At 33.9% G+C, this 127,585-nt stretch overlaps 1 long non-coding RNA gene across 1 annotated transcript; it reads left to right on the forward strand.

Moving 5' to 3' along the window:
* The first annotated feature begins 9,481 nt into the window (after window positions 1-9,481).
* Window positions 9,482-116,464, forward strand: LOC139363171 (uncharacterized). Its single transcript, XR_011623113.1, has 3 exons — window positions 9,482-9,615; window positions 115,441-115,707; window positions 116,302-116,464. It is a non-coding gene; the product is annotated as an uncharacterized lncRNA (long non-coding RNA).
* The last annotated feature ends 11,121 nt before the right edge of the window (window positions 116,465-127,585 follow it).

Below are 127,585 nucleotides of genomic sequence, written 5' to 3' on the forward strand. Positions count from 1 at the left end.
TCACATCTATTAAGTTCTTATTGATCATTCCAGTTCCCTATAATAAAACTATTTCTTCAAACAGCATGTTTTTAACTTTAGCAATTATATTGTAACATTGAATAAAACATAGATTTGGGAAAACTACTGTTTGCTAGCTCATTTTCTTCTTTCACATGAAAAGAAGTATACATTTAGTTTATTAACTATTGAATTAAACATAGCAATGTTACCATCTTAGAAGGATTTTATAAAAATTAGATAATATTTATGAAAAGGTTTTATAAAACTCCAAAAGGAATAGAAATTTTAACTGACATTATAATTATTGGTAGTGTGATAAAATGTTTAAACATGTTTTGGACACAGACAAATAGGAACCAAATGTATTGTATATTTACTTCACAAATAAATATAGCAGTTATGAATATCAATCACAATATTCAGATTCAGTTATGTAAGAACTTTATTTTCAATAGCTCATATTCTCATATTTTCTTCCATGGAATTGGCAGATAATCTTGTTTCCACACATGCAACTCATTCCTAGAGATTATGCCACAATTCTGTTTGTTACAGAATGTAAACATTTGAAGAGAGCAGGGCAGATACCCAGCTCACATATGTTACTGCAAACCCATCTCTCATGACTGCCTTGAAGGTATCCATCAAGTTCAATGAGTCTGCATAGTTTCCTGAGATATTTAAAATATTTAACTATTTTTAAAAAGTTGCTTATCATCTCATCTGCCTAAATATTTTATGCGGCCCAAACTCTCTCAACTTACTGCCTCCTTCTCATACTGCCAGAAGCTTAACCCTGTTCACCATCACGTGATGAACACTTTGTTCCAGTTTTCCAGGGAAATACTTTTCTTGTTTTAGAGGAAAAGTGGCACACATATAGATTCTTCCCCAAGATAGTATTTGTATGACTTCAAATATCTTCCTCCACTTCTATCCTTTTCATTGTCTGGCTTCCCAATATATTAAGCATTTAGGATACAAAAAGTAGAATGGCTTAATTCTATTTCTCATTTCTTCCCTGCATTGTACTTTCTATACAGCAGGAAAAGATATAATTTTCCCACTGCTTGAGTGCAGGTAAGGGAAAGTTAAATATATTGAGAGAAACAGGATATGTTATTCATTAAAAATATCATCCAGTCATATAGTTTAACTACATAAGTGTTTTAAGCAATCTTGCTTTGTGTTTGTGTTTGTATCAATCAAAATAAGTCAGGTTACACTGACATAACAAATACTCTCCAAACTTTGTGGTTTCAAACAATGAACACTTTTGTTTTGTTTTTTTCTTATTCATTTCATCGAAGATCATTTAGGGAGCCTTTTAAACATTACTGCTGGCCTTGCTCCAGGACCTGGGATACTATTTGGAATGTAGTGGTTGTAACAAAGGAAAAATAAAGGTCTTGAATTGCCAATTAACTATATTGGTCTAGAAATAAAACACTACTTAAAAATTATTTGACCAGTACAGTTACACTCAATCCAAGATGTTGCTGAGGAGAATACATATTTGCAAATACCCCTAAAGGCTGCAACAGTTTTGTTCTTTAGTATTAAATACATTTTTAATTTGTTCTTGTTAAAAAGCATAATCATTCAATAAGAGTATTTAAAAAAAGTGCAAAGTGAATGATTTTGACATCCTCTATTTCTCCAAAAAATACAGACCAAGTTAAAATAGGCAACTTAAGTAAATCAAACTGTTTCAAAATGTAGAGCTGATCTTCCTTCTTGACATCACTCAATAAATTTTTCCAAAATCTTTATTAAGTGTTCATTTGGAAAGCACTATGCAATTTGCTGTGTACAACACCATGATAAAAAACATTGACCTTGCCATCAAGATATTTAAAATTTAATGAGGTAGAAAATGTACACAAATAAATTTTACCCTACAATTCCAATAAAACCACTCTTGTAAAAGTCACAGAGCCTACCTGGTGCCATCTCCAGGGGTTAATTCCCAACATATCCGTGACAGAGTTCTCTCCACTTTGTAACACAATATTGCTCTTTTCCTCTTTTAAAAGCACTAACCACTCCCTCACTTTTCTCTTGCCTTTTAATATTATTTTTCTTGTGGGAGATATAAATTAGCTTTTTTCAGCTACACTCATTTTCTTATCTCCAGACTTCTATATTTGACCATCTTTACATCACCACTTGTATATCTAATAAAAAGTTCAAAAATAACATGACCCAATTTAAATTCTAGGTTTTCCCTTAACCAAATACATCTTATACATTTGCTGCCCATTTCATTAAGAAACAGTACTATTCAGGTAGTACTAACAAAAATTTTTTTAAAGTCATCTTTGCTCTAGAGTTTTCACACGCCCCAAATTTCTCATCTGAGGGCTCAACAAACTTTTCAGCCAAACATTTAACTGAATTCAACTACTTCTCAATAATTTCACCATTAAAACACACTACCAACTTTTAGGACAATTTATACAATAGCTATTGAGCTTATACTTTGCAATTTTGTCCCAGCTTCACAATGAATGTCATCATCTACATGAAAATAATTACTGAGTAGTCATTGTATATATCCAGGCTAGAGTCAATCATTTAGCTTTTTATTAGTTATTTGTTGAATGCCTAATATATGCAAGAAATTGTAGTAGGAACACAGGTGACACATTTTATGCCCTTAAAGACTAAATAGGTGAGCACAATTATGTTTAACGTAAGAATCTTTCTTTTATGTTGTTTTTAAACATGTTTCTGTTCTGTTTAAGAGATTCTCATGGTTATTTTGATTATTGCATAATAACTAAGATTAAATTTCCAAGAATCTTTTAATAAAATTTGTTTCAAGCTTATTTTTTGACACTCTTACTAGTTTCATAAAAGAAAAACTATTACTACATTATATGAAAAGCTCTGCTGTCAGTAAATCTTTCCAAATGAAGGTTCAAACATTTGTCATTGAGTCAGTATGTTTTAAAAATCTTCTTATAGAATTAACTCCACCATATAATTGATGGACCTTTTAAAAAATAGATTAAAAACTATATATATATATATATATATATATATATATATATATATATATATATATATATATATTTTGTTACCAATCCACTGAAATCTGCTAGTTGTTATGGTATTTGCAATTATCATATGAATTAAAATAACAATATTTGAAGTGAATTAAAGAAAAAATATCATCTAATATCATTAGTGAATAATTTTCTTATACACTGGTAAAATTAAACCAGGAAAGAAATCCCCATGCTTTTTCTGAAACAATTATTTAAAAATAAAGCTGTGTCGATACAAGAGTTACCTTTCTTTATATCTTTTTTGCTTCTTTGTTTGTTTTGTAGTCCTAGATTTCAAGGTACTCCTGGGATTTGGGGAGATAGTTCACCTCAAGGGATTCCTAGTTCAACACTAAGTTGTTTAAAATCTTCAAAGTTTGGTCTGTGCTTCAGTGCTAGGAATATAAGTATTGATGCTATATTGAAGTAGTTCATTTGAGGCACTTGTGCATTTCCTAACTGATTCTTTTGGAGATAACTGTAAATTGCATGTTTGGGCCTCATGATGACTTCCATGGAGTTTAATAGCTGATGGGTCTCCCTTGATGTATAGCTTGTCTGTTCTACTCTGAAGAGCTAAGGTGTTTTCATGGTAGTGCTATAAATTTGTGATTTTTAATAATCTTAAGGAAAAACTTGAGGCTAGTTTCCAGTGTTAATAACTCAAGAACACTTTCTATTTCTGTCTAAAAGAGATGTAGCAATCTCAAAAAGAATAGCACATGCAAATTATATTGTAATTTTCTGATCATTTGTGATGATTTAAAGAAGTTTCCATGTATAAAAAGTGAAGAGGACAATGGAAGAAGTTAGTAAAAGAAATATATATAGAATATATTAATTATAAATACGTTAACTAAATATAATTTAATATCTATGTAGTAATTTTTCTACTTGCCAGGTGCCTGAACAAAGCAAAAAATAGTAAAACTTTTGTGCCTAAATTTTCACCTGATTCAATGAGAATGTTTTTTCTGATACCTCTTGAAATGTATTGTCTTGCTTGATTTAAAAAAAGTATATCTTCATGTTTTTAAGAAATATCATTGAATATTTCAAAAGTGAGAATATAATTAATACTTGGTTGTTATGGTTCAAAATAAAATACTTTTTTATTGAGTTTTTAACAAATCTTTGAACCTGGCTTCATATTTACTGTTGCATATTCAAATTTATTAGATAAGTCTAGGTGTACATTTAGTTTGTTTTTAAATTCTAATGAAGCATATTGGCAAACTTCTTGAAGAAATATGACATATCTTGGCCAAACAAAACCATTCCAGGTATACATTTAGTTGTTTTTAAATTCTAATGAAACATATTGACAAACTTGATGGAGTAATATGACATATCTTGGCCAAATAAAACCATTCTGAAAAGTAAATGGCTTATTCTTTTAATGTAGTTTAAAATTTTGTGTGTTGATTTCTATTAATACAAAAAATAATAATAAATAGATTAAACTCATGAGCTTTCCCATCACAAAAAATTTTCTACGAAGAGGAAAATTCTGCTCAAGGCTGAGAAATGTGTCTTGTGGGAGGATGTACAGTGTAGTTTGCCTCCATTTCTAAAGCGTGCATTTCTAATATGCTGCTAAAGGATAAAACATATCTCCCCGTAGAGTACGGCATGATTCTCTTCACTGTATTTCATGCTTTCAATCTATTTCACAGATTTTTCAGAATGAAACCACCTTAAAATTTATTATTTCACTAACCTAGTTATTTAAATAAACTAGAAATGTGCTAAGACTCATCAGAGCATGAATAAAAATAAATATGAGGGAATTCTTCACAAGCCAGTAAGAAATAAACATAAAAATGATAACATAGTAATATTATGGGAAGCTACCAAGAATTGTTTCGTTTTTTTCATAAAAGAATTTAAGTGTCAAAATAGTGTTATCAGAAGATGGCAGCTGACTTTCTTTAAATGCAAGCTATACTGCTAACAGGCACAAGTCACTAATGAAAATGTATAGACTATAAGGAGAGATATTAAAAAGTATTATTTTACTTCTGGTTTCTATTCAGCATGAAAAGAGTTTGCAATTAGTCATTTTTTTATGATGAAAAAAATCCTAAACAAACTGAAAATCAATTATTTTTCTTTCACTAATCAGAAAACTAAGTTTGGAAGGCAAACTACCATACCAAAATGTGGAAAGAAAGATGAATCTGGAGAGTCAAAGACAAGATCTGCTGACCTGGAGCAGAAGCCATAAACTGAGAAACTGGACTTCAATAGAAAGGGAGAAATAAAAACTATCCCTGACTCTGAAAGACATATAAAAGTAACTTCTTCAGGGAGAAGGAAAATGATATAGGTAAGTCATTCAGATCTATATAGAAAAGGGAAGAGAAGGAATACATGAAGGTAAAATACAACTATTTTTTATTAGTTTAGAAAACTATTTTTATGCCTAATTGATCTGAGACAACTGTTTGTTTAAAATAATAATAGTACATCTTGAGCATCCTTAATTTGAAAATCTGAAATCCAAAATTCTCTAAAATCCAAAATTTTTTGAGTTCCAACATGATGTTACAAGTGGAAAACTCCACATGCGATCCCATGTGATAGGTTGCAGTGAAAATGCAGTCAAAGCATTTTTTCAGGCACAAAATTATCTGAACTATTGTATAAAATTATCTCCAAGTTGCATATAAGGTGTAAATGAAACATACTTTAAGGTTCACACTTGGGTTCCACCCCATAGACATCTCATTATGTATATACACCTATTCCAAAATCAGAAACATTTCTGGTCTCAAGAATTTCAGATAAGGGATAGTCAACCTGTAGCAAATGTACTGGATAGTTATAGCACATATTCTAAGTAAAATGAATCACAGCAGTATCATAAGTAACTGGAGGGAGAAACTGAAATACTCTGTTAAGAGGTCACGGCACTATATGTGAAATGGCACAGTGTTATTTGAAGGTAAATTAACATTAGTTGTATATGCATAATTAAAAATCTAGGGCAAAAACTAAAAAATATAAAAAGAAATATAATCAATATGCTAAGAAGAGAGATAAAATGGAAAAGCCAGAGGCAGAAAATGAAGTAACAAAAAGAGAAAAAGAAACGCAACAAATAGAAAATTACTAAAACTTGAAAGTTATAAATCTGTGTCAATCACTTTTTCAATGAATGTTCTAAATATACCAGTTAACAGATATTGTAAGGGAGGATTTAAAAACAGACACAAATATGTGTTGCCTATAAGAAACCAAGTTGAAACAAAATTGTATTTTATAAATTTTATAAATATGGTATTTATAAATATCATACTTTTATCACCTCAGATACACCTTGCTGAGTAATCAAAAAAGTTGGACTAGTTGTATTAATTTCTGCTTTCTACAGGGAAATTTGCCACTGATAAAGTTGAGCATTGTGTAAATTTAAGGGGTCAATTCTCCAAACAGCAACATTAAATTTGTATGTACTAACATCAGAGTATCAAAAAATAATGAGTTTAAAACTGATAGAATTAAAAGGAAAATTACACATATTTATGATGATATTTGGAGACTTTAACACCCTTCTGTTAGTAACTAATGTCAAGCATGCAGAAAATCAGTAAGATTAAGATAATTTCAATAGAACTATTAATCAACTTGATCTACAATACCATAAATATATGGAATACTCTATCCAACAACAGATAATATATATCCTTCTCAAGCTCATATATAACATTAACCAAAATAGGCCACATCATGTGCTATAATACATAAGTATTTTATGAAATAGAAATAATATCAAGTTTTTTCTTAGTCTAAAACAGAATTAAACTAGATCTCAATAACATAAAGTTAGCTGAAATTTTTCCAAATATCTGGAAATTAAACAATATAGTTCTAAATAAATCACAAGTCAAAGAAGTTATCTCAAGAAAAAAATTTAAAATATTAAAAAATTTTCATTTTAAGGTAAATGGAAATTAAAATCAACTTACTCAACATGAAAAAGATAAATAAAAGCAGTTAATAGAGGGAAATTTATAGCATTAAATGCCCATATTAGAAAATAATAAAGATCTAAAATCAGGTTTATATTCTACCTTATAGCAACTTAAGCATAAACCAAGCAAAATACAAGATGATAAAATTAAAATACTAATCAATTAATTTAGAAAAAGAAAAACATTTAAAAGAAACAGCAAATTCAAAATCTGGTTCCACAAAATTTAAATAAAGTTGATAAACCTCTGGTTGGACTTACTATGAAAAAAATTGAAGACATAAATTACTACATACATACTTCAGCTTTGACCACTGGACTTTGGAGGTCATATTTCCAGAACCCTCTACAGAATAATATGGAGGCATAAGTCTGATTGGAGTGGATTTAAGAGAGAATGACATTGAGCAATAGGAGACAAAAGTATAATCTCTTTAATATTTTGAAAAGTGCTGCTGAAAGGTGGAGAGGAGAAAAACTGACCACTATCCAAATTGAAGTCAGTGAGTGTAATAAGATGAGAATAATACAGCATGTTTATAAGCTCATAAAAATGGTCCACAGAGAAGAAAAAATTGATGATGTATAAATAAGATGATAAAATTGCTGGCATAATGGCTTTTAAAAGAGTTAACATGGATGAGATTTAGCGCAGTTTAGTTAAAGAAACAGGACAGAAGAAGTGATTAAGGAGACTGGTGGGTGTTAGATATGGTGATGGTATTTTGAGTAATTCTTCTTCTGATTGCTTCAGGTTCATAGGAGAGTAGTAAGAATGCACTTGGGGTGATTGTTGAAATGAAATTCTTGAGCATTTGAGGAGAGAGGAGAAGACACGTGGTCACGTTTTAGAGGGGTTAGAGGATAATGGACAAGGAAAATATAGTATGATTGGCAGAGAGCATTAACTTTTGTGGTCACCACTTAATTTATTTCATTTGACTTTTAAAAAGTTTTTATGCTATTATTAGAAGTATTCTCTTACTATTTTAGTAAGCGGATAAAACCTAAACCGGTATATTGGCCAAAAAAAAAATATATATATATATATATATATATATATATATATACACACACACACACACACACACACACACACACAGAGAGAGAGAGTGTTTAGTTTTTAATAAAGTATTTAAGAGGTTTTTAATAAAATAGTGTTTTATTTAAGAAAGCAGACTTGTCTTAATTGAATTCTAAATCATTGATGTAAAATCCAGATACTATATTAGGTGTAAATAAAATCATGTTGTAAGTGTGGAGCCAATCTAGAAAATTCAGGCAGTAGAACTCTTTTATATAGTAAGACTGGTTTATAAACAGTTCATATAAAAATTTCTGCATAAATTTCATAGATAATTTCAGACTGTTTTACTCCAGAATTTTGTCTTTGACAAACTTAATAGGGAATGCATACAAATGGTTTCTTATAAAAAGAAAGCCATAAAGTTTATATATGACCTACCTGTCGCACAGATTAATTACATCACAGTAGAAACATTGTGAAGCATTTACATTCCCTTTAATATATTATTGAGGGCTCTTTACAACTTGCATAATGACAGTGCTCACCATAAAGAAGCAGGTATATTCTTTTCACCATCACTTTATGTTCTAGATAGTATATTTTGTTAGGCTCCTGGAGAGAAAATTTATTTGAATATTTTTCTTATAATGTGTATGTATATTGAAACGTTTGAATGGCTTATTTTGCCCTCCTTAATGTTACCTATTTATCTATTGGCCATTTTGTGGTGTTCAATTGCTGCTTGATAATAAGTATTCACAGCAGTATGTTTTTTGATAATAGAGTTGAGATTATAGACAACCATGAATCAGAACTGAAAGTTAGTATCCCTCCTATTGAGATGAGTATTAAAGTTAATTTTTGTATTTCAAAATATAATCATGCAATCTACTCTAAATTAATTCTTCTCTGAATAATGGAATCATAAAATATTTTACCAGAGAGTGATAAACGATTTACCTATTTATCCTTATTTAGCAATGAAATATCTATTTTCAGAAATATTTTTAGAAGAATAAATTCACCTGTTTTAAAAATCACATCTTTTAGGTGTTGACTTCCGCCTTCCCTATAAATCAAAGCAGAGGGATGCAGCCAGGCTAAGTAGAATAAACAGTACAGCCATACAGAGAGAAAACTGTTTGTAAACCTGAGTAGAACAGCTTCGCTTGATAGAATTCCTTGGCTCTCAGTATTCTCATTCAACACACATCTACAGAAACAGCCATACAAGGTGAATCTGAAAAACAAACAAACAAACAAAAAACCTCTACTAAGCATCTTCTGCGAACAAATCGTTGAACAAAGCAGATACCCACTGTCCCTGACATGATGCTTCTGTTGGATTATCTATTTTAACTTAGTAGCACTCATATGTCATTATAAGTGATTTTTTTTTTTTACTTTTTTCAGAATTTTATTTACCATGTGGTTCTGGATTAGAATCTAATGATAGGAGTGCTTTGTAGATATTTGAAAAATGAAAAAGAAAGGCATGTTATTTTCTGGAGACAGGCAGACAAGTGAACAGATGTGGAGTTTACTGAAGCTTCAAGGTGAGTCTTTCTAAAGTACCGTACGGCTTTGTTCTTGCATACTGAGATAGAACCTTACAAAATCACTGGAAGGAATAGGGTGGAGACTGGTAGAGAAGCTGTCACCAATGCTTTTATTTGCAGAGACAAAATGGGCTTGATGTGAATCTCCAGATCCTTTGTAGATTTTCTGCAACACCTTGGCTTACATGCAGTCTTCCTGAACCTGAATTGAACACATGGATAGAAAAATGGTATAGTGACAGTTTGACCCACCTTCATTGATCACTTCCACCTCTGGGGTGTGGAGCTGCCAATGCCAGAGGGTTTCTGGCATCTTTTTAAATTTGGCATGTGAAGCAGCCAGCATCATTGTGTTTTCTTGATCAAGAAAAATTTTCTTTTTGAAAATATTGAGAGACAGAGACTTCCTGGACAACTCAGCCATAAATGGAAAGGGACTGTCAGCAAACCTTTGCCGTTTTGCATTTGATTTTCATTAAAAGAATGCCCCTTAGAGTCTTGGGACATTCTTTAATGTCAATGAAGGAAAAATAGAGCTTCTATTTAATTGTATCTTAACTTTTTAAAATTTGGATTGTTGTCTATGGTTTAAAATTAACATAATAGTTCTAATATCATTTAACTTATAGAATACAATATTAATATGTATCTATTGTGTACATAAACCAATAAAATGTTGTTGCTATTAGTTACAATTGACATTGTTTGAGAATAATTGAACTGCATAATATATTATCCATTGGTAAAAGAAAGCTATTGGTATTATTTTTTTAATCTCAATATTTTATATTCTGTGATTTATAAATATAACACAATTTATATTCTTTCATTAAAAAAATGTGACACTGTCATTTACTACTTAACACCTATATTTTCAACCTTTTGTACAAGTGGTATGACATTGTTTCTCTCAGGTTGAAGCACTGCAGAGCTAGTGCCCAATGTTACAGCTTTCTTGTCTTCTCTGAGTGAATGAGAAAGACCTTGCATAGCTTTGAAAACCAAAATAAAAGTTTGAGAAAAAATGAAAAATAAGATTTCCAAATTGTTTTTAATTTTTAACTGTTTAATTAATAGATAATAGTGAATAAATTTGTCATATACAACATCATGTTTTGAAATATGTTTATACATTGTGAAATGGCTAAGTCAAGATAATTTATATATGTATTGCCTCACATAGTTGTCGTTTTTGTAATAAGAATACTTAAATTCTACTCTGTTAGCATTTGTCATTTGTCAACAACATATTTTTTTATTAACTATAGTCACTATGTTGTACAAGAAATCTCTTAAGCTTATTCTTCCTATTTAACTAAATTCTGTAACATTTGACCAGCATCTCCCCAATAGCCTACCTCATCACTCCAGGTTCTGGTGACCACCATTCTACTCTCTACTTCTACGAGATCAACTTTTTTCGATTATATCAATGAAATCTTGTAGTATTTGTGCTTTTGTGCCTGGCTTATTTCATTTAATGTAAGGTCCTCTAGGTTCATCCATGTTGTCACAACTGACAAAATTTTCTTTTTTATGGCTAAATGGTATTTCATTTTGTATATTTACCACATTTTCCTTCTAATTCATAGGCTAATGTATTTATTTATTAAAACACTAATGCTTAAGAATTGTTAGCCTAGGCAGCAATGGCAAAACGCCATTCCTACAAAAAAATACAAAAATTAGCCAGACATGGTGGTGCATACCTGTGATCCCAGCTACTCAGGAGGCTAGGGAGGAAGATTGTTTGGGTCCAGGCGGTTGAGTCTGCAGTGAGCTGTAATCATGCCACTGCACTCCAGTCCGGGTGATAGCGCAAGACCCTGCCTCAAAAAAATAAAAAGAAAAGAAAGAAAAATAAATGTTGCCACAACATAGAATTAATAGAAATGTAATTTACATTTAAAGTCATGGATGGATCTTCAAAAATTAAGAATGAATATCTTACTGATCTTCAAATAGGGAAATACTTCAAGTATGAGTGCCATAGAAGTAATTATGTCTCATCCAAATTCATATGTTGAAGTTTAAACACCAAGGTGACTACATTCATTGATAGGGCCTTTAAGGAGATAATTTAAGAGTAAATGAGGTAAAAAAAAAAAAAAAAAGGGAGCCCTAATCCTATAAGACTGGTGTCCTTATAAGAAGAGGAGGAGACATCAGAACATGTGCACTCTTGGGTTCTCCTCTCTCTCTCTCTCTCTCTCTCTCTCTCTCTCTCTCTCTCTCTCTCTGTGTGTGTGTGTGTGTGTGTGTGTGTGTGTGTGTGTGTATGCTAACAGAGAAAAGGCCATGCGAGGACACAGCAAGAAGGTTCCATCTGCAAGTCACAGGAGAAAAGCCTGACCAAAAGCCAACCATAATGAGACCTTTCTCTGAGACACTGAGCCTCCAGAACTGTGAGAAGATAAATTTCTGTTGTTTAAATCACCCAGCCTATGGTATTTTGTTGGCAGCCAGAGCACAGGTATATTGATTAATGAAAAAGAAAATAGAGGCTGGGCACGGTGGCTCACGCCTGTAATCTCAGCACTTTGGGAGGCCGAGACAGGTGGATCACGAGGTCAGGAGATTGAGACTATCCTGGCTAACACGGTGAAACCCCCATCTCTAATAAAAAGTACAAAAAAAAAATTAGCCGGGCGTGGTGGCGGGCGCCTGTAGTCCCAGCTACTTGGGAGGCTGAGGCAGGAGAATGGTGTGAACCCGGGAGGCGGAGCTTGCAGTGAGCTGAGATCTCGCCACTGCACTCCAGCCTGGGCAACAGAGCAAGACTCTGTCTCAAAAAAAAAAAAAAAAAAGAAATGAAAAGTTTTGACTGTATAAATATTAAAAAATTTTGTGCAGTAAATGCCTACAATAAACAAAATTAAAAGTTGAATGAAGATATGGACAAAATTTAACATAAATGGAAAGCAACTGATTTATAATGCAGATAATTGTATAAAAAATATAAAATATGAAAAGGGCAAAATCATAAATGGAAATTTATTATTTAAAGGTGTATATTATTATATTTCTATTTCTTCTATAGTCCTATACTTATTATTATAATAAATATAAATTAAAATATTATAATCTTTCACTTATCCAATATTTAAGGGATGTCACTTTAATGATATTTTCATTATAAATTGGCAAAGATCAAATTTTAGTTCTGAGTTATCTGTATCACCACTTCCATATCTCTCTGAGTATCTAGGATTGACAGTGGTGCAGTAAAGGGGTACTATAGTAATAATGGGGGAATAAATTATGCTGAAATCATGGTCTAAAAGTTTACTTCTAATGCAAGACAGTGATAGACCTCTTTTCCTCACAGTTGTTCTACACAATCTCTAACACTGCCACACGAAAACAATATTTAATAATTTGCCTTGTCAGGAAAAGAGTAGAGAAACTAAGGAACAATCAATTTGCCTGGAAGTAAGGCAAAGTCCTTCTATCAGAATATACTAGCTGAATCTAATCACACAGGCCTGCTCAACAGCCAAAAGGTCAATATAGTACAGGTGCCAGGAGAATGGAAAGAGCTGGACATTGCAAGTCTCCACTACAGGAATCAGAGAATGTAACAACAAGAGAATAAGTTTAAAGTATTCTGAAGAAAATTTAAAATAACACAATAATAAACTTAAAATGTTTGTTCCCTCGGAACCAGTAAGTTTTCTTCTTATAATTGATTCAAATAAATTGAGTATAATAAGCAGTAACATATTTTTAAAATTATTATATGCTAGGTATTCTGTAACTTAATTTTTATTCATAATCTCATTTAGTTCTCACAAAACAACCTATGAACTAGTTAGTAATATCATCTTTATTATGATTGACAAAGAAAATAAACATACAGAAGCTTTAGTAATTTCTACAATTTCACTCAACTAATAAATTTTGAGGCTACAGTTTTAATACAGGTAATATGATTCTAAAGCCAATGGTCTTAATTTCTACATGTTACTAATGATACCTAAAAAAATATTCTCAAGGAAGTTTACCAAAATATTTTTATTATTGAGTGATATTCAAAGGAAAAAAATAGCTTCCCAACTATAGAAGAATGGTTAAATAAACTGGATTTATAGCCATACGATTAAACATAAATAGCCATAAATAAAACAAAAACAAGTATTTACAGTTATTTAGAAAGTACTTTAAAGTGATAGAACAAATAAAAATGCAGCATTCAAAGCCATATTCTATTTCACATTTTAGTTATTTACCCATCCATTAATTAATTTATTGAACTTTTTTTTTTTGAGACAGAGTCTTGTTCTGCCTGTCACCCAGGCTGGAGTGCAGTGGTGCAATCTCAGCTCACTGCAACGTTAGCCTCCCCGGTAATTTACTGAACAAATATTAATTGTGCAAATATTATTTGCCACACACTTTACTCTGCTATTAAGGACATAGCAATGAAGGGAAAGTGAAGAGACAGGAGTGTAGGGAGGAGGGGAGAGAGGGGTGAAGTTGATTTGTAGATGGTAGTCAGGCTACTCTGAAAAATTAATATTTTTGTTCACACATAAATGATCTTAGATCCTAATGTATCATAGTACAAAGAACATTCTGGAGAGACTGAAGAACCAGTGCAGTCATGGAGGTAAAAATCATTTAGCAGTTTCAGAGGCAGAAATGAAGCCTGTTTAGTGGAGATTTATTAGAGAAGGGGTGGATAGTATAGATGAAGCTAGATTTAAGTAAGATCCAGATCATCCAGGGACTTGTAAGTCAGACCAAGTCATCTTGAATTACTGATTGACTTTCCCCAACAGGATGGACTGGGAAGAGAGAAACAGATAAATGATATGATTTTGTCAGGAGTTCAGCTCAGCTGAAGACAGCTGAGCTGCTGGGTGTCAGAGCAGTCTTAAGACATCAAACCAAAATGAAAGTACCCATCGATCATTTAATCATCTACTGAGATGATATAAACAAGAGGCTGTAACAAAGAAAGTGCCATGCCTGCCTCTTCTGTCCTCTGCCGTTTTCCATAATGACACTTCTCACAGTAGAGAGCTAGGTATACAGATGTGGGGGGTCCTCTCACCATGAGGGAGACCCTGCAAAAAAGGCTTCTCCTGTTGTATGGATCCAAAGGCTAGAGAGCGAAGGGTGGCAGAAGTTGGAGAGAAAAGTACTGAAGATTAAGTAAGTGGAGAAAAATGCCTTCAAGTTACTCAACAAATTTCCTAATGAAAAAAGGTTTAGACAGTGGTACCTGGAGAAAGACACAACCTCAGGCCATTAATAAAACAGCCTCTGAACGAGGGTCCCAGAGCTAGCAATACAGGTATGCGTAAGAGGGTAGCTGGCCAGGGAAAGTGAGTTCCTGAATCTGCCTTCACAAACTGCAATGCATTGATTCAGCACCAGGTCTGGTGTTGGGAGGTCAACTTCCCTGTGAGACCTGCCAGGTAATGTACTTGTTTGCCTATGGTCAGGACTGAAAAATCACATGGGTTTTGGGCCATGAGCTAGATCTCTCAAATTCATGTTCTTAAAGCTTGTCTATATAAGAAATAGTGTATATACATGTATATTAACATAATATTTTTATAGAAAAGTAACAAAAAGAAGTATATAGATTATTGATCATCTTTGATTAATAAGATTATGATTAATTTTTGTTTTTCTTGTTGAATTTTTCATATTAAAATGATGATGTGAGTTTATGTGTACAAAGCCTGAAGGCATTAAGTAAGTTAGTGGAAAGAAGTAAGATTTGAGTTTGGCTTTGGATCATGAAAAGAAATCCTGGATCCTAAAGAAAGGAAGAATTTATGAAGAAACAGAATAATAAGTCAAAGCTGTGACACTGAAAAGTTTGGTATCTGTTTGAAGGAAATCTAATAGTTGTATTTAATTCAAAGAAGAAAAATTAGTATTGAATGGTACGGTGATAGGCATCTCAGTTTATATGCAATGCTACAACTAACGGAGAGTAAATTGGAAAAGGTTTGTATCAAATTGTGGAAGCAACTTTGAGCTCATCATATAAATTGTGGGTCATAAGTTTTCAAGAAATAAACAATAGTAGAGTCAATTAATGTGAATTTTCTTGTGTCTCACTGAGAACTTGATTATAACATACACTTCCCTGGCCTTTGATTGCTTTACTTTCTCCTAGCTTGTGTTCAATACCTGTGTAGTTCTGAGTATTTATCTGATCTCTTCATGTAGTAAAATAATAAGTGATTCCTGTTCAAAGACATGAGTTCAGATTCAAGTCAAAATAACACTTCTGTGCCATGTAAATTTCCCAGTGTCAAGTTACTTCTAAGTTTACAGGTAACGTCTCCTCCCACCTCCATCGTAAGATGTGAGCTTTAACTGTATTCGGAGAAGCTTACATTGTGAGCGTCATGACTTAGAGCTATGAATGAATGCAGCTTTTTGTTTTCCTCTTTGTTAAAAATTCTTGTCCAGAAAATCAAATTAGGACCTAAGCAGAGACATCTATACCCATTTTCCCAAAGTAGAAACATTAAGAATAACTCCAAAAATTCAGCCAGACAAACCGTCCTTAGTTGTCTAAAAATATATGTTATCCTAACTACATAAGGGCTCTATCAAATAGCAAGAGACAGTGTCATTAATGATGATCTGTAGAATAAGCTGGATTTTTTTTTTAAAGTGGAGACAATACGTTAGTTTGGGAAGGAGTTAATATAGATAAGAATCAGGAAGATAGAACTGGAAATCAAAGAACAGGGACAGATGGGGAAGAGTTTACAAAATGAAAATCTGTGGGATTTGGGAATTAATTGGTTGTGGAGAAGAGGGAGTGGTAAACAATTACTCTGAGATTTCAAATCTAGTTGACTGAACAAATTGTGGTGTTATCTCTCTATATAAAGTGCTTAGGCATGTTTCCCTGAGACTCAGCTGGTCACAGTTTTTATGATGTTTCCTAGGATTCAGCTGAATGGGGTTTTCACTCAATCAATCCAATCGATAAACATGTCACACACTGATATCACAGAAACAATGTAAATCTGAACCTTGGAAAATATATCTAAATATTCTGCATATGTGTAACTCTGTGTGTGTGTGTGTGTGTGTGTGTGAGATATGTGTGTGAAGTACAGCACAATAATAGTCTGTACGCAACCATTTATCTCTGCTAAGCACTGTTTTAATATGGCTTAATATGCATCAACTCATGAACTCACTCAAACTTCAAACAAAAATGCTATTTTTTGACTAGGTGCTATTACTAATTCAATATTTACAGAAAAGAAAAGTGAGATTTAAAGAGGTTAAATGATTTTCCAAGGGGCACAGAACCGGCTGACACAGAGGCTTATGTGAAGTCAATCTCATTCTAAGCCTTACAATAATTCCTCATAATGTGCTTCACTATCCAAACCTGGGGTGGTTGGGGAGAGTTGATATGCAGGTCATAGAATCTGGGATACTTTGGCAAAAACAGAAGGTCTTTGTTAGAAGCATGGATGAGGCTGCTTGTGGGGGAGGCACTGATACTCAGATTTCCTGAAGCATAGGATGAGAATAGCCATGCTAGGAGAGTAGAAGAGCAGGTTTAATTCATGCCCCATGGCGGGGACAACTCACTATTCCCATCAAAACCTCAGTCCAGAGCTGGATTATGTAAGGTTAGAGGAGTTGATCAATAAAAGGAGTTCACAATATTGAAGAGGACTACTAGATAAAGAAGCCTGTATTTTAAAATGATTGTAAGATATTTCTTTCACCTTTACATTCTTCTCAAAATCCACTCATAAGGCTTTATCTATGTTCAAGAATATAGCAGTGAAAAACAGGTCCAGACAGACTAAACAATCTAGACTTTATAATAAACTGAACAGACTGGCCACTGTATTTACATAGACTGACATGCTTGAAGTAATGACTGTGGATGACCCTTTGAGACCCTAAACAAAATGGACTACTATGAACATCATTTTACTGCCCAACAGTCATTATCCTTGTTGTCCTTCAGCCTCCACCTTCTGTTTAAGCAACCTTTGTAATTCAAGGGAAACTGCCTAATTTGAGCTTCAGGGCTTGATCCTGATTAAGAACAGTTATAGCAGCAATTCCACATTTTGCTGGTGAAAGGTTTAGGAGTGGATTCATAGTGCAATGGACTTAATGAGACAACATATTTTCTGAAAAGTTTCTAATTTTTTTGTCTGTTTGTTTCCAGGAGAAATTCATTCCAGATTCTGAAGAAATCTTAGTGCCAATTGCTCTGGCAGCCATATTATGAGCATGAGGCAATCAGCCATAGAAAGAAATACTCTGCATTATAGTTTAGAAAGAAGCAGGACAGAAACTTCTAGAGTTACATTGATTAATGGCTGAATCTGTGAATCCTGATGTCTGTCCTAACTTTTGATATATACTTATATGAGTAAATTATTTTCCTTATCAAAATCTCTTCTTGTTTAAGCCAGCGTGAGTCAAAGTTTCTGTTTTGCATAAACAAATGTCTTTTACTGGTATGCTGACAATCTGATTAAATTGAGCAATCCAGATACATAGATATGACCAGTTATGAATACCAGTTTGGTTTTATGAACAATTTGAGACCTTGGCTACTCCAGAAATAATAATACTCTGGAACTTTTGAGTAATACCAGATCAGGATCTCTGACTAAACCTGGTAGACAGACAGTTCAAGTACCCAAAAGGTTTCTGTTCTCTTGCCCAGCCAACATCTCAGGAAATCAGTCATTCATGTACAAAATGAGAGCTTGATCACCCTACCTAGGCTCTGTCATGCTTCTGCATTTAGCGGGTGGGTGACCTAAAGACCAGGCTTAGCTGGCATAGCTGGGCCTCTTTCTTTAAGTGATCCTTTATTCTAAGCTTTTTCTGTTGGTCAGGCAATAATGCATAGGACAGTCCAGATTCAAGGGAAGTAGAAATAAACCTAGATTTGATTGTTTATTTTCCCATAAAATTAAATTACAAATTATATAGCAGGGGGGCTAATAATGAATACCTGAGTAAAAAAGATTGCTTATTTGAGTTACCACGTAAAATGATTACATTCCTGATAGATAAATTTTTAGAGTTGCTATTTTTTAGTCACAATTTATGTATAGTACTTTGAATAAGTTATTCTAATGATTTTTAGGTTGTTTTTCAGAGGTGCCTTGATTTAAATATGAGAGGAGAGGTTGGGAAGAAGCACATAAAGCTAACCCTCAGCCTCCACCAGTCTTCCACATTCTACTCCCTAGCAATTCAACTTTATCTGTTTTGTGTATTGAGCATCTGGGTAATATTTTATTTGGAAAAATAATTCTATTCTTTTTGTTTAAAGAACTTTGTACATTCTTCTCTGACTTTATATAGTTTATCACATTTTAGCTATTTGGGATTGTAATAGAACCCTTACATAAAAAGTAAACCTGTAGTTCAGATCTCTCATATTCAACTACAGGTCATGTTTTCAGAATGACGTTGTGCACAAAGCTATGAATCTACTTAAATATTCATAGAGACATTTAGTATTATGAAATTGTTTATTACAAAACTAGGATTTTACCTGTTGCATAACTAATATCAACATTAGTATTTGATATTGTCCTTGAGGTTGACTAAGAGTAACAATATTTTCAATAAAATAGAAACTTCTAAATATATTTGCTATTTTAAAATGATAGTTTTTGTACTTATACATTAATCTAAAATTATTTTAATTACTATTTTATGTGACAAGGTACCATTAATTTTAAAATTGTTTGCCACATCATTTAAAAAATTTGATGACTTCTCTATGTCAAAACAAACATCAAGAAGGTCAAAACAAAGCAACTTTGTTTTATTAAGAACATAATTAGTATGTTGTAAGACAGTTATTTTTGTTTTAACCTCAGCTGTGAACAATAAAGCAAAAGGAAAATAGATATACATACACATATTTAGAAGTTTGATATAAGACAAGAGTGAAACACTGTACTCATTCACTAAATTTATCCTCTTCCTTCTTAAGAGTTAGACTTAGGATGATGCACTTCTCTGTTCCATAAAAGAAATTTCTACTGAAAGTAGAAAAAGAATAACCTCTGTCTTTCATTATGACCCATCATATTATATCTTGTACATTGAGTAGACAGATGAGGTGAAATTTCTACTTCTTCTTCTTATCACAGTAAGTCAACTTTAAGAATGCCTATATTTTTAGACAAAGGTTTAGTAATTTTCAGTGCTGAAACCTTTAATCATTCATTGTGCCTGTAACAAAAAGATAGAACTTATTTCAAAAATAGCAGCCTTGTCATTTGAACTAAAGAGAGAAGTCTACAATGTTAATAGATCACTGTGACAGGTTTTGTGGTTAGAAATAGGACAGAGTCAAAAAAAGAAAGTACTATTTTCATTTATCTTTCTTAGTAGTATGGACAGTCAGAGAGAGAGAGAGACAGAGAGAGAGAGAGTATTTGAACATGCAGATATTTTACTCTGGCTAAAAACAATTTAAAACGTTTTCTATGCTATCCAGTGGTTTAAACCTTATGTTGACAGATAATAAAACTATTCTTTTTTTTTTTGTCAGCTTTAAAGAATATTTATTCATCCATCTAATCATTTTATCTTTTTGTTATTCATTTAACAAGTATTTATTGAACACTTCTATTAGTTTAAATACTATGCTAGTTAATGCTTTTCTAACAGTGAAAAAGATACTATTTAACAACATACCAAAACAACATGAAAAATTAAAACATTAAACATAAAATTCAATAATTAGTTTTAGCCCAAACAAGTTTATATAAATATGTGGTAATAATTTCTGACAAAGTCCATATGCAGATTCTGCTAACAGAGTTTTCTATATGTTCCATTAGTTTAAAAATCGGACTACTGAATATTTTATAGAGGAAAAATTATATAATACAAAATCTTAAGAAATAGAAAAGAGAAATACTCAAACATAAATAATGTTTTATTAAAGACTCTTAAGTATTGTTAAAAGAAAAACTTTAGATGAATTAGATTTAGCAGAGTATATCTGAGCAAAAAAAAATTCATGTATTAGGCAGCCCTCAGAACAAGGAGACGTTCGGAGATTTCCATCCAGCAATGTGGGCAGGCAGTATTTACAGACAGAAAAAGGAAGAGACATACAGAAAGAGCTTGATAGGTTATAGCTTAACAATCACCTTATATGAATTTAGTGTGATTAGTTTGCAGCCTGTGATTGCTTGAAGTTTGGCTGCTGTGATTGGCTGAAACTCAGCTACATATTACAAAAATATGATTTTAGTTACGTTGCAGTTTGTTTACATACTAAGTTGCATTACAGTTTGCTACATACAAAGGCAGCTTTAGACAAAATTTAATTTAACAGTATAACGGAGTATTATATGAACACTTGTTTTTGTCTTGCTGTCTTGTAAGAGATAAAATAGCATATTTTTAAAAATTTTATTTAGGCCTTAGTGAATTTTTCTATGTTATTAAATATTGACAGACAGTATTTTAAATTCTAGATAATTCTATGCAATTATAATTTCCTTTAACATTTATAAGGCCCAATATCTTCAAATTCCATATTAAACCAACATTTATTATGAACTTTGCATAAAATACAGCATACCTTATACAAATATGTGTTATTATTTTATCTTACAATCAAGTGATATGAAAGTTGGTGGTGAGATTATCACCAAACTCAATTTTAAAAAGAACCAATTAAAAAAAAACCTTATCCTTGAGATGCAACGATGAGACTTTTTAGGCATAATGTATTTTCAATTAAGCAACGATATAGTTCACATTAATTAATTCCTCCAAATTCTAGAAGAAAGAAAACAGTAGAAAATAAAAATTTGGCATAAAATGTATTGAGCATTTACTAGATGACATACATTATGGTTAGAAGGGAAGTGAGTTTGTTATTTTCACATTTTCAAGTGAAACCTGAATTTTTGAGGTTTAGAATCTCTCTTACTTTGTTCAACATATCTAAGACTGGGTAAATTATAACCAACAGAAATTCATTGCCCACAATTCTCTGAGATCAATGCACCAGCAGACCAGATGTCTCTGGTGAGGAGCCATTCCTCATAGATAGATGGTACCTTCTTACCGTATCTTCACATAGTAGAAGGGTGAGAGCAAGGTATCTCTTTTCAACATCTTTTAGAACGGTATTAATCCCAAACATGAGGGCAGAGTCCTCATGGCTTAATCACTTTGCCAAAGGCCTTACCTTTTAATACTACTACATTGGGTATTATGATCCAACATACGAATCTGGGGGTTGTGCCAACATTCCAACCATAGCATTCTGCCCCTGGCTCCCCCAAATTTATGTTATTATCATATGCAAAATGCATTCATTTTATTACAATAGCTCCCAAAGTCTTGTTACAGTACCACTTTACAGGTCTAAAGTCCAGAGTCACTTTTTTTTTTTTTTGAGACAGAGTGTCACGCTGTTTCCCGGTCTAGAGTGCAATGGTGTGATCTCAGTTCACAGCAACCTCTGCCACCCGGGTTCAAGAAATTCTCCTGCCTCAGACTCTCGAGTGGTTGGGACTACAGGTGCGGGCCACCACGCCCAGCTAATTTTTGTATTTTTAGTAGAGACGAGGTTTCACCATGTTGGCAGGCTGGTCTCTAACTCCTAACCTCAGATGATCCACTTGCCTTGGCCTCCGAAAGTGCTGGGATTACAGGCGTGAGCCACCACTCCTGGCCCAGAGTCACATCTTAATATCTAAATCAGATATGAGTGAGACTTATGGTACAGATTATCCTTAGGCAAATCACTCTTCAAGTATTAATATGCAAACCAAAAATGTTATATACTTTCAAAACACAATGGTAGAACAGGAATAGAATAGATAGTTTCATTACAAAAGAGGAAGATAGGAAAGAAGAAAAAGGTAATAGGTCCCAACCAAATCCAAACCTCGACAGAGGAAACATTAAATTTTAATGCTCTAGAGTAATCTTTTTTGACAGAAAGAGATACCTTCTGGCACACTGGATCAGAAGCTCAGTCTCCAAGGCTTTAGAGGATCTCACTCACATGGCTTTGTTGAGAGTACATGCCTCAGTTCTCACTGTCTGGGTAGAGGCTTATGCTGAGCTGGACTGTATGTCAGTGGCTCTACCAGTCTGAGTTCATAGGATTGGCCCTACTCTCATAGCTCCGTTAAGCATCACCCTGGGTGGGTACTGCTTGTGGTAGTCCTAACTCCATGGTCCTATTGACCATTGCCCTAGTAGAGGATTATTGTGGTATGTCCACCATTTCAGCAGTTCTCTGCCTGAGTCCCGAGACTCTCTGGTACATCCTTTGTCATCAAGGTGGAGGGAGCAGATTCTTACAACTTGTGTATACTGCATCGTGGTAGAGATTGCACCACAAAGATGCAGCCAGGCTTTATAACTTGAACCTTTCAGAGAGGCAACACAAACTACACTTGGACTCACTTGAACCTCAGCTGCAGCAGCCAAGTAGCACTGCACCAGAATGGAGGCAGTGGAGCCTTGAAATTATTCAGTTCCCAAGTCTCCGGCAGTCTGGGACTGTGATGACTAGGACAGTCCCAAAGATCTCTGAAATACCTTTAGGATTTCTTCTATTGTCGTGATGAATAGCACCAGGCTCCTGCTCACCCATACTAATATCACCACCAGTTGGTCCCTTGGCCACACTCTTGGTGTTTTCTCCTGACCATGCTTTTTTTATTTTAGAACATGACTAGGCTAAAACATTTCCAAATTGAAGTTCTCCTTCTATTCTGTTATTAATTCTATCTTTGATTTGTTTCTCTCTTCTTACATTTACTATAAGCAGTCAAGAGAAATCATGCCACACACTCGACACTTAGAGATTTCTTCCACCGAATATCCTATTTCACTGCTCGCAAAGAACTAAGGTGTAAACACTATTTAGGCAAGTTCTTTACCAATTTATAACAATGGTGGCCTTTCTTTTGGGTTTCAATAGCATGTTTCACACTTCCATCTGAGATTTCATCAGAATGGGCTTTACAGATATTTACAATTCTACCAACATTCTAACCATGACCACTTAGGTAATCTATAAGAAGACTGAGGCTTTCTCTACAGCTCTCTTCTTCCAAGCCCTCATCAAAATCAGCCTTCGTGGTTAAGGGCAATATAGACTTTTTCCAGCATTTGCCTCCAAACTCTTCTACCCTCTGCCCATTCCCAGTTTCAAAGCTGCTTTCTAATTTTGGAGTATTTGTTATATCAGCACCCCCTTTATCAGTACAAATTTCTGTCTTAGTCTTTTTTGGGTGACAATAACAAAATACCTTAGACTGGGTAATTTATAGGTAATAAAAATAAACTGCTAACCGTCCTGGAGACTGCGGAGCCCCAAATCAAGGCTATAGGTAAATTTGGTGCCTGGTGAGAAGCTTTTCCTCATAGATAAATGATGCCTTCTTGCTGTGTCCTCACATGGCAGAAGACGGCATGGCAGCTCCCTTCAAATTCTTTTATATGAACACAGATTTCATTCATAAGGGCAGAGCCTTCATGACTCAATCACTATCCCTAATGTCCCACCTCTTATTATTACCATATTGGGTATTAAGTACCAACATATGAATTTTTGGGGACACCAATATTCAGACTATAGCAACATCCCAATCTAGAGTTGTACCTTGACCCCAAACCCAGACTTTAAAAAATATTTAAAACATGTAAAGTGTTTAATGCCCTACTGCTTCATTGCCATTGTGTGAATGCTCATGATAACCTTTAATACAGATTTTCACAAAACACATTTATGTAAATGGCAGAAGAATTAAAGCCAATATCCTCCACCTTCAATTCCAATACACTTTCACTATAACTTGTTGCCTTACTCAATATGGCAAAAATATTACACAACATGATTATAAGAAAATTGTTAATGTCCATAAAATTGCTATCTTAAAAGAAAATAATGGCTGGGCACGGTGGCTTACACTTGTAATCCCAGCACTTTGGGAGGCCAAGGAAGGCACATCACTTGAGGTCAGGAGATCAAGACTAGCCTGGCGAACATGGTGAAGCCCTGTCTCTACTAAAAATACAAAAATTTAGCCAGGTGTGGTGGTAGATGCCTGTAATCTCAGCTACTCAGGAGGCTGAGGTAGGAGAATTGCTTGAACCCAGGAGGCAGAGGTTGCAGTGAGCTGAGATTGCGCCATTGCATACCAGCCTAGGTGACAGCATGAGACTGTCTCAAAAAATTAATTAATATCTTTCTGCATATGTTATAGTTAATCTTAGATTATATGTGTATTATTTTATCAGTTTTCTAAATTTAAGATATTTACATATCAATCTCTTAAACTTGGATAAATTAAATCTGTTTACCAAATTAATCTCTAAATGCCTCCTATCATTAAGAACATTCACGTGCAGCTTAGGACAGTCAAACTATTAGACAGATTCTCTCCCAATCTATTTTAGGATGAGAAACTTATGTATCATTTACACTTCATCATATTTATGAGTCATTAGAATGGTGAGTGAAGAGGAAAGAAAAGAGGGAGAAGAAAACTCTTCCCCATGTATTAGTCCATTCTCACATTGCTAAAAATAACTACTTGAGACTGGGTAATTTATAAACAGAAAAGGTTTAATTGGCTCATGATTCCACAGGCTGTACAGGAGGCACGGCTGGGGAGGACTCAGGACACTTACAATCATGGTAGAAGGTAAAGAAGGAGGCATATCATGACCAGAGCGAGAGGAAGAGAGTGAAAGTGGAGGTGCTGCACACTTTTAAACAAATCGATATGATAAGAACTCACTACCATGAGAATAGCAAGGAGGAAATCCACGTCCATGATCCAATCACCTCCCACCAAGCCCCTCCTCCAACACTGGGAATTACAATTCAACATGAGATATGAGCAGGGACACAAAGCCAAATCATATCACCCACCACTGTAAAAAAATCACAAACGTAAGTCACCATAATTTTCTTGCTGGCATCTTATGACATATAAACATTACTTTATTTTTTTATTTTAAAAATGTGTGAAAAACTCGCAAAGATTTATACACAACTTAGGAACATTTCTATAAGTCTTATAAGTATAAATAGCATCTTATATAATAAATTTTAAAGTATATTTTATCATTTGCAAAAATCTAATAAAAGAAAAGATAAATATATTCACATTCATTTGATTATTAGAAAGACTGAGAAATATTCAATGAAAGAACTAACTTATCACTCTCAATCTTCATTTGTTAAGAAACACAATTTTATTTTAAAGTAATGATCATTGCTGAGAGATTTCTTTTTTTTCTTTTTTCTTTTTTCTTTTTTTTTTTTTTGAGATGGAGTCTTGCTCTATCACCTATGCTAGAGTGCAGTGGCACGATCTCGGCTCACTGGCTCACTGCAACCTCCGCTTCCCAGGTTCAAGCGATTTTCCTGCTTCAACTTCCTGAGTAGCTGGGACTACAGGCGTGTGCCACTACACCCAGCTAATTTTTATATTTTTGGTAGAGATGGGATTTCACCGTGTTGGCTGGCCAGGATGGTCTCAATTTCTTGACTTTGTGGTCTGCCCACCTCGGCCTCCCAAAGTGCTGGGATTATAGGTGTGAGCCACCGTGCCTGAATGAGAGATTTCTTAAACAATGATGTTCCGCTTATAAGAAGATAATTCCTAAAGTAGAGTGATTTATATAGGGATATGACTGCTAAATCAACCTCAGCATTGTTGGTACTTGCAAGGGATGCCTTTTATTGATTAATATGCAGAATAAAATAAGTTATTTATTCTTAATGTCCATACTAATTCCAGAATCTCTCTGATGAAAACATATATTTTATGTTTAATTATTTGTATTATATATTTTGTTGAAGGATACATTTTCCAATAATATGTGAGTTTCTTAATTTTTATTGATGTAACAGAATATCAGATTGAGTAATTTATGAAGAACAGAAGTTTATTTGGCTCACATTCATAGAGGCTGCGAAGTCCTAGGTATAGCACCAGCATCTGGCAAGGTGAGAATGAGCTCTTCATACAGAAAGAAAAAGGTGGACCACACTTCCCTCTTTTATAATAAAATACACCAAAAATAATTGCATTAATCTAGTCGTAAGGATAGTGCTCTCATGACCTAATCACCTCTTGAAGTCCCCATATCTTAATATTTGTTACAATGGCAATGACAGGTCACATGAGTTTTGGAGGGCACATTTTTTTAGTGGTGAGTTTTTATTAATATTTGTACAAACCATAGGTATAGACACAGTGGTTAAAATAACATAAATTCCACACATTAGTAGTGTCAATAAGGCATTATATGTTATTGCCATTAAAAAAACACATAATACCTATCAGTTATCATCATATCACCTTGATATGGTTTGAATGTTCCCTCAAAAATGTGTGTTGAAATTTAATTACCATTGTGACAGTATAAGTGGTGGGACTATTAACAGGTGATTAGGCCAAGATAGTTTTGCCCATATAAATATACTAATGTTATTACTGGGGAGTGGGTTTGTTATCTTGAGAGTGAGTTTTTGTAAAGGCATATTCACCCTTCTCTTGCTGCTTGGCTACCATGCTTTATTTTTATCTTCTGCCTTCAGTTATGAGATGGCACAGAAATAAGATCCTCTCCAGATGCTAGTTCCCTGTTCTTGGACCTCCCAACTCCCAGAATCATGAGCCAAGTAAATGTCTATTGTTTATAAATTACTCAGTCTTTGTTATTCTGTAATAACAACACAAAATGGACCAAGACACACCTATACATCAGTAGATATATTAATATTTTATATGTTGCAAAGTGGCTATCATTTTGAAGAAAGACATACGCACTCCCACCGCCCCTCCTCAGAAAAACTTTACACAATAAATATTTTATTTAATGTCAGATAATCCATAAATAATTTATAAATTAAGTTGCCATAGATTAATATAATGATAAGCCACATATTAAACTCTAATAGCTATAAGACATTGATTATTCAATAAAAAAAATCAGAAATTCGGCTATTTGAAGAAAAAGAGAAATTTTATCTTAATTCTAAACCTTAAATCAAATTAAATTTCAGTAGATTAAAAAGTTTTAGAATGTATGCTGTATTTATAGAACCTCTAGCTTCTTAATAAATTTTCTTCACCTTTTAAAAATCAACCTTGTTGGGGCATAATTTATGTACAACAAAATGCTCACAGTTAGATTTGTTTTGTCAAATCTATAAATCTCTGTAATCACTACTATAATAAATGGACAGAACATTTATTTCACCCCACTGCTTTCTTTTATGACCCTTCACAGTGATTTCTTACGGTTTCTCCTCAGATTCAGGTAGCTACCGATCTGCCCTCTGTCACTGCAGTTTAATTTTGTCTTATGTAGAATCTCATATGAATGGATTCATACATGTACTTTTGTATATCTGACTTCTTTCAGTCATCATATATTTTTTAGGTTCATCCATACTGTTTCCCATATGAGTAATTTATCTTCTTTTAAAATATAAAATCAATTTTTAAAGAAATATATACATATATAAATTTAACCAAATAGTAAATATATTTATGTAAGAAAGAATTAATATTAATTAAAAGGCATATGAAAATATATAAATATTTATATAGACAAAAAATTATAATTTGGGATATATATAAATCCGTTTGGTAAATATTTACTATTACATTAATAAAATGGATAGGCATCCTCATATATGTGGAAAGCTCTTTACTATGAATGTGTAATTGAAAACCTCCCAAAACATAAATTTTTATACTGAGACAACTTCACTGGAGAATTCTACCAATTATTTAAAGAAGAGTTTGACACAGTCTTTTTTAGAAAACAGAAGTGATAACACAATTCTACATAATAGTTTTCTGAAAATAGAAGAGGAGATAACTCTTCCGTTTTATTAAGATAGTATTAGCTGGAAACAAAACCAGTCAAAGAAAGTACAAGACACTATAGCTCAATATTCTACATAAATATAAATGTAAAAGTTCTTGACAAAATATTACCAAATACAATTCTGCAATATGCATAAAAATGAGTGTTGGCATAGATGAAGGAGGAGGTGGGTCCTGAAAAGTAGTGAGTTCAGCAACTAAAGAACAACACGAAAGATTCTTATGGCAATGGAAATTTTTTGTTTGTGATATTATACTATATTTTGACAAGATATTACCATTGCTCAAAGCTGGTTAAAATGTACTTGAGATTTCTCTGTGTAGTTTTTTCATAATTTTATGTAAAATTTATATGAAAGAAAAAGTAAAGAAGAAAAAAACAAAGACACGATCTTGAATTTAGTTTATATTTTATGATAATTTCAAATGCTACTTTAAAATTAACCAGTGAATTTACAGGTTAGTCCAATTGAATAATTTTATTTACAGTTTACATTGTCCAGGAGCTAGTGCCTGAAATGGGGGCCTCGTGACTCTGTCTTATCATATTCTAGTGTGACTGATCTGATATCCAAGAGGCAAAACAAATCCTCTTTATTCTTTGTTCTGTTCTCCTCAAGCAGAAGGAAAGAGTCACTTTTACTGTTGCAAGTTGCATTACTGGCAGCTGGGAGAGAGGTGACAGAAGTACTCCCTTGAGACACCCTGACTGGTGTCTTACTAGGTCATGTGCCGCCCATGTCTACTGCTCCCCAGCCCAGAAAAGCACTAGGACTTGCCTTTCAAACTAGATTTGGTTGCCTTTCAAGTTTATTTGGACTCCAGAGTACTTTAGCCTGCAGTAGTGAGGCTTACTGAAGCTCATATTCTGACCACCGGGATGGGTGAGTCCTCTTTGGCTAGGGCATGTCTATACACTCTCTCAGTGTGTGGGAATCAGCTGAGTTTAGCCTGGGTTTGCTTTCCTGTGACAGGGCAGCACTGAGTTCAATGCAAGATCTTACAATCATGGCACTTCCTTCTCCCAAGCACACAGATTCTCCACACTATATGGCTGCTGCCAGGGGGTGGGAGAGGGGTGGTATTGATAGTTCAAGACGGTCTTTCCCATCTTCTTCAGTGCTTCTTTTAGTAATATGAAGTTAAAATCACGTGCTGTGATTGCTCACCTTGATTTTTTGCTCATCCAATCAAATGTGATTGGCTTATTTGCTCTGAGACCTCATTAACTTAGAGCTTCAAAATTCTTGTCTGTAAAACAGACATAATGATAGTATTCTTTCTTTGGTTTGTTGTATTAAATGAGATGATCCATGTCAGGACTCAGGACAATGACCATTACTAGTGTCCCATAAAGTTGGAATGATAATAACAACAATCATGATAGTGATAAAGATAATTGCTTCAAGGTTTTAACGTCAATATTGAATTTATCTAAAAATAAAATGATGGATTCTCACTAAAAAGCAAAAGAAATGTAAATAATTTGCCTGAAGCAAATGCTGTATTGAGTAAAAAACCTTCATTCCATAAAATAACACATTTAGTTTTGTAATGTTCTGCCTGAATATATGTTGTGAAATAAAACTGGATGCTGCTACTATTATTGCTGAATCATCATATTTTGTGCTTTTAAGGCAGTTAAGTGGATATTTGGTTTGAATATAAAGCAACATATAAAGGAGCATTTTTTTCACTGAAAGCTATTTCTATACTCCAGCCAACAACAAAAATAGTATAAAAGAATATTGTACCCAGAAACTGGAAGGTTGAATATTTCATTTTGAAGAAAGCACTGAATGAATTCTGAGTCTACTCTCTCTTTGTATTTATTTATTTATTATTTGTTTTTGATTGAAAAATAGTAATTGCATGCCTTTACGGGATAAAATGTGATATTTTGATACATGTATGTTTCGTGGAATGATCAAGTCAGGCTAGTTAACATATCCCTTAACACAAATATTTATCATTTCTTTGTGGTGAGAACATTTGAAATCCTCTCCTTTAGTTATTTTGAAATATACAATGAATATTAACTATAGTACTGTGCTTTGCAGCACAAACTAGACTGTATTTCTCCTATCTAACTGAAATTTTGTACTCCTTGACCAATGTCTTCCCTTTGCCTGTACTCATCCCTTCAGCCTCTGGTAAACATCATTCAACTCTCTGCTCCCTCAAGGTTGACTTTTTTAGATTCCACATATAAGTGAGATCATAGAGTATTTGTCACATTTGTCTCCAGTAAGTATTCCATCATGTTTTGATATAGCATTTGGATATGTTTTAAAATATGCATTTTATTTATTTATTTATTTATTTTGGAGACAGTCTCGTTCTGTCACCCAGGCTGGAGTACAGTGGCACGATCTCTGCTCACTCTAACCTCCGCCTGCCAGGTCCAAGCAATTCACCTGCCTCCCAGGTAGTTGGGATTACAGGTGCCTGCCACCACATCCAGCTAATTTTTTGTATTTTTAGTAGAGATGGGTTTTACCATGTTGGCCGGGTTGATCTTGAACTCCTGGCCTATAGTGATCTGCCTGCCTCAGCCTCCCAAAGTGCTGGGATTACAGGCATGAGCCACTGTGCCTGGCCTAAAATATGCATAATAATATACCTGTATTTTGTGAAAATTAAAAAAACTTATTAAATGTTGAGAAATAATCCCTCGCCTATGGAGTCATTTTAAAAAATCTTCATATAGCTTCCTATATATTAAAAGTCAGGAATTTAATGCTCTGGTTCAATGGTTTTGGCTATTAAAGAAACAAATATATTTACAAGATTTCCCAGGGAGATTATTTGAAATCATATAAATCTTTTTTATTGTCTTCGTCATGTCAAAAAATAAAATATATATCTATTTTATAATTTAATTCCTCATTTCAGAAATTCACATTACCATGTTTAGTCACTTCTAGTAGCATTTGGCAATGAGAGAAGGCAGCCTTCTCTGTATTAAATAGTTCTCCTCAGAGTCTGTGGAGAAAATATAAACTGAGGGAACTGAGGGACAACGACTGGATGATAAATGATAGTTTCACCATTTTTTATATTAACTAAGCAAAATCAGGAGGCAGTATTGCCCTCAGCTGTTTTCTGTGAAGTGATACCATGTGGTTTAGCATGAGAAACAATTCATCTTTTTCATATAACAACACAATTTCTTTCATACATATAGGTGATATTCCCTCAATACTTCCCAATGCATCTTTTCACCCTATTTCAAGACTCAAATATAATCATAATGTACAGTATCTCTCCTTGATATTTCAAGAGGTTTTAGTAATTCCCTCTAATGTCACTTATGGCTCTGTTTGCCAGCAGTGCTAGCCGTAGGGGTAACAACTTGTCTTTCTTATAGAATTCATAATTTTATACATAATTTTCTTTATTAGCTAATTCTCCAAAATCATCACAAACATCCATTTTTTGAGGTAGATACAGGTTTTCCATTCTTTATTCATGTGCACATTGCTTTTTTTGCTTGTTTAAATAATATCCTAAATTGAAATAATTATAGTTTTGAATTAGTGAAATACTGTTCTATTTTTTGAAGTGAAAGTGTCATCATAAGCAAATACACACATTACCTAAAAATATGCTGTAAATTATGCAATATTACATAATGTTAACAAAGACTGACTTATGAAGATATCTTTTAATACATAGTTTCTAGATTTAAGAAGAAGCCACAAATGTATCCATAAAAAATGGCAAAGAACGGGGACAGAGACAGAAATTTCTCAAAGGTAAAGCCACAATGCAAGAGAAAAACAAATATGAAAAGACGTGTATTAGCATTAATAAAATTTAGCTAAAAATTAAAATGAAAACCAAATACTTAATGAACCACATTGAAATATTTGTAAAATTATCACTCATATTTAGCATTACTGTTGAAAATATAAAATGATACAAATAGTTGAAAGGCTATTAGACTGTGTTATCAAAAACCAAACATCTGTGCTTGCCCTTTGAGAATTATGTTCTAGGAGTTTAGTTTAAAAAAAAAGATAGGAGCAATTATTTAGATATAGTAATCTTGGCAATAAAGGAACAAAGTAATGGTCAATTCAGAATTTTGAATATAATTTGTAACACAAACATGCAATGGGTATTATCAGACAAATGAAATCATCTTGGAAATAAATAATCTTATCAAAATTATCTGAATAATGCCAATTATAAAAATGTGCAAAAACATTAGTATATAATAAGATAAAATAAAAATGTCCAGAATTTACAGATAACCAAGTATCTGTATTTCTATCTTTGCATCAAAAAAATGTATTGAACAGAAAATATACTTCTAAATAAATATATAGCAAATTATTTGTCTCTGAAAGGAATATTATTGATAGATTGTGTGTGCATATGCAGTGTTTTCTAACATGTCTTTGCACAACTGGTACATTTCTGAGTAATATAAATATTTAAAAATGCAATCTTTATTTTGTCTTTATTAAAATATGTGCTGAGTTTTTTATGTTAATATTATTTGGTAATGGACAGAAGGAATCTCCACATTTCCATTCCGATTATATTGAAAAGAGAAACATTTACTCTACCTTCACCTAGGGAAAAAAGTAGAAAATAAATAAAAAAAAAAATAAAAATAGATATTTAAACAAATTAGGGGATAAATTGCTTATGATGAGTCTTTCATGGTAGAAAGTAGGTGAGATTGGAAAAATCTCTGACATGATTTGTCATTATGCTGGGGTAAGAAATCTGGTGAGCTAGTGGTTAACCCAGTTGAACAAACTGCTGCCCTAATAATAGGCAAGTTTTTAGCCAAGATGAGCAAATTGTCTGCCCAGATTAATTGGTTTCCCAGAAATTTTAGAAACAAGCAACAGTTATTTATTGCTTAAAAATCTTATTTACCTGGAAAGAATTGTACAGAACGAAGTCTTGTTGATGTAGTTGGTCTCATATTCTCAGTCCCAATAGTGAGTGATGTTGATATAGGTCATTTCAATTTCACGATGTTAGTTTCAAGTATAGGTAAAACTTCCTCCTCCGAGTGGTGCCAAAGTTTATTGTAGCATAGCTTTTGAAGTTGGATAGAGAAAATAGGTTTTCTGGTGTCGGAGTTTAGGAGATATGTAGAGGTTGAATGATAGTATTCATAAATTATCTTATTCACTGAGCTTCCACTATTGGGGGAAGGGGTCACCTATTTTCTTGTTACTTTCATGTTTCAATTTGCAAAGAGTTTAACAAAAATAATACTCCTGACTGATGACTACCTCTTCACTCATTCTTACATGTGAAAGGGGAAAAATAATTGCAGTAAATTTTCTTTAATAATCATGTTTTAGTTTCCTGAGTTAAAGATTAAAGATTTTAGAAAATAGCCATGAAATTGTTTGAGTTGGATAAAGCTTAATATATAAAAATAGGTAAGTAGGTTAAAAATAAAATTATTCTGCAAAATTTCATCCCACATTAAATGATGTTTTGTTGATTATGAGTTTGTAATCCTTTATTACTGTCCATTTTCTTTTACTTTTCTCCTTTAAAAACCTTGATAATACTTTTACAGTTGTTAAGATAAATAATTACTAATTCACATATATTTATAAAACTTTGTAATTTAATCCTATTTAATATTTTCAGTTTACTGATCAGAATAAAATATTTTGGGCTGATTTTTGTATATGCACAGTAAAAGGTGATGTAGAGTTAAGCTTTGTGTGCATGTGCATATATTTTTATATCTCATACGAAGATACATAGACAAACATTGGTTTATTATATAATGACTCAAAACTGTAAATATAATCATAAGAATTTCCTCCTCAAGAATAGTTATAAGAATGTTCTGGACATAACAGAAAAATATTTTCAGTCTATACAACTCAAAATGGCTATGTTTGCTTCCTTTTGAAAACATTCTAATTCCAGAATGTGAGAATATGAGTTAGATGCAATTTTATTTTTATTTTTCCAGGTGGAGTCTTGCTCTGTTGCCCAGCCTGGAGAGCAGTGTTGAGATCTTGGTTTGCTACCACCTCCACCTCCTGGGTTCAGGTGATTCCCCTGACTCAGCCTTCTGAATAGCTGGGATAACAGGTGTGTGCCACCACACCCAGCTGATTTTTGTATTTTTAGTAGAGACGGGGTTTCACTGTGTTGGACGGGCTGGTCTCAAACTCCCAACCTCAGGTGATCTGCTCACCTGGGCCTCCCAAAGTGCTGGGATTACAGGCATGAGCGACCGCACCCAGCCTGAGTTAGTGGTAATTATAATGGAAGTGTTAATCATTTGAGAAAATTGTTACTTGTGCCTGTGCATTCAAATCTGGAGGGAGGAATTTTCAGGTTATTTGAAATTAAAATTTAACTGAAAATCGTATGGTTTTCAGTCTAGCATGTAAGGGGTTTAGAAGTTCCCACTCACCGTAACAATAAGTAAAATGCTGAACAAACTGAAAAATCAGCAACTCTTCTTAGCTCTGTCAGAGAAGTAAGAACATGCGGAAAACCCCCAACCTAAAAATTATAGAGAAAGACATGCAATTACAGAGAATCACAACTTACCACAGCAGAAACCTATGAGAAGAAACCTCCGTGGAAACAAGAACCAGGGCAGGAAAAGCTTAACGGTAACTGACACATTGCTAGAGGCTCAGTGAGGATGAGTCTGAGAGTTGGAAACTCAAGCAGACCCAGTTATGTGAGAGATTCCTTAGTGAATTTTATCTCGAGGAGCTCTTGCAGGTCCTCACAGAAAATACCAGAAAAATCCTGTGTGCTTCTGGCAGGAGAAAGGGTAAAATAATGATTTTGAAATACACTACAGCATTCTGTTCTTAAAAGGTTTGCCTTCAGGAGAAGCTATTTTAGTAGAGCCTAACCTCCTTAGGTTTTATCAGTCTAACCAGCTTGGGAAAGGAAAATCACAACTTTCTGACCCCTCCAGCCATTCTGGCCTACCTAAGCGGGGAAACAGTCTGGAAGAATTGGTGAAGTTCACATACCGAGAACACAGTATCACTCAAAGGACTGAGACCGAATCACAGGGCCAAAGAATGCTTCCCTTTCCTCCAAGCCTCACCATGACACAGTCAAAGGTTTATTTACCTAAGATCCTTTCACCGAGTGCATTATGTTCAGATTAAAAAAAAAAAAAAAAGTTATAAGAAATTCTGAAAGGCAAAAACCAAAACAAACAAACAAACAAAACCCACATCTTTAAGAAACTTAACAAGCATCAAAACCAGTATCAGATATGATAGTGATGCTGAAATGATCAGACCAGGAATTTAAAACAACCATGACTAATACACTAAGAGTTTTGTGTTTTGTTTTGTTTTTTGGGTTTTTGTTTGTTTGTTTGTTTGTTTTTTGATGGAGTCTCACTCTGTCACCCAGGCTGGAGTGCAGTGGCATGATCTTGGCTCACTGCTACCTCTGCCTCTCGGATTCAAGCGATTCTTCTGCCTCAGTCTCCCAGGTAGCTGGGACTACAGGGGCCCACCACCCCACCAGGCTAATTTTTGTATTTTTAGTAGAGATGTGATTTCACCATTTTGGCCAGCCTGGTCTCGAACTCCTGACCCAGGTGATCCACCTGCCTCAGCTTCCCAAAGTGTTGAGATTACAGGAGTGAATCACCACACCTGGCTGCTAAGGGTTTTAAAGGAATAAATATATAACATGTAAGAACAAAATTACAATGTAAGCTACGAGATAGAAATCTCAGAAAAACTTAAAATAAAAAAAGCCAGAGATCAAAACCACTGTGAAAGAAATGAAAAATTCCTTTGTAGCTCAGAAGTAAAATGCATGTGATTGAGGAAAAAAATCTCTAAGCTTGTAAATATGACAACAGAAACTTTCTAAACTGAAAAGCAAAAGGAAAAAGCCTGAAAAAATAAAAAAAAAAGCAGGCTAAGAACTGTGGAACAACTACAAAAGGAATAACTTATGCATAATGAACATTCCAAAGAAAGAAGGGAAAAAAAAAAAAAAAAAAAAAAAACTGAAGCAACATTGGAAGCAATAATAACATGATTTTTAAAAATTAATTCAGGCACCAAACCACAGATCCAGAAATGTCAGAGAACACCAAACAATAAATGACGAAAATAATTACACCAACGTACCTAATATTCAAACTTTAGAAAGTCTAAGATAAGGAAAAATATCTTGAAATAAGCCAGAGGGAAAAATACTTTACCTACAAGGGAGCAAAGGTAAGAATTAATCTGACTTTCCAAATACTATGCCAACAAGAAGAGAGTTGAGTTAAATATTTAAAATGTTGAGAGGAAAAAAAACCACCAGCCTAGAATTCTATACTCTGAAATTTCCTAAAAAAGTGAAGGAGAAATAAAGACAAATAAAAATTAAAAAAAAAAAAAAATGTTGCCAATAGACTTGCCTTTTACTAAATGGTAAAAGGACTTCTTCAGAGAGAAGAAATAATAGAGGCCAGAAACTCTGATCAACATAAATAAAACAAAAAGCATTAGAAAATAAATAAGTAAAAGTAAAATAAAAGCTTTTATTTTCTTATTCTTTCTTAATCTAACAGATAACATTCTGTTCAAAACGATAATAAAAATAGTGTACTTGATTATATATGCATGCTTATGAATGATAAAACTGATAACAGGGATAAAAGAAAGGGATTCAGAATAGTTTCTTATTGTAGGATACTTAAACTAGGCACGAAGTGATATACCGCTATTTCAAAGTGTACTTGGATTACTTGTAAACATATACTGAAAACCCTAAGGCGACTACTAAACCAAAAAAGCAAAGAGATAAATATAAAAGATATGCTAATAAAGAAGAAAAAATGAAATGAGAAATGATTTTCTCAAAAGCCCTGTCCAATGTTGAAACAAAACTTCTTAAAGTTGTTGTTGAGAGGAGTAAGGGTTATGTCTTACAGATTTGTCGAAATCATCTAAATAAAAATCACAAAGTATAATCTTTATGTGGCAAAATTGTTTCTTCTTCATTTGTATTACTTATAGAAGTGAATCTTACTTTTCTATATTTATGCATTTTTAAAAACAGTTTAAATCTTTGTTAAAATGTCATTTATTAATCAACCCATCCATGTCACATTTATTGACAAAAACTAAAATATTTTTTCACCAGTAATTTAAATGAGGAGAAACAATTCCAGTTAGTACCAGTTGTAAAATCACTCTGAGAAATTATTTATAATATTGAAAGAATTATATAGTGAACAGGCTTAGGTAGCACTCAGAATTTCTGCTACTGGTATATACATGATCAATAATTGCCTCATTTGATTTGGGCCAAACCTGTATTCTGATGGGATAGACACTTTCTTGATTTGTTCAAGTTGTAAGACACCAATGTTGAAATAGTTATTCCTATAATTATGTTACAGCAGACTAGCAGCCTAGACAGAAATTTTCTTGCCAGTCTTGAAGAATTAAATTGCTCTATTATGAAAGCAGTTATGAAGGGTACTGCATGGCAAGGGCATAAGGTGCTCTGTGAGGTTGCTAGCCAACAGCTAGCAAGAAAAATGGAGACTTCAAACTTATTACTGCAAGGAATTGTGCTCTGCCCACAATGTGAAAGTAGAAGAGGACCCAAGCCTCAGCACCCAAGCCTCAGAAGAGAGAGCAGCCTGAGTGGTTACCTTGATTTCAGTTGGTAAGACCCTGAGAAGAGGCCCTCATTAACTGATGTCTGGTTCCTAATTTGTGGAAACTGTGAGTTAATAAATGTTGTTTTAAGTCTTAAAATGTGTGATAATTTGTTATGTAGCAATAGATAACAAAAACAAATTATGTCAATTATAATGCACAAAGGTTTGCCACTCGAGTGCAAAGATCTTTTAGATTGATCTGGAGAGGCTGAGATAAGTTTGGCATAAACCTTTGAGTGAATTTGTCTGTGGGATAAAGAAATAGACTTTAAGACTTTGACCTAAAAAATAGCATTAATCTTAAAATAGAAGAGGAGGTTCTGAGTATAACATTGTATCGTCTAGGCAAATTTTTTTCAACTTGTCTTTTTTGTGTTTGCTTACTTAGAGTTGATTTTATACATAAAACAGTCATCATTATAGTAAGTGGCCATAGATAGGAACCATTTTTTCTTAACTCTACAGACTCTCCCGAAATCATTTTGAAATTTGGGGAAAAGCTATGATACAATGAGATTTTAATTAATTTTTTAAAAGGAGGGAGTGTGAGGTCTAGATTTTCCCAAACCACTTTTCACCCACTGGCAGGTTTATACTGCAGACTTCGAGGCATATATTATCATGTTTTTGAATTTTACTTAATAAGGCCAGGCCAGGGGCAACTTTTTCCCATACACTATAAAGTATATATAATGTCATCCTAACTGAGTATAATTTAGAGAGCCAAAGGAAATGTCACAGACTTATGCAGCCAGTAAAGATTACTAAAGGTCATATAGCCTGTATTCTCTTTCCTTTAGAAAAACGTATAACTAAATCTTCCCAGATGACTACTGAAAACACTCTTTGGTTCTATGGCCTCACTATAAATACATATTTAGGTTTTTCCCTTTGTGAGAAATGTCTTCTTCATATCTAGTGTTAATCACCCATACCTATTTGAGTATATTAAAACTTTGACATTAATGTGAGCTAAATTATTCATGTAAACATATGTTGAAGAATAATGCTATATTCTAATTCGTATTTAATTACATATAGGTATAGTTCTATCTTTACTAAATCACTTCATATATTTGCTATTGTGAAGGTAGTAGGAAAACTGTAGTAGGTATGATGAAGTCTATCTAGATATTCAACAATTTTCAGCTTCATTTGAACTTGGATTGGGACAAAGTAGATTCTGGCTAATAAAATGTGTGCAGAAGTGATATTCACTTTCAGGCTTGGACCAAAAAAAAAGAATAAATCTGAGCTATCTTTTGTGATGTATTTCTCCCTTTTTCCACCTGACTGGAAACAAGGGATTTCAAAATAGTAAAGCAACATCATTGAAAGAGTCCACTTTCTTAAGTCACTAATTGGAAGAATGTTCCAGAGAAAGATGCCTGATCTTAACTGATAATTTATGTAAGCAAGAAAAAAATTTCATGGTTCGCCACTGAGATTTTGGGGTTAAACAGATTTACCTTTTCCTAAAAGTGTAGATTTTCGTTATGGTAAAAAGTGATGATTTATGAATTTTAGATTTTATAATAAATTACACTTGTTTTTATATTTTCAGATCTTTGAATCTATAAAACTGATTGACAGATTGAATCATTCATTCAATCAACCAAATATTAATCAATTTAAGCGTCATTTATTCAACATATTTTTGTTATCTCTTTGTCATGTATAAGTTGTGTGCTTAGCAAAACTCAACTTTAGATTTCAGCTTTTGAGTGAAGAAGAAAACTACCTAATCACCATCCTCTGAATTTTTTTTTTTAATTTCTTGTCTCAATCATAAAGATTAGGGAATTTTAATTAATAAACAATTGAACACATGAATGGAGTTTGAGTAATGGGAAAAACCCCAAATATGGAAATGAGATTTTTGTTACTCATTATCTTCACTGCATTTCTGTAATAAAATCACCTGCCAAAGAATGCCTTTTTGAAGTTCCTTGTTAAATCTCTTACTATTCGTATAAAATGAGCTTGGCTAGTAAACTCAGTGAATTCCAGAAATCAAAGGTTATAACTACTAAATTTGTTTAATAAGTGGACTACCAGTGTAATAGAATATTCACTTATAGTGGGTTGCTTGGTAACTATTATATTTAATACCAAAAATAATATATACACATGAAACAAATCAAACAATGCAATCCTGCTAGCCCTTCTCCAGAGGACAGTTAAAGATTTTAAATATATTCTTCCCTGTAATTCCCCATGCCAATTAAACAGCTTCAAATTCAATTACACATGTGGGTATTCTAATTTCTCCATTCCTCCCCACAGCAGATGCCCTTGATGCCCCCGGGTCCCCACAGTCACCGTAGTCCATAGGAACCTGCATTCCTTGGCAGGTATTGCAGTACTTTGTACAGCACATTGACAATTTCTCACTTGAATCATCTGATTCTCTTTTTTATCATTATTATACTTTAAGTTCTAGGGTACATGTGCACAACATGCAGGTTTGTTACATATGTATACATGTGCCATGTTGGTTTGCTGCACCCATTAACTTGTCATTTACATTAGGTATATCTCCTAATGCTATCCCTCCCCCCTTCCCCCACCCCACAAAAGGCCCCAGTGTGTGATCTTCCCCTTCCTGTGTCCAAGTGTTCTCATCGTTCAGTTCCCACCTATGAGTGAGAACATGTGATGTTTGGTTTTCTATCCTTGTGATAGTTTGCTGAGAAGGATGGTTTCCAGGTTCATTCATGTCCCTTTTTTATGGTTGCATAGTATTCCAAGGTGTATATGTGCCACATTTTCTTAATCTAGTCTACCATTGATGGACATTTGGGTTGGTTCCAAGTCTTTGCTATTGTGAATAGTGCCTCAATAAACATATGTGTGCATGTGTCTTTATAGCAGCATGATTTATAATCCTCTGTATATACCCAGTAATGGGATGACTGGGTCAAATGGTATTCCTAGTTCTAGATCCTTGAGGAATCGCCACACTGTCTTCCATAATGGTTGAACTAGTTTACAGTCCCACCAACAGTGTAAAAGTGTTCCTATTTCTCCCCATCCTATTTAGCACCTGTTGTTTACTGACTTTTTAATGATCGCCTTTCTAATTGGTGTGAGATGGTATCTCATTGTGGTTTTGATTTGCATTTCTCGAATCACCAGTGGTGATGAGTATTTTTTCATGTGTCTGTTGGTCACACAAACATCTTCTTTTGAGAAGTGTCTGTTCATATCCTTTGCCCACATATTGATGGGGTTGTTTGATTTTTTTATTTTAAATTTATTTAGGTTCTTTGTAGATTCTGAATATTAGCCCTTTGTCAGATAGGTAGATTGCAAAAATGTTCTCCCATTCTGTAGGTTGTCTGTTCACTCTGATGGTAGTTTCTTTTGCTGTGCAGAAGCTCTTTAGTTTAATTAGATCCCATTTGTCAATTTTGTCTTTTGCTGCCATTACTTTTGGTGTTTTAAACATGAAGTCCTTGCCCATGCCTATGGCCTGAATGGTATTGCCTAGGTTTTCTTCTAGGGTTTTTACGGTTTTAGGTCTAACATTTACGTCTTTAACCCACCTTGAATGAATTTTTGTATAAGGTGTAAGGAAGGGATCCAATTTCAACTTTCTACATATGGCTTGTCAGTTTTCCCAGCACCATTTATTAAATAGGGAATCCTTTCCCCATTTCTTGTTTTTGTCAGGTCAGGTTTGTCAAAGATCAGATAGTTGTAGATGTGTGATATTATTTCTGAGGGCTCTGTTCTGTTCCATTGGTCTATATCTCTGTTTTGGTACCAGTACCATTTTGTTTTGGTTACTGTAGCTTTGTAGTATAGTTTGAAGTCAGGTAGCATGATGTCTCCAGCTTTGTTCTTTTGGCTTAGGATAGTCTCGGCAATGCAGGCTCTTTTTTGGTTCCATATGAACTTTAAGGTAGTTTTTTCCAGTTCTGTGAAGAAAGTCATTGGTAACTTGATGGGGATGGCATTGAAACTATAAATTACCTTGGGCAGTATGGCCATTTTCACAATATTGATTCTTCCTATCCATGAGCATGGAATCTTCTCCCATTTGTTTGTGTCCTCTTTTATTTAACTGAGCAGTGGTCTGTAGTTCTCCTTGAAGAGGTTCTTCACATCCTTCGTAAGTTGTATTCCTAGGTATTTTATTCTCTCTGAAGCAGTTGTGAATGGGAGTTCACTCATGATTTGGCTCTCTCTTTGTCTGTTATTGGTGTATAAGAATGCTTGTGATTTTTGCACATTGATTTTGTATCCTAAGACTTTGCTGAGGTTGCTTATCAGCTTAAGGAGATTTTTGGGCTGAGACGATGGGCTTTTCTAAATATATAATCATGTCATCTGCAAACAGGGACAATTTGAGTTCCTCTTTCCCTAATTGAATACCCTTTATTTCTTTCTCCTGCCTGATTGCCCTGGCCAGAACTTCCAACACGATGTTGAATAGGAGTGGTGAGAGAGGGCATCCCTGTCTTGTGCCAGTTTTCAAAGGGAATGCTTCCAGTTTTTTGCCCATTCAATATGATATTGGCTGTGAGTTTGTCATAAATAGCTCTTATTATTTTTAGATACGTCCCATCAATACCTAATTTATTGAGAGTTTTTATCATGAAGGGCTGTTGAATTTTGTTGAAGGCTTTTTCTGCATCGATTGAGATAATCATGTGGTTTTTGTCTTTGGTTCTGTTTATGTGATGGATTGATTTGCAATGTTAAACCAGCCTTGAATCTCAGGGATGAAGCCCACTTGATCATGGTGGATAAGCTTTTTGATGTGCTGCTGGATTCAGTTTGCCAGTATTTTATTGAGGATTTTTTCATCAACGTTCATCAGGGATATTTGTCTAACATTCTCTTTTTTTGTTGTGTCTCTGCCAGGCTTTGGTATCAGGATGATGCTGGCCTCGTAACATGAGTTAGGGAGGAATCCCTCTTTTTCTATTGATTGGAATAGTTTCAGAAGAAACGGTACCAACTCCTCTTTATACCTCTGATGGAATTCAGCTTTGAATCCATCTGGTCCTGGACTTTTTTGGTTGGTAGGCTATTAATTATTGCCTCAATTTTAGAGCCTGTTATTGGTCTATTCAAGGATTCAACTTCTTCCTGATTTAGTCTTGGGAGAATGTATGTGTCTAGGAATTTATCTATTTCTTCTAGATTTTCTAGTTTATTTGCAGAGGTGTTTACAGTATTCTCTGATGGTAGTTTTTATTTCTGTGGGATCAGGGGTCATATCCCCTTTATCTTTTTTTATTGCATCTATTTGATTCTTCTCTCTTTTCTTCTTTATTAGTCTTGCTAGCGACCTGTCAATTTTGTTGATCTTTTCAAAAAACCAGTTCCTGGATTCATTGTTTTTTTGAATAGTTTTTGTGTCTCTATCTCCTTCAGCTCTGCTCTGATCTTAGTTATTTCTTTCCTTCTGCTAGCTTTGAATGTATTTGCTCTTGCTTCTCTAGTTCGTCTGAGTCTTTCTTCTTTGGGGCCTTAGAGGCAGTGTTAGCATCATGAAAGTTTGTGTAGCCAAGACATTAGAAATCACAGGGTAGGGAGGTGAGGATTCTTATAACATAAAGAACAGAAATCTATGGATAAATACCTACAATTTTATCTCTGTCCTCCAGTGGAACCTTATGAGACACACTTCAAACTATTTCAGAGGGACTCTGACAGGTGTTTTCTAGGATAACCTTCTAAATAATCTACCTGCAGTCAACTTTTTGTCTCTGGGTTTGCTTTGAGGAAAATCCTAATCAACACTCCCACTAAATGTTATCATATCACATGTATTAATCTGAGACTAGTTTTTTTCATACCAATAAGACATTACATATATATATACATATTTCTAGCTATATATTTTGTTTTATATATACAATTATATATTTATAGAGTTTATACAATGCGGCTACATATGTATGTTTGTGTGTGTGTCTATATATATATATATATATATTTACTTTCAGTGCATTAATTTTATGGCTGACTAGTACTCCATTGTGTTTATACAATGCAGCTACATACACACACATATATGTAACTGCATGGTACAAACATATATGAAACTATATATGTGTGTGTGTGTGTGTAGCTGCATGGTATAAACTTTAATCTGCAATCTGAGGTATGCATTAAATAGCCTACATGTATATAACTTCTATATAAACATATAATATAATAGGTTTATGTAAAGTAAAATGTACTGAAATATTCACATATATATGTACATGTGTAATAGTATAGTTTTCTGATTATAAGTTTCACATTCATTATACTTGGAATCTCTCCAGTAGTGAGGGTTTATATCTTAGGTTAAATTCATGTCACAGTTTAAGTATCCTAGATATAGGGGATTTCTAGTTATTCTCACTCCCCGGTGTAATTATAGGCTAGCATGAAGACATTCATTATCTTCATTCTCTTGTTCTGCTCAATCCTATGTTGCCTTTAGGCCATGCTTGGCATATATATATATATACACACATATATATATACACACACATACATATATATACGCACACACACATATATATACACACATATATACATATATATATATCCATTATCCCATTTAATATAGACACATCGCATCAACTAGATATTTTTAATTTCCAGAAATTGTGCTACTCCCTAATGAAACTGTCCAGAAGCAGACACAGTTCCTTTAACTTTAGGACCTATCAGAATCTTTCTTTTAATCTTTCTACACTACCTTTTTTTCTGGAAAGGGGAAATTCAATCTCATTCCTCTTTCAGCAAAACAGTGTCATATTTCATTTTTTATTACCATTTATTCAAAAAATCTGTAAACAAATTAACAAACATTTAGGTTGATTCCGGGGCTTATTTTTAGATATTTATGTTGAACATGCAGTGATATTTGTTGATGTTTTCAATGTTCTCACATACTTTGGTAATTTCTCATAAGTTAAATGTCCATGAAATAGATAGAAATTGGTTACTTTTAATCTGAGTCTGATGTATTTATGAAGGTTAGATTGTGATTATGAATTTTTAAGGAATGTATTTTTCTCTGTATCATCCTTCAAGGTACTTATTATCACTTTATTCTTTAGCTTACAGGTGTTGAATTTTTTGTGTTCCTTCCAGAAAGTTGCTGAGCTTTCTCTCACTTTTCAAGGGCTCTAACCTTTACATATTATATTATTTCCAGTAATTATAGTAAAATTTTACACAGATGTTTATAGGCGATTTGTTCATAATTCCAAATACTTGAAATCAATCAATCATGGTATTCTTCACTAGGTAAATGAATAAATAAACTGTGGTACAGCCAGACAATGAAATATTATTCAGCACTAAAAGAAACTAGCTACCAAGTCCTACAAATATATCAACTTAAATGCATATTACTAAGTGAATAAAAGTCAATCTAAAAAGTCAACATAATTTATTATTTCAATAATAGGACATTTTGGAGAAGACAAAACTATGGAGACAGTAAGAAGATCAGTGGTTGTCTGTGGTTAGGACCAACGTAAGGAGAGTTAAATAGATACAGAGGACTTTTACGACAGTGAAAATACTCTGTATTACCATATTGATGGGCAAAAGTCATTATAAATTTATCCAAACCAATGGACTATACAAGACCAGAAGAGAACCCTAATGAAACAATGGACTTTGAGTGATTTTGATGTGTCAACATACTTTCATATATTGTAGCATGTGCCACTCTTGTGTGAGATGTTAATAATGTGGGTGGCTATGCTTGCCTGGGGATAGAAGGGATATAGGAAATCTCTGTACCTTAACAGTTTTGTGATGAACATAAAACTTATCTTAAAAAATTGTCTGAAAAAAGTTCTGTTTTATCTAGGATCCGCATTCCCTTAGGACATGCCCCAATTTCAGGTTGTGCTTGCCTTTGAGTATTCATGATTCAGTTTTGGATTGGTCTTTGAGGATTTTTTTTATCTTATTAGATAAGCCAAAGATTTAAAAAAAATATCATCTAGCCATGTTGTTGCAAATAACAGGATCTCATTCTTTTTATAGTTCTTTTTTATAGTCTGAATAGTACTCCATTGTGTTTCTGTATTACATTTTCTGTATCCATTCATCTGTTGATGGACACTTAGGTTGATTCTAAATCTTGGCTACTTTAAATAGTGTTACAATAACCAAAAAAAAAAAAAGTGCAAATATATCTTCAATATACTTACTTCCTTTCTTTGGGGTACATACCTGGCAGTAAAACTGCTGGACCGTATGTTAGCTCTATTTTTTTGTTTTTTGAGGAAACTTCATGCTCTTCTCTGTAGTGGTCGTACTAATTTACATTTCCACCAACAGTGTGTGAAGGTTTCCCTTTCTCCACTCATTTGTGGAAGCTAAAAATTAAAACCACTGAACTCATGGAGACAGAGAGTAGAATGATGATTACCAGAAACAGAAGAGTAGTGGAAGTTGGAGTGGGAAGTGGGGATGGTTAATGGGTACAAAAATATAGTTAGAAGGAATGAGTAAGATGTAATATTAGCACAATATGGTGACTATAGTTAATAATAGTTAATATAGTTAATAATAATTTATTGTACAGTTAAAAATAACTAAAGAGTATAATTGAAATGTTTGTAATACAAATAAATAATAAATGCTTGAGGTGATAGATATATCTACCAAAATATCTCATATACCTCATACATGTACGCACCTACTATGTACCCCAAAAAACTATAAACTTAAAAAATTATCTAATATGCAAAGGGTTTTGTAAAATATTAGAACCTCCTTGTTACTAAATCATGGAAATATGCTTAGAAAGTTCCTTCAGTACCAATTGTGAATTACATTATTAAATGTATATTCTCATTTGAGACGTTGGCAGGGTGCTTGGCTCTTAGAAGAGGAATGCCAATCAATTTTAAACTTAGAGTTAATAGAAGAAAATATACTAAATTAGATAATAAATGATAATGTGGGAATTTAGGTGAAAGTACAATAATTTGGATCTGATGAAATTTCGCCTATCCCTTCTCAAAGAGTTCAATCCTCACTGACAAGTGGAAGGGGTTAAAATGTCAAAAGCTCTGTCACTCTATCACACTGAATATGTGCTATGAGAGAAATATCAGAGTTGACACAAAGTCATTTAACCTGAAAAAGTAAAAGTTTAAGCTTATTTTCCTTAGATGAGTATGAAGGTGGGGAGGATGAACAGGTGTTTATTTTTTATGCAATGAGTTTGAGATGCCTTTAGATTTCCAGGCAGTTATGCTGAGAAAGCAGTGGGCCATGTTAATTTGGAGATATCTACATTTAAGCATACATTTGAGCATTTATTAGTGTATGGATAGTCTGAAAATCCATGACACTGATTAAAAATGACAAGGGAACAAGTGAGGAATAAAAAAAGAAGCTATACAAAAGCTTAGCTCCAGGCCAATGTAAATTTTAGAAAACCACAGTTCTCATACTCACAATGTGTATCCCATCCTTTGAATATGCCTAGGCAGTCTACAGATATTGAGGTTTTCCAATGAGTTTTATTACATACACTCATATATTTAGAAAAAAGCCTTTTTCTCTCATTTTTGTAAACTTATTTTTAGATTTTGTTTCTGTAATGTTCCTGCATTACCCTGATGTTTATTTCACACTCAGCATGTTAAACTATGGTTAACTTCAAAGGCACTTAATGCCAAAAGGAAACTACATCTGCAGTGCTTTCATTGGTTTTCTATGCAAACAGGTTTAACTATAATTTATTCGACATATAAATAGATCACTTTCAAAGATAAACCATACATATTTTTGCTTTGAGACTTCCTTTACTTTTGAGGCTGTTGAAACCTTAGCTTATTTGAGTATTTAAAAATTAAGGCTTTTGTTCATTTTGAGCAGTTGCCAGGTTCAATGGACCTAATCTGTTTTTGGTGTATAAATTTTTTTATGAAGAATTCATTTGTTACACAGTTTTTATTTTACTCAAAAGATTCCATTCTTTTGTACTTCTCTTTTATTGATGTTCTTTTGTGTTCAGAGTTGTTTTTTGTAATCCTGTCCTTGAAACTTGTTTTTAAGCCTAATCTAAAATGTAACTGATAACACACACAAAAAAACATTGTGGAACGCTGGTAAATATACACCATTATTAGAAAACCTAAGATCCTGTTCCAGCTACATTTTGTCAAGGAATAGAATATTACAAGCACCCCAAAAAACTAATCATGCCGCTTTCTAGTCATGACTCCCAGACAGAAACTACTATCTTGACTTGAAAATCATATACTAATTTTAGCTGTTTTGTGCCGTATAGCATTGGAACCACAGGGCAAGTGCATCTTTTTTATATCTGATTTTTTTATTCAAGTTTTCTTATGAAAGTCTCCCAAGTTGTATATAGTTATAGTTGCTGTATAGTAATCTATCATAAAGATATTTTCAAATCTAATTATTCATTTTTATCTTCATGGACATTTGAGAATTTTCCATTTCAGAGCTATTTCAAAATATTTAAATATGCATTTCAATACTTTCTGTGAATATATGCCGTATTTTCATTGGATATATACCAAAGAGTAAAACTTCTAGGTTAGAAGACAACATATAGTCATCTTCTGAAGATATTAATAAACGGTTCCCAAGTATAGTTGTGCCACGAAACTGCTCCCAGCACTTCATGAGAGTACCAATTGCTTTGTTTTCTTACTATCATTTGGAATTTTCTATTTTTTCCATTTTTGTTATTCTGATACACTTGTAGAATTTTATCAAATGTGGTGTTAATTTGAATTTTTTGGAAAAATAAAGTTTTGAATTTTTTTACATATTTATTGACCTTTATCATTGTATGTTTAAATGTTTTGTTCATTTTCATCAACAATTTTCTGTCTTTTATTTATGAGTTTTCAGGAAGGAGTTTATTTTTAAACACACTTACTTTGCAGCATTGTGTGTCATCACCGTGAAGACATCAGATCAAATTAATAAAAAAATTTAAAGACACAGGGCGAGTGTTCTAAACATAGGGGTGACAGATGAGGCCAAGGAAACAAATATACTATCATAAAGATAGTGTGGAGAATATGACAAAAAACAGAACTTTAAGGAACTGCTGGGACTAGGAAAAGGAAAAATACGAAATAAATCCTAGAAAGTAAACTGAATAAGAAGTAACAGGTTAGGGAGGCTCAGAGAACCCTGAGCCAGCTATTTAACCAGTCTTATCATTGCTATTGGCGTTCTATTGGAATGACCCACAAAAGCCCTTATTACTGCCCTCTACATGGCCTTTAGCTAACTCCCAGAGGAATTTTTTAAACTCTGTGCTTCTGTTAAGACCACTCCGTTATTCATGCTGCCTCACTACTACTCACAAGTTCAAAATCACAATTTGCATTAAGTGCCAACAACAGTAATCCCATCAGCCCCACCATTCTGCTTACAACAGTCACCACAGCAACAGCAATATTTCTAACTTGTCTTTCATCACCTGGACACTTACACCTGAAATGACTCACTCTTTGGACTTAACTCCCTTGGGGACTGATTCACATCTTATCTCTTGACATACTATATTCTAAGTATTATTTTAACTATTCTCAGACATATCTATAGCCATTTTCCCCTGAAAACTTCACTCACGTAGAAGTTAGTAAGATGATCATAAAGATCTCACACAAATGTTATTTTCCAAGCAAAAACATTGTATATTTAGAGAAAATCAGAAAATTTCCCATAATTTATTCCATTTAATCTCTCTTCTTCCACTCACATCTGCCTGAAGTATAAATAAGAGCCATGGTAATTGTACTGATATATAACATGTCATTTTATACCCAAATCTTTATTATAGCTTCCAATATCACTCAAAGCAAAACCTCAAACTCTTACCTTCTCCTTCAATATTTTGGTAACTTGTCACTTCCATGACCTACTCGTCACCCTCCTACTTCAATTTTCTAATACTCTTCGTGTTCATTTGTTTTTAGTCACACAAACATTTGTGATTTCTTTAAATGCCCAGTAGGTCTCTGAGGTTGTTGTAGAATGCCTAAACTCTATACCTAGAATTCATTTTTCCATATGAATATACAGATTTTATTTCTGTTCTTTCAGATCTTTGTTTAAATATTATATCATCCAAGAAGTCTTCATTGATTGTCTCATATGAAGTATCAACCCTATTTCACTCTCTGTTCACATTGCTTCACCTTCTTCACTCCAAAAATTATAAAATTAGGAGCTAAAGGATTTAATGTCAGAAAATCAGAGCAGAAGTTTGTTAAGCTCATTGAGTTAAGATGCAAGGAGGGCCTGAACTGAGGCATGGTAAGTAATATAGGAGATAAAAGTTTAGATGTATATAAGACTTTGAACTAGAATCACAAATAACTAACTACAGATATGAAGCAAATATCGATGTTGGAAAAATGAATCAAGGATAATTGGAATGATTGAATGTGTTTGTATTTCAAAGAATGTATCAACACTGATTCCAAAAACAGCAAATAATATGAGAAAAGCTTGTCTGAGATGATAGGGGAATGTAGAGGTTGGAGAGGGGCTTACAAATTGTAAACAGGGAAGACTGTTTTTTTCCTATGTCATTAAAACTATTTAACATCACCAAATTAAATTATTTCTCCCCAGGAAACTCTTAAATGTCCAGAGAATAGGGAAAATAATCTCATATAAATTGAACAATCTTTGACTTCAAGTACCTCAGTGTATTCTTATATAAAGCAGTTTTAAAAATAAATTAAAAAAAAAAAACTCAATGGGAAAACTACAGGCATATTACCTAAATATATATATATTAAATGTTTATATCAATGGCATAGAAAAATCATATTTATCACTTATTAGGAGCTTCAAACATGAGTAAAATTTACTGTTTAAGTTCATAGGACTTTCAAGCACTATGGAACAAATATAAAATTTAACGTGGCCTAGAGAAGGTTTAGTTCATAAACTCAGACTGTAAAATTTGACTAGAACTTCATAAAAACTAAAAGGAACTTGACATCCTGATGTATCTAACACAATGTGGTATTCTAGAATACATTCCAGGACAGAAAAATAGCATTAATGGAAACACTAGTGAAATTTGCAGTCTCTAATTTAATTAATAATATTAGACTAATGTTAATTTCTAAGATTTGACAAATGAACCATGAAATATTAACATTAAGGGAAACTGGCTGAAGAGTATGCAAGAACCTCTATATTATATCTATACTATTTGAAAAAATGCAAAATTATTACAAAAAAAATTTAATTAAATTACAAACGTGAAATAAAGGTACAGTAATATAACACTTTTATAAAATATGAATATGTATTACAACTGCAGTTGTAATACAATACTAAAAATGTGATTGTGATTTTATTTTAAATAATATGATGCACATAAATAGACAACTAGATCCTGGCTCCAGATGGCTGCCTAGAGAAATTGGACAGTCATCCTCTCCAGAAAGAAAAACCAAAATTACAAATAGATAATTACTCCTCAAACAGAACATCTAGGAGAGAACACTAGAGTGAAACAGTGAAGTTATGGGGATACATTGAGGCATAGAAAGAGAAGGAAATAAATGGTCAACTCACCCACAATAGTCTGAGAGCCTTGAGGGATTCACTATTATGGGGAAAGGGTAAGTGAGAGAATTTCAGTGTTCCACATCCCCGCTGTGGGCTGCTGTAATCAGAACCATGAGAGAGCTCCACTACCCACACAGTCCCTAACACTAGTATGGGTAGTGATTTGAAATTCCCAAGAGAGCATTGTACCAGACAGGAAACACCTGCTAGGGCATTTACACTCTCAAGACCTAAACATCTGCAATAAAGCACCATTGTGAATGTACAGCCATAATGGGGCTGCATCCTGACCTGGAAACCACAGTCTCCATATCTCCACATCCCAAAATTCCTCACTAACAACCCCTAGTGTCTACCAAGAGGGCTACGGTGGCACAGCACTGGCTGGACAAAGGGTGCTATGAGGTCGCCGGTACTCTAGCCCACAGAGAGTACTACTGTCTGGGGAAAGGACAACACAATGCATTAAAAAATCTGTCAACTGAGACAATGAAAACTAACACATTATGCTTCCCAGAGCCTGAGTGCTCCCTGTCGGGGTCTGTGAGAAGTGGCCCCATGCTCAGCAGCAACACAAACTCTGTACTAAGCCACACAAGCAGAGAGTGAGATCCCCTTGCATGGGCATAGCAGCCTCTAGGCTCAGACTCACGTGGAGAGAATGGGATTCCTTCTCCACATTTGCACACCACTGCAGGCATAGTTTCTGCTGCTGCTGACAAAGGCTGAGGTGGGTGAGCTAGAGGACTGTCTGGGGCTATGAGTGGTGACTGTGCCTTCATTGGTGGTGTGACCCTTATGCTTGGCTTGTGTGTGAACAGTGGGGTCCCTCCTCTATCTGTGCAGTTCTGTAGTGCTGCTGCCATCAAGAGCAGACAAGTCTGAAAACTGTGTTTATGGGGATTTGAGTGACAACCCTGCATTGCTACTGCAGACAGTAGCATACATGACTCAGGATACAAAGGATCATCTCACCACTACAATTCCCATTGCCCACACTACACCAGTGCCCAGGAACCCAAGAACCCGCTCTGCCTGTCCCAACACTGCCATTACCAGCATCCTATGAGGCAAACCAGAGTCCCAACAATGTGCCCACTCAATCCTGTGAACACCAGTGCCAGCATAAACCACCCTGGGTCCAAAGAACAGACACACTAAGCCCACTGGTGCCACCACTGGTGCCCCAAAACTGGCCAGACAGGCATTCGTTTTCCGAGCAAAACTTCATCATAGCCTCTGCTAATAACCAAACCCTAAACCACCAAGGAAATTGCATATACTGCTTATGCTGTTTACAGTTGAATAAATCATACATAGGCTGCACTACTGAACATACTCAACGAATGTTATAAATATATGCTCATGAAAAAGTCTTTCTCTATGAAAGTAAATTCAAAAATTAAAAGAAGCCACTATTACACTAGATGTGCAGATTTCAACATGAAGACACGGGAGACATAAATAAAGCAAGGAAATATGACACCTCCAAATGAACAAAATAATTCTCTAGCGACAGATCCTAATCTAAAAGAAATTCATGAAATCCCAGAATATTAAAAAATACAAAAATCAGAAAATCATATAAGGATATAAATGAGAAATTTACCAAACAGATAGGAATCATAAAAAAAGAACCAAACAGAAATTTTGGAGTTGAAGAACTCCTTAAATAAAATACAAAATGGACCTGTAGGCAAAGAATTTTCAAAATCCGTTTAATGATATAGGTTCAAAATCTATTTAATGAAAAGTTTTCAAAATTTATTTAATTAAATAATAGATAAAATTTTTCCAAGTCTAGCAAGAGATTTAGACATTCAGATACAAGGGGCCCAGCAATACCCAAACAGATGCAATGCCAAAAGGCCTTCTTCAGGAAATATTATGGTGAAAATATCTAAAGTCAATGATAAAGTGAAAATTCTAAAAGCAGCAAGAGAAAAATATCTTGTCACCATAAGAGCCTCGAACAGCAGACTTCTTAACAGAAATCCTACAGGCCAGGATAAAATGGGATGATATATTCAAAATGCGGATAGAAAAAAAATCCAGTCAAGAACACCATACTCAGCAAAATTATCCTTCATAAATGAGGGCAAAATTTAGCCTTTCTCAGATAAGCAAATGATAGGGGAATTCTGGTTTTACAAGAAATGCTTAAAGAAGCTCTCAACCTGGAAGCAAAAGGATGACATTTACCAAGAAAATACACACACAAAGTAAAACTTACTTGTATTTCAAACACACAAATGAAGAAAAGATTCAAATGATACCACCACAGAAAATCAGCAAACCACAAGGAGAGTCAATAAGAAAAAGAAAGAAGGAAAGAATATGTACACCAGCCAGAAAACAACATGAAGAGAACAAAACCTTAAATATAAATAATAACCTTGAATGTAAGTGGCTTAAAATATATAAACTCACTGAATGAATTTAAAAATGTGATCCAGCAATATGATACCTACAAAAAAATATACTTTAACTGAAAAGGCATAAATAGATTGAAAGTAAAGGGATGGAAAATGATATTCTATGCAAATGGAAACGAAAAGCGAACAGGAGTAACAATACTTGTATCAGATAAAAACAGACTTTAATGGAAAAAAAGAAGATAAAGATAGTCATTATATGATGATAAAGAAATCAAACCAGCAAGAGGATATAACAATCCTAAATAGATAGGCTTCCAACACTGGAGTGCTCAGATTCATAAAGTAAATTTTATTATATCTAAGGAAAGACTCTAATTATTATTTAGATTACATATCTAAATAGACCACAATATGGTTATAATGGGGGACTCTTACAACAACCACTCTCAGTATTAGACAGATCACTGAGGCAGGAAATCTACAAAGAAACATTGTACTTATACTGGACTTTAGACCAAATGGACGTGACACACATTCACAGAACGTTTTATCCAACAACTGCAGAATACATTTTTTTTTTTTTTTCTCATTGGCACATGAAACATTCTGCAAGATTGAGCGTACGTTAGGGTCATACAACAAGTCTCAACAAATTTTAAAAAGTCAAAACCTTATCACATCTTTCCAGATTACAATGTGATAAAATTAGAAATCAATACCAAGGGGAACTTTAGAGACTATACAAATACACAGAAATCAAACAGCAAGCTCCTGAAAGCCCATTGAGTTAATAAGTAAAATTAAGATGAAAATTAAAAAAAGTTTCTTGAAACAAATGAAAATGAAAATATAGCATACCAAAATCTGTGGGACACAGAAAAAATACTGCTAAGAGGGAAGTTCATAGCAACAAATGCTTACATCAAAAACTAAAAAGAATTAATATAAATAATTTAATGATGTACCTCAAGGAACTAGAAAAGCAAGAACAGACCAAACCCCAAATTAGGAGGAAAAAAGAGAAATAATAAAGATCAGAGCAGAACTAAATGAAATAGAGGCTTAAAAACCCACAAAGGATCTATCAAATATAAAGTTGTTTCTTTGAAAAGATAAGTATAATTCATAATCGGCTAACTGGACTAATGAAGAAAAAAAAGGAGAAAATCCAAGTAATCAAAATGTAAAAGGAGACATTACAACTGATATACAGAAATACAAAAGATTGCCACAAAGTTTTATCAGACAAAATATCAGATAAACATAGCCACAAAACTATTCAACAAAACTGAATCCAATAGCACATAAAAAATAATATACCACTATCAAGAGAGATTTAGCCTAATGATTCAAGAATGGTACAACATATGCAAATTATCAATAAACATGATACACTGCATCAATATAATGAAGGACAAAAAGCACATGCTAATCAAAATGTGAGAAAAATAATTTAACAAATTTAACAATCATTCATGATAAACACTCCCAAGAAAGTAGTCATAGAAGGAACATACCTCAAAGTAATAAATCCATACATGACAAACCTATAGCTAAAATCATTCTGAATGCAGAAAATGTGAAAGTCTTTTTTCTAAGAACAGGAACAAGACAAGGATGTCCATTATCACCATTCCTATTTAACATAGTAGGGGAAGTCCTAACCTGAGCAATCAGGCAAGAGTAAAAATAAAAGGCATCTGATTTGGAAAAGAGGAAGTCAAATTTTCTTTCTTTGCAGACGCTGTGTGTTATATCTTAAAAGAAATTAAAAAAAAAAAAAAAGGACTCCACCAAAACCTCTTAGAACTGAAAAATAAATTTGGTAAAATTTCAAGATACAAATCCAACATACAAAAATCAGTAACATTTCAATACACCAGTAATAAAGTAGCCAAAAAAGAAATCAAGAAGACAATACCATTTACAAACACTACACAAGTAAAATACCTAGGAATAAATGTATCCAAAGAGGTGAAAGCTGTCTATGAGGAAAACTACAAAACACTGGCAAAAGAAATTGAAGAAGGCACAAATAGAAAGACGTTCCATGTTCATGAACTGGAGAACATGATAACCTTGAGATGACACACTGCCCCCTAAAATTAATAAATTTAAAGCAATCCCTATCAAAATAAAAATGCCATTTTTATAGAAATAGAAAAAACCATTCTAAAATTCATATGGGACCAAAAAAGGGTCTGAATAGCCAAAGCAAACTTGAACAGAAAGAACAAAATGAGTCATCACACAACCTGACTTAAAACATATTACAGGGCTACAGTAATGTAAAAAACATGGTACTGGCATAAAAATAGACACATAGACCAGAAGAACAGAATAGAAAACACAGAAATAAATCCGCATATTTACAGCCAACTGAACTTCAACAAAGTCATCAATAACATACATTGGTGGACACCCTATTCAATAAATGGCGCTGGGAAAACTGGATAACCATATGCAGAAAAATAAAACTGGATCCTTATCTCTCACTATGTACAACAAATCAATTCAATATGTATTAAAGACTTAAAGGTAATACCCAAAGTGTAAAACTACAAGAAAAAAAGTAGCAAAAATTCTTCATGACATTTGTCTAGGTGAAGATTTTATGTCTACTACCTCAAAACCACAGGCAACAAAAACGAAAATAGATAAATGGGACCATATTAAACTAAAAACTTCTGCACAGCAAAAGAAACAATCCACAGAGTGAAATGACTACCTCTTGAATGAGAGAAAATATTTGAAAATTGCTTATCTGACAGAGAACTAACATGCTGAATTTACAAGGAACTCAAACAAATAAACAACAAAAAAAGACAAATAAAAAATTCCATTAATAAATGGGCAAATAACATGAGTAGGCATTTCTGAAAAGAACGCATACAAATGGTCAATATGGGTATATGAAGGTTTTCTCAACACCAATAATCACTGGGGAAATGCAAATTTTAAAAAACCAACAAAATATAATTTCTCCCCAATTAGAATAGCTCTTTTTAAAAATAAGAAAAAAAAAAAAAACAGATGCTGGTTAGGATGCAGAGAAAAGAGAAATCGTACACACTGTTGGGGGAAATGTACAACCATTTTGAAAAAAAGTATGAAGATTTTCCAAAAAACTAAAAATAGAACTACCATTTGATCCCCAACGATCCCACTACTGGGTATCTATCCAAAATAAATACATAAAAATAATACCTGTACTGATATGTTTATTGCAGCACTATTCACAATAGCAAAGATAATGCAATCAACCCGTGTCCATCAACAGATAAACTGACAAAGAAAATGTTACATTTGTGTATGTGTGTATAACGGACAAATGGATAAAGAAAATATCTCTGTATATGTGAATATATATGTATATAGTGTGTGTATATATGTATGCATATATATATGTGTAGATATACAAATATATGTATGTATGTGTGTATGTGTGTGTGTATATATGTGTGTGTGTGTATATATATATATTTGTATTACCATTTGACCATAAAAAATAAAATCATAGCAACATGGATGGAATTGAAGGTCATTATGTTAAAATAAGCCAGGCACAGAAAGACTAATACCTAATATTCTCACTCATATGTGTAGGCTAAAAAATTTGATTGCATGGGCATCGAGAATAGGTCAATAGATATCAGAGACTTAGAAAGGTGATTAGCAGGAGGGGGGATCAAGAAAAATTGATTACGGGTATAAACATATAGTTAGATACAAGAAATAAATTTCTATGTCTGATAGACTAGGGTGACTATACATAGCAACAATGTTGTGAATATTTCAAGGCAACTAAAGAGAGGACGTGAAATGATATCAACACATAAAAATGATAAATACTCAAGGTAAGGGATACCCCAAATACCCTGACTTGAACATTGCAGATTCTATGCATGTAACAAACACATGTACCCCATAAATATGTTCATTATTATATATCAATAAAAGAGGGGGAATAGAGCAAAAGTAATTTATAACAAATTTTTCTGTAAAGATTTTTTTCTCTTTGCTTTGTATATGTAGTCACAATAGTTGGTGCCAGTGAGCAACTTTTGTAAGCCAACACACAACAAAGTCTCAAGAAACAAGATATGTGTCTACTAAAAGTCTTCTTAATCATGTATTTTCATAATAGGGAAACTAACAGGCTGTAAGTACAGATAACTACTTATATAGTCACATAAATAAGATCCTTAAATTTCCATACATTACTTTAGTTATTGGTTCCCATCCTTCAGGCAGGAGGTGCCCAGACAGAAATTTTGGCCTGAGCCTCAAAATATCTTTAGAAATCAAATTTTACTGCTTCCCTCCCCATATAGATAACTCTATGGTAATTCTAAAGTTAAATTTGCATCCACTTACTGCTTTTTCTAGTTACTGGGGGTTATTTTGGAGATGTTCTGTGCATAAGATTTTAAACAATTGGAGGTTTAGTTTTTTCTTTTTCTAGAGCATTTAAAAGAAAGTACTGGCAAGTTGCTAATAAATGGGTATAAAGTTTCAGTTATACAAAATAAATAAATTCTAGACATCTGCTGTACAATATTTTGTCTATAATTAACAATTTTGCATTGCACGCTTAAAAATTTAAGAGGTTAGATATCATGATGTGTTCTTACAACAATAACATAATAAATAAGTATGTGTTAGTTTTCATAACTAATAAATTTCATGGCTTGCTCAAGCAACTACATTGAGGAAACAATCATCTGGAAATTTTTTTTTCCTAAAATTATGACTCATGTGTATTAATACTTCGAATAATAATCTTTGCTCCTAAAGGGCATTATTTTAAGGTGATTTTGGATAGTTAAGTTTCTCTTATTTTATCAATTCTTTTGGAAATGAAACATGAAATACATGAAATAGGTATTTTTTTTGTTTGAAAGCCTTCTTTCTTCATTAACATAGCACTGACTTCCAGAATTCATCCATTAGGATCAACTCAAAAAGACACCAAAGAAAATACTTATCCATCACTCTCTATACTAGAAAAAAAACCTTCAAACTTTGAATATACAGCATATTATCAATAAATCTCTTTAATAAAATTACTCTACTGGTTGACCAAATAATCTGTATAGCAAACCACTGTGACAGGCGACTTACTCATATAACAAACCTGCACATGTACACCTGAATCTAAAATAAAAGTTAAAAAATAAAAAAGTGTAGTACTTTTTTAAAAGATCATTCTCCAAAAAACAAAACTACAACAAAAATATATATTTAAAAATGAAAAGTCTTTTTGTTTTCTCTTTTTTTGAGTGCAGTGATCACTCAAAATCACTTCACCCTCGACCTCCTAGGCTCAGGCACTCCTGCCACCTCAGCCTCCCAAGTAATTGGGACTACAAGGATGTGCCACCAAGCATGGCTATTTATTATTATTATTATTATTATTATTATTATTATTATTGTAGAGACAAGATTTCACTATGTTATCCAGACTGGTTTAGAACTACTGGGTGCAAGGGATCCTCCTGCTTGTGTCTCCTAGTGTTGGCATTACAGGCGTAAACCACCATACATGGCATGAGAAGTCTATTGGTTAAATTTCAAATTTCGAGAAAACATTTATTTTTTATCACTATATTAATTTTATTGGGATCATAACCTTGTCTAGAATGTTTTACAAGTGCTGATAATTACCTACTTGACTATCAAAGCAGAAATTAACTTAACTTGAATGACCTGTCATACTACGCTATTATATATAGAGACAGAACTCTAAAGATTAAAACCCAACTAAATGTTGATATAATCTTATCACCTAAACTATAATTAAGTGAGGGTTGAATCATGAACCAATATTTTTAGGAGTATATAAAGATAATTGAAATAGATATTCTTATTCCTGCATTTGATGAAAATCATAGAAAGTTTGAGTTTATAACGAAATAATCATATGTGAATTAACTATTTACAGTCAAAATTGAGCTAGTAGCTATGGGTAGACACAAACTGAATATAGGAGAATACTGCTGATCCTTACATGAATTTTCAGCATTCTTTATCCATTTTTGATTTGTCACTTTAGCCTTTTATAAACTCAGCTTTATTTAGTAATCCTCTTAACCCTCTTCATATTTTCTGCTTTCATACTTGTCATATGACTTCTTTTCTTCACTGATACCTTTGGAAAAATCATTTTCTTACCCATCCATGTCATTTTTATTTCAGTTCTTAAGATTATTTCATAGTTGACTTCATTTTCTGTCTACAAAATATTCTCCTTAACATATACTGAACTATGAAATTCATTAAAAAATTTTGTGCTAACACTAAAAAGAATGAAGACCTTTGCTATAATGACAGAGCTTTGAAGAAAAGATTATGCTCTCTTCCAAATATGTACCATTTCTAATGTCCGATAATTAAATCTGTGCAACAAATAAGTGAGATGACCTTAGGAAGTAGCGATATTCATTAAAAACTTACCCAGAAATTTGCTAGATAATTATTTATCACAGCTGAAAGTATATGTGCAGATGTATAGAGTCCACCCTCAATGCAGGGTTCAGGTAAAATAACATAAAAGTCTCTTACGGCCCTGATATTTTGAAATATTTTAGCTACCTTTATGTAAAAATGAAAATGTTTGACTTCCCATCATACTTTATTAAATACAAACCATATCATTATTCTGTGGTCTGTTGTGTCTACTCTAAAATATTTTTTATCCCACTACCATACAATATTTTCTTTATCAATTTAATATTTGGGCAAATTCGGAGCTTTCTCATTCATGTTATTAAATAGACTTTTTAATCTCATCAAAACTTACTATGGCATAAAACTGTACTATACTTAACATAATTCTTAATTACTGTGAATGATACTAGATGTAATTCCATTCAAAGGCTTAATGTTATGTGTCAAAATCACAGCAATCAGCATAGTTAACATAGATTCACTGTTATCTCAGTTTTACCAGCTGTAAAATCAAAGAGTAACTATCTTTGCTGTGAGTGTTAAATAAATTGCCAAATTTGATAATTATGTCAAAGGATAGGAGGGGAATAAATCTCCAAAGGAAGAAGTCCAAAGAATGAGTCACTTGGGGTGTAAGTCTCCAGGTGATGAAAGATAACACATAAGCTATAATTTTAGCACCTTTAAATTGTACATCATGGAAAGCATTGAGAATGGCGAAAAATAAAAAGACATGAATGAGGCGACGAGGATACAGAGATGTAAAAAATTGAGTAACATTTAAGGCCCTTGCAAAGTTTACTAACTCTTGGCATTTCCTGTGCATTTTAACTCTACAACACCAGGAGTGATTATTTTAGAACTTAGACATAAGTACCACATACATATATACTTAAACATTTTGTATGTCATCATATCTCCTGTTGAAGGATTAACAACTTTAACCTTGTATGAATACTTTCCAGTCTGGTTGACTGAAGCATAAATTATCACTTCACTATTGACTGTAACCAAATGGTTGTATATATACATGTATATATACAATTTTCTGTCTCATCAACATTCGCATGTGCAAAACAATCCTATTAGTAACACCTTTGGTAATAAGAAATAATGACTCTAAATTTGAAAGTCATATCAGCAAGATATGAATTTCTAGAGGTAGAGTAAGAGGTGTAATTGAAATGAATTACTAGCAGCTTTGAATTTACTTATACGAGAAAGAATCTCTCCATTAAACTTGAGAATAACCACTGTGGCTTCACTGAACAATTTGCTCAAGCGTATTGCAGTGCATTGGATATTTGCTTTTTACCCAATTGTTCCATTGCCTGTGGTGGTTTCCATCTTCTCTACTTAGTGATTCCCAAACCAGTGTAAAAATCACTCTTGTCTTGAAAATCTAAAAATCCTCTAGCGATCACTCAACAGCCATTTTATCCTGTTCAAGTGGTAACAATCTATTTTTTCTGTTGCTATGTCACTTGATACTTGTATAATAATTATTTGTTCATATTTCTATCTCCCAACTAAGCCCCTCAAAGTCAGGCTCATCTTTACCTGCTAGAACAGGCATAGTGCCTGATACACAGTGGCACCCAAATGCAGAAATAGAATTTTTCATTCTTTACTGAATTGGTTGAAATTCTAGCCCTCCATTTTATTTGTTAAAATTTATGCATTTTACTTTCCTTTTAAGTGCAGCTAAAAAGTAAAATTTCTGTGTAGCAGAATCTGTTCAAGTGGTAGTTCTTCCTGAAAGAAGTTATGATAGACAGAAAAGAGGAAAGAGATGTGGATGTTAATATGAAACTAAATTAAATCCTAAATTTAAAAGGTTCCAGGAAAAAACTTTTAAGATTAGACAATAAAAATGTCTATAAGAATTCAATCCTGTTTTCTTGTTCAATATGAAGACTTGTGTATATACTTATAACTTGCAACAATCCTTTTATGTTTTCTGTTACCAATATATTTGTGCCTTTTTTACTGCATTCATAATAAAGAAATCTCTCAACACTTCAAAAATTATTATTTCACAGACTATCACCTTTAACCTTTAATAATCTAACCTTTATCTCTGAAGCCCTTATTTACAAATTTTTAATTTAGTTGTCTGGAATAATAAATGATAATACAATTTGCATTCATTTTTCCAAAGATACACGTGCTCTATGTTTCCTTTGTTATCCAGATGTTTCTAAATTTAGGTAAAATGAATTTATGGAATCAATAGATTATTTATCTTAAAACCGCATGTGTACATAATTTTTAATCATTTTACCATAGATATATTCATGAATAAAACATTTTCATTGACAGATGAGTGGATAAAGGAAATGTAGTATAAACATACAATAAAATGCACTATTCAGCTTTAAAAAGAAGGATATTCTGCCATGTATGACAACATGTGTAAACCTGGAGGACATTATGCTAACTGAAATAAGTCAGGCACAAAAAGACAAATACTACTTGATTCCACTTATATGATATAGAATGACTGTTACTTAAAATATAAACTCATAAAAGCAGAGAGAAGAAAAATGATTTATACCCCTGTTTAAGGAGTATAAAATTTCAGTTATGCAAGAAGAATAAATTCTAGTGATTTTCTGTACAACATTGTGCCAATATTTAACAATACTGTGTGCTATCCACTAGAAAATTAGTAAAGAGGCTAGATTTTGTGTTGTGTTCTTACTATAATAATAATAATACAAAGGAGCAAACTATTTTATTTTTAATTTTATAACATAGAAGAAAATTAAAATGAAATATATGAGCCCACATAATTTACTAGGAAGATAAAAAAAGTGCAGGAACAGAATACCCTATTTTCTGCTGTGAACAAATATTGTTGTTTTCCTCGCAACTAACGCTCTTTGCATTACTTTAATCTATTTAGCTATTCTCTATCTTCTATCTACGCATTATCCATCCATCCATCCATCCATCCATCCATCCATCCATCCATCTTTCTATATAATCCATTTTTGTCTGTAGTCTGTGAAGTTTTAATATTAAAATATTAAGAACAGTACTTTCTTCCTAAAATTACCTTATGGATTTAAATAACTTTGTTTTTTAAAATAAGATTATTTATCCCATGATGTATTAATCATTTAAAAAAGGATGTTTGTTAGTCTGAGATTTCTTTTAAACTGTAATTGTGAATAGCTGCACACAAACACATAGGCTATTTAATATTTATATATGTATACAAAAAATTATTTTTTCACAAAAATAAATTATGCAATAAACATATTGATATCTAACACATTATTTTTGAAAGCAGATCATTCATATTTTGTTGCTAGATGTAACACCTTTATATACTATATAATTTTGCAACAGACTATCGAACCCTCTGGTTTACATATCTGAAACTATTCCTTTTATCTGACTGTTTTCTTGATGAAGTTTGAAATCAGAAATTCATACAACTAACATAAAAATCATTATCATCATTTTTGACACCCTATAGAATTCCAGTAGCAGATTCTAAAGTTGCTTGGAGTTTATGAATCTTATGAAGAGTAAAGAAAAATTCAGCTGATTACTAGCAGAATTCACTAGTTGTTTACCCAGTCTGATTTTCATCAGGAAGAAAAAGATCTATTTCTTAGAGACAGGGTGGACTCTAATTTTTGTGCTTATTTCCAGTCTTTATGTGTCATTTAATTAATAAAGACCCATGGGGAAACAACCAATTTAGCTCATATTTAAGCAACTGTTTTAAAATTACCTGAACAGCAAATATAAGCAATTTTAAATGAGAAAATTTGCCTTAATGAAAGATTTCAGGTAGCCATTTGGGGATCGCTAGATCTATAGATATTTTAGAGGCAATATTAAGAGAAAAAGGATATGAATATTATACAATTTAGTGTAAATTATATCAAGGAGATGTGTTAATCAGATTGTTAGAATAAGACAAACATCCACAGAGCTTCTCAACATGCAAATTAAGGAGAAAATGTGTCAGCACTGACTTGTTTCTTGAAAAAGGAGAGTTATATATTTTTAATCTTAATTAGGCAATAGTTACGTATTTCAGATTTATAACTATACATTTCAATTGAACTGTTGGTAGATTAATTGTACTGCCATTTTTATAAGCTTTAATTTTGAACTGACAATGTTTACATTGATGCAATGCAAAGGAAAAGAGAAACCATCCTTGTATTAGAGAAAACCTTTGAACAGTTAAAATTTTATGTTTTCCATTTAATTGAAAAATGTAGCCCAACATTATTCACTGAAACATTCTAAGTAACATTTATTCATTACTGCCAAATACAAGCACTTTACCCTTTATGCACTTAACAATGCAAAATTGCAGGATATTGTTTATTTCCAGAATGTTAAATTCTATTAGAGGTCTCAAGTCAAACATACTGACTATGAATGTAGGTACCTTAGACTGTAAATTGTATGAGCAAACTGAATAAAGTTTTGATGATTATACGTGGGTGAGAAAGAAAATCTTAACTGAATGAGGAACATTTTAAAAGACATAGTGGTGGACAAATACTCACTGAGTGTGAGATACCTGAAAACACCACTTTGGTTTAGGTCAAATACATATGTAAAGATATAGTGAGAAAAAGTTTCAAAATGTGTTTGCATTAGAAAGCCCTGATAAGGAGTTTGATAATTATCTAGCACACCAGAAGAGTTTAGAGCAAGAGAGTGACATTTTATTTTCTTCAAATATTCCGATTGTCTCCCAGATCAATTTTTAAAAATTGTCTCAGTGAAATGTCTGTGGACTTGGTTTCACAAACAAGGGTATAATGAAGAGAAGTGAAATGAAGAGAAATGAAAATAGCGCAATATCTAACAAGACAATTCCTGCCAAGAGTAGTCAAAGGACATGATACTAGGTATTTTCCAGCAGGCATCTTAATTTTATGATAACTGAGACAACAAAGAAATGCTTGTGATATTCTATTAATGAACATAAGCAAAATCAAAAACGGGAGCTCATTAGGTCTGAAACAGTATTGCCCAGAAGCATAATTAGGGTGAAAAGCCAGAATTTAAAGGATACTTTTATAAAGAAATTATAATAAACATCAGCACACATCACAATAAGAAAAATAATATGAATTCAGTTTTGATAGGTGTAAAAGAAAAACAAAAATAAGATGTCATCAGAACTCATCAAAGCTATATGTAGTGAATTAATAAAAATAATATGTTGAATAAACATCACTTCTGCCTAAATGTCATATATAAAAAACACAGGGAAAAAAGAGATAAGATGTATGTATTTATAAAGCTCTGCACTGGAGACATGATATTAGATTCTCATTTGTCTTGCACAACAACGTTCAATGTAGATATCATAACCTCCATAACTGAGATATGAATTTAATTGCCCAGAGTCTCACAGCTTGGATTGGATATCCAAGGAATGGACAGGTATCCTATTTATCTTCCTCTCAAGTCAATTCCACAATATCATGATAATGTGTTATAGTTTTATGGGACATTTATAAAAATAAGTTAGAATTTATAAAATATTTTAACAATCATATCTGCCCCTTACAACAATAAGGGCATGTTGATGAAAGTAAGACATTTAGAGAATAAAAAATTTGAAAAAAGTCACAAATTTGAATATTTATTAAAATAAAGTATATTATGTACATTTTAATGACTAACACTTTTCGAGGATACTAACTTTTTCTTGTCTATTCAGTAAATGTAGATCATATTAAATTAAACTATTTGCTAAAGCCATAAAGAGTTAATACACCTTTCCTGTTCTCTAAAATTTAATGTCCAGCTACTTAATTGCTTAAATCGGATTTAAATTCAACATATTACAGCAACTGACCTGAAATGTCTGCCTTTTTAATGCTTTTGATATCTAAATAGACGATAGAATTTTCCGAAAGGGGGGTAAAAGAGGGGTTATATGGCCATTGCATTCATCTCTTCAGCAGATTTGACATGACTGTGCCTTAGTTTGAAATTCCAGATATGAATTTACTATAAATTTTTAATTTTTGGCCCAGAATACAGTAAACCCTCAATAACATGAGCACTTTAGAATATAAAATCAATTCAAACACCCACTTATTTCTTTCATTCCTGATGTAATCTTTATGTTTGCCAATTTGCTGGAGCCTTGCCTGACTTGCATATTGTATCCTTGGTGCTTGGCAGATTGTCTGATATAAAGAACTCAACAACTCTCTGTTACATAAAAGAATGAATAACCAATTGACTAATTCAAGGAATGAACCTTCTTCTTTTTTGTTTGTATGTCATCCATTCTTTATTAAGTGTATTTATATATAATATGTCCAATATTTATACATACACAGATAATCTTCCTTTGTATACTAACATTGCAATATAGTTATTATTATTCAAATTTTTCATAGAAACACATAGTGCTGAGAGGCATTTGAGAAGTTTCTCAGTGTCAAACAGCCAGTAAATAGCAAGCTATTTAGAGAAGGGTATGCATCCTTTAATGTTCATATTTTCAGAATAATAACGATATCATAGTGCAATAAAGTTAGTGAATACCGCTATGCTGTTTGTGTTGATCTATAATGATATTATCTAGAGGGTTAATAGAAACTTATAATAAAATTAAGTAGGCATCGCAAGTAGGCCTTACCATAATCATCATCAAATCATGGTTTAGATTCTGTCTTGTGTTACGAAGCATAACATAGAACCTATGCATGGGTTCCACATCCATGTGTTCAATCAAACATAGGTCAAAATTATTTGGAAAAAAATAACAATGCAACAATAAAAATAACACATTTTTTAAAGTGCAACTATTTACATATCATTTACATTGTATTCAGTATTACAAATAATCTAGAGGTGATTTAAAGTATACAGCAGGATGTCAATAGGTTATATGCAAATACTGCACCATTTTATGTAAGGAACTTGGGCATCTGTGGATTTTGCTATCTTGGTGGTCTTAGAGCCAATCCCCTCTGAATACTGAGGGACAACTGTATTTTTAATGTGTGCAACATGCTATTCTAATACACACACACACACACACACATATATATACACACACATACATACACATAGTAAAATGATTGCTGCAGTTAAGCATATTACTTATCTATCTCCTTACATAGTTCCCTTCTGTGTGTTTGTTTTGGAGTGTGGTAAGAGCACAAGTCAAAAATCCACCCTCTCCGCAAGTTTTTAGTATACAATATTATCAGCTGTCATCCTCGTGCTATGCATTGGATCTGTAGACTTATTCATCCTACATAACTGCAAGTGTGTACCCTTTGGCTAACATCTCCTCATTTCCTCCCCTTCTCTGCTACAAGCATAATTTTAATAAGTTTTCAATTTTAATGAGATTAGAAATATTTTAGAGCTGATGAGTCATATTATAAAATATTTATTAATACAAAATAATAGGTTAACAAGAATCCTTCCAGAAAATATGGTAAACAAACTTAACACTTACAACAATGCTTTTCTAATCCTGCAAAGGATTCTGAATAATTTGTATTGTATTATATAATGCATGTTTATGAAAAGGTAGAAAACTTACTGTTATTTGCAGGAATGCTAATAGGATCTTGAATAAATGGTAAAGAATAAATTTATTAAAATTTTATTTATTTGATAAAAACAAATTTGTTCTTACGAAGAATAAATTTTCCATATAACTGTGTTGAGAGTCTTTTAAGAAACAAGAAGAAGATGAGAGTCAACAGAATAGTATATACATCATTTATTGACTGTTCAAAAGCATAATGACCACAATGGGAAATTGAGAAAGGGGGACATTTCATCATTTCCTACATAGGAAATAAAAACAAGTTTCAATTTAGCTTTTAAACAGATAGCAATACTCATTTACAGTATCATCATGTCTTAAGGGCATGTAATAATATAATGCACATGCTGAATAACACTGTATACTATTCTTATTTGTGAATATAAATGAAGAAAGAAATATATTCTGTCAGAGAGGTAATAAATATCACGCAGAGGGCACAGCATTTTGTTAAGTAACTCAATTTTTTCTTTACCAATCACTATACTCCAAATATTTGATCGACTAATTAATCCAAGGGATATTTTGAGAAATATTGAAAAAATAAAACACTGTATTTCTACTATGGACCCAGTGCTTTTCTCTACAGAATTCAAAATACATTATGAATTTTTAGGTTCATATAATCTATTTGCAAAGTTTTCTGAACAATAAGATACCTCAGAGCAGTAAATCTTTCCTACAGGATTTTTTCTACTATCAGAGACAATATAGTTTCAGCTATTTAAATCAGATGATAAATTACAATATTAATATAACTTCAGAAGTATTGCATACATTTACCTTAAGTAAATAATGCATTATGTGGAATTTAAAATTCTCTGGCAGAATTTGTTATTTCTAACATACTAGTTTAATTAAGACTTCAAAACTTACCTCTTTGATGAGGACTTTAACCCTGGTGAAATTTTCATTACCAAATTGAGCAATTAGATTGATCTAAACAATAAAAACGGAAACTAGTGACACTAAGGCTAAAGAGATCATAGTGCCTATTGTAGAGATACGGTAACATACTGATTAAATTAAAATATGTGTGATTAAAATCCATTTTCTTATTTATTAACAAAGGTTATACAGGGAATGCTAAGTGTACCTGACAGTGCATTGAAATATTTTATGGAATGGTAGAAGCCTGATATTGTCAGTTAGCATGAATATAAAGCCTTGTCAAAATAGTTAATAACAGTTTCTGATAACAATACGTTGATCTTTGTAACTGTGGTTAACTTTTCGGTAGCAATGTTTTCAGGATACATCTCAAGGTCCTATGAGCAGTTCTCCAAATAACAATGTTTCCTACTTTTTCATAAACATGTGTTATATAAAGAGATCTCATAGATACATCTCTGTTAATTAGCATGTTATGCTCTAATGAAATTATGGGTCCCAAAATAAAGGAATGGTTGTCGCCTCTATTTAAATAATAAGCAAATTTAAAAACAAACAAAAAGAATAGATAATACATAGCTAAATTCAGAAGCACTAAGAGTTTGAGATGAGGAAATACATTTAAAGGAGAAAGTATACATATAATCACTAGTGAGTAGACAAGAGGGGAGTAAGAATAAGTTTATAGTGAAGACTAGGGGAATCAACTTTAGCTGATTTAATTAACTGTAAAGTCCTTATGTGGAACTTTTCTTCTACCATAGATCTATCTTTTGGAAATTTGAGAAATATCTTAATAATTTTCATTCTATTTATAGTAGTAAATAACAAGAGATTTAGTGATGATTAAAAATGTTGCTGATAATTTTAATTCAACTTGCATAAAATGCAACTCAAGTACATTAGGCCAATGAGTACACAGGTGGTAGCAGGAGCAAATAATAATAATAATAATAATAATAATAATAATAATAATAATAAAAACATTAAATATGTTTGGATCAGAACCAAAGGAGAAAAAGGTTGACAGATGAAAATATAGGGGAAAAAAATCTGTTATGCATTAAATCGTGTCTCCTCAAAATTTCTGTGTTAAAGTTCCAAGCCTGAGTGCCTCAGAATGTGACCTTATTTGCAGATAGGGTCTTTACAAAGGTCATGAAGATAAAATGAAGTCATTAAGGTGTGCCCTAATACAACTTTACTAAAGTCCTTATAAAAGGGAACGTTGGAGGCAGACACAGACACAAAGAGAATGTCAAGTGGAGGTAAAGGCAGAGATCAGGGTCGTGCTTCGAAAGCCGAGAATACCAAGATTTGCCAGCAAACCACCAGAAGCTAACAGAAAGCCATTAAATAGATTCTTCCTCACAGTCTTCAGAAATAAATAAATAAATAAATAAATAAATAAATAAATAAATTCTGTTAACACCTTGATCTTGGACTTCTAGCCACCAGAACTGTGAAATAATAGATTCCTGTTGTTTAACCTACACCACAGGTGGTACTTTGTCTTGACAGCACCAGCAAACTAATACAGAAACTGGATGCAGGGCAGCAAAATAGACATAAGCTTAAACTAAATTAGTGAATAAACTATCAGAAGAAATCAGCTTTTTAAATCTTCATCTGAAAGTAAGTATAATGTAGTTTTAGAAAGATAAGAATTTTTTTACATTTTTATTCAGATAGTGTTACACTATCTGATATGGTATGGGTCAGTGTCCCCCCCTCTCCAAAATCTCATGTCAAATTGTAATTCCTAGTGTTGGAGGTGGGGCCAGGTGGGAGGTGATTGGATCATAGGGGTTGTGGATCCTTTGGCAGTGTTCTCATAATAGTGAGTGAGTTATCAAGAGATCTAGTTGTTTAAAAGTGTGTAGCACCAGTCCCTTCTCTCTCCTCCTCCTGCTCTTGGCCATCTAAAATGTTCCTGCTTCCCTTTCAACTTCTGCCATGACTTAAAGTTTCCTGAGACCTCCCCAGCCATGCAACCTGTACAGCCTGCATAACTGTGAGCCACTTTACCCTCTTTTCGCTATAAGTTACCCAGTCTTAGGTATTTCTTTATAGCAGTGTGAAGATAAACAAATATACTATCTTAACATTTTTTTTCTTTAAGTCTGTTTGTAATTTTGTTTGTGTTTGAGTGAGAGGTAAGTCCTTACCTTGTATGACGTTGTCTCTATGAACACATTTTGTGGTCAATTTTGTGTTTGTCTGCTTATCAAAGTGGGCACATTGAAATTACATTTTTTTCTTTGTGTCAGAAAACACATGTAGAAAGTACAAAAAAAAGTGAAATCACAGATTAACAATTTATTCCTAAGCAAACAACCACATAGCAACCCAAATTATGACAATGAAAATTGCAAAAACCTGGAACCTCCTTTTGTGTCCTTAGCTAGTTACAGCCTCTATAATTCCTTCTTCAATGGTCATTATCCAAATTCGGGGTAATAAGTTCTCTTTTCTTCATTATTGTACTCCAATGTATACATTCCTAAGCATTATTATTAAATATTGTTTGTAATTTAAGTGATGCTGATTTGAGTAGTAATATACTAGTTGTGAAAGCAAGTTCACTGTCTCCTGTGCAGCTGGAATGGCAAAGTTCTCATGAAGCTTATCCCATTCCTCAGTATTGTGCAATTTGAGAAAAAAAAAAAATTTCCCCCTGTACTTTATTCACTAGTGATGTGGTTTGGCGGTGTCCTCACCCAAATCTCATCTTGAATTGTAGTTTCCCTAATCCCCACGTGTCATGAGAGGAACTGAACAGGAGATAGTTGTACCATGGGGTGGTTACCTGCATGCTGTTCTCGTGACAGTGAGTTCTCATGAGATCTGCTGGTTTGAAAAGGGGCTTTTCCCCCTCAGCACTTCTCCTTCCTTACATCATGTGGAGAAGGACATGTTTGCTTGCCCTTTCACCAGGACTGTAAGTTTCCTGAGGCCTCCCTAGCCCTGCAGAACTGTGAGTCAATTAAACCTCTTCCCTTGGTAAATTACTCAGTCTCAGGCAGTCCTTTACAGCAGTATGAGAAAGTACTAATACAACTAGGTTGAACGATTCAGGCTTCAAGCCAGTAGGAGGTGCCCACAGGTAAAAACTAGCTGTGGCTAAAGCAGGCCAGTAAATGCCATACCCAAATGGTGGGAGAGGTTCCATCCTTGGCATAGGTGGCTGGGGAAGCTCTCAATGAAATGCTCTGGGGTCTTCTCAGGGGGAAGAGAGGGAGCCACTACAGCTCTCTTTCCAAACCAGCAAGAAAGCAATCCACCTCCCAATTACACTCCTTACTCAGTGTTTTAGCTATTCAGATCAGACAAGCACCTCTTTTCATCTGCAAGAATGCTGGTGTTCTATGTTGTGAGGGGTTGCGAGGCTACCTCTCCTGCAAGCCTGAACCTGGAGGGCATTCCTCCTGTGGGGAGGCTGTCACCCTGAAGTGTTCCAGGAGGGCTGTCTACAGGTTCATCACTCCAAGCTCCTGTGTGAGAAGTCCCAACTGTGTCTGCAGTGGTAGATGATGGGGAGAAGTCCCCTTCTGCAAGACCGGTCATGAGTACCAGGGCTGCCTGATTGTTGGCACACCTTTCCCATTGACCCCAGCAATGCTCCTGTGCCTCTATTGAAAGAAACTTCTCATAAGTGGAAAGTTCAAGGACTCAAGGCCTGCAGTTTGGTTTCTTTTGTCTCATGGGGTCTCCCTTAATGTTGTCTACTCTCCCTTCCCCTAAAAGTAGCAGTTCTTGCAGGCCAGATTTCTGTGAATCCTGCTGCCCCTCTGGGTCTATTCACTCAGTGGGGCTGCCATACTTATGATGGTCCTAGGAAATGTCTGCAAGGGATCCGGTGATGTCATCTGTACTCTAGTCTCCCAGTGGCAGGTACCAGCACCAGCTCTGATGAGGGTGGACGAGAAGTAAGTTTTCCTTGGTTGTAAATAACGTTATTGTGTTGACTTTCTCAAATGCCAACTTTAGTAGTATTGGGCATGTGGACATACTCAAGACCTCCTTGTTGGCTAGGGTAATGCAGGCAATGGCAGTAGCTGAGGTCACATAAACGTTTTCTCCTTCCTGAGCACTGTGTCATTTGTTTTCAGATGTTGTAATGGGATGTGCCAGTTGGCCTCCAGCCAGGAAGTGGAGCTTGCCAAAGAGCACCAGTTGTGGTGGTAGCAGTGGAATTTGTGCCTGCCTTATGTTACCCAAAGTAGATATTCTGGTGTGTCAGGCAATGTGCTGGGCCATGAAGTTCTCAAATGTACCTGTCCATCTAGGCTATCAGGATGGTTGGAAGGGCAAAGCTGGGTGCGGGTGGGTTCAGCAAGTTTGCACTCTGGCTCCCCATATGCAGACTCAAGCAGCGGCCCCAGTGGTGATCACAAGGCAGTTCTCTGACCTCTGGAATACCATTCTAGGGAGGACTGCTGCTGTCTCCACTGCACAAAAGATCCACATGAGGAGCAGCATGGAGTAGGTGGCAGTAAGCCCACTCAGTTCCCAAGCACTTGGCAAGGCAGGCCTCACACCCATAGTGCTTTGCGGCAACTAGCTGGGTTCCAGGGAGCCTGCACATAGAACTCAAAACTGCCCCAGACCATAAGCCTTCCCAATGGAGACAAAAACTGTGGGTTTCAGGCTATGCCCTCTTGATCTGTCAGTGAAGTAGAGGCTCAGCTCCTGTGCCCATGGCTATAGCACACTTCCTGAATGTCCCTTTGTCCTGGCCAATGAGTTTTGTCCCCAGTCATGATTCTTTCGCAATGCTCAGTTGATGCTTCTCTCAACCTGTTACTACATCATGAGTTGGCTGGCAGATTTCCATGAGGTCTCCTGTGAGAAAGGACATGGAATGGCTTCCCTCTGTCCCACTGGAGTTTGAAAGTGCACGCAAATCTTATTGCAATGCTGCTGCTTCTCTTAGAGTCCCCACTGCTCATTAAATCAGCTCCACCACTGTATTGGATTAAGACCTTCTGTGGCCTAAATTGCCTGACTCCCTTGTGGGAATGTGTGCTTCTCACTCTCTCACATGCTATGGAGACACACAGTTTTCTTCCGGCTCATGGTGTAGGCCGTTGCCCACGCTTCTTTCCAAAGGTCTGTGGTTTCTTTCACAGCATGAATCTGTACACACTATTTTGCCTTTTCAAGTGGGAGAGGCATGCTAAGAATGTCGTCCCACCATCATGGAAAAAGATTATTTTTTTCTGTCTAAAGTGGAAACACTCTTGCTTTCTTTTACTAGCTGTCTCATACTCATCCTGATTGTTACCTGGACCCATGTAATCCCAGCACTTTGGGAGGCCGAGATGGGCGGATCATGAGGTTAGGAGATCGAGACCATCCTGGCTAACACGGTGAAACCCCGTCTCTACTAAAAAATATAAAAAACTAGCCAGGCGAGGTGGCAGGCGCGCTGTAGTCCCAGCTACTCAGGAGGCTGAGGCAGGAGAATGGCGTAAACCCAGGAGGCGGAGCTTGCAGTGAGCTGAGATCCGGCCACTGCACTCCAGCCTGGGCGACAGAGAGAGACTCTGTCTCAAAAAAAAAAAAAAAAAAAAAAAAAAAAAAAAAAAATCAAATCAGATGTCTGCCAAGAATCCTTTTGAGGGTAAAAGAATGTAAGAAAACAAAATTGGATAATAAAGACAACACAATGCCTTATTCCATATGACAACTAGACGCTGGCAAGGTAGTGAGAAATGAGAAGTTTTTAATCGTAAAGACAGAGCAGAGAAACTACCTTTTCTAAAAAAAGTAAAGATCATAGGTTTACGACATTTCCAGTATATTTGTGATTTGTTCAATCTCTCCTGCCTTACTCTAATAAGAGAGTTTCCCACACAATATTTAGGAGCATTAATTATAGAGCTTGACTCCCTGAGTTCAAATCTAGACTCCACCATGGGAATATATTAAGTTTTATTTATTTTATTATTATTATTTTTTTTGAGATGGAATCTCACTCTGTTGCACAGGCTGTAGTGCAGTGGTGCCATCTCGGCTCAGGTGATCTGCACACCTCGGCCTCCCAAAGTGCTAGGATTATAGGCATGAGCCACTGCACTGGGCTATATTAAGTTTTTAATAGATTTCTTAACATTTATTTAAGTGTCTTCATTACAGAATAATAGAATAGTTCCTCAAATCTTCCAGCCGATATAGAGTGCAAATAAATTTCAATTTTGTGAAAAGCATTTTAATTGACAAATAATTTCCATAAGAAGGAAATGCTATTGAAGTCACCTATTATTGAAAATTCTCAAACTCTATTGGAACAAAGTCCTAACAGGCAAGATTCTGAAATGAATAACAATCAATCCAGGGCACAATCAAAGGAAAGTGGGAAAAAAAATCTATTTTTGTACTTAATTCATTTCTTAACTCTAAATCACACAGGCTTCAATTATTAAGTACTATGTGGGTTAATGTTTTGAAATGAAGAATTTGCCTGTTAATGTGAAATCTGCAGTTCATCATAAAGTTGATGAAAGTAATGTTCTTGGCTTAGTTACTCTCCAGAGAAGCTGGTTCTCTTTTTGTGCTATGTGCTTGGCACATACTAAAAAGAGAATTTAAAAAAGAATGTATTTCCCCTATGAAAATATCACAGAATATTAATGGGTTGAAGTGCTACAGCTTCTCATAAAGCACTGAAGGCCAAACACTAATCATTTTGCTGGGAATTTAAATATTTTATATGGAATCTCTTATGTGTTTTAATTCTCACTATAAAACTGGAAATGTATTCTTAAAATAAAAGTCCCCTAAACATAATTGAAGTGACCTCAATAACAATAAAATATTCAAAGAACATAACCATAACCATAATGAGCCAGAAAAATAAAACATTAAATCAAAAGATATAAGAAACACTAAAATTCTCCCCATGAAGTAGTAACACTTTAAATAAGGAAAGATTAAAGCAAAATATATTTTTTTAATTTTAGCTAAAATTTTTGCATCCTTTAAATAATTAAGATTTATTACTGTCTTATTAAATGATGCATATTTAAAAATATGTCATATTATGCTACATCCTTTTGTGAAATAAATTTGTGGATAATATTTTATTAAATGAGATACAGAGATAAATAGTTTAATAATTTTAGTGTGGCTAAATATCTTAACTATTTAAAAAATTCTTTCTCATATTTTTGTTCATGTAGCTTTTACATTTTCTTACTTGTACCATTTTGAGAACGTGGTGAGAAAGGAAAGTCACAGCCCTTTTCAAAAGCTTGGACTTTTTGGCTTAAAGTTGTAGTTATACCTATTTTTCCTGACATTTTGGTGCCTAGAAAACTCAAATCAAAAGTAATAGTGTGGCTGTGATGAGTAAAGAGGGCAGTCTGGTTAAAGATTAAATGGGAGCTAATTTAATGATCTAGATAATAGGATCTAGTCCAATTAGCCAGCAGATACCAATAGGCAAGTTTCCACAATAAAATATGCCTCACTGGGGCTATTCAGGTTCACAGAAATAACTGTCTCATGAATTTGCATCTCAGAATTCTTATAAGCTATTTTGATGGAAATGCTGTCCCATTCAAGTGGTAAGAGGAAAATGTTAAGTTCTTGTTTATGGGATGTCAGTCCCAAGCATACGTGGTAACATTATATATATATATATATTTAGATGGTGTCTGGCTCTGTAGCCCAGGCTGGAGTGCAGTGGCGCCATCTCGGCTCACTGCAAGCTCCGCCTCCCGGGTTCACGCCATTCTCCTGCCTCAGCCTCCGGAGTAGCTGGGACTACAGGCGCCAGGCATATAACCAGCAACTCAAAGTGGGGCTGTAAGATTGTGCTATGGTAGAGTGAAGGAATGCCACTCTGGGAATTCTGCGATCCTTGCAAGAATGGAGAAATTATAAAAAGTGGAACATCTTTTGTGATGGGAAGGAACAGATAATACACAGTAAGGCTCAATATGGAAAGCTATGGTTGTGATGAGAGGGATTTTTGCATATAGCACAGGTGATGCTGGAGTGAATAGAGAAGGAGAAAGCAGCAAAGGTGGAAAATAAAAATCATGAGAATAGGAATCAGACAAGAGAATCCTAAGGGATGTTTTTCTAGCCTTTGAACAGAAGCTGATCACCTCATTATGTCATTTGCTTAGTCCAGAGCTCTTTGGAAAGCCTCCACCCATCTGCTTCTAGGGCCTCAAGAGAGTCTCTATTTAAGATCTCCAGTAGCAGTGGACTTCCAATTAGGGTTTTCCTTCTGTCTTTTCATTTGAAAAACATGAATCCAGTGTTAAATTTTCTGGAGTTTGGCAACAGTGTTGGTGGTAAGAGGAGATTGTAAGGGCTCTTCTAACAAGATTCAAGATTAATATTCCAGTGATGTCACCTCCAGAGAACCGTTTCTCCAATTTCCAGGTTGAAGAGTGGTTTTGATGGAAGAACTGGAGGAAAGGCAGCCTTGGCCTGTTGATAATAAGTTTGAATATAATTAACCAATCTCATTGTTTTAGAATGTCTGAATAACCAGGATAGAGTCTTTGAGAATCCAGATAGAATAGTGAATTTCCGTAGGCCAGACAGTTATTATTTTAGATGAGCACTGTTGGTGTGACCCAGAAGAGACAGAAGGGAATTAGGACGAAGAATAAAATCTTAGGCCATGGGAGATAAAATTTTTCCATTAATTTAGCAAGCTTTAATTTTAATAGTTCATTAGCTTTCTCTATTACTCCAGATGAGTGGAGATAATGGAAGAAATGTAATTTTGAATAAGAAAAGAACTCATGGGATTTCTTGGATGACTTTACCAGTGAAATGAACCGATTTATTTTAGTCACTTGAAAGAACCAGTAAAACTCTCCATGTGGGTAATACTCATTGTAACCCAATTTTAGCAGTTGCAGTTACCTCTTTAGAAGGGAAAGGTAGGCCGGGCGCGGTGGCTCACGCCTGTAATCCCAGCACTTTGGGAGGCCGAGGCGGGCGGATCACAAGGTCAGGAGATCGAGACCACGGTGAAACCCCGTCTCTACTAAAAATACAAAAAATTAGCCGGGCGCGGTAGTGGGCACCTGTAGTCCCAGCTACTCAGGAGGCTGAGGCAGGAGAATGGCGTGAACCCGGGAGGCGGAGCTTGCAGTGAGCCGAGATGGCGCCACTGCACTCCAGCCTGGGCGACAGAGCGAGACTCCGTCTCAAAAAAAAAAAAAAAAAAAAAAAAAAAAAAAAAAAAAAAGAAGAAGGGAAAGGTAAAAGCCAGAAAGAGAACATGCATATGGTGGTAAGAACACATTCCTATTCTTGAGATTTATGGAGCTGAATAAAATAGATCTGTCAATGAAAAAAAGGTCCTGCTAAAGGTAGTTATTTTCCTGCCCCTACCTTTTCAACTTGACCGGGGCTATATTTTTGACAGAATGGGCCAGAAGACACACTTCTTTCAGATAGTCAATGAAGTTTCTGCATCAATATTGGTGAGCAGTTGATTTAGTTTCTTCCTTTCATTGTGAATATTTTTATGAAGGTAAGAGTACATCCAGATTTGGGACTGTGCAGGGACAAAGCAATCTTATGGGTGTTCCAAAATACTCCCTGGTAGACAATACATCCAATTTGTTTCCCTTTGGTCTTTTTATGTTCAGAGGATTTGAACTGGGAGGTTTTAAGTTCCTAGATTAGAGCATCGGGTGGTTAAGTAGAGTAGATTTAAAACATCTTCTGAGAGTGGTGAGAGCTTTATGAAACAACTGTCAATTTAGCATATTTATCAACCCAGATGTTTTTTGTTTTTTGGGTTTTTTTTTGTTTTGTTTTTTTGTTTTTGTTTTGTTTTCTTTGTTTTTGCTTCAAAGGTTTTTTGGAGAATATGAGTTTCTATTTTAAGTATGGCCATCTCCTTTGGCAATAAGAAAGCTTCTAAGAAGTATTACACCTGTTTTTCATTTTTAATTGGTGTCCCCAATGGTGTCACAAATCATTTTGTTTTCCATAACATACCAAAATTATGTGCTACTCACAAAGCATATCTACTATCTGAATAGATACTATGTTATCTTTAGTTAAAGAGCAGATTCTTGTGAGTGCCACATGTTCAACAATCCAAGCGAGACACTTATAATGTTGGCTGTTTGAAAATGTATAATGGCAAATGATGCCTAAAAATTTCCTTCTGAGCTGCTCAGATATAAACCTTCAACAGAGGGTAAGTTCTGAATTTGCAAGTGGAATTTGTGAAAGTCTAGGCAGGAGATATAGAGTCTAGAATATTGAGTCTTGAATGGCCATAATACAATCATGTAGTTGTCTGTCAGTTGGGAGAGGGAGGAGAGTGGTACTGTCAGTTAACAATGATGGATAGTGAAATTAGAAGGTCATAGAAGAAGAATTTCATGAAAAGTAAACTGAGGAGCTGTGAAGTTTTGAATGTTTTCAGTTAGAAGGGTCTGGACTGCATGAGATATATAAACGTTTAGACTCTGGCTTCATAGAAGGTCAGGCATGGCTTGAACTAATTTTTCAGTGGCTACTGTTGTTTAAAAGCAAGGGTGAAAAGCCTGTGCAACAGGATCTACGGTAAGACTGAGCTATCAGAAGGACCTTGTGATTTTCATTGTGTTTTTATGCAAGGACCCTCAAGGTGTGCTCTCTTTCCTAAACAAATAGAAAGAAAAGGAAGGGATAGTTAGGAAGCCCTAAAATGGAGATGGAGCAAAGGGATTTTTTAGAAATTCAAATGCTGTTATAGAAAATGAGTTCCATTTTAGCGATTCAGACATAATTTCTTTAGTTATGCCCTAGAAAGGGGATACTATTGTAAAGAAATTAGATATTCATACTCTACAATAGCCAAACAGTTCCAGAATCCCTCCAAACTGTCTCATGCATTTAGGTAAGAGGTCATTAAGAATGGTTTTGAACAATCTGGGGATAAGGTTTTCCCATCGGGGAAATATGAGTTAAATAGTTCACTTGGGGATATGAAGCTGAACTTTAACACTTGAGACCTTATACTCCTTCCGAGGACTTTTAGTAAGTGTTGGTGTCTTGTAAAGAGTTGCTTAACATCATAAAACAAAGGAGGTCATTTATATATTGGATGAGGGTTGAATTGCAAGACCAGATGAAAATCTTCAAATTTACATTTAATGTTCATGAAAAATAAGCAAAAGCATTGACAAATCTCTGGGGTATGGATACTTAAGCATAATGTTAATTTTTCCATGTAATTTAAACTGACATTGAGATTTAGGATCAATGGATATGCAGATAAAAACAGAGAATAAGTCAACAATAGTAAAATAAATAGCATTGTAACATATGGAAATGAGGGGAGTATTGGGATTTAGGATGAGAAGCAATCCAGGTCTTAAAATTTTATTTATAGCACACAAATTGTAGACTAATTAGTAACTTTTTATTGGGTCTTTTGATAGGTAAAATAGGTGTGTGGCAGGGACTAGAAGTGGAAATAAGGATCCCCCTGCAGGGGGTCCTTCAATAATAGATTTGAAGACTTCAAATGCATCATGTTTTGAAGAATACTGAGGTAGTTTAGGGAGGGGCTTAGGGGAATCAAAAACTCTGCTTCCCAGATACATCCTACCTCTATAGTTCTTGTAGTTCAAGCTGAGTCAGGATTGGGAGTGAGTATGTCTATAAAGTTTTAAAAGGCTTGGAGAGCTGTGAGAGGGGCAAGAAAGCTTAGGCAATCTATTGAAATTGTCAGAAAGCAAAGATAGCAGAGTAAGGGTCTGCAACTTCAAGGGTTAGTCCTACAAGTGAACATTAAATATTAATATTTTAATTAGAAAGTAGGTCTATGATTAATAGATTAACAAAGGTTGTGGGTTTTAATAAAAAGCTTAATACCTCACAATTCTCCACTGAAATGCGAGAGTACACAAGGGATTCCAGATGTCATGCAGTCATCTGGATTTAGACTTGAATAATTTCTTCAGACATTTTTAAAGGTGCTGTATATAATTAAACTTTGATTCATTTCTTTGTTGTTTATATTTTTGAATCTTTTACCCATCAATTTTAGCACACAAAGGTTTGTGTTCTCTGAGGGATTATAGTGGGGGAATTGTGACATATTAAGGCTGGAGTAAGTGTTTCTGGTTTTTACCAGAAAGTGGTGAGGTGTTCCTTATTTGAGATTATTATTTTCCTTAGGGTATCTAAGGGTATTTGATGGCAAACATAAGCAGATTCCTTATGATAGAGTCACTAAGACTCTGATGTTGGCTTGTGTTTTTTTTTTTTTTTTAATTTTTATTTTTTTCTGCCCCAATGGAGCATATTTTAGCACAATATTCTTTTCTCTTCAATATCTACAGATATCTCTATATACTAAAATTTTCATTGAAAGATTGCCTTAAGGTTTTAGGGTGGTTTTCCTCAAGTCGGTTTAGTATGAGTTATAAACTTACAATGTGTAAACTTAGCATCACCAACCTGTACATCCTAATGGTGTTGTGCTAAAGCACTAGTTTAAAAACAGGCATATTTCGCCAATGAATGTTATGGTTTTTTGTTTGTTTGTTTGTTTTTATTATACTTTAAGTTCTAGGGTACCTGCGCACAATGTGCAGGTTTGTTACATATGTATACATGTGCCATGTTGGTGTGCTGCACCCATTAACTCGTCATTTAATTAGGTATATCTCCTAATGCTATCCCACCTCCCTCCCTGCCCACAATAGGACCTGGTGTGTGATGTTCCCCTTCCTGTGTCCAGGTGATCTCATTGTTCAGTTCCCACCTATGAGTCAGAATATGTGGTATTTGGTTTTCTGTTCTTGCGACAGTTTGCTGAGAATGATGGTTTCCAGCTGCATCCATGTCCCTACAAAGGACACCAACTCATCCTTTCTTATGGCTGCATAGTATTCCATGGTGTTTATGTGCCATATTTTCTTAATCCAGTCTGTCACTGATGAACATTTGGGTTGATTCCAAGTCTTTGCTATTGTGAATAGTGCCACAATAAAATAAACACACATGTGCATGTGTCTTTATAGCAGCATGACTTATAACCCTTTGGGTATATCTCCAGTAATGGGCTGGCTGGGTCAAATGGCATTTCTAGTTCTAGATCCTTGAGGAATTGCCACACTGTTTTCCACAATGGTTGAACTAGTTTACAGTCCCACCAACAGTGTAAAAGTGTTCCTATTTCTCCACATCCTCTCCAGCACCTGTTGTTTCCTGATTTTTTAATGATTGCCATTCTAACTGGTGTGAGATGGTATCTCATTGTGGTTTTGATTTGCATTTCTCTGATGGCAAGTGATGATGAGTATTTTTTCATGTGTCTGTTGGCTGTATGAATGTCTTCTTTTGAGAAGTGTCTGTTCATATCATTTGCCCACTTTTTAATGGGGTTGTTTGTTTCTTCTTGTAAATTTGATTGAGTTATTCATAGGTTCTGGATATTAGCCCTTTGTCAGATGAGTAGATTGCAAAAATTTTCTCTCATTCTGTAGGTTGCCTGTTCACTGTGATGTTAGTTTCTTTTGCCGTGCAGAAGCTCTTTAGTTTAATGAGATCCCATTTGTCAATTTTGGCTTTTGCTGCCGTTGCTTTTGGTGTTTTAGACATGAAGTCCTTGCCCATACCTATGTCCTGAATGGTATTACCTAGGTTTTCTTCTAGGGTTTCTATGGTTTTAGGCCTAACAGTTAAGTCTCTGATCCATCTTGAATTAATTTTCGTATGAGGAATAAGGAAAGGATCCAGTTTCAGCTTTCTACTTATGGTTAGCCAATTTTCTCAGCACCATTTATTAAATAGGGAATCCTTTCCCCATTTCTTGTTTTTGTCAGGTTTGTCAAAGATCAGATGGTTGTAGATGTGTGGTATTATTTCTGAGGACTCTGTTCTGTTCCATTGGTCTATCTCTCTGTTTTGGTACCAGTGCCATGCCGTTTTGGTTATGGTAGCCTTGTAGTATAGTTTGAAGTCAGAGAGCATGATGCCTCCAGCTTTGTTCTTTTGACTTAGGATTGTCTTGGCAATGCAGGGTCTTTTTGGTTCTATATGAACTTTAAAACAGTTTTTTCCCAATTCTGTGAAGAAACTCATTGGTAGCTTGATGGGGATGGCATTGAATCTATAAATTACCTTGGGCAGTATGGCCATTTTCACAATATTAATTATTCCTATCCATGAGCATGGTATGTTCTTCCATTTGTTTGTGTCCTCTTTGATTTCACTGAGCAGTGGTTTGTAGTTCTCCTTGAAGAGGTCCTTTACATCCCTTGTAAGTTGGATTCCTAGGTATTGTATTCTCTTTGAAGCTATTGTGAATGGGAGTTCATTCATTATTTGGCTCTCTGTTTGTCTGTTACTGGTGTATAAGAATGCTTGTGATTTTTGCACATTGATTTTGTATCCTGAGACTTTGCTGAAGTTGCTTATCAGCTTAAGGAGATTTTGGGCTGAGACTTTGGGATTTTCTAAATATACAATCATGTCATCTGCAAACAGGAACAATTTGACTTCTTCTTTTCGTAACTGAATACCCTTGATTTCTTTCTCTTGCCTGATTGCCCTAGCCAGAACTTCCAACACTATGTTGAATAGGAGTGGTGAGAGAGGGCATCCTGTCTTGTGCCAGTTTTCAAAGGGAATGCTTCCAGTTTTTGCCCATTCAGTATGATATTGGCTGTGAGTTTGTCATAAATAGCTCATATTATCTTGAGATACGTTCCATCAATACCGAATTTATTGAGAGTTTAGCATGAAGGGCTGTTGAATTTTGTCAAAGGCCTTTTCTGCATCTATTGAGATAATCATGTGATTTTTATCTTTGGTTCTGTTTATATGCTGGATAACATTTATCGATTTGTGTATGTTGAACCAGCCTTGCATCCCAGGAATGAAGCCCACTTGATCACGGTGGATAAGCTTTTTGATGTGCTGCTGGATTCGGTTTGCCAGTATTTTATTGAGGATTTTTGCATCAATGTTCATCAGAGATATTGGTCTAAAATTCTCCTTTTTTGTTGTTTCTCTGTCAGGCTTTGGTATCAGGATGATGTTGGCCTCGTAAAATGAGATAGGGAGGACTACCTCTTTTTCTATTGATTGGAATAGTTTCACAAGGAATGGTACCAACTCCTCCTTGTACCTCTGATAGTATTCGACTATGACTCCATCTGGTCCTGGACTTTTTTTGGTTGCCAGGCTATTAATTATTGCCTCAATTTCAGAGCCTGCTATTGGTCTACTCAGGGATTCAACTTCTTCCTGGTTTAGTCTTGGGAGAGTGTAAGCGTCCAGGAAATTATCCATTTCTTCTAGGTTTTCTAGTTTATTTGTGTAGAGGTGTTTATAGTATTCTCTGATGGTAGTTTGTATTTCTGTGGGGTCAGTGGTGAAATCCCCTTTGTCATTTTTTATTGCGTCTATTTGATTCTTCTCTCTTTTCTTCTTTATTAGTCTTGGTAGTGGTCTATCAATTTTGTTGATCTTTTCAAAAACCAGCTCCTGGATTCATTGATTTTTTGGAGGGATTTTGTTTTTCTGTCTCCTTCAGTTCTGCTCTGTCTTAGTTATTTCTTGCCTTCTGCTAGCTTTTGAATGTGTTTGCTCTTGCTTCACTAGTTCTTTTAATTGTGATGTTAGGGTGTCAATTTTAGATCTTTCCAGCTTTCTCTTGTGGGCATTTAGTGCTATAAATGTCCCCCTACACACTGCTTTCAATGTGTCCCAGAGATTCTGGTATGTTGTATCTTTGTTCTCATTGGTTTCAAAGAACATCTTTATTTCTGCCTTCATTTTGTTATGTACCCAGTAGTCATTCAGGAGCAGCTTGTTCAGTTTCCATGTAGTTGAGCGGTTTTGATTGAGTTTCTTAGTCCTGATTTCTAGTTTGATTGCACCGTGTTCTGAGAGACAGTTTGTTATAATTTCTGTTCTTTTGCATTTGCTAAGGAGTGCTTTACTTCCAACTATGTGGTCAATTTTGGAATAAGTGCAATGTGGTGCTGAGAAGAATGTATATTCTATTAATTTGGGGTGGAGAGTTCTGTAGATATCTGTTAGGTCTGCTTGGTGCAGAGTTGAGTTCAATTCCTGGATATCCTTGTTAACTTTCTGTCTCGTTGATCTGTCTAATGTTGACAGTGTGGTGTTAAAGTATCCCATTATTATTGTATGGGAGTCTAAGTCTCTTTGTAAGTCTCTAAGGACTTGCTTTATGAATCTGAGTGCTCCTGTATTGGGTGCATATATATTAGGGTAGTTAGCTCTTCCTGAGGAATTGATCCCTTTACCATTATGTAATGGCCTTCTTTGTCTCTTTTGACCTTTGATGGTTTAAAGCCTGTTTTATCAGAGACTAGGATTGCAACCCCTGCTTTTTTTCATTTTCCATTTGCTTGGTAGGTCTTCCTCCATCCCTTTATTTTGAGCCTATGTGTGTCTCTACATGTGAGATGGGTCTCTGAATGCAGCAAACTGATGGGTCTTGATTCTTTATCCAATTTGCCAGTCTGTGTCTTTTAATTGGACGATTGAGTACATTTGCATTTAAAGTTAATATTGTTATGTGTGAACTTGATCCTGTCATTATGATATTAGTTGGTTATTTTACTTGCTAGTTGATGCAGTTTCTTCCTAGCATCGATGGACTTTACATTTTGACATGTTTTTGCAATGGCTGGTAACTGTTTTTCCTTTCCATGTTTAGTGCTTCCTTCAGGCTGTCTGGTAGGGCAGGCCTGGTGGTGACAAAATCTCTAAGCATTTGCTTGTCTGTAAAGGATTTTATTTCTCCTTCATTTATAAAACTTAGTTTGGCTGGATATGAAATTCTGGGTTGAAAATTCTTTTCTTTAAGAATGTTGAATATTGGCCCCCACTCTCTTCTGGTGTGGAGAGTTTCTGCCGAGAGATCTGCTGTTAGTCTGATGGGCTTCCTTTGTGTGTAACCTGACCTTTCTCTCTGGCTGCCTTTAACATTTTTTCCTTTATTTCAACTTTGGTGAATCTGACAATTATGTGTCTTGGAGTTGCTCTTCTCGAGGAGTATCTTTGTGGCGTTCTCTGTATTTCCTGAATTTGAATGTTGGCCTGCCTTGGGGAAGTTCTCCTGGATGATATCCTGCAGAGTGTTTTCCAACTTGGTTCCATTTTCCCCATCACTTTTAGGCATACCAATCAGAAATAGATTTGGTCTTTTCACAGAATCCCATATTTCTTGGAGGCTTTGTTCATTTTTTTTTTTTTTTTTTTACTGTTTTTTCTCTACACTTCTCACTTTATTTCATTCATTTGATCTTCAGGAGTTGCTACTCTTTCTTTCAGTTGATCGAGTCTGTTACTGAACCTTGTGCATTTGTCACTTAGTTCTCGTGTTATGCCTTTCATCTCTATCAGTTCTTTTAAGGTCTTCTCTGCATTGATTATTCTAGTTATCCATTCATCCATTCTTTATTCAAGATTTTTAGTTTCTTTGCACTGGGTGCATAGTTCCTCCTCTAGCTCTGAGAAATTTGATCAACTGAAGTCTTCTTCTCTCAACTCGTCAAAGTCATTCTCTGTCCAGCTTTGTTCAGTTGCTGGCAATGAGCAGCGGCTGCAGAAGATAGAATATTGCTGAGCAGCAAGTGTTGCTGTCTGATTCTTGCTCTGTAAGCTTCGTCTCAGGGGTGTACCCTGCCGTGTGAGTTGTGAAGTGTTGGTCTGCACTTAGTGAGGGGTGTCTCCCAGTTAGGCTACTCAGGAGTCAGGGACCCACTTGAGCAGGCAGTCTGTCTGTTCTCAGATCTCAACCTCCTTGCTGGGAGATCCACTCATCTCTTCAAAGCTGTCAGACAGGGGCATTTACCTCTGCTGAGGTTTCTGCTCCTTTTTGTTTAGCAATGCCCTGTCCCCAGAGGAGGAGTCTACAGAGGCAGGCCGGCCTCCCTGAGCTGTGGTGGGCTCCACCCAATTCGAGCTTCCCGGCGGTGGCTTTGTTTACCTACGTAAGCCTCAGCAATGGCGGGCGCCCCTCCCCCAACCTCGCTGTCACCTTGCAGTTAGATCTCAGACTGCTGTGCTAGCAATGAGGGACGCTACGTGGGTGTGGGACCCTTCGGGCCAGGTGTGGGATATAATCTCCTGGTGTGCCATTTGCTAAGACCCTTGGTAAAGCACAGTATTAGGGTGGGAGTTACCTGATTTTCCAGGTGTTGTGTGTCTCAATTTCCTTTAACTAGGAAAAGGAATTCCCTTCCCCCTTGCACTTCCCAGATGAGGCAATGCCTCGCCCTGCTTCAGCTCTTGCTGGTTGGGCTGCACCCATGGACAAGCATCAACTGTCCAACATGCCCCAGTGAGATGAACCCAGTACCTCAGTTGAAAAATGCAGAAATTGCCCATCTTCTGTGTTGCTCATGCTGGGAGCTGGAGGCTGGAGCTGTTCCTATTCGGACATCTTGGGCACGCCCAGGGACTTGAATGTGGTGTTTTTAATAGCCTCTTTCAGTCCCGAACCAAGTCCATTAACAAAGGTGATAACTAAAACAGATGTCATGCAGTCATCTAGAGTTTCACATGAATAATTTTCTAAGACACTTTCTAGGTGCTATATGTAATTAGACCTTGATTCATTTTTTGTTGTTCAGACTTTTGAATCTCTTACCCATCAATTTTAGATGGGAAAGCCATCAGTGTGGAGTGTAAGAACTTTTTTTCTAATTTCTTTAGCTCAGTTATAGGTCTTAATGATACTCTAATTTATTCATAAATTGTTATTAACTCTAACCCAATTGGCTTTTTTAAAACATAAAAAGACATCTCTTGATTCTAGAAGGAGTTGAGTAAATTGGTAGAGATCTGGGAATCTCAGAGAATAAGCACTAAGACTAACCTAAACTGTGTAGAATTTTTTTCTATTTTTGTGTTGGTTTGAAAATCATTATAGCATAGAAATGGTATCTACTCAAAAGCTTTAAAATAATCTCTTGAGGAGAGGCTAAGTGGAACCCCATAGCTACTTATCCTCAGAGTCCTAATAGTGGAGAAACAGGATGGAGGTAACAGGTCACCACAGGAAATTGAGAAACTGATGGGGTTGGGATGAGATAATAGAGTAGAGAGTAAATACAAGATTGGTCAGAACAAGATGGAGGGGGAGACAGAAATGTGTTTAGAAGAACAGGAGGGAAAGGAAGGCCAAGTGTCCAGGGTAAGTGTATCTTAGATTTCGGGGGGAAACAAGGAGTAGCACTGGAGGAAGACTGGTGGTTTTTTAGTGAGTAAATAGCTTGTAATAAGGAAGACTGAGACTTTGGAAGGGGTTGCTTGAGATTTGATTGGAAAAAACATGAAAACATGAAAAAAAGATGGTTGCTTAGCAGAAATTCTAGAACCCTGAGATTCAAAAGCTCTTCAAAGATTAATTAACTTGGGGAGATCCCAAAGCCTCAAAGTGTCCATTGTAATTCTAAGTTACTTTTTAGATTTTTTCCATTTTGAAGATGTTGGACAAAATTCATGTTATAGTGGTGAAACCTCTAGGCAACTGGAGTGATGGAAGGAGGGTGCCCAGTAGATTGAGAGTTACCTATAAGAGGAGTAAGATCAAGTAGAGAAGAAAGACAGGAGGAAAAAGCCATTCCATGCACAGTCCCTATCTGAAATCCCAAAGGGTCTCTTGCATGATACTTCTTAAGGAACTGAAGAACTTGCTCTAGGAATTCTCTGGAGAAGGAGTCCAGAAAACCATAAAGGCCAAAGAGCCAGAATTTCCCACTTGAGGGTCAAGGAGTAAATCTCCACTTGAAAAGAGATAAGAAAACTCAGGCATACTCTCTGTTTACTAGAAAAATTCCAGGAAGAATTCTGCTCAACAAAAAGAGTGAGAAAGTAAAACCCCACTCAAACAAAAAAGCCAAAAATACTTCTATATAGGAAGATTCTCAATCCATATAAAAGAGCCATAAAATGTTCTGCTCAAACAGTAAAGAACCAGGACACATCCTGATCAGACTTTAAAGGACTATGAAGAACACCATTTAACAGAATTAAAGCAACTTCCTGTCATGTGATTTCAGGCAAATATGTCCAGAGCCCTGGATTAAGAGTTGTGACTCATCACCATGAGTCCCTACTTCCCAGGCCAGGAAGAACAAAAATGGCCTGAGTAGCTGGCGTAAATATTTGGGTGAAGACATCAAGGGCTAGGAAGTCATCAGCATTCCAAATGAGTCAAGACACCAGAAACTGTTAAATAAAAATAAATCCAGGAAGTGGGTTTATTCAGAAGAAAGACTATTAGAATAAGAAAACGCCTCCATTCTCAGAAGTCTTCAAGGCTCTCAAAATCAAACAGAATAAGAATATCTTCTTTTATAGGGTAAAGGAAGGATAATCAGAAACAAACAGAATATTTCCAGGAGAAGCTGGACAAGCAAGAGAAAATGACCAACAGGTATGATAGGATAAGAATTTTGCTGTGTCAAGCTGATTTTCAGAGGAAAACTGATAAAGGGGACAACTTTTCACTTTTTTAGTGTTTGCTCAGTCTTGGGAGAAAGTAGAGTTCAGGGACCTGTAGGAAGGAGAGAAGCCTACAATTTATTCAAGACAATGCCTAGGGTAAGAAAATAGCAACTATGAACACTTAGTCTTTATTATTTTTTGTTTATTTTTCTTTCTTTCTTTCTTTTTTTTTTTTTTTAAACTCTCCAGTTCAGTCAAAAGAGCCAGAACACTGTCTTTGTGGCTTGTGTTGCCATAAAGGAATACCTGAGATTGGGTGATTTATAAAGGTTAATGTGGCTCACAGTTGTACAAAAAGCATGGAGCCAGCATCTGCTTGACTTTTGATAGGGCCTCAAGCAGTTTGCACTCATAGAGGAAGGCGAAGGAAGGCGGATGTGTGCAGATGCAGATCACATGGCAAGGGAGGAAGCAAGAGAGAGACAATGGAGGAAGTACCAGACTCTTTTCAGCAGCCAGTTAGCCCAGGAACTAAGAATGAGAATTCACCATGCCCTCAAAAAATGCTACTAAGCCGTTCATGAGGGATCAGCCCCTATGATTTCACCAGGGCCTACCTCCAACAGTGAGGATCAAACTTCAACATGAGACTCAGTGGGACCAAACAAACCATATCCAAATCATAGTACCAACTTGTGTAATTTCCATGGTTGCCCCAGTGAGGAAGAGCTGCAGCGAATTGCTCTCCAACTTGACACATGCTGGTCTACCAGCACCTATCATCAGGGGTGACGGATGTGTGGATTGTCTACGTAGTGATCTCATGAACAAAAAGGTCGTTTATGTGTCATCAAATATGGGAAAGCCCAATCTCCAAATCCCATCTACAAGTTGACTTTTCTGGAGCGATTTCTAATACCATTGACTTTCTTAATCAGAGTACTGGCAGAAAAGGTGAAACACACAATTCATATTTATGTGTTATTTTAATCAACAGCTATTTATAGAGATGTAGGAAAATTTGGAGGTAACATAACAATGTGTATATTGACATACAGAGACTTGTAACATTTATAAATGTTACTATCCCTAGATATAAATTACCAAAGAGAATGAAAGCATGGAATTATAAAAATATCAGCGACTCACTGAAAGTGTAACAGAGATAATGAGAGAGGAGAAAAGAAAAAACTTTTTATTTTCTCCCACCATCCTCCAGATTCCTTTCTGTGCCCACTTCTGTATGATTCTTAAAAGAAGTTAGAGTGCAAGGGATACTGAAAGATGTAGCCACAGGTACAAGCCTCCTGGAGCATAAAGCAGGGCATAAGAGGGCAGAAAATTGATCTGGGTAGTTAGTAATAGAGAATACCAGCATAATGGAAAAATGCTTCATATTTAACTTGTCAATTTTTGCCTGACATATTATCATGAAACATTTTTAAACACAAAAGAGTTTCGAAGTATTGTAGTATGAACACCAACATACCCAACATCTAAATTCTACAATTAATATTTTGAGCTTTGCAATTTCTCACATATCCACCCATCCATTCATATTATTATTCTTTACCTTTCAAACAATATTGCAAATGTCAGTACATCTCAATACTAAACACCATGCTCAACTGTTCAACACTAAACAATATCATTAACTACAGATCAATGTTTTTATGTAAATTTACTTTTAATGAAAGAAACAAATCTTAAGTATACTAAACTATGGATTTGTAGAAATGTCTACACGGTGTAACCCAAAGTCTTACCAAGGCATAAAATAACATTACCATCATCTCAGAATTATTTCAATTGTTAATCTTATTTCCCTAAAACAATAATTAAGAAAAGAAATGTTATCAAGAGTTTAAAAAAAAAAAAAACTAAACAAAATAAAGTCGACTTTAGGAAAAAAAATGTAGGGTAGGCATCTTAAAGCAATAATATTTACAAAGATCAGTTGAAAATAAAAATAGTTCTTAATAATAAAAATCAAAGGAGTTTTTAATGTTGACCTAACAGGCCTGTAATGTTACCATAACATACCCTGTATAGGTCACATGGGCATAAAGTTATAGAAAACAAGAAAAAAAAATAGCGCAGAGCACCTCAGTAAATTATCCTTTCTAGAGGTTAGTCATTTGCTTACTTTTATTGACAGTAATACAGGATGAAAAGGAATATGAAACATCATTACAATTATTTTTTAAATATGACTGCCTGTGCATGGTGAAGCAAAAGATTTTGTTTTTGTTGTTTCTTCTCCGTTTCTCTCTTCTCTAAATTAGTAACTTTTCTTAATGAAGGAAATGGGCAATATTGATTCTAGACTTAGTAGCCTCATGTATTGTTAATATTCGAGGAAATACACTTTGAGCAATAAATAATTGAACGTTATAATCAAGAAAATAATCAGTACTTTTTAAATTACAATTTAAGATAGTAGATTTAAATTATTTCTCATTGCTCAAAAATCAACAGCTAACTTTAACCATTTTCAATGAGATTGATGTTAAGGAAATACCATGTAAACATCTTCTATTTATCTTTGTTCTACATTCTTTTAAAGAGTAAACTAGATCACCCTGGATATAGATAAAGTATAGAAGGTATACATTTTTTACCAAATCAGTAAAATGTACACATAGATATCAATATTTCTTCATTCTCCCCATTACTATTTCTGTTAGGTTACTAGGGCTGCCATAACAAAGTACCACACTGGATGAGTTAAACAGTATGTTTATTTTCTCACAGTTCTGGATGTGAGAAGTCTGATATCAAGGTTTCAGAATGGTTGTTTTCTTCTAACATCTCTCTCTTAGATTGTAGATGATTATCTTCTCCCTGTGTCTTCACATGGTCTTTCCTCTGTAACTGTCTGTGTTTAATTTTTTTTTTTTTTTCCTGCAAGGACATCAGTCATATTGGATTAAGGTCCACCCTAATGACCTCGTTTTAAGGTAATTAGCACTGTAAAGACTCTGTCTTCAAATACAGTTACATTCTGAGGTACTGGGGGTTAGTACTTTTAAACATATGTATTTTGGGGGAATAAATTCAGTCCATAACATTATCTATTGCCATTTAAATCTTATGCCATTTACATGCAACAATAAATTAGAAAATACCAAGTAATTAATATTTCTGCAGCTGTTAATTTTCTAATGTCACCCACATGTATCTTGAAACTACTTCCCTATTATTTTCATTGCATGCACGCATACACACACACTCACTCACACCAAGATATTTCCTGTTATTACCAAACAATTCCCTTTCCCAACAAGTTTTAAAGTTTTTAATGCATTTTCTGAAATAATATTATTAAAACTCAGCAAAAACATAATGAGGTTATTAAATAAATTGATACCAAGTAAATAATTAACAGAACTAATTAGAGAATATGGCCTCTAATTTAGAAAATTTATATTATAGAAAATTTCTTTCAACTTTAGGTTCATGAAGTTGAGAAAAAAAGCCCACTGTTTCTGTTATCAAGATAATTGATTAATTATTCACCAAAATTTGAATGTATAGTTTATGAGTTAAGCATCATCACATGTGAAAGAAATGAAATATCTATCTCTTGAGAGACTAAATAAAAAACAAAGATATATATTTTCTTCTCAACTCATTGAGTTGTGCTGAGAAAATAATTAGACTTTCAGTTCTCTAGAGAAAAAATCTGTATATTCTAAAAGGCATATGGTCGAAGTAATTTTTATGCTGAATTAGGAAGCAATACAAATCTCTAAAAACACTGGACCAACAAGATTGGATATGGTCTAACAGGCAGAGGGGACCCAAAGGTGTTATGCACAATATTTCTTAATATATTCAAACTACTCAAGCATTTGGCAATGATCAAATATTTGGAATGTGTTTTCCGTATTTAAAAGAGTAAACAACTACTTGGGAAAATCTTCTCTCAAATGTTTTATCTGCACAAAAATAAGCATCCATATAGAATTTCATAAAAAATCTCTAATTCTTTTGAAATACATTCATAATTTTACTTAGTGGTTTTTATGTATGGTTTTACCAAACTTTGGAAGGGAGCAATGTTATATAATTTCAACTTTTTCTTATCCTCTACCCCATATTATTTTAATAGATATTTTTCTAGAATAATAATTTATTTCTCCATGCCACCAATGTTTTCTCAGTTAATTATAAACAAAAAATCCATATTCCACCTCACCTATGTATGTCAAACTACCTATAGCATTTATCTCTATTGTTTGAAACAAAGAAATAATTCCATGCTACATTTTTATTTATTTTTGAGATAATTCTAATTTATTATAATGTACAATTATAGTTCTGAAATAATACATTTGTCTAAGTTGAATATTGCCTATGATATATCAAGTGTTTATTGTAAAACCAATACATGCTCTAAATCTTTAATTATTCATTTTCTAATAAAATATTTGGGCTAAATTTCTAATACAATGTTTTGGTTAATAGAGGATATTTAAATACAACTTTGTTAAAAATCTAACGATGATTCCTTTATTTTGCCTTTTAGTAAAACTTTTAATTAATGTAATAGAAACTATACTAAAATAGATTAGATGATTAAAGTTTAGTTCTTTAAGTTATAAAATATTAACTCAAATATTAAAGAAAATACATGAAGGTGAATTTCATATCAGTAAGGATTATAAGCAACTTTATTTTCATATTTTCATCAGTTAATTGTTATTGAGGGTTGGAGTGGGCAAGGTATGGTAATGAATCAGAAAGATTAGGTCCTCAAATGCTAACTTTTAACTTATTTATCAATACATTTTTTTTTTGGCTCTTGGACAGAGATACTCCAAGAATACAGAACCGTCTATTAGTCTATTTGATTAGCTCCTTCTCGTTTTCATTTGCCTGGATGTTTCTGTCTACTGCCCCCGTGTGAGTAGAAGCCTGATTGTGTTGTACATGTATCTTTGGGTAAAGAAAGGACTTTTAAATTGGCAAAAGTAGTTTTAAGAAAATAATTTTTTAGATTCTTAACTTTCATTTGTAGTTGCTCCTGAACTTGAATTGCATTAAAATTCTCCTGTTGTCAAAACTTCATGCATATTTTTCCCCATTCTCTTTCACAATCACCCTTCTCATACTCTGTTAAAAAAATGCACCTCTCATTTGCCCTAAATCTTACTAGAGTATATGGCTCTGGATTGTTAGTAAAACCTCAGGGTGCCAAACAAAAGTGAAATTCAAAATGAAAATATTCAGTTGGTGAGCTGTCAAAAATCAAGGCATCTAAATTTGTTCTAGGGATTCTTCTCATTCTCTCCATTATACATTTTTTGTGTAAAGCGCAAAATAAGACTTTGGAAACTGGCTATTTTTAATTATTTTGGAATTTTGTAATTTAGATTGCCAAAGAAGTGCAATTTACATTTTAAAGGGGGGTGAAAGGAGTGAAGACAAGCTCTTCTTTTACGCATCAACTATTATTAAAGAATGTAACACTTGTCAGAGAGAGTCCCATGACAGCACTACATAAAACACTGTAAATAGTAAGGAAGGCAGTTCCTGTGCAGAGGGAGGAAGTTCCTGTGCCTTAACTATGTTAGAATAGGAGTATTTGTGATTTTGTTAAAAGACGAACTTGAAAAATAACACTTCTCTAATAATAATTCCACTCTCTTCATTTTTACAATTCTAAATAGTAAGTAAAAACTGACTGCAGGCTCTTATTTGCCCGTGTCTTCACCTATGTCTAATTTGCATGTTCTTTTTATTTCAAGGTGAAAGAAGTGAAAATTTTCATATATAATTTCAGTAAACCAACACTATAATTTTAAATGAAAATTGAACTTTATATAGATAGAAATAGATGACTTTTCATATTTATCAATAATAAGAAACATTTATATTTTCTTGAAAGCTTATTTAGATGACTAGCAGAGATATTTTCATAAAACCTTATCAAAAGATTATTGGATGCTGCATTTTCACAATCTTATTTTACCTGAGCATTTGGCTCCTGTTCAATGAAACTTTTCTTGGTTCATCATCTAGTCTTAAATGGAATTTATTTTGAGTTGTAATACCTAGTTTTTATGAACAAATATAAATAACCCACTTTGACATAACTGGACCATTCTCTCCAAGAAGTGGTTCTGATTTTGGCCTCTGCCCCTGTCCAGTGAGCACTAAGAATGACATTCCTGTCATTCTCTTTATTTTCCCTTGGCAATTGCTTTTATTTCATGCTATCAACCTGGGGCTTGTGGAGAGAATACAAATAATGAATACTTCTTCAATTTCTAGACTGGCTGAAGTAAAATTTAAAATACCCCATGAAAGACACATTTTGATTTACACCTTAGTAAAGATTGGACTAGAACTAGAAGAAATAAGATAGACACATTTAAAAAGGAAGGAATATGATAGATGTTTTGACAAGAAGGCCAAAATGATATTCATAGATTATCTGTCTATTGGTACCCAATCATAGGTACAGGCACAAAACCACTCTTGGTGAGAAGTTGTAAAGGAAAAACTTTCTATACTTCACACTGTATCTACAGTTGCCTCTGGGCATCCATTTTATGCATTTATTTTTAATGTGCTTGTAGAAATTTGCACTTCATACCCCATACATTGGAAGAAAGTATGAGTGTAGATAATAAAATATTGTCCTCAAATGAGTAATATAATTACCTAATTTTATAGATATTTTTGGAAATATTTAAGAATGTATTTAAAATTTCAAAGGGATCATGCTTGATTACTTTTAAGTAAAACTGCTTTTCTATTGGCTATTTTCATAGACTGATATTTTATTTCCATAATGGTATAAAAATGCATTAATTGTGATAAGTCATTGAAGTGGACAAATTGTAAGAAAAGAAAACAGCACTGTCAAACATGATACTTTTGTGTGACTTAGCTCCTTTTTATAACATGGTTGTCCCCCATGTTATAAATGGCTGTGTTGTATGCCATTACTTTAAGGGGATCAGGATATCTGAATATTTTGCTGACTTTGAAATAATGTCACAAAAAATGAATTTTATGTTGTTTAATAATGATTTTCTACCAAATAAGGTTCTAATTTATATATTTTCATTTCATATACATACATATGTTTAGGGGTATGTGTGTGGTGTGTGTGTGTGTATATTATATATATAATATATATTTTTTATATATATGTGTGTGTATATAATCTCCTGTGACTTTAGGATCTGCCCTTTGGGCCTGTAGCTCATACTTCTGGGCCCAATTCTTTGCCCTCAGAATTCTTCTTACTTCTTTTTGAGCAGAAGCAGTTATTTGAACCCAAGTAGTTTAATCAGCCTGTTTCCTGCCCGAATAATTTGAGTCCAACAAACTTTTCCTTAATAGTTCTTTCCTTGATTTATCTCTTTTTTCTTGCATTTTATTGTAAGCAGCAAGAGTAAACATGGCTGCACCTTAAATACTTTGCCTGAAAATCTCCTCCATTAGATAACCAAGTTCATCACTTACAAGTTCTACTTTCCACCCAACTGTAGGACAAAATTAAGCCAAGTTTTTGCCACTGTATGTCAATGATCACTTTCCTCTATTTTCCAATAACACATTCCTCACTTTCCTCTCAACTCTCACCAAAAGATCCTTTGTGTTTATATTTTTACCAACGTTCTATTCAGGACTATTTATGTATTCTCTTAGAGGATAGCAGCTTAGTCTACCATACTCCTCACTCCTTATGAGCCCTAATTTATTATCCATTTCTAAAGCCACTTCTACATTTTTAGGATTTGTTATACAGAAGCAACCCACCTCTGGTAACATATTCTGTATTACTTTCCCAGGGATGCCATAAAAATTACCAGAGTTGGGTAGCTTAACATGACAGAATTTAATCTCTTGTAGTTCTGAAGACCAGCAATACAAAATCAGGATGTTAGCAAGGCTGAACTCTCTCCAGAGGCCCTAGGAGATAATCCGTTTCTTGCCTCTTCCAGATTCTGGTGATTGCAGATGTTCCCTGGCTTGTGGCCCATCATTTCAATTTCTTTTTTTATGTACACGTAGCTGCCTCGTCTGTGTATGTGTCTTCTCTGAATGCTTTTCTAAAAACTTTCCATCCCTGTTTCTTATCACCATACACGTAAATGCATTGAGGGCTGCAGCTAATTCTTATAATTCTATGTTGTCTCAGCATCCTTTTTGAATGCAAGTTTAACTCTCTCATATTAGAAGCAGGGGTTGGTCATCCTTGACACAGGTTTCCAGTTCTACACCACACTCCAATGACTCAAGCCAGTGGCCAGAGATAAGATCTTAGAGGCATCTCTCCAACCCAGCAGACTGGGCTCCTTGCTTTCCTGTTAATTCATTTAAGTTTACCGTTTAGGCATTTGTCGGCAAACTTAAAGTGAACCACAACCCATTCTCTTATACATACCACAAGTTGCCTGCCAAAAACTTCTCTGTCCTTGCCTGACTTCATTCCTGCCTCGTGTGACCCAGGGACCAACGACTTCTCTACAGACATATTGTGTCCTCCTTACCCAGAATCTGAAAGTAAAATATTTGAACTTCTTTCCTGTTGTGGTGCATTGAATTTGTGGCTTTCATTTGAAGAACTAGGGGCTACCCCAGGCTGAGTTTTCCCCAAGGTATCAGGAGGAATACGAAGTCAGGATCCAACTGTCAGAGCAATGGTCAGACAGGATAAGCTGAACACAGGTCAGACATACACCACAGGAGTGTCTACCACTCTAGTGGTATACAAGTTTGCCACCTGACAGATCCCCGTTCGTGGTTTGGACAACTACCCATTAAGCTGTGTGCCAGGTAAAGGAACTTTCCTGTGATATGTACACTATAAACACCCATGTCTAGTTCCCCTGTGTTTCCCCGTAGGGTAGGATTGCTAGCTGCTCTGGTACTAGAACTGCCATTGAGCTGAGGGCTTTCAAAACAAGGGCTCATTGTGGCAAGGAAAATATTATTCTTGAAATATCCTTAACTTAATCACATCTTTTGTGCATATAAGGTAATAGTCAAAATTTCTGGAGATTAGAATGTGGACATATATTTTTCGTGGCCATTATTTGGTCTAATACCAGGTTGTTTCACTCTGGACTATTTAAATGGGTTTTCAATTGAATGGACTAATTTATAAGAATGACACGTTTTCCTGATTAATTGCCCTGTTTCAAAGGAATAGTTCTTATTCTTACAGATTCTCTTGAGCTATCCTCTCAACCATGGAAACAACTAGTTTTTCACAAGGAAGAAAGAAAAAAAAAACCAAAAAAAAACACTTGGCAATGTCTTTCTAAACATTCAAGTCTCAAATCCTATTTCCATTTGGAAAAAATAAATAAAGGATTTTGAAGGCATTATAGTTTAATTCTCTTTTCCCAGGATTGGCCCTTATTATCCCATAACTCATTCATGGACAGATAATAGATCACGTAATTCTTGTTTAACCAGGTATGTGCAGTCTAAGCTGTGATATTTTATAAGCATGTTTTTGTGTAGGTGAGGCAAAACTGCTTCCTCATAACAAGGAATAAGCATACATTTATTATTTTTATTGAAAAGATAGGTGCCTTTATTCTTTCTGGGAATATGTTGAAACATTTGAATATCACAGAATTTTTAAACAGAATAACACAATAGCATCTTCATTAAATTAAAAAAAAATAATTAAGGGTAATGTTGAAAATAAGGTGAGACAACAATTGAAAACCCATAACAATTATGTGTCCAAAAATAATTCTATAGGATTTATTTGTAAGTCACAAATATTTACAAATCTTGCTTTGAAATTATTAACCTCTAGTATATACATTATTTTTTGTATATATTATTTTTTGTGGCATGACTAATATACAGGGAAATAACTGCTATACAACCAAGGATGCATTATTTTTGTTATGTTCCTTATCTCTGTTTCTGGAGTAATTTAAGGGATTTTACCTTCTATTGTCTGAGTGATTTAAGCAACTTAAGTCAATAAGTGCTTTTTTTCCCCTAAACTCATACCATTTATTTCATTTGCTTAGAATTTGTCCAAAGTGACCCAGACAATTAAAAATATCAAAAAGTAAACACTATTTTTAATTTCAAATGTAAACATTTGGTATAAAAGTCTAAATTAGCTTTATATGTTTTCAGTGATATTCATAGTATGATTTGAATCAAGACCTTACATCTGTGTGCTTGATAATAGTCTGAAATCATACTCATTTCTGACACAGCAGGTTTTTGATAGCCCTGTAAAAACCAGAACATCATTACTTCAGGCAAGGTGACAGGGATAATCACTTTCTATAATTCATGTTTAATACCTGAATGCCAGGGAGGAATCATTATGTCCTTGATCCAAAATTTTTAACCACACTACATTATCTTCCCTCCAGAAAATATTTCTGAGAATTACTAGAGTGACTCTAGTACAAAAGACTGCATTAGATTTTTGTCAGCTTTTGAAAAGGTTGTAATTCAAAGTAATACTTGAACTGCTAACATGCAATACAGAGTTTATAGCTTCTCACAATAGTCTCTTAGGCAGTCTAGAAATCTGATGAGATCTTTTATCTGCACCTTTAGTCAAATAAAATGGCATCTCATGAAAAAGAATTTGGAAGCATTTAGAATATAAAATACAGTTATGTTATTGTTTAAAAACTAAATTTTTTTATATATATATATACACATATATATATATATATATATGTGTGTGTGTTTGTGTGTTTTCCCTTAAGTTTTTTTATTTTGTAACTGGTGATATTTTGTCTGAAATGATATAATGTAAATTAATGTGCTCTATTTAAAAAGTTAAAAATGAGAAAGCCTCCAAGTGTAATGCAATCTTGCGTTTATTCTTTAATGTGTAAATACGATAGCTCCTGTCTATGTATAAATCCTTCTCTCACCACACAAATGATGCATCCTGCTCTTACCATTCAAATGTGCTCATGCATGTGGTGTATGTGTTTTGTAAGTCATATTTTTCTTATTTTCCTGATATTAACAGAGGAAGAAAATCATTATTCTTTTATTTACGGACTAACTTGAGCAATTATTTTGCTAATGGTTTTAGAAACTTTATCGGGTTTCATTAAAACTACATTATATTCATCCATTATTTAGCTTGCTGATGCCTATCTCTAGAAATTCATCATCCAGTTTACTTCTTTAAACTTCTGGCATTTGAGTTGCATATAGAGCGTAAGTGATTCAGGAAAGAGTTGTTCTTGTCCTGGCCCGAGATAATTGGACCCTCACTATTCCCAATATGAAATATACCCAGTGTGCTCTGTTGTGCATAGCAAATAAAGAACAAGGTCAAAGAATTAGTAATTATAGTTCCAAGAAGATTCATTTATTTATTGAACATTTTTAGCTGCTAGAATATACCACATGTAGATACAAATGAAGCTTATATTTTTGTGAGATGATACATTTACAACAAATAAAGAATAAACACAGTAGTTTACATAGTGTAGTAGAAATTGATAAGTGCAAGGAAAGAAAAAGATAGAAGCAGTCTGTTGGAGAGAGATTGGGTGGATCACCTGAGGTCAGGAGTTCGACACCAGCCTGACCAACATGGTGAAACCCTACCTCTAAAAATACAAACGTAAGCTGGGCATGGTGGTCCATGCCTGTAGTCCCAGCTACTTGGGAGGTTGAGGCAGGAGAATCACTTGAGCCTGTGAGGCAGAGATTGCAGTGAGCCAAGATCGCACCATTGTACTCCAGTCTGGGTAGCAGAGTGAGATTCCATCTCAAAAACTAATGCTAATAATAAATTGATGTGTTCTGGATTTTCATTACTAAGAAACTAAGAAAGTGACATTTGAGTCAAGAATAAAAATGAGGAGATAAACCATGCATATATTTAGAGAAACAGCATTCCAGGCAGAGAGAGGAGCCAATCCAAAGTACTGAAGCAGTACCAAGCCCGCTCTGTTATATGCGTATATACTTTGAGATATACATCTTCTATATATATATCTCTAATAGAGAATATATGTAAGAAGATACATATCTTCTCTCTATATATATAATAGGGCATATATATAAGGATATATATTTTTATATCTTCTTTATATATCATATCTTTTATATCTTACATATATTTTTATTTCTTCTATGTATATTTTCTCTCTATATTTTAATATACATAAATAGAAACATAAGATAGGAAAATTTTAAATAAATAATTCAATATTTTGGCTCTAGAAAATAGAAATGTATAACAAAACAAAAATTTAGTAGTGAAATAAAATATTTAACAAATCTACGAGTAATTATTATTTAAAGTAAAAATAAATGAAGATAAAAATCGAAATAGGATGGCAGAAATGATTGGTGGTGTTTTTAGGGGTGTTATTTTAGTGTTTCAGCAGGACATGTACATAATAAAGTTTAATAGCACTTTCTTTTTAATACTTTTTGCTCTAAGAATAATCAATCCAAAGAAAAATGGAGTAGCCTGTCCTCGGCACTGAGAATTTTTCTTTCTTTAATTAGTAAGCTTTTACTCATCTTGTTATAGTAAGAGTTAAAAAAAAAAAAAAAAAAAAAAAAAAAAAAAAAAAAAAATTTGTAACATGTCATAAAAGATGGGACATCTTCAATTTTAAATCCAGTTTTAATTTTTTAGGAAAACTAAAGATCACTTATTTTGAAATCTTATGATCTATCCCTGGATGTTTTCTGTCTACCAGCTCTAAATTTTGCGCTCATAGTTATGCAGTCACTTAGCACATCATATGCTTTATGTTAGTCACTTCCTTAAGTCAGCATATACAATGGTGAAAAAGAAAACAAGAAAAAAAAAAAAAACAACAGTCCCTAGTCTTCAAAGTTTTACATGTCTGTTTGAAGGTAACAAAAATACTCCCCAAAATATAGTCCTGACAAATACCCAGTTGGAAATAAACTGGGACTAGATGGGGGATTCCTAGTTAACAAGTGGTAGTGAGACAGATCTCTCTGAGAAGCTAACGTTATAGGAGACACAATATGAATATTTAGTGAAAGAATGTTGCAAGCAATAGGAACAGCCAAATTCAAGGTTTCAGAGGAAGAAACAAGTGTTGCTAGTTAGAAGAACATAAAAAATAATACTACAACTTGAGTGTAAGACTGCAGGAGAGGGTGAACAGGAGAGAAACAGAAAGAAGGACAGAGAGAAACAGAGAAAGAGACAGAGAATTGGGAAACAAAGCTAGATATGTAGGCATGATTTAGTTCAAACTGGTCTAATTTACTAAACAGAAAGTATAGATTTCATTCTAAATGTGATTGCTTAGAGAGGGCTAAATTTTATGATCTCATGCAAATTTTAAAATAGCATCCTGGGAATAAATTATAAAGATGGAAAAATAGAAGCAGAGAAAGCAGGCAGAGGACTGTTTCAGATGGTGCGTGATGACAGAGGATGACAAAAGCTTGGATCAGGGAGGTGATGTTAGCTATGAAAGCAAACAGGATATATTTTAGTGGTAAAATTAATAGAATTTGCTGATGGCTTAACTATGTGGGGGATAGAGAAAGATGTCACCAGCAATGATGCTTAAGTGTTTGGCTTGAGCACCTTGATGGGTTGTGCTGAAGGAACCCATCTGAGGTGTCTGAGGAAATAATGAAGACTTTCATTTCAATTAAAATAGAAATGCTAGCCAAATATGCAAATTCTCATTATATTAACCCATATCATCAAATTAAATAAGCATCACTTTCTAATTTTTTATTTATTTACTTATTTTTCAATTGTGGTTTTAAATAATAAAAAATATAATCCATTTTATATAGTTACATTTTTCATTAAATTCAATTTTTTGAATCTTATTAAAATAAAATCTGGCTAAATTTCTTGTCAAGAGTCTCTTTCCCTATCTGTAGAAGATAGTTATTGAAAGTATTACAAAGACCTGTGTCTGGAACTGAGTCACGCATAAAACGGTCTTAGAAAATGTTCCCCATAGACACTATTATACTGAGATGCAAGTTACTTCTTTTGGTAATTCTTGTAAAATCTATTCAGAGGAGAATATTTCAAAGTAATTCTGTAGCCATGCTGTGTTATTACACTCATTTCAGCTAAGAATACAATGTAGTGATTATTGTATTTTTATGATCTTGCATCCCTTTTATATGTGTTTAAATGTCTCTTAGAAGATGACTATGAAGATTGCCAAACACTTCAGCATAAAAGTCATACTCTTTCTATTTTATGATCCAGAAAATATCAACAGAGTATCATTTTTTCCCTCAAGATTAAAAATATCGCCCTAGATTGTCGAGCACAATCTAAGTTTGCATTTGTGAGAGTTTCTCGAAGTCCCAAGGGGAAAATCGTTATTTTTTTTTTATTTGAAAAAGGTATTTAGTAATGAAGAAAACTTAGGGGGTCAATTGAAAATCACCACCACTTGAATATATTTTAAAAAGACATAAATGACTTGACAGTATATAAAACAGAAAATAAATAACAGGTCATACTGGTTAAAAGTAGAATATGTTCCTGCAAATGTGGATTACATTATCAACTGTCCAATAAATTTATAAGATCATATATTTCCACTTTATGCTTTTTAAGTCAAACTCAATAGCTCATCTTTAAAGGTGTCTTAAACATATAGGTGCAGCCATGTTACATTACCATATTTGATGCAAAATGCAAATTTACTACTGAAATAACTTTATTCCTATTTCACTGAAATTGTAATTATGACAAGATGATTTCTTTCTTCACATGCAATTAGAAAAATTAGAATAAATAAGCTAATAGAATATTTTAGCTCAAACGTGCTCATATATATCTCTTTTTAACTTAAAATGGATTTTTTCTGATTATTTATAATACAAACAGAAAAATTGTGTTAATATATAAAAGGTAAAGATTAAAAATAGTCAAGATACTCTTTTCCTATATATAACACTGCTATATAATCATATATATTCAGACTTTGTGTGCATATATAGATGTTTCTTGTTGCTATAATATCTAATCATAAAATATTTGCTATTTGGTAACATATTCTTTATTAAGTATTAATATGGACACCATCATGGGTTAACACATGCCCACATCATTCTTTTGGTTTGTCACAAGTAATTTACTTATAAATTATGTGACAAAATTTATTAGTGTTTATATTAACATATTGTATCATTCACTCTCTTTCATTCAGACAAGAGTAAGTGAAAATTACAAACGACTTTTACGGTATATGCAAGGCTTTGGAGGAAATAAATCTGCTAATGATATAATGTTCATAATAACTATTATGTATTGAGTACTTACCATATGCTAAATTTCTTTCTAAAACACTTTCTATGGGTTATAGTTGTATTATTAATCCCATTTTAAAGATGAAGGAATTGAGATGCAGAACGTATCTTTCCCATGGTTACCCAGCTAGGATTTCAATGCACAGACTAATACCAGAAGCTTGGAACTACAGAAATACTGCATTATTGCAATGTGTTTGGATGATGTGTACATTGTCTATGATTCCATTGAACGTCATACATAATGGCAACATAATTTTTAAATTTAAAAACTGATACATTTTAATCCCGCAAATAACATTTTATTCATTGAAATAATGCTCAGCTTTGGACAAAGCCTTGGCCAAGGCTAAGATTCAAACATGGCTATGACTATTTGTTGTCCAGTGAAATGTTTTTGAATCTAGTTGATTTTTGCAAGCATTTTGTGTACGACAGTTAAACAAATGGCTACATCCTCTGAAGAGTGTTGAACTGAGAGCATAGGGTTTGTGTGTAAGTTGGGTTTCCTAACCCATCTCCAAGTGCTTGTGTCTGAGCCTTAGGGAAAGAGACATGGCTATAAAGATGAACAGAACAATCTGTGTGCACAAAAGTATTATATCTTTGGGTGTAAGAACAGCAATGCCTTGAAGCTGAAGCAAGAAAAGTAACCCAAATGGTGCCACAGAGGTCTGTTAAACAGCTATTTATTAACACTACATGAATATCTCTCATTATATACCTCAAAACTATAAAAGAGTTTTGGTTAATCAAGGTCTTCAAACAGTTGCTAATGACACCTGAGTCCTGAAAGTATTGGGGGTTGAAGAGGAATAACCTTTTAATGATATAGCCCATTAGTAGAAGAAGGATGCTTAAAATCTGTGTCCTGGGTCCCAAGGACTTTAGAAAATGGTTGAGAGGAGAATATCACAAGAGTCAAAGGACCTGAACTGGTCAACTAAACATGGGTGATTAATGTCAACATGAAATAACTTCAAAATGTTAACAAATATGAACTTGCAAGACCTGAGACACATTGGAGTAGTTGGCAGTGTCTCTAGACAACCATTCATGTAGATGATTTTTGATGGAAGGAATATGTCAGACAGGAATTAAACTGGTTTTCAAAATCTCAGCCAACTTTTTCTCAATAAAAATGTCTTGCTTGCAGACATAATTTGATCTATTTTAAGCCAGGATAGTAAGTTTCCAACCCTGCCTCAATGATTAAATGTATGATATTGCACTAAAATACGTATGTGCCAATCTTTAGGTAAATAGTGACTTATGAGACTAGTAAAAGCTCCTATATACAAAGTGGTGCAAGTTAAAACTGGCTTTGATATTCTGTTAATAGCTACCACCTGTCTTATACCTAATATAAATTACACCTGATAATAGTTCCCACCTAATTCAGCTGTTGAGAGAATTAAAGAATACAGGTAAATTGTACTAAATCGGTAAATACAGGTAAATTGTGAAGTCCTTATAACATGCAAGACACTGTTTTAAGTACTTTATGTATAAATATTTTCTCATTAAGACTCTATAAAATATTATTAATAATTATACCTAACACAGTAAAAATGATAATGATTTTATAAAGCACTTACATGTGGTCCAGACACTGTTGTAGGTGATTAGCTACATTCCATAGAGAAGAGAACCTAAAACACATAGAAGTGAAGCAATTTTCTTAAAGTTTCCTAGGTGTTCATGAAAGAACCTGGATACTCACCTGGGAAGTCAGGCTCCTGTTGCCCGTTTAAGAAGAATTCCATGGTATCTTCAGAACAGTGCTCAACAAATTATTATTACTACTATTGTTATTGGATTATTGTTATCATATGCCAGACACTTTTCTCACATTATTACTAATCTCTTGTACAAAAGGAAACCCTGGTAGAAAATGTAATGTATCTGGGTCACTCAGCACAAAATTATCAGCTCCTAGTTAATCTCGCTAATGGTCTATCAATTTTGTCTGTTTTTTCAAACAGCCAGCTTTTTGTTTCATTTTTCTGCTTCAATTTTATTTAGTTCTTCTCTGATCTTTTCTTCTGCCGGGTTTGGGTTTGGTTTATTTTGTTTCTCAATTTCTTTGAGGTGTGACATTAGGTTGTCTCTTTCAGACTTTTTGATGTAGGTGTTTAATGCTATAATCTTTCCATTTAGCACCACTTTGCCCTCTCCCAAAAGATTTGATAAGTTGTGTCACCACTATGTTCAGTTCAAAGAATTTTTAAATTCCCATCTTGATTTTATTGTTAACCCAAAGATAATTCAAGAGTGGATTAACATATATGTATTTATATAGTAATGAAGTTTCCTTTTGAGTTAATTTATGGTTTTATTCACTGTGGTCTAAAAGATACTTGATTTATCCTAGATACAAAGAATAATTCCTAATGCTTAATGTTGAATACATATATGTGTGTGTGTGTGTGTGTGTGTGAATAGTGTGTGCATATATATACACATAATAAAAAAGTCAACTAGAATTAAGCCTATTTAAATGGTTTCTATTAGCAATTTTGTTGCCTTACAATACTTATCTCTTAGACAAATTTTCCTTTTAAAACAACTGATAATAGATTTTAAATACACATTAAAGCACATATTTCTGGTAAATCACCTCAGAGTAAAGTACAGTGTGCAACTTTAATGATAAGGCACCATTACTGTTTGCAAAGCTTAGTTGTCAGCCAGGAATCTTTCCATTCATCTTCAATGGATGGCTATTACTGTGGTCTTCATTAATTTCCAGACTGAACCTTTTCAAAGAGAATTCTATAAACTTGTCTGAATTGACAGTTGGATTATTAAATTCAGTTGGCTGGTTAAGTAATTAGAGGAAATAAAATGTCAAAATATGAGATACTTTATCTACCAGGTCTGTGCAATATGTAGCTAATATAGGTTTTAGGTTATTTACTTGTATTATGTTTCTTCCTCCTTGTCTAACATTTTTCAGGGTCAATATACTAAGTTCTGTTAAGATAATCATCTAACTATATAAAATTATATTCCTTTAGTTAAATACTAATGATGTATCTTATCTACAAGATTTCAGTAGGAGTATTACCGGGTGTATGTGTTAAGATTAGAAGAGTCCTTGAATGTTATTAATATAAATGGATTCAATATTGAAGTTTCAGGTGTTTCTATGTTTGGATCACTTCTCAGAATAGTATGAATAACTTACAATCAAACATTGTGATTCAGACTTGGCACTATTTCCTTAGCTAGAGTTGGAACCCCTGGCAAACTGCTCACTACCCTTCCTATAACCCATCTATTAAATTAAAAAGCATTATCCTTCAAAGACCTTTCTATAGCTGTCTTTGTGCATTTATTATGCAGAACATCTCCTTAAAGCCCTTGATATTGTCAATAAGAAACTCTCAGAACTAGTATAAAGGCTATTTGAAATATTTATCCAGCCAGTTTTCTCTGTGTATTCCTCTAGAGACTCGCATTTGAGGGAATAGCATGAATGTAAATCTTTTATTGGTAGTGTCCTTGTTAAATCAATTGTGGTTGATAGATCTTCCCCTTTGAGACATTTGGCCTCAGAATCCCATATGAAGAATAATGACAATAATCATTTTTTTGTGATAGAATCACTGCTATCTCATGTGGCGTAATTAACAGCTCTGAGATATCTCTTTTTACTCTCAAAATACAATGTACTAGTCATATAACTACAATTTTTTTATTATTTAAGAAAATAGACTTGTTATTCCCATGCTGTTATTATTTTTATGTTTTAGACTAATATTTATATTGTTAACTGGCAAAGAAACAAGCAGTAAAATAAATTACCTGAACACAAAATATTTATGAGTTGTACCTTAATGTAATCTGCTTCTTAATAACTAAAATCTTTAAATTATGCTTGGTAATTCTGTGTAAGTTAAGACTTGAAATTTTTTATACCTGAAAATCATTGATTGTTTGATACGAAATTTAAAATGGGAATGCATTTCAGACATGATTTTTCCATCCAGATTTGCTTATATGTTACTGTAGATTAGAAATTGTCACAGTGATATTGTTTTCACACTTTGGTATCTCCATTTAGTGCCAATGTAGTCTGATTTATAAAAACTAGATATTAAATTATAAAAAGAATCTTATATCTCAGTAAACTAAGGGAGTCTTTATCATACCATATATATTTGTGAAATTGCATGAATTTAAATTAAAAATATTTGTATCACTAATTCATACGTATCTTTTCCTATACGCATTCATTTCTTCTTATCTTACTCCATGTTGTGCGATAAAAACAAGATAAGCAAAACAAAGAAAAACTTTAAAAACAAGTTTACAGAGGACAGTCTAGATTTGAGTATCTTCAAATAAAATCGATAAATACTTAAAATTAGTGTGCTTTGGTATTGTATACTCTCCGAAAAAATATCTCAAATCAGGTAAGCACTTCCTAAGAGAGAGATTAAAATATATCTATATAACAATATATGGTAAATTTCTTTCATCTGGTTAAATGGCTTTTGGCGAAATTGTTTAAAAAGAAACAGAATCCGAGGTTTGCTTCTTAGACCTATTTCAAAATAATACAATAGATCTAGATGTTGCCATGTTTACAAATATATTTCTTTTTTATTATTATTATACTTCATGTTCTAGGGTACATATTTCTTTAAAAACACAAAAAAGGTATTTCCACTGTCTTAAACAAAAGTAAGATCTGCCAAAGCTTTCAGGTTGTTATCTCGAAGAGGATCCTTGAGTCATTAGGATGGTTACTCTGATATCTGCTCTTGTTTTTCCACCAGAAAAGATTACCTAACACATTAATCTTACAACAAGAGTATCAGACAGTGAGCAATCTATAATGCAAGCAGTCTCTTTTTTACTGTACTCTGTATGGACTTCACTAAAGGCCTGATTGGATGAGGAGTCCAGGCAGCATTCGGAACTATCTCCTGTTGCATTATGATAACACATGGGAGAATTTAACTACTATAGACATTATTTTAACTAAAGTTAACTACTACAAATATTAATTGAACTGATATTACTTTAACTACTACAGATATTACTTTAACTGAAGTTAACTACTACAGATATTACTTTAACTGAAGTTAACTACTACAGATATTACTTTAACTGATTCGACGTAACTAGTAAGGTAACATCAAAACAGTAGTCTAGGAACTTTAACTGAAGTGCTGAAGGTCTTACATTAACTCATAATACTGCTTACTTTACTTCTAATTCCCAGTCTAGGTTTTTGGATCAAATTCATTGTAAAAAAAACAGTCTGTTTTCTCACTGAGATAAACAATGTCAAACGTAATTTCCTTAACACATTCTACAAAGGAATGCATGTTATATCAAAAAAATAAAAATCTATTTGATATTAAGATGGCTATTTAAAAACAAATGCAGCATGCCTCAGTTCGTTACTTGTATTTATAAATTTTGCTGCATGTTGATTTTGAAGTAACTCTACATATTTTATGTAATTCTAACTGTGAAGCTCCTGACCCTATACTGTTCAATCTTATAACTAGACAAAAACAAATCTAATATCTCTTAACATTTTTTATACTTATATCTTTTCTTTCTGTCCATTAATGTGATTATATTAAGGCATCAAAACATTTACTGTAATGCACATAAATAGAATATTGGTCTTGTGAAACAATAACAGTACATCAAATCTTGCATCTTCCGGTGTCCACCAACTATTTGGTTGTTGTTGTTAAAAACTGATTTAATATTGGCAGGGTGCGGTGGCTCAAGCCTGTAATCCCAGCACTTTGGGAGGCCGAGACGGGCGGATCACGAGGTCAGGAGATCGAGACCAACCTGGCTAACACAGTGAAACCCCATCTCTACTAAAAAATACAAAAAAAAAAAAAAAACCAAAAACTAGCTGGGCGAGGTGGTGGGTGCCTGTAGTCCCCGCTTGGGAGGCTGAGGCAGGAGAATGGCGTGAACCCGGGAGGCAGAGCTTGCAGTGAACTGAGCTGGGCGACAGAGAGAGACTCCCTCTCAAAAAAAAAAAAAAAAAAAAAAAAAAAAGAAAAAAAAAAAAATTGATTTAATAGTTTAAGGGTTCAAGACATTTGTCTATTAGAAACTTAAATTTTAGAGATGAAAATTTTAACAATTGGGATGGACAACATTTTCATCATAAGTGGCTTACCATGTACACGTATTTCCCTAAATATGTTGCATGATAACAGATAAAACTCTTGACTAGAGTTGATGATATTTATTTTGGTCCTCTGTCTGGCTTCCATTTTTTTAAGTTCCAAGTCTTTTGGCAAATACAGATGTTAATATTTTAGTTAATTTTGTAGAAATCTACGTGAATCATGCATGTGTATATATCATATGTTTCAATATGTAAATACATACACACAAGATGCAATGTGTTAAATAAATGCATTTTAGTGAGGAAAAATGGCCAAGGGAGCATAACTTAAAAGAAAAGGCTTTGGTTTATATAACAAAAGAACATACACACAGAATTTAAGAACGTCTACTCTTAGGCATGAACTAAATCTCAACTAAAAATAGGTAAGTTGTGATAAAGGGACAAAGTTCAGTCATTCATATCATTACTACTAATTAAGTAGTACAAATATTAGGATAAGATTTTAAAATTAATGTTTTCAATTATATAATTTAATGTTCAGTGAGGCATATTTAACTTGGCGTACTTTCCTAAATATGGAAAGTTATGCCCTGACATTTTAGCTTTTTCCCTCATTTTATAAATTGTGCTTTATAGAAAGACTTAGTTTAGATTCAAGAAAGAGCAAACTTTTAGCTTATTTTCTTCAATTAATATACTGAAATTCTACCTCTCAAAATGAGTCACAAAATGATAGTGTTGCATAAGCTGCTTGCCAAGAACACTTATTCTAAAATGAGTATTTTAGAAATAAATATCTTCTCTCATTAGGCATTTTTCTTTCACTTGTCATTATTTGCTTGGGGAGGAACTGGACTTTATAAAAAGCAGGGATGTTTTATACATAATATCAGACTGAATTACACACTACACACACACATATACACATGTAATTTTTAAGATTATCTTATGGTAAGAGTGGTAAATTCCAGTCCAAGTCTTCTGTTTTCTCAATGAAAAAATAAAGTCTTCTATGAGAATAGGGGAAATTAAAGTCTGCAATATTTTAGGGCAAAATATATGTCTTTAAATAGTTGAATCAAAAATCAATGTACTGGGTAATAGTAAAAAAGTTTCCGGGCAATTTTGTGTGTGAAGTTGAGGTTTTTAAACATGATTTTTAGTTGCAAATTGTCAGCTTAGTTTTCTTACTTTTTCTAGCAGTTATAGGCTATGTAATTTGGTTAGGGCAAAGGTGGACAGCTGAGTTCAGGTAGATGTGTCTATTCAAGCACATGCAATGGAAGGAGAAAGAAAACATGGTTGGGAGTATTGAATAGAAAATGATTAATAATGACAGACAATTGATCTCACATGTATAGAGATGCAAGTGAAAATTGGAGAAAGGTGGGAGATTAAAAATAAACAAACAAATTGATGAGGTCTGGATTGAAGTTCCTTGATTGAAAGTTTAGGTCAAATGCTTGACATAAAGTAATTAATGATTTTGTATAAATCTGATCTCATAGTTATTGTGGGCTCCTCCCTTACCCCATATGGAGAAAATCTTGGAAATCCATTGATTATGCAAAGCTAACTTTCTTGAGCAAGGGAGAGCACCAACTTGAGTGTTACTATTGTCTCAAAAGAAGAAAGTTAGGCAAGTGATCTTAAAGAATTTGGAGTCTACTTTTAGTCATAGTTTCATGTAGAAGTTAAGTTTAATGTGAACAGAGATTGGTCTGGATTTTTAAATAGTCACGGTGTTCTTATTTTTAAAACCCATAAGCCTATTTGAAGTTATGGCGTTGTAGTCTTGGGACATATGAGTCTGAAACAGCTAGTGTTCTTATTATACATAATTATTAGTTGCATTCTATATTGGCAACAAGATGCATAAAGAAAATAATGACTGATTGTAAAAGTTATATAAGTGCTTGGGATCAGTTATCGAAATCAGAAATGATAAAATAAAGACTAGGAAAATCTCTTTTCTAGAAGTCAACATAATTGTGTGGTGACCTGAGTAATTGTCCAGACTTTGTCTTAACTACCATTAAATACCTGAGCCTGGTTAAGATAATTCAAGGAGAGTAAAAATAATCACATTGCCCCAAAACTTTGTATATTTTAAATGGTGTCCTTTAATTTTAAGCAATTAAACCATACAATTTAATATTATTTTTTAAAATTTATGTATAAATGGTTCTGTGTTTCAATATTAGAGCTATGAGAAAGCATATACAGACATATATATAATATCAAAATCTTTAGCTCATTTAGGGATGGCAACTGAAGATTCAATGTCAACTTTACTAATAGTCAGTGTTCATAATCCATCCATATATTTAAACTTGACTTATATTCTGGCTCTAATAGTACAGAAAGTAATTTGTACTATTTTGTAAATATATTCCAATAATTAAAAAGCTGACATGGGGTAAAATCTACTAACTGAATACTTATACTTTTGCTGCATCTACTTCATCCACGTAACCTATGTGCAGCTATTTTGGCATAGACATGGATATATTTTGCTTTTGAAACATATCACTAAAAATATCTTTTTAAAAAATCACAATCCTAATGGCAGAGTTTCTTGTGGCTCAGAGAAGACGTGAGCAAAGACAATATTAATCAGAGAGAGGTAGACAGAGGGAGATAGCAGAGAGACGGGGGCAGACAGAGAAGGGGAGAAAAAGAGAAAAGAATTTCCTCTGCTAACAGCTTGGAATTGTGTAGATGAGTAAGCCTCAGTGGTCCTATAAGTAATTGTAATGAATACTTAGGAAATGCTAGAAAATATTGAAGTGACATCATATTTTTTCTGACATAAATAAGTTCAAGAGTGTAGATAATAATAGGATTTTTTTCTTAAATTCTTTAGAATTATCATTTAAAAGCCAAGGAAAGACTGGCTAATATAATTGTGTTTGAAAGCACAGATAACCTACAAAAATTAAGCAAACATTTAAAAATTTAGTTTAAATTATCTAACTTGTAATCTGTGTAACATTTGCAAGACTAGAAATGAAACTTGCAATTTAAAAAGCCATTCTAAAGTACAAATAAAAGTAATTGACATTTTAATAAATGTAATTGTCTTTTATGTAGTATTTTTATTTATGAAGAAATGTTATAAAAATCTACTTGTAGAATGGCACGAGTGCTTTCATTAGTAATATTGGTTATATATTTAGTTAGTAGTTTTCAACTATGTCATTGTTCAGCTTCTCTTCTGCATGATTTTGAAAGTTAAACCACAAAAACTGTGAAAACAGGCCCTGAGTTTTTCTTGCTCATGTCTATATTCTCAGTGCTAAGTGAAATACATAGAATATAATAGAGACCCAATAAATAACCACCGAAGGAATGAATAAATAAATGAAGCAATCAATCAATCAATGAGAAGGTTTGCAAAGTTATGGTCTTCACACAATATCAATTTATCACTCTTGCCTGCTAGTAACAATCTCATTTCCAACTAAATTGTGAGATGCATCCTGTATCCCAGCCATGCTATTTTACTTACATTTTCCTGGATGAGTTATGCCTCCATGCTTACCTAGCACATTTGACACTCTGAGTAAATCAGTTTTGTAGCTCTTTCTTCTGTATGACAAACTTATTATTAATTAAAATCATTTAATAATTAGTAACATTCATCATTTTGTTGATTTCTTACTTCGATGTTAAAACAATTAGAATTTTTCAAAGTAAGTAAATTGCAATGCAGAGATTTTGGTTAAATTTATCAAACTATTGTATGCATAAGTTAAATTTGTACTTTTCAAACAAAAAAGTTGTAAGTCATACTTTGTGTTCCTTTTCAGTATTCTAAAATGTGAACATATTTAAAATTTTCAATTGCTTATGTAGAAAGAACTGAGGTAACTCAAGTTCAGTTTTTTACTTTTCACATGATGAACTATTATTATTTTTTGAATCTACTGTTGAAAAGTAAATATATGTACTACACAGAATTGAAATCACTAACTGCATCTACATCTCATGCAAACAATACTATTGTTTCTGAACATACGCTCTTAATCATATATTTATTTGGAATTTTCCAAATTAACATCTATATAAAATAAAAATATTGGTGAAAGTACAAGTAATAAAATGTGCTAATCTGAAGTTTGTGTTTTTAAAAAACTTCAAAAGTAACCACAGCCCCAGCCACTGTTAAAATTCAATAAATGGCTCAGGTGTGGTGGTTCATACCTGTAATCCCAACACTTTGGAAGGCTGAGGTGGAAGGATCATTTGAGGCCAGGAATTCAAGATCATCCTGGACAACATAGCTAGAGACTCTCTCTACCAAAGTAACACAAAAATTAGCCGGCCATGGTGACATGTGCCTGTAATCCTAGCTACTCAGGAGGCTGAGGTGGGAGAATCAGTTGAGCCCGGGAGTTCAAGGCTGTAGTGATCAATGACTGTACCACTGCACTCCAGCCTGGGAGACAGAATCAGACCCTTTGTCTAAATAAATAAATAAATAAAATGAAATATTTTGTTCTGAGAGGAGTATTTTATCATCAACATTGCTTAGAATTACTCACATATGCTTTTAATTAAAATAAGGCTGACTTTTAATTGGTTTGTCATTTTTTTTTTTTTAATTTCTGCAGAAAATGTACCACTTATGGCCTGAATGCAAGTCACCCAATGCAATTTTCTTTTTCTGCATCTGGTGATTCTCTCGCTGTCTTTGAAGACTTACCTGAAATCTAACTCCGTTATGAAGACTTTGTTAACGATTACCAGGCAACACTAAGTTCTGTCTTCTCACTGTTTATATAGCACACCTGTTTATACAATAGTTTGATTTATTTTACTTCTCACTGTTGTTGCTTGCTACTGACCACTCCACTACACTCCTGATTGTAACATGACAGGTAATGTATATTTGGAGAAAGATGACCACAGAGCAATCAATTATGTTGGTTGGGCGCAGTGGCTCACGCTTGTAATTCCAACACTTTGGGAGGCTGAGGTGGGAGGATAATGAGGTCAGGAGATGGAGACCATCCTGGCTAACACAGTGAAACACTATCTCTACTAAAAATACAAAAAATGAGCCAGACATGGTGGCACACGCCTGTAGTCCCAGCTATTTGGGAGGCTGAGGCAGGACAATCGCTTGAACCAGGAAGCGGAGGTTGCAGTGAGCTGAGATCACACCACTGCACTCCATCCTAGGTAACAAAGTGAGACTCCGTCTCAAAAAGAAAAAAAAAAAAAAGAATCAATTATGTGATTTTCTCAGGAAACCATGCCTTAACAATTGAAATAAAAGCTACCAATATAAGGATATTTATCGTATGTTGATAATCTTTCAAAAGTTCTAAAATTAATGGCATAAATATGTTTTAATCATTTTATAATGTGTAAAATATAAAATTTCATTCATGACTTACACAGCCCCTTTTAATTTCATGACTTACACAGCCCATTTTAATTTCTCTTCCTTATGTGTTATTCTACTACAGGTTGCTACTAGAAGAATGAATGTGCAAAGAAGGAAGATTTTTAAAGTATCCTCTCATTCATTAATCCCAGTTTCTTATAAGAGTATAAAAGAAGACAAGTAGAAACTTACTGGCAAAAATAAAGTGTACTAAACTTCATTGACCACATGGGAAACAATGTTGCTTTTCCAATCTTCCACTTTCAAGATTCTAAGAAATCATGTCCAATTTAATTATAGGAAAGAGATAAAAAAAAAATTAAGATTGGAAGTTTCATTGAGGGGAAGGTTCATTAAAAAATCCAGATTAATGTGAAAATAATTCACCAACTCAATTACCTGGGAAAACAAAGATGGGAGCTTCTAGTGTTATTGATGACAATAACGGAAAAGAGAAAGGGAACAGAGAGTTCAACTGAGTGTATGTGAAGAGACACAGCTGTGCTTAAATGAAAGCAAAGGTCAGATGCCAGGTTTTCCCTAAAGACATAGAGATTTTCTAAAGTATTTATTGGAAGAGAAATTCAACCCAGAAGGGTAAGCTAATAACTTTCATGAAAGCGAAGCAACTATTAATCCAAGGTTATGCAACTCTATAAAATATATTAAATAGCCTATAAAGCAGTATATTTTGTTTGTAATTTGTTTCTCTTCACTACATTTTATTCTCATTTATGAAGTTTAAATTTTACTCAGGGGACTAACTATTATAGGTGACATCTAGTACTGTGGTACTTTTACTCCTGAAGCTATAAGTAACTGCAGGGACAGATGCAAACAAAAAATTTCATAAGCACTTCTGTTTAATGGGAAGCAAACATTTATAGTTTCTATGCCCAAAAGTCCATCTCATGAGAATAAAGTAACCAGAATTTAAAATTATAACCCAATTAATTTAGTAGCTTCATATAAGCTAACACTATTTGATCATAATTTATTATACCAGTCTTCTATTCAAAATCATTTATTTTTTAATCATATATACTTACATGTTACAAAATAATATGTCTTTTAGAATATGTATTTTTGTATAATTTAAAGCATTCTCTTCATCAATAATTTGTGGAAATAAAGCTGAGTCAAAAGAATAACAAAGTTTTATTACAAGTAAAATAATAAAGTCTTTTCTAACCATAAAATCAACATTTGTTCTAGTTATCTGCTAACTAGGCAGGGGCGCGGTGGCTCACACCTGTAATCCCAGGACTTCGGGAGGCCGAGGCAGGTTGATCACTTGATGTAAGGAGTTTAGACTAGTCTGGCCAACATAGTGAAACCCCATCTCTACTAAAAATAAAAAAATAAATAAAAACAAAAAAGCCAGGTGTGGTTGCACATGCCTATAGTCCCAGCTACTCGGGAGACTGTGGCAGGAGAATAATTTGAACCCAGGAGGAGGCAAAGGTTGGAGTGAGCTGAGATCATGGCACTGCAGTCCAGCCTGGGCAATAGGGTGGGACTCCATCTCAAAAAAAAAAAAAAAAAAAAAATTATCTGCCAACTATAAACCAGATATTTTCAACAGAAGTTTCTACAAAGATTGGAATGCTCTAGATCTTCACTTTCCAATATGTTATAATATATGGCTAATGAACACTCAAAACATAACTAATGTGACAAAGAAGCTAAATTTTCAGTTTTATTTAATATTATTTAGTTTAAATTTAAATAGCCATATATGGCTAGTGGTGACTTTATTTGATTGCACAGACAGACAAATAGAAACTTGTTTTGTAACATATTATTTTATGTTGTGAAGGTTTATTTTCTTTAATAAATTAATTGATCAAATGTATTTTTTGTGAGAGAATTTTGTATATATGGTTTTCATCTATTTTTCTACTAGAGTCTTTCAGATTAAAATAAAAAAAAAAAAAAGAAAGAAAGCCAAATGAAAATCAAGGAGAAAAGAAAGAGGGTAAGAAAGAATAAAGAATAGATGGAATGATGGGAAGAAAGCAGGAAGAAAGAATAAAAGGAAGAAAGAAGGAAAGGAAGGAGGGAAGGAAGGACATAACTGGGATGTACAGCATAGCAATATAGATCCAATTTGGAGACTAAAATTAGTAAGTTAAATAGGAGATGTTTAATATAAATAGTAGTTACTATGTAAAAGAGTAACTATAACATATAAAGTATCTCAAGTATCTCTGTATGGTATTCTAGGGCTGAGGGAGAATTCACAAGGAAGGACAAACTTGGAAGAGAGTAAGATCTTTTTAAAGAATATTTGATTTGAAGCACAGGATGGCAAAGGAGTTGGCTGACTTTGTCAAATTGGAGTTGGTCTGGTGTTGCTCAGCAAACATTAGGTCACCTTCTAGAGTACAGGTGGAGAGCAGATCAACAACCAGTAATGCGGATGCAGTGAAAATCCAGGTGTCTGTGGAGCTGGAGGCCTTTAGAGCATGCCGCTGAGTGGAGGCTTGCCAAGGGAGCCCAGGGTGCAGCTGCAGCTGCGTGCAACCTGGGCAAAATTCAATTTTTCGTTTCTAGAGACTGCCGAAAAGTTACCACCAACCCAAGTCTGCAAGGTCACAGAGGGACTGCATTTTGCACCCACGATTGTTGAACATCCTTGCTATGTTTGTAAATTTTCCCTGCTTATAAATTTCTGTTCCCTGGAAAAGAAGCCAAAGAATATAGAGAATCTTTTCTAGCTACAGCTAAAGCTAATTTAAGTTTGTCTGAGCTAGGCAACTTCAATCATAATCACTTGTGCAGTCCTAAATTCAGAAGAATGCAATTTGATAAAAAGGACTCCCTGTAGATTTCACTTTGCTGGTGTTTGTGGCAGAGGATGTTCAAACATGGGGGATATTAATAGTTACAAAGTTGAGTTTCAGACACAAAGGAGGAATTTTTGTTAAAAGAAGCAGTGATTGTAATAAATCCAAGTCCTGACAGTAGAACCAACTGTATCATTTTTGGCTCCTCAGGCCCATTCTATAGAATTGCATTTACAGCCATTTTTTGGCAGCTTAGTCTTGAAGTTGTTTCTCTAGTCTCTAAAACTGTCAGTGAATTACCCAATGTTCTTTACATAGGATCAGCTTTTTTTGTTTACAACTAAAAACCCTGATCAAAACAAAAATGTGTTCTAGGAAAGGCTGCCAATAAAAAGCTTCACAGAAACTAAGCAATTCTGAAATTGGTTATGTGGACTTGTTGGGGAAGATGGACATAAAATCTTAGGTATTATTAATAGATAGAACTCTTGCTAACAGATGAAAAGTCATGGGGGAATGTTCACATTTTCTACTGTGATAAGAAGGTAGTCTTTGGGTAACCAGAGCCAGGTTTCTTGCAAGCTTTTGTCAGTTCCTATCCCCTCCATGCACCATAACTGACAGTTTCCAAATATAAAACTAGAATAAGATGCTAGCGTATCCTAGGAATTTGTAACTCATGAGCTGGAAGAGATTACTCATTTATAATAGATGAAACCTGGAAAGAATTGTGGAAATGGGTTTTGAGGATGCTAAAACAAGAAAATCAAAATATATTTTAGAGAAACTCTATTTTTTCAAAACATACATTTACCAGAAATTATGGATTGCTTATACAAGTTTTGTTGATGTTGTTGTTACTCAGTGATACACCCTACAACCCTAAAAGAGCAGTTAATACTTAATCTGAACTCAATAGGTGTATTTGAAAAAGCATACTAGCTCTAGCAGCTATAAAATAGATGTGGTTATTTATCCTGTGAATTAGGTGCAGTGGGTATACTATAGTGTTACATGCTCAATAAAGTTAGGTGCACATAAGTGTCACCTGAAGTGCTATTTAAAACATACTGATTCCCAAATCTCCACCTCCAGAAATTCCACTTAAATTGTGAAGAAAAGCTCCAGAATTTTTATTTTGCGAAAGTTTCTCAGGTGATACAAAATAACAAATCTTAAGAATTATAAAGAAAATAATTCTGGAGCAGGTATATCATATGAGCCCACTTACCTCATACTGAAGCTCTCAAGAGAGCCCAAAATATAGTCATTTCTCCAAGGTGTTAGAAAGGATTAGTAAGTGAAGTATCAGTGTTATAGAAAGTGTTAATTTTTATTATTTATAGGGCAAAGAGGACCAGGGCTGCTGTTGCTGCAGTAGAAATTATTATTTTTTCAATGTAAATGATAGAAGTAAATGATAAAGTAAGTATGACTGCCCTAATAAGAGACAAACGGGAGTGGTCATCAAAGTGGTGCGGCCTGGAGGAATCCCTAATGGTGATTAATTTATCTTGGGGTTGCTCAGACCAAAAGAGATGGTCAGCCCTTCAAGTCAAAACTTAACTTGCAAAACTGAATATTTTCTAGATCTAGTGAACAGAGAGCTGAATTTAGCTATGAAGAGAGGACAGAGCCCAGTATACAGACGTGGAGCCCCTTGAGGAAATTGGAGACTGGGAACACATAACCATAACACAAATACGAAACATAACTCTGTTTTTCACTTCTTACCTGGAATGCCTAATGCTAAGGCACGAATTATTTGTCCCACTGCCAAGAAGACAAAAGCCACATGTTAAGGATGATCCCACTCAAGGATAAGGGAAGCTTTGAGCCTTGATAGCATTGTCGACTAACATTCCGCAATACTTTAGTTGTTAAAAGCACAGATTCTAGCATAAGGTTGCCTGAGTTGAAATCCAGTCCTTGGGGCTTGCTTATTAGCTGTGTGACCTTACACAAGATACTAAAGTTCTCTTTACCTGTGTGTCCTCATCAGTAGTGGAAGTGATAATCACATTTAATCAGATGGTGCTAAGAATATGTAAAACACTTTGAATAGTGCCTGACACACAACACATGCTATGTGTATAGCTTCTCTTTCATAATAACAATGCTTGTTTAAAACTGAAATTTTTATTGAATGAAATATATGAGCAACATCTTGCATAAGACATTGAGAAATGCAATTTCAATAACTCAATAATATAAAAAATAATATAGTAATTACCAAAGAAGAAGGGAAGTAAATGTGTATATTTTATATATAGGCATGTAGTTTTAAGTTATAGGCAGGCTTAATCTTAAGGGTTTAATTTTTAAAGTATTTTTACAAATATAACTGTGAAACCTAATTCAATTGAAACGTAATCTTTAAACTCTATACAAATCTACAAAAGTATTCATAAAAGAGATCAACTTGAATTATGATCAAATTCATTATGTAGTTCCTTAAATTAAAAAGATAATGACTGCTTAAAGTCTATTTAATATTAAACATTTATCACTGTGAAACAATAAACTATACATTTCAAGAAATCTGAAAATTTTTATAGGGCTGCCTAAAATTAAACTTTTTACAATTTGAATAAGAACATATCAAATATATTTGTTGTTCAAAATGGAGACAAATCTAGTTTCTTTTGAATATTCAATACAAAAGAATTAAAAATAAAGCCTAATAGCAAAAGTATAATACTTATACTAGAATAATATTGATGCTAGTGTTAAACAAAGGAAAACCTTGTGAAAAAAATCTGAATTGTTATAGCATCCTCCTTGAGGTAATCAAAAAGAACACAAACTCTTTAGCCCCATATATGTGACTGTAAAGAACAAACCACCAAGTGACTGATACTGAAGTTTGAAAGGATGCAATTTTCTCAACAATGAGCATATTTTATGTCTGAAGAACAAATGAACTTAGATGGAAATAGTTTCTTCATTTTCTTAGTTTATAATTGGAGTTTTTAAAACCATTAAATAATGTTTTCCCCTCTGATGTTTATTAACATGTGGCAGAACAAATTGTCAGCATAATACCATGTTTGAAAGTGTTTTGACCAGCAAACTAGTCTGGTTTTGCAATGTAATTTAGAACCTACTATGACCACTAAGCCAATCAGAATTTTATTACAAAATTTTGGCCAGACTCAGTTTTCTGCTTAGCCATTTAATTCCTTATTTTTCTCATAAGGAAACTTGAATAATAAATATGAGTTTATGTAGATGGAAATTACATAAATTTACATACTATATGTAGGCTTCAAATCTACTTCAGCAAAGATCCTAAATGTTTTTTTATGGTGGCCATATCAGACATGAATAGAACGTGGTTAATTTCTGCTTTATGTATTGATATGGTTTGACGTTCCTAACCAAATGTTATCTTGAATTGTAGTCCCATAATTACCATGTGTTGTGGGAGGGACCTGGTGGGACATAATTGAATCATGGAAGTGGTTTCTCCCATACTGTTCTCATGGTAGTGAATAAGTCTCACAAGATCTGGTGGTTTGATAAGGGGAAATCTGTTTCGGTTGGCTCTCATTCTCTCTCTTACTGCTTCCATATAAGACGTGCCTTTCATCCTCCGCCATGATTGTGAGGCCTCCCTAGCCACATGGAAGTATAAGTCCATTAAACCTCTTTCTTTTGTAAATTCCCCAGTCTCAAGTATGCCTTCATCAGCAACGTGAAAACGGACTAATACATGTGTGGTGGGGGATAGTTAAGAAATGATAGTTTTACCTCACAGAGCTGCCTGAATTTCAATAATTGTGTCAACTGAATTATGATTTCAACACCTACTCAATTCTACAAATTCTTAGATTTTTCTAAACTAAAACATCAATAGAACCTATCTTCTCTACCACCTGTTTCCACCTGAATGATTATGATAGAAGCTAATTATCAAAGAAAGTATCATAATTATCTTGGCTATCCATAATACATTATTTTTGAAAACAGAATTCATACTCTTGAAAAACTTGGAATCTTAAATAAAAGTAATATTATTCCATGGTAAGAAGCATATAACACAGGAAAAAAAAAAAACCCACTGCATTTTGTACTACTTATAACGTATTGAATTTTTAAAAGCTATTTATTTGTGTCTCTGCTAAAATTACTGGCAAGATAAAACTTCAAACTTGCATTATCAGTCAAACTTATTCTCAGCAGTTGATGTGGTGAGGAAAAATAAGGTACTTCAATTTTTTAAAGAAATTAAAATGCACACCAAAATTCTAATAATCATTTAAGTATTTAACAATAATTTCAACATTTCTTTAACTTTTGGACTATTATACCAACTTATGAAGGATAAGGTGACTATCCCAGGTCCTCCATTAGTCCACACCTAACACTGGATTTACATCCTCTTAAATGGAAATTTTGTTTCTCCAATTCAGGTGCATAATATTGTTTATTAAAAATGTTATTATAGGTAATTTGGGATAAATCCTATGGAGTTCATTTTAATTGCATACCTTAACAATTTCAGTACTGGCTGACTTAATATGAAAATTAGTCAATCTTTTTTTCATATTCAATTAATTATTATCCTGTTTCATGTTGTGTTAGCAGTTTTATGAACTAATTAGCTTTGTCATTACAGTTCTGAGAATTCTTACCCGGTCCAAGGGTGTAATTCTAAAGTTATCAGAAACCTGTATTTGTGAGTCCTTTCCAAGAATCTTCATGAAGACAAAACATGTTAGGTTTATTGTTGCTCTGGAAAGTACCAGAGTAAAGAATTAACTGTCTGTTAATAGGACTTAAAACGGTTAAAGTTGTGATAACACAATTGAAAAGGAATTTCAGTTTTTTCTGTTGTATACAGTATTTTAAGATAGTAACTAGAATTATGACTAATATACAAGAACTGCTAGATTCCTATTTATACAATGTGTAAAACACACATGAATAACACGTCCATAAAATATAACTTAAAGAAGGTTTAAAATTATGAATTTACAATAATTTTCTATAATATGTAAATCTCTCTTTCTACATAGTGAGATATCCTTTTGAAATGTTCCAAGGACCCATCAGGAAAATTCCAAAGCTAATTTGAGGTAAAGAAAAATACTTGACCAGGCACAGTGGCTCATGCCTGCAATCCCAGCACTTTGGGAGGCCAAGATGGGTGGATCACGAGGTCAGGAGATCGAGACCATTCTGGTTAACACAGTGAAACCCTACTCTTCTAAAAATACAAAAATTAGTCGAATATGGTGGCATGTGCCTGCAGTCCCAGCTACTTGGGAGGCTGAGGCAGGAGAATGGAGTGAACCCAGGAGGCGGAGCTTGCAGTGAGCCAAGATTGCACCACTGCACTCCAGCCAGGCCAATAGAGCAAGACTGTCTCAAAAAAAAAAAAAAAAAAGAAAAGAAAAGAAAGAAAAAGACTTAATTTAGAATTTGATTTGGGAAGCTTGTCAAAAATATCAAAGGTTTAAAACACTTCATCAAAATAGGATCACAGGGCACTGTGAACAATAGTCATTCATTTAAGCAAATTGATAATTAAAAGACTTCAAAGGTAAATACAGAAAGTTACACAGTTGTAGAAAACCTTAACTCTTTCATCAAGAGTGCTCAGGTTTTTAAAATAGATTAAAACCCAACAAGGAAAACACGAAGCCTAGAATATTAAATTAATAAAACAGAGCATCTTTGTTTCCTAGACCATTTACCCAAAGGGTAAATAAAGACTTTTCACATTTTCCTACTAAGAGCAGACCAGTACTTTATAAAAGCCCTGTTGTTTGAATGGAGAGAACCAAGTTCTACTTTTGCATCAGTGTACTTTTATTAATGAGGCTCATTTTTTAGAAAAAAAAATATAAATAATTGTTTTCTTTTTTTTTTTTTTTTTTTTTTTTTGAGACGGAGTCTCGCTGTGTCACCCAGGCTGGAGTGCAGTGGCCCGATCTCGGCTCACTGCAAGCTCCGCCTCCCAGGTTTACGCCATTCTCCTGCCTCAGCCTCCGAGTAGCTGGGACTACAGGCGCCCGCCACCACGCCCGGCTAGTTTTTTGTATTTTTAGTAGAGACGGGGTTTCACTATGTTAGCCAGGATGGTCTCGATCTCCTGACTTCGTGATCCACCCGCCTCGGCCTCCCAAAGTACTGGGATTACAGGCTTGAGCCACCGCGCCCGGCCTAAATAATTGTTTTCTAATGTTAGATGTTACCATCTTACACACATAAAATTTCTTTCATGAGATTTCTCTTCCACAAGCCTACAACTTTCTAATCAAGTCAGTTGTGTCATATTTTTTTCTCTTCTCATTTTGGAAAAAAAACATTTATTCTACTGTAGGAGAGAAATTTCTTTTTCTCTTAACAAAACAAAATATCCTCATACTTTATAGCTTTTTTTTTTTTTAACCAAAGAACATCTTATCTTTCTTGTATAGTTTCATATAGAGTTGTTGTCCTTATTATTTCTACTAATTTTAGTTACATATATTTCTTAAAATTCTTAAACCTTAATGAGTTTCATTTTCAGTGAACACTTGGCAGAAACCACGAACTGTCTGTTGCATCCATAATCTGTAGATTTGCAAATATATATATCACATATATATCATATATATATCACATATATATCATATATATATCACATATATATATATACACATATATATCTCTCTCTCTCTCACACTTGTAAGAAGCATATGCTCTCCCATAGTACAATTTGGTAATGTGGCACAGAACATGTTTATGAATAGTCTCTAATATCTTTAGTATCACTATAATAAGAAACTGTAAAAGAGGCAAAATTATATTACTACCTTCCTGTGTTTATCTGTTTGTTCTTTGGCTAGAGCTAATAATTAAATTCTTGTTTGTACATATTTTCCTCAGCCTCAGTTTTTCATTATTGATTATAAATATGTTAAATCTTTCTGGTATAGAAAGCACATACTTTTCATGGAAATTGTATGTTACTAGTGTCTAACTCACTTATTTTTAACAATTATGCCTTGATTACTTGTAAAGAAAAGATATTTAACCACTGGACATCATTTCATTTTTCTTGTTGACAAATTTTGTAGTAAAAATATAATGTAGGCTTATTTTATCATTAAACTGAAGCAGAAAATAGGATACATCAGTATTATACCTAATACTGAAAACTTTGAAGACATGCCTGTTTTAATCAAACTGAAAAATATTCTTATTTACCAAAGATCATTCAAGCCCTATTGTTGTAGTCTCAGCAATCCACCAATATGTAACAGTCTCTTGTCTGAGATAATGCCCAGCATTCTTTGTCCTACCTCCAAGAAAATTAGGGAGTAGAGACAGAAAGGTGAGGTTAGCGCAAAAGTTTAATAAGTGAAAGAAGAAAGCTCTCTGCCGGCAGAAAAGGGGGCCCAAGAAAGGTGCCCCCTATGATGCTGGGGTCCAGGGTTTTTATGAACTGGGAAGGGAAGGAATGTACTTAGACTGAAGGCTGTCTTAAAGAATGTGTGACTCAGCTTGGCCCAGGATCCTGGCCCAGGACCAAACAGAAAGCTTGACCTGGGATCAATCAGGAGCTGAAATGATGATTCATAGATGCTCCTTAGCCTGGCCCAGGACGAATCAGAAACTTAAGTAAAAGCTCCGCATGTGACCTTGACCCAGGACCAATCGGGGCTGAAAGGATGATTCATAGAAGCCGGACTTAACAATCCAAATAAAGGAAAGTAGAGTGCCTGCCAGAACCCACTGGAGCTTACCATGCCCATGCCCACAAGAAAAGAAAAAACTTTTTGGGGGGAACCTGGTCGCTATACAAAGAACAAAGGCATGTCTATGCTAGGCCTTGTCTCTTTATCTGAGTGAGCTGGACGTTTGTGCAAGTTTTTATCCAAATGGGCCGGAGTTTTTTCTATCTGTACAACCAAGGGCATGTGTCTAGGAAGAACAACCTGTGGTAGTTCTCTTATTGGTGCCTGAAGCTTGATTTTTTCCCCAGGCTGCTTTTTTATGTTATATGGGGATGAGGCACTGATCCAAGGGCCAGGGGCTCCCTGGGGACCCTTTCTTTGCTATCTACCTAAGACAAGCTAACTAACTCCTTTTAGTCCCCCCTCGGGAGTGGAGACCCTAACTGCTGTTGCGGAGATTGTATGTTGATCTTCCTGGCCACTTCTTCCTGGAAAGGGGCATTTTTCAGGGAACAGCTGCTAGGATTTCCCCTAAGCCTGATTTAGAGGTCCTTGGAAGAGAGGCATCCATTCATGGTGTGGTCAAAATCTAGGATAAGGGTCAACCTTGACACCTCTCAAGTATTGTTCAATTAAATGTGTTTTTTTTTTTTTAATTTCCTTTTGAACGAATCTTTGATGTGATAATCAGAGTAGGGAACAAAATCTAGTATCTAAATTTTATGTTAGTCTTCCAGTATTACTATTATGTATGTGCTTCCTGCCACTTGTTTATCAGTAAAGGAAATAATAATCAGCAATTATAATAGTTATAGCAATAGTAATAATAATCACGTGTTTTGGCCAGGCACAATGGCTCATGCCTGTAATCCCAGCACCTTAGGAGGGCAAGAGAGGCTGATCACCT

Source organism: Macaca nemestrina, chromosome 5 (genome assembly GCF_043159975.1).
Source record: "Macaca nemestrina isolate mMacNem1 chromosome 5, mMacNem.hap1, whole genome shotgun sequence".
Lineage (NCBI taxonomy): Eukaryota > Metazoa > Chordata > Mammalia > Primates > Cercopithecidae > Macaca > Macaca nemestrina.